Source organism: Gadus morhua, chromosome 1 (assembly GCF_902167405.1).
Source record: "Gadus morhua chromosome 1, gadMor3.0, whole genome shotgun sequence".
NCBI classification, from domain to species: Eukaryota; Metazoa; Chordata; class Actinopteri; order Gadiformes; family Gadidae; genus Gadus; species Gadus morhua.
In genome coordinates this window covers 15,980,148-16,124,326 of record NC_044048.1, presented here as the reverse complement: position 1 = coordinate 16,124,326, position 144,179 = coordinate 15,980,148, and the positions used below count along the sequence as shown (strand labels likewise).

The 144,179-nt window shown below is 45.4% G+C and overlaps 2 protein-coding genes and 1 long non-coding RNA gene across 7 annotated transcripts; all 3 read left to right on the top strand.

The window, feature by feature from the left end:
- The first annotated feature begins 2,023 nt into the window (after nt 1-2,023).
- On the top strand, nt 2,024-11,674 carry eno1a (enolase 1a, (alpha)). 5 transcript variants are annotated; one of them, XM_030369773.1, is made up of 12 exons: nt 2,024-2,252; nt 3,973-4,067; nt 5,661-5,756; nt 6,330-6,388; nt 6,872-6,941; nt 7,114-7,247; nt 7,830-8,052; nt 9,636-9,833; nt 10,256-10,457; nt 10,548-10,656; nt 10,807-10,865; nt 11,174-11,674. In XM_030369773.1, the coding sequence occupies exons 2-12, from the start codon at nt 3,983-3,985 to the stop codon at nt 11,235-11,237; spliced, it is 1,299 nt and encodes a 432-aa protein (XP_030225633.1). In that variant the 5' UTR covers nt 2,024-2,252; nt 3,973-3,982; the 3' UTR covers nt 11,238-11,674. The 5 variants fall into 5 exon arrangements, with proteins under 5 accessions (XP_030225633.1, XP_030225652.1, XP_030225622.1 ...); XM_030369792.1 differs by lacking the exon at nt 6,330-6,388 and adding an exon at nt 5,925-5,983; XM_030369762.1 differs by lacking the exon at nt 6,330-6,388 and adding an exon at nt 5,925-5,983 and having other exon boundaries at nt 2,123-2,252; nt 3,880-4,067.
- Nucleotides 11,675-27,818: 16,144 nt separating this feature from the next.
- LOC115553633 (uncharacterized) lies at nt 27,819-29,257 on the top strand. Its single transcript, XR_003978473.1, has 2 exons — nt 27,819-28,391; nt 28,559-29,257. It is a non-coding gene; the product is annotated as an uncharacterized LOC115553633 (long non-coding RNA).
- Nucleotides 29,258-48,626: 19,369 nt separating this feature from the next.
- Nucleotides 48,627-141,152, top strand: rerea (arginine-glutamic acid dipeptide (RE) repeats a). Its single transcript, XM_030370048.1, is given in 24 exon segments — nt 48,627-49,211; nt 67,398-67,929; nt 78,144-78,214; nt 102,980-103,085; nt 104,667-104,763; nt 106,409-106,513; nt 110,862-110,910; nt 112,899-113,023; nt 113,334-113,433; nt 115,162-115,260; nt 121,975-122,055; nt 131,577-131,739; nt 131,877-131,969; nt 132,623-132,822; nt 133,907-134,068; nt 134,427-134,540; nt 134,733-134,939; nt 134,942-134,995; nt 135,033-136,207; nt 136,623-136,845; nt 136,956-137,664; nt 138,027-138,200; nt 138,340-138,520; nt 138,958-141,152. Coding segments are annotated over 23 exon segments (4,710 nt in total). The 5' UTR covers nt 48,627-49,211; nt 67,398-67,541; the 3' UTR covers nt 138,992-141,152.
- The last annotated feature ends 3,027 nt before the right edge of the window (nt 141,153-144,179 follow it).

Here is a 144,179-nt window from a genome sequence, read left to right as displayed (position 1 = left end):
CAGTTCAACAGTCCGGTTTGTTTAGTGGTTTGTTGTTTGACTATCTCAGTGATCCCCGGCTAATGGAAGTAACGTTTAAATAGTTTAAGTTGTAGTGTTGTTTACAGAGTGGGTGTGCTGTGGAGGTGTCTGGGGACACATGTCATGTAGAATAGCTGTCATTACACAATGCGTGTTTGCTGTTTTCCTTTCTGTTAAATGATGGGGTTTGCAATTACCCACAGTCCAAACATAGCTTTTAAAGTATTGTGTAGTTTCACAATATATGTTTACCAGCAAATCACCAGTGAGGTCATTTAAAACCTGTTTATAATGTATCTACATATTTGATCTATAAATATATCTTTATCGATAGAGATCTATATGTATAACTATATCCATATAGATATATTGATATCTATATAGATATAGATATTTCTGTCTGTCAGTCATCTGTCTATCTATCTAGCATACACAGTTCAGCATGTATTATTGAAATTAGGTCGTAGGCTTGCTATAGTCTTCATGTACGGAGTATTGTTTACCAATAGGCCTACATCTTTATTGCATCACCATATTCTTTGTTTGAATTGCAGACATTTTTGTGGACAACTAAACACAACTAATGAATTAGTTTACAGTGTTACACAGTTTTACACAGTTGCATGTTGAATGATGAAGAATAACTTATTTTAGGACAGTTCTTTTAAGCAAAGTATTTGATTTAATTTAGAGCATGCTCATGGGCAGATACAAGCAGCGATCAAACAAGCGTCTTCCCTGTGACAATGGGTTTACATGATTCTTATCAAGAAACGTTCAGATCGTGGACAGTAACAACCAAGGAAACAGGGGTGAGGGGGGGAGAGCATTGTGGAGGGTTTAGGATCGGCCATGAAGTCAGCCATGGCGTGAAAGTGAGAGACCAAGTTAATTTCCAATACACTATGGGGGGAAGTGGAATCTACACATCAATGAAGACAGTAGATCGGCTTGGCCTCACTGTCCTCACTGTCAGACTTCGTGCTACGGTGGCAATGGAAATGCAACCTTAACACCTTTCAATTAGAGAGAGGAACGGAGACATCTCTAGGTGCAAGAAGAATGGCTAGGCTACAGAGGCATTTTAAATAGATTAGTAATTATATAAATAATGTTTATATTATTTGTATACCATTTTATATCTGAATGATTCATATTTCCACAACACATATACAATGTTACAGATTGAATTTGTTAGTTGTTTTATAAGATATCATACAACTATATAAAATGAGCCATATTTAATACATATCATTTCAGTTTATAGTTCACTTCTTGGATGATGGGTAGGCTTTCACTCTGTTGCCAACCTGCTAGTAATTGCGATGTCCACAGGGTGGCGTAGTAGGATATTTTCTTCGGTGCCAAACGTTGTTTCAAGGTCACTGCGACAAGCGCCATACAGCCGATGGGATCCACTGCGCAGCTGCATGAGTCAACATATCCATTCATAACGAAACGTCTGAGGGAAGCAGACTATTTCCTAATGAATCAGTTGAAGACGTATTCAGAAGAATTTAGATTTATTCAATGATTTAGACTTGAGAGTTTTATTTAACAAATATTATGTGCGGGCAAGTATACACAAACGAAAATATATGTGTACTTAATTAGATTGGTAGGAATAGATTGTTTGTGTCAGAGTTTTAGGCCAATCAAACACATGCCATTATAGCCTCTTGATTTATAGAACCGAATGAAACACACCAACCCCTTTGGATATTAGTAGGCCTTCGCTTTTTTTTTTATGTGCGGTATTCATGCATATAGAGGAAAATGTAGCAAAGCCAGATACGTGACCGTTTACACTGCATCCGAGTGACGTCTGCAACCCTGCACGTAGGCTCCTATCTGCGTCACGTTCAAGTAAAATTAAATAAAACGTAAAAAGGGGCAAAAACAGCCCCCCTCAGACAAATATTAACTTGCATGCACCTTGGTCATTGCATGTGTGTTTAGCAGTCAAAGCTTCCACGTTTGGGATTTTTAGTTTTTTTTTTTTTTACTGTGAACTGGGTAGCCGTGATGCTGCTGGTGAACGTGCAGCCCTGCTCGCACTCCGCTGCCTCGTGAGCCTCTGCCAGCCAATGACAGTCGAGGACGCACAGCTCCAAGTTCTTCCTGCTTGTCGGCGCTTATCAATCCGGGGAGTGTCTCCAGCGCCTTCTCTGCTCACCCACACCAGCGACTCACAGCACTTCCCTGTCATACAGTTAGGCCAGAAAGCCAAGGTAAGCACTTGTTCTTCCGATGTAATTGTGTTTTTATGATATCCAATGAAGTTGACAGCTACGAGATTAATTACAACCTTTCACCGACGTAACCTCGTAGTTTTGACGGTGCCCTTTATTTATACAACGCACTGTCTCGCACTCTCTACAGTGACCTTAGTTAGCTTTGTCCTTGCAGTCATATTTGACTATGTTCTTTTGACTTAAAACACTTAGATATGTAATTGCACGACATGGTGATAGTGCCTCGCAGGAAAGGCTTATGTCTATTTTTAAACCCGCCCGTCAGCTGGCGCGATGTCGACCCATTTAGAAACGCAGTATGGCGGATGGCGTCAAGTTGCAGACCAACTACAAACTAGTTGCTTCCGACTTGTACTGATGTACGTACTTGTCAATTAAAAAATATTCACAATTTGCATAGTTTTGAGTCTTACTTGGTTGCTAGCGGCCTATACTCGACCCTCACGTTATGTGATGTGCAACCAGTTGATGAAGCAGTTCTGGGGGAGTGTCTTGCAAGTGGTTGGAATGTGTCCTCTTTTAATACAAGGATTCCATGATAATGGCCTCACAACGCCAATTATCCACTCTTGGTTCAGTGGCCTAATGTAGCATTTGCAAAGAGCTAACCAGAGTATGGATGTACAGTCATTGTGCAAAGGAATGACTTGTATCAGCTCTGCCCTCTAGGACTGGACGTGAAATACTGTATTGCGTCCAAGGTTGGGGATTCATTATCGTTGGCTGCCATTTTGTGCCGGAGAAAATCAATACGAAGTGACATAAACCTTTCCTGTCGCCCTTAGTCTGTGGTACTGTAAACAATCAGAAGTGATGTTTTGACAGCTGTGACTGTGTCATCTCTGATGGCTACTGTGGTAATAGTAGATCCCCAGAGCTTTATAGCCACTGGCAAATGTCCCCTCAGACATAAACGATTTTATCATTGGTTCAACAATGGATGATAGGCTGACCCTCAACTCTCTAGGGCAGGATACTGAGCTTAAGTTCATTCATGAATGCTAAATTGTGTCAGATAGCAGGCCAGGACAGAGGGGGCCAAAAACCGAGAGGGATAAAACAATAAAACCACAGACTAGTGCCAAAGCCTCCCTAAGGTTATTATCATTAGAACCTCCGCAGACACCAATTGTTGAATTTAGAAAGACTAGTCTGATAACAGCCCCAGCTCCCTGAGATAAGACCACTGCTGGCGCTGGCTCATGTGTTATCACTGCAGACATGGGCACGCCACACACACAAAAAAAGAAGTTACTCAACTCTATTGTAACCTCTTCAATCTCATTGTCCCTGCTTTTACTTATTAATCTGGGCAGATTGTATTATGTCAATACTTGAAGGATTTAGAAGAGAGCCCATTTCTTCCTGAGCCACTCCTCACAGGGACTGACTTGCGCTGACATCCCCGTCTCTTGCACGAGACTGCACCAAATCTGGTATTCAAGACAATCTGGTCCATTACTTAATGTCTAAACTTGTAGTTGATAGCTAAAGAACGGGCATGTTTTTTTGTTTTACTTGACAGTTTTGAGTGTGCTGTACAAATGTTTTTTGTCAAGTCACTGGTCTGGTCGCAGATTCCATTTGTTTAATTGCTACGCAGGAAGGCGGATGCAGCAGCAGCATCCCTTGTCGCCTGCCCTGTGCCACAGCGATATAGGCTTCTGATGTCTGCTACCTCTTGGCTCCCCTCTAGATCCAGAATCATGTCCATCCTCAAGATCCACGCCCGGGAGATTTTCGACTCCCGTGGTAACCCCACAGTGGAGGTCGACCTGTACACCAAGAAAGGTACGTAGTGTAACACTGAGCTGGCTTCAATGGGGAAAATAGAAATACAGGATGGCCTACAACGTAATTGCTACTTTTTTAAGGGAACAGAAGGGACTCATTACTATTAGATTTATGTTATTTATTTTTTCTAACTACCTAACCGGAAAATGGAAAGAATGACAAATTAAAATAAAAATACCGGTAGTTGCTGCAAGAAGAATTTCAGCAGCAACAAGATCTTCTGTCTAATTTACTTAAAGCTCGTAGTTAGATCTAAGGCCATTTAGATTGAGTGGAACTGAAACACGGCCAATACTGGAATCAAATTATAACGACAGAACTTTATTTATTGCCAGCTGTATTTCAGTTTATTTTGGAAACTATAACTGTAGCACTAACTGAATTTTATTATTCTATTTGTATTATGAAGTGCGAATGAAGACTACTTTTAGTCTAGTTTTCAACTAGATGACTTCAGACTACACTTCCCATGGGGTGTGGAAAACCACTGGGCATCAAGCAGCCCATGCTAGGGCAGGATCATTTCAATCGATATGCCCAGAGCTTATATTTATTACCTAAATTGTCTAATGGGGACAGACGTTTGTTTGGCCGGCTATAGCTTGGCTAATGTTTTCTTTCGTTCTTCTCTGTGAACTTAAACCACAGAAACGTCTCAACCAAACTGAATGTCCTGAGAATGTTAATGAAGCGATTTAAGTGGCCAATGACATGGAAGGGATAAAGATAAAACAAACCTGTTTTAAATGTATGTCCATACACAATAGAAGTAACTTTTTCTAGATACTATGATGTGATGTGAATGTGATCGTACCTCTTCGTTTTCTCTTAATTGTTTTTGTAGTAGAGGTTTTCTATAATTTATTGGCTGCCCCCAGAGTGTAGCAACCAGACCTTACGAATATCCTGTTACATAACCTTGCCTGGCTACATGATGCAACATCTTTTGTGCGCTAGAAATCCATAGGAGACATGTTACTACATACAATTTTAGATTTGAATAGTATTATATAACATTACAATGAATTGTTTCTAACAAGGATATGGATAGAAGTTTACAGTGTATACGGCTTTAGTGGATGCCCGGAGGGTGATTGGATGAGTTTAACCTTAGCCCAGAGAGCCGCTGTGTCCTCTGGGATACAGCCCCCCCCACTGGTCACTCGTTGCCAGTGTTGTAGTATTCTTCCACTGAGCTACTGCACGCATACTCCCCCAGCATGTCTACCTCTGTTACGCAACGGCAGCGGCTGTGGATGACTGGGCATGACTGGGCCCTTTCTTCCTGTTCAAACTGTCCTTCTGCCCTCTGTTCCCATGACCATTTCTGTGCACTGGGCTTGGTTATTCATTTATGGAATGGCAGCAATACATATGTGTCTCTATATTTCTAATAGGCCGTATTCCACTATCTTTTTCAAATATTATATATGATATTCCACCGGGATGATTTCATCAAACTGAAGTAATATGGCTCACAGCCATTTCATTCCACCCATCGGCCCATCCACCCTTGATCCATGTACATTCAACAAGGCCTGGTGTCTCAGGAAGTGTAATCGGCGTCCCCCGCTGTCTGTGGTTCTCCAGGTCTGTTCAGGGCAGCTGTCCCCAGCGGTGCCTCCACTGGCATCTACGAGGCCCTCGAGCTCCGTGACAACGACAAGACGCGCTACCTGGGCAAAGGTAACATCATTTATATAGTTTTGATGTATATCACTTATATTTTACCCCACTAGTCGACCGGCCTTCCACGGTTCACTTTTATCACAGACGGGCCAAGATCTACAACAATATATTAACTTTTCATTATATTTTATTTTTGTCCGTCTCCATTTCATGGTCCTGTTTTAGGAGTGAAAAGGGCTGTAAAATATATAAATGAGTTTTTGGCCCCTGCTTTGTGTAACCAGGTAAATAAAGGGAGTGATTTAAGGGCAGGGGTTGAGGATGATGATGGCGATGTAGAGATTCGCTTTAACACAAAAGCAGCATGACTTGTTTTGGAGTTTGGAATTGACTAACTATCCCTGGCAAGCATGAACAGACGATCACGACAATGACACAATCCTACAATGTAATAAAATGTATACACAGAAGATTACATAATTATTTCAAAATATGTATTATATGTATCAAATATATTTACTAAATAGTCTCCAGTTGAACCGTGTGAATTTGCTCTGTGCTCGTCTGTTTTTCCTGCTTTGCACGGCCTTCTTGTTTCCCAGTCAGTGATGGTGTGCTTGTCCCTTGCAGGTGTCTCAAAAGCTGTTGAGCATATCAATAAAACAATTGCGCCTGCACTGGTTAGCCAGGTAGGACCATTTATTGTTTGACTGTGACTTTGTGCGTAGGAGTTGTATGAAACATAATTTACCTAATTATTATATTTGTCCATTTCGTGATTCTAATCAAAAATATACACATTCCAGAGAGACAGCGAATAAAATAAATATGTTCACATGCAAAGTATGGCAAAAGCTGTGAAGGATTTAAGGTAAAGGGTCTTAAACGCTTGAGCCACAGAAATACAAACAAAAAGCAATGGCTGCTCTGCGTGTTACAATGCAAGTATTTATATCGAGTTTGACTCGTGTGTTTAATGAGTATTCAATGTAGCATAGCGCAGCCTAGAAGCAGACCGTGTGTCACTTGAGATGCTGTGATTACTACTCATAACATGACTGGTGTGGGCTGTTTTGTTTAGTGAACTAACTTTTATGTTTAACAACGGTCATTAATAATATAAAGATATGTCAGTGTCACGTTTCATTCACCATGACCCTTGTCTTCCCCAGAACGTCAATGTCTTGGAGCAGGAGAAGGTGGATCAGCTGATGCTGGATATGGATGGCACTGAGAACAAATGTAAGCCTCAGTATTGTTATAAAACATTATGCCTTAATACTTTTTGTATTTTACTAATACAAAAAAATGGACAACATGTAAATATGCAACGCTTACAAAGGGTGCATTTATAAGGTTTTTAAACAGATGATACCCCCAGGTTGAACCAAATGGTCTGGATTTGTTTCCACAGCTAAGTTTGGTGCTAACGCCATTCTGGGCGTCTCCCTGGCTGTGTGCAAGGCTGGTGCAGCGGAGAAGGGCGTGCCCCTCTACCGCCATATTGCCGACCTTGCTGGCAACCCTGAAGTGATCCTGCCCGTCCCTGTAAGCTCAGTAATCCAGTCCCTGTCGGCCGTGCGCTGCAGATTACGTAACGCAATGCCTTTTGCTGCACTATACATTAGCATGTAACATTAGCACACACATTGATGGCGCCGGGAGGGAAGCCATGATAACATAAGATAACAATTTATTATGCACTCTGGATGTTGCAGCAGCATATATCAAATCAAACAAGATAAGATAATAAGGATGATTGAAATAGAATATCAACAACAGTAACTCAAGCGCAGAGTTTAATGCCGCCTCCTTGGAAATGACCTCAGGGCAGGCGGTAGCTCAGGAGGTAGAGCGGGTTATTCTGGTAACCGCAAGGTTGTTAGTTTGATTCCCGGCTCTTCCTAGCTGAGCGTTGAGTTGTCCCTGAGCAAAGCACCTAACCTTAACTGCTCCCGACGAGCTGGCTGCCTGTTGCCTTGCATGGCTGACACTGCCGTGGGTGTGTGAATGTGTGCATAAATTAGTGAATGTTGGGCAATATTATAAAGTGCTATATAAATGCAGACCATTTACCATTTACCTCAGGATCTACATTAAACGTCTCTTTTATTTTTATTTGACCTGCAGGCCTTCAACGTCATCAACGGCGGCTCCCACGCCGGCAACAAGCTGGCCATGCAGGAGTTCATGATCCTGCCCGTGGGCGCCAGCAGCTTCAAGGAGGCCATGCGCATCGGAGCCGAGGTCTACCACAACCTGAAGAACGTCATCAAGGAGAAGTACGGCCAGGACGCCACCAACGTGGGAGACGAGGGCGGCTTTGCACCCAACATCCTGGAGAACAAGGAAGGTCAGAGCCCGTGGAATAGCGTCGCCGCTGAGGCTTTGATCTTGTTTGTGTGATGTTAGAATCCAGAACCCTTCTGTGCCAAGTGCATCACTGGCTCATTAGTTATAGAAGGACAGCTGAATGCTGTTATGGGCCAGACTTCCTAGGGTCCATTTGTAGCACAAAGAACGGCAAAAGAAAAGGATGTCTGCACAAAAATGTAAAATAAATTACTTGGGAATAAGCCCACATAAATACAGGTCAGTAGTGCTTGTATTATGACTAGTATTGCTGCCTAGTATTACTAACGTATATCCATGTTAAAACAATTCAAAATCCACTTTTTGTACCCTTTGATAACTAACGGGAGGGTCTTGGCACAGACTGTTAGGTCAGTGTGCCCCCATTTGAACCCGGTAAAAGATAACTGTCCTTCCTGGAGCAGCACATGGTAACCAAATTAAGGCCCTCGCTCAATGGGGAATAATGGAAGGAGTGTCTACTCGCTGACCAACTGGACTCAGTATCAAGGTGCTGATGTCAAGGTGCTTATATGGCAAATACCCCCAGTGGGGCCCAGCAATCTTTAGGCAAAGCAAGGCAAGGCAACTTTATTTATATAGCACTTTTCATACACAAGGCAGACTCAAAGTGCTTCACATATAAACATTGTTATACAATAAAATAAAATAATAGATAAGTAAAAGAAAACGTATGCAAAGAAATTAGTAAAATAGAAAGTGCAATGTATTTAAGATCAGATCAACAGTCTCTCTGGTATCCGCGTCGGGACTCCAACCCGACCTAAAAGGAACTTGGTACTTTCTCTGGGACTCCAACCCGGATTCTAGTAACCCTTATCCTTTCTCTCTGGTATCAGATCATGTATCTTTCTTGTAAAAATAGAAAATTAAATTGAAAGTTAAAAAGGCTTTTTAGTAAGTAAAATTGAAAGTGCAATGTATTTAAGAAAGTGCAATGTATTTAAGAGAAAATTAAATTGAAAGTTAAAAAGGCTTTTTAGTAAGTAAAATTGAAAGTGCAATGTATTTAAGATCAGATCAACAGTCTCTCTGGAACCCAAGTCGGGACTACAACCCGACCTAAAGGACAATATTCTAGGACTCTAACCCAGCTTCTAGGACTCTAGCCCAGACCAAAGGCCTTATTCAACAAAACTCAGGACTCTAACCCTTATACACAAACTCAGGACTCTAACCCTTATACAAACAAACTCAGGACTCTAACCCTTATACAAATACAAACTCAGGACTCTAACCCTTATACAATATTCTAGGACTCTAACCCAGCTTTAGGAGGATTAAAGAGTTGTTTAAAGTATTTATTTATTCACGGTTCTGACTTCTGACTCTTGTCAATTTTCAATACCTACCTAGTTCCCTTTTTATAAACTTAAAGTCCAAGAAGATTTACCCGAAATGTTAACAAAACCAGTCTGAAAAAGAACATCGTGTTACATATTACTTATGTTTATCAGTGAAATATACTGGCACCACCAATAGTCTGAGAAAAAAATAGCACAAGCAATTTCCCTCCCCCAGAATGGATATGTCTGGTGCTTATCTCTACGTTTTCCCACACAGCTCTGGAGCTGCTGATGAAAGCCATCGGCAAGGCCGGCTACACCGACAAGATCGTGATCGGCATGGACGTGGCCGCCTCAGAGTTCTACAAGAGCGGGAAGTACGACCTTGACTTCAAGTCGCCCGACGACCCCAGCCGCTACATCACCCCCGACCAGCTGGCTGACCTCTACAAGAGCTTTGTCAAGGACTACCCAGGTACGGCCCTCTAAATGTTTCAACAGGGCACTCTTCTTTCCCCCTGCTGGTTATCTGGTGCTTCTTGCCACACGATGGAGGGCATTTAATAAATGGTGGAGATTAGGAGGAAATGGTCTGGTCGAACACTACCCTAGCTACATAGCGATTGGATCAGGAAATGGCAGGAGAAGAACATTGTATCTATAGCAGTACCACAGACTACTACATAATTTGTTGTACTGTGTGCACTGTGATCCAAAAAGATGAATGAAAGAAATAAAATGCATTGAAATTATTTTCAAGGAAATGCCTTATTGATTACATAAGAGAATCGAGTGTATAACTGAAACACAAAACTAAAATCTAAATCTAAAAATATGAAGATGAATAAAAGATTCAGTCTCTGAGCCTGTGCTGCTGCATCCACTCTCCCTCTTCAGTGGTCTCCATCGAGGACCCCTTCGACCAGGACGACTGGCAGGCGTGGTCCAACTTCACCGCCACCACCAGCATCCAGGTTGTGGGAGACGACCTCACGGTCACTAACCCCAAGCGCATCGCCAAGGGGGTGGCAGAGAAGGCCTGCAACTGCCTGCTCCTCAAGGTCAACCAGATCGGCTCCGTGACCGAGTCCCTGGCGGCGTGAGTATTTTGCGCTCTAAACTTGACCTCAGCATATGTCTTTTGACTGAGGGATATGTTTTTAAATCTTTTTTATTATTTTGGTTTAAGTTGCAAGATGGCCCAGAGCAATGGCTGGGGCGTGATGGTGAGCCATCGCTCCGGAGAGACCGAGGATACCTTCATCGCTGACCTGGTGGTTGGACTCTGCACTGGACAGGTGAGTCATCCGACACTGAGAAAGGGACATATAAACAAGAGGAACCCTCCTTTGTAACATGAAGGTGACTTTCTTTTGAATGCAGACCGCAGTGCTGCAGGATGTTATTTGTAAGAGGAGTCACTTTCTCTTGTTTGATTCCTCTCCCAGATCAAGACGGGAGCCCCCTGCCGGTCCGAGCGTCTGGCCAAGTACAACCAGCTGCTGAGGTGAGTCCTATACGAGGTGTGTGTGTGTGTGTGTGTGTGTGTGTGTGTGTGTGTGTGTGTGTGTGTGTGTGTGTGTGTGTGTGTGTGTGTGTGTGTGTGTGTGTGTGTGTGTGTGTGTGTGTGTGTGTGTGTGTGTGTGTGTGTGTGTGTGTGACACTTGTAAACCCTAAAATGCTTTAAGGGGTCTTGTATATTTATGATTGACACTCATCTGGGTGTATCTGTCCTTGGCTGAATAACATTGCATGCTCTCTGTAAAAACTACTACTGATCCAGCCCGCTTCACCTTCATCTTCTTCCTCCTCCAGGATTGAAGAGGAGCTCGGAGACAAGGCCAAGTTCGCTGGCCAGAACTTCAGGCACCCCATCTAGAGCGCTGTCTTTCAGCCTCTGTTTTCATCACGCATAAATAACCTACACACATACATGTATGCCACGCTAGATTGCCACTGCTACAGGATAGAAGTTGGAATATAGAATGGAAACCCGAGGTCCTAGAACGTCACCTGTGGCACCGAACATGTCTTCTAGTCTAGCAAGCCCCCCGCCCCCTCGTCCTTCAGTTACACCTCCATCTTTATGTTTGTGTCTCTGTAGCTGCGTGAAAGAATACCCGTTAATGCTTCTTGTGAGCTGTAGTGATCTTTACCCTGATTCCTCATCAATTCAGCAAAGCTAATGTAAGCAAAGAAGGGTGCTGCTTTGAGCAGTGAAACTACTACTGTCAGTGTAATGTGTCATGTTCGGTGAGCTCTAGTGATTCTGTAAGCGTTGGCAGAAATATGTAATAAAAAATATAATTTAAAGCATCTTCTCCCCACATCTTTTTTATTCTCTTAACCAATGCATACAAAGAATTCTGCAACACATTATTTAAGCTATTCATGATGATAACAAAGAAATGTGCATATTAGTTCATTCAAATCTATTGATTGGTTTTACTGTCCTCGGACATGAAAACAAGTGTACTAAAATGTAATACTATCTACACAAACAAAACTAGAGCAAGAGTAAAGCATCAAAATGGTTACCTTTTATTATTAAGAGTTGGAGAGCGAAGCTGTATTAAGGGACTCCTAAGAAACGGTATAAATGGCATGTAATTGGAGTAGCCCTTGCGAGGAAGAAACATGAGCCTGGTGCAGATGGACGCCATTCCTAGCCCTCTGGGTAAATGATTCAGAGCTCTTTCTTTTATAAGCTATCTGCACATAGCCTCGCAATGGGAGTTTAGTCTGATAGTGGTGCTGTCAGAAGCACCAGAAGGAATCCTACAACAACTAGACAACAATTCCCACATTGGTTGATTTGAAAGAGCCTTTTTCATAATTTCCTATGTAACAATGCATGGAAGAAGAAAAGGGGTTTATAACAGGGAGTTTGCGGGTTTATCTAATTTACATTAGATCTCCCAATCTATATTTGATTTTTAATTAAATTAAGATATTTTATAAATGATTGGTTTATTTGACACATTTGCCATCTAGTGGTTGATACTGTGAGGTGCAATTTACTGATAGGGGTACATGCAAAATGTAGATGTTAAACGGCTTAACCACACATTGACTGTTTTAAGTATTTTTGAGACGTTTGTCAGAAGTTTACGAAGAGTATTAATTAGAAAAACATTATTTAAATATTATGTTACAGTGGTCTAGATATTGTTATGTTTGTATTAATTGAAAACACAACTTTCACAAAAACATATATTTATATATTTATTTGTCTATACATATATATAAAAATGTAGGATTAAATTAAATTATGAAATAAATATAATTTGAAATAAATAGCATAGGCCATAAAATAATATGAGATTATCTAAATGGTTGACTTTCCCTCAAATTACAGCAATGAATTATTATTTTTTTTTTACTCCAAGCCCTATCTACTTACCTCGCCATAGTTATTGTGTTGTCGGACTCATGTGTAATCCTGCTCAGGCATGGCTTCAACCACTAGGTGGAAGTGAATCACGTCTTTAACACCTGACTGGAAAGAATAAAATACAGAGCCACATTGTTATCTATGTCATTGACTGTGTAGGAGTTAGTCATGTATACATGTCTAAAATAAGCAGGTGCTTCTGCATGATGTTTCTTTGAGGCTGTAAGCCACTGTATGACTTTGCAAAGTGTGCTTATATGTGTATTGTATATGTATGTATATATCTTAAGCAAGGTAGATATATTAAATATAAGCAACAGTTGAATTAAATGTTATCTTATTTCACGCAATGGCTATCAATAAGGAACTCAATGAAGAAATGATTAATTAAAGTTGTATTGCATGTGATGTATTTAATCTAAAAGTATTTTTTTAAGTTGACAAATGTTGATTTATTGTGATTATCATTATTATGGTTTTCATTATCATATTTAGCAGACTTACAATTGTGTAAACCCGTTCATTTTCTATTCTTTTATCTTCTATTCAAGAGTGGTTTCATACCTACCAACTGTAGATACAGCCTGTAGTCTAGCTTTCAGTTTGGGCGATACCGTTCTTGCCAGTAGGTGACGGTATTTCACCAGTTAAACTCGGGGAACCCCAACTGTTCTCACCCTAAGATGAAGAAGGATGCTGTCATGCTGAGTACCTCTCACATACACTAGTCAGAGCATCCCGACAGCGATTACTCCCTCTTAATTCTTCCATTTTTCTTCCATCCATCATTTATGACAACATTGTCAAACGTGGTCCGATGCGATACATTCACATAAGAAAGACACAAGTGGCACTGCAGCTGCACAGTCACCACCATAGTGGTGATACTTGGCTTACTAACGTTAGCTAATTGCCCTTGCTGCTGCTATTGTTTGTTGTTGCAGGCGCTCATCAAACAAATCACAGATGTTGTAGAGGAAGCTTTCGAGGTAAGTGTTGCGCGCCGTGGGCAGCGGGTTTCTCTGTCTTTGATATAATAATGAACTACACGTTGCAGAACTGACCAATAACACCAAACAGTGTGTTAACGTTGGAATGCTAACGATAACCGTTGGCAATGTACCCGGCTAATTTGTCTACTAGCATTAGCTTGCTGCTAGCTTGATAGACTTGTTTGTTACTATGAAGCGGCTGCTAACGTTACTAACCAGCAGTGATTGAACTAGGCTAGCTAGCTAACAACAGACCGTCTAATACTTGGACCCAAACAGCTCTATTGCACCGGTTAACAGAGCCCATACTGAGCCAGTGCTTGTATGTATATTTGGTTATATATGTGTTTACAATTGCAGAGGTCTGCTAGCATTTGATAGCCAATTAAACTTAATGTCAAACTTGTAACGTTCAGTACAGCCTTTGCCTACCAGGAAGTAGTCTATGCCCGTTAAGCCATTGTCAGCAGCTACTATTAGCTGGCTAGCCAACTTGCTGTCTTTGTTTGGGTGACTAGTTCTCAGTTTCGCCAGCAGTGCTATTGTTTATTTTTGAGTCTCACCCTGGATTCCCTAAGGTGGAAATATATTATTATTCAGTTCAAATGTTCAATCATATCGGGAATTCTTTTTTTTATTACCAACATTACTAAGAAATGATGTCAGTCAGTATCAACACATCAAGTGTAGTGTTTATGTTTGCATTGCACTTGACATGTGACCAAACTGAATATTTGAATGTGTCTCTATTGCTTTATGTAGGATTACTTGCTTATGAAGTTCAATGTTCTTTTATTAAGGCTACTCAAGGCTCAAGTTTTCATCATGTTCAGGAACATGCATTATTAATTTGTCATATGCAGGAGATTTGTAATTTACTTTTTTATTTATTGATTATGCAAATAGGGCAAGGGTATAACACATAAAAAGAACTACGTGCTAATTGTTACCAATTGCTGATCAGTGATTTTGACTTATCAGTAGCTTTCATTACTACAAAGGTCATTTTGAAAGGCTCTTTGCAGAATCATACTGCTTTTGCAAATGCTATTGCTTCATTTTGTATTTTCTTTTAGTAATCTTTCTTATCAATTACTTATCATTGACTGTGATTTAGTTGAGCTTTATCCAGATGCCTTTTATATTATAAAGGCTGCCATGCTTTAGCATAGTGCATCTGCAAACATACAACTACGTTACATTTAAGCTACCTGTCTGTTTGTTGTCAGAATGCAGAGTTGGCCAGGATATTTATTGGTTTGTTTGGGATGTAAGAATATGCAAAAAAGAATACCTGGAATACCTGAAATACCTGGATCTAGCTGTGTAGCCTTGGTGCATTAGTAAGAAAATGTTAGCGATGGCGAGTAATAAATAACCATGCTATTTGTCCTTAGTGTCCATTGTGTCTTTGAAGGGATCGTGGTGCTGTGAATTTTGTGTGGTAAGGTAAAAAAAACGGTTACAGGCAGGGCTCGCAGTAAGAGGCTGCATGTTTCCTGTGCTCTAACCCTCTCTTGTATCGTTGAGCTGCTTGGGGAGTTTTCTGTTTGTACCCTTTGCCTCAATGGCATATGGCTGTTCTTCCTCCAGATCATGGATCTTGGATTCAGCACACATGCTATTAAAGGATTGTGTCTTCATACACGCACCAGGCATAGTCTTAATACTACTCCTTTTACTGAAATAGGAGTATAGCGAGTTTCAAGGTGACATTTCCATTTTTCTTGCATTGTTTATATCGCATATTTATTGAAGAGTTTTAGGGCCGCACCAAAAAAGGAAAATGCTTGTGTGTTATGTGTTTGATCTCGAATTACGAGATTCAATTTCAAGAATTAAGTCAGAAGAACACTTTGAGACTAAGGTCGAAAATATTAAAATGACAATACGCGATTGCCGTTACGAGTCCCAGTGTGACTCGCTGAAACCAGACAGAAAAACATCCACTTTACTTGTTTTAAAAATAAGATTTTTTGGTGAGTGGTTCTATTGTTTTTTGTCATTTTCTATCGCTGTTGCTGATAGTATTGAGCATTGTACCGATATACCTTTTACCTTTTCAAGTGTCTAATAGCCATTGCATTGGAGGGTATTTGGTGGTTACATAGGGAATTAATGCTGTGAACAAAGGAGCAATGTTCAGGGGAGGACCTCTTGATGGGCCATTCAAGTGTTGTATATTCATTAAAAATAACAATCTGTCAGCACTTACTGACGCACGCTCATTCAGCCAAGTTCTCTTCATTGTTCTCCAAGATGTTTTTTCATTTCCCATGCCAAGAGCTGGGTAATTGGCTGTGGCAGAGCCTTGCTGGTGTTGTTTTAAGATATTGGACTGACACACGCAGGGCACACTGGCAGAAATGAGGGGGCTCACTGTGTTTCCTTTTTCTCCTCGCCTGCCATCTCCTCATCCCAAAGCAAGGCAGGGGCAAGACGCTGGATGTGTTTTTTTTTTTGTGTTCACTGACAGCCTCCCTTCACCTCTCATAACAGAAGAGGCAAGAGTGCTACAACATTCCTCATCTTTGTTTGATACAGGCCCCAGCTCTGCATCCCCACAATTGTGGGGATGAGAGGAGATCACATTCGCCAAATGCTATTTGTGTTAACAATTGCGTGCTGTCTTGCCCTATACAGCTGCTGGTTTTTGATGTACCCGATGTGATGAAATCAGTTTTCCGCTAGTGCTCGGGCCCGGGTGAAGCCTTGTTTTGTTTGCGTCCTGCCTGGACTGGGTTTCTGTCTCCAGATCTAAGACACATTTTCACAATCTCTTTCTGGAACTTCCAGACCCTACAATATATTGGATTCTATGATTTATACATTAGGTTGGAAAAAACGTGGTTGCATGTGCATAATTATCTCCGCTGTTGCTTTGTATGTGTGCATGGTTGCCACTGGCTTCTATGAGCTATAGGATGTAGGTGATTGGTCAATGTACTCTTTGGAAACTGTAATTAGAGGCTGTGAATACATTTTGTAGAACGTTTGGAAATGATTAAAATAGCAGTGAATCGGTTGCATCTTTGTTGTTGTTGCCATTGTGTGTTGCCACTGTGTGCGTACTTCTGTTTTTGGTCCGTTCATGAGGTTGGCTCACACATAATGTTGCTCACAAGCACAATGTTTAAGCACAAATCCAAGCTGTAACATGCAGTGTAGTAACATTGATACTTATTTGGGAAAACAGAAGAATCACACGTATCTATCTAAAACCAAGATGAGAAACAAACCCGGCTCCCTGCCTTCTCACTAGAAGAGGAAAGGGAAATTGGTGAAGGATCAACTGGGGGTCACAGAGGACCCTCTGCCGCTGTGTGTGTCACTACTGATTAGGTAAGAGATTGCCTCATGTAATGACACGGCATGGTGCTAGTGGTGCAGTCTCTCGCTCTCTCTGTCGCCTTCCCCCCCACACACACACCATCTTTAGACATGTCCTTTTCTAAAGGTACGCACAAACATTTAGTCCATACTAAAACCAGTGAGCCAATATAGGTTTTATCCTCCTGCACATTTTATTATGGACCGGCACCTCCGTTCAAGCATGATTTGATACGCATCTCGATACATTTGCTCTGAGACCATTCAGCAGCGATTCATTGCCAGCCACCCGATTGGAAAATCTATGCGTTCAATGCAGTCTATACACTAATATCCATTCTATTTTGAATACCCTTTCTTTACTAATAAGCATTCTTTGAATAATAAATATAATTTTCAGTTACCACAATAGTAAGAGTTTTAATTTTGAATAAAACGTTTAATGGAAAACCAATTAAGTATACTTACTTGATACATTTAATTCAGCCATCCAAAGATAATATTCAACATGTGCTTGTACATTCGGCCAATTGGTGAATCAATACATACCTACATTTTTCATTTTCATGTACAGCAGAAGAAGCAGGGGTGAAGAGTAGCACAAGGAAGTGTCCAAGTGTTGAACTCTGTGGAAATTGGCAGCACAATTTCCCCTTTGCAGATGCTTACTGTTCAAGAGGCTAAACGATGAGCCAGCCATTCACTCCTTTAGAAATATATCAACCTCTGGGAGAGACATAAATTTTACCTTTCCTTAAATCGGTGGGAGCCATTGGAGGAGGCAGCCCAAGTGAACCTTCAATTGACTTATTGGCCTCACGGAACATGACGGTGCCAGCCATGTTTTTACTCATTAGCCAGGCTAATAATAGACTAGCTGCAGGCTAGGCTTTATATTCCAGCTCTGCTAGACAAAAAGATAATGATTTGTAAACCCTTCGCTCTGTTTCTCACACAGCAATTAAGTTCAATAATATCTGTATCAGTCAGAATGATCAGCAGCTATCTTTAGCAGTTAAGTGATGAGGGTGACTTAATTATTTTGTCAAAATGTTGCTTGGTTGCATTTCTTCCTCATGGACCAAATATGCCTCAGACCGCACACTCTTCTTGTAGACTATGCGCATAGCCTAGCAAATGGGAGGAAGAAATGTGCCTGTTTCATTAGGCAGTGTAATGAAAGATCTGCATCTACCTTTTGTTTTTGTGTGGGAGTGTTTGTATGCCTATGTTGCGTATTTGCATTGGCGTGTGCGGAGCCACGTTTTTGAGCCGATGTCTGTTGGTTTAGCAGTAACATGTTGGCGTGCTTTGAGAAGGGGGGCTCATGGTGCCTGAAGGAAATGACCCCCTGTGGCGTTGTCGCATTCTTGTCATCTCTCGCTCTGCCCTTCCAGTTGTCGTCTGTTCATTACTAGTCCGCGGCAGGGTGTTTGTTTGTCCTTGCTCGCCGGTGCAGGTTAAGCACATTCATTGAGACAGCCGAGCCTGGAGTTCAGGCACTGGGGCTAAAAGGCTGGATCCACTGGGTTTAAGGATGGACATGTTGTCTCGGCACCCCGGTTCCAGCAGCCAGCACGGAGAAAATGAGGTCTGCGGATTGGGTTTAGATCTGCCATTGTAGCACTTCCACTCTGATACACTGCCGCTACCATCAGGGGAAGGCTGTCAGAGAAGGAGAGACATGGAGAGCTGCAGGAATGGAGAGCAAGAGATAGAGCAGAGCACAGCAGTGCTATCTAATGGATCAATTTGTAATAAATCTGTTGCCTCAAGCTGTTGTTGTTCGCCTCTACTCAGTAAAAGGTGTCTGCATTTCTCAGGCAAGAAAAGGGCTTGTCAGGATGGGAAGATGGAGCTATCAGTGAATGAGATGCCCCATAAGCACGGCAGATCTTTAGCTTTCCTGGCTCGGCTTACCTAGGTCAAACACTTTGCCGGCGTTCCTTTTTTTAATACAAGCATTTCATTGGTCGAAAACATCATTTCAAACCGGTCAATATGGCTGTGCAGTGAAATGAGGAAGTAACGCTCCCCTCACATTAAATTTCCCCATTATCCACATATCGACCATTAATCATGATGAAGGAGCTATTGATTACGCTATCAGCCTAGGCAAGGCCAATTTATTGGCCGGCAGCCATTTCACAATATGGGGGCTCTGTTCACGCGGCAACTGGCCTGCCCAGAAACACAAGGCTCATAATATGAGGGTTTAGGAATAGTCCTATTATTATGACAACAGTTTGATCTTTAAGGTAACAAAAGGACGGAACTCTGCAGGGACCACTTGGGAGCCCTCCTCCTACTCCTCCTTTTCCTCCTCCTCCTCCTCCTTCTTCTCCTCCGCCACAGCAGCCATATGGACCATACTAATTGTGTTTTACGGCGACCATTTTCACTGATCCTTTGGGGACTTGTGGATGTGCTGTAGTTATAATGTCACCAGCACTGGGCCTGGCTCATGAAAGACACATTAGCCACAGAGATGAGAAGACGGCAAGGCAATATACTGCAAGTCAACACAATTATTGATTTTATTCAAATGAAAAAACGTGTTTCTCTCACTCGTTTCTAAGCTCTAACCTCCGTTCTTATGATTTCCTTTTTTTTTTAATGCAGTTTCAGCTATTGTGTACCTGAACAATTGAATATAAGGCACAGAACACAGAGCCAGCCTCATTTTAACAGAACATGTTGTGATTGTGAACGCAACCTTTTCTTTGTGAACCTTTTTTTATTATTATGATTCAACATCACCCCAAAGTGGGAGTAGCTTATCGATTTTCTATGATAATTTATTCTCATGAATGTTCTTCTTTATTAATTGGCACCAGGAGTTTATCCAGCTCTAGTTAGAGCGATTGTCGTTTGCCTGATTTGTTATGCGCCACAACACCAATGCTGCGGGTGGAGGGCTGAATTTAAATGCCACCCCCACTATGTGTGCTGCTCTGCCCTTCAGGGCGGAGAACCGTTGTAAACAGTTTGAACTGTTAAGTGTAACTGAACCCAGGGTGCGTGCGTGTGCATGTATGTTTTAACGCCTCTATGATACTCAATCATGAAAAGGGCTATGCAGATCTGTGAAGGGGACGGGGGTGGAGGCAGTGATGGTTGCTACTGATAAAGTACAAAAAAAGGTGTGGGGGATCCAGTATCATTGTGTTCCTGCTCACAGTTTTCTTGTAATTATTATAATTGCCTCCAAATTGCCTGTTTGCCTCAAAGCCGTAAACCTGCTGGATCTCACGTTAATAAAATGTTGGAGACTGCCAAGGCGTTGCGATGGGGGAAATGAAAGCCAATCATGCTTCCAGCATTCAACCCACCCTCCCCACAAACAAAGCGACAAAAAGAGAGAGACCAGCAAAATAATACATCCTAATGAACTGGCATTGCACACATCCCTGACTACTAGGCTACTACCCTCCTTGGCTAGTCAGCCGCAATGCTGGCCACTATGCCCCTTAATGAAGACTCCTATCAGCCTTCAATGCCTCTCTTTCCATCCTTCTCTCCTTTATTCCTTCCCTTTCTTTAGCTTTGCCTGTGACCCCCCCCCCACCCGCCCCGCAGTGTGAGGTGAGAATATTGCAGGGAAGGAAGGAGAGAAACATTGTAGCCTGGAGGTGCACAGTGTGTTGGCCAGCTCAAAGATGGTCAACGTGATGATTTATTGGAGAGGGAGACAGACGGACCAAGAGGGAGGGGGGGGGGGGGGGGGGGAGGAGGAGGAGGAGGAGGAGGAGGAGGAGAGAGAGAGCGAGAGAGAGAGAGCTCTCATCATTGATTTCCTAGATCCTCATACAGACGACAATGAAGTTGTTTTTCGTGTCATCTTAAAGTGCGTCGCTTTTAGAATCAGCAGCTTGGCAAATGACTGTCGTCATTAGCCTCTCGTAGCGCACAAGCATTGTTTGATGATGTGTCTCGCGGAGTTTAAAGTCAGGTTACGTCTTGCTGCGCCGACTCCCATGTGTTTGCCTGTGCCTGAACAGTAAACCCGAGGGTCTTTTGAAAAAGGAGTTAATTGTAGTGTGCTTTTTGATTACATGTGCTGCCTACTGCTTGCGTTCCAACTGAACCACTTAGCCTCCATAGGCCTTTAAGGTAGCTTGCAAACAAACACATTTAGCTAAAAATGAACATAAAATGTATTGTCTTTCTCCTTATACATTTGACATATGTTTACACTTTCAGATTTAAAAACAATTACCCGTTTCTTTTTAGAAATCAACGAATCTCAGTTCTTTTTTTCTGAGCTTAATTATACATTCTAGTCTATCCTTCTTATAATGCACCAACAACATAACAGCGACCACCTACAATGACCCTATTCTTTGTTTCATTACATTCGTGTCTGAGAATGTCGTTGGTTTCACAGTAAGTGTGACTCATTCCTTTGTTGTGCAACAGTCCAGTTTCACCTCCGTGTGGTGGCCAATGGTAGAAGAATATGGTTTTGAGGGATTTGTTTTTCACCTGTACACTCCTCCTCCCTTGTGCTCTCTGCATATGGCCACAGAGGGCTTCTCCATCACGTCGTAGCCCCCTTTGTTACACCAAACAGCCTGCAAGACCCAAGGGATGGACCCAGATACGGGGGGGAGGAGGAGAGGATCCATTTCTCTTCCTCTCCTCTTTCGTTCCTCTCTTTCTCTGTATCTGTTCCTTTGTGAACACCGATGCCAGCCACTCTAAAGGTGGCAAATTTACTCTCTGTAGGAATCAATGTGGCTCAGCCCAGTTGGGGCATCACACCACCCCAGTAGGTGAAAACCCTCCTCCTACTTCTCCTCCTCCATTGCCTCCTGCTCTCCACTGTAGCAATTACTCATTGGCAAGCCCTGGGTTTTGAGCAAAAGATGAGTTCATTGCACTCTAACCATCCAAAAATGCTCTCGTCGCCTCCTCAGCCAGGCACAAGGGTTCTCCATCGATGTTGGCCTGATTAAGGGTGTGTGATATTTTGAATAATTTGAGCTGGATAGATGCCGTCTGACGCTGTTCAGAACTTGATTTGCTTGCGATGGTTGTTCAGAATCCTTTGGGAGGGGGAAAGGGAGGCACGTCGACTCTAAACCAACAGATCAATCTCCTATCCTTCTCAGAGTTTTGCTGATGCATTGTGGACACATTTGATGTCGGGGGTTTAAGCCAGACTGGGAATGATTCTCCTCTATGGCTCCTCACAATGCAGACACTTTGCTGCAGATACCATCCCCCCACCCAGTGGAAGATGGCAATGGCTTCGTGTCTCTTTTGCTCACATAATACTCTTTGGTTCATGCAAACACACTGGCAGGCGCTGGGTGTTATGAAAGCCTAGTGTTCCCCCCTGACAGCAGGAGTTTAAATTTCACTCCTCCGTGAGGCAGCTTTGTCACTGGCAACACATTCACCCACACCTATGGCAGCCCTTCAAGACCCTGCTAGGAGAGCAATCACTTGTCTCCATCTCGCTCTCCCGCCCCTTCCCCACGTTTTCGTCGTCGATTCTTCTACTTATCTCTTTGCACAGTCTCCCTCTTTATCAACATATAGTCTAGAAAGAAGTGGATGGATAGATGGATCCCTTAACCGCTCTTCATTTAATCAACAGCGGTGTGTCTGTGTATGATACAGTGCAGAAAATGTTATGGCTGTATTCTTACTTGTTAACTCTGCTTGAATCTTTTATTTCTCTTGTCTTGTCTGTGCAGCTGCTACCACTGTGAGGCCGACAGCCCACCAAAAAGCTAAAAGGACACCTCGTCTTTGCTTCCCCCCTTCGTAACCTCTCGCTCTCGCTTTCTTGCTCTCTCACTCTCTTGCTCTCCCCAGCAGCTCAGGCAGCTGCTTACATTACACAGGGTTTGTCAACCTTGTATTGGCTGTCGCTGAGCGATAAAGACGATGAAAGTGAGAAATGCGTGTGACCTTCTCTGGGAATTTAGCTGAGGAGATGAGGAGGCGGTAGCTGTGTGTGTGTGTGTGTGTGTGTGTGTGTGTGTGTGTGTGTGTGTGTGTGTGTGTGTGTGTGTGTGTGTGTGTGTGTGTGTGTGTGTGTGTGTGTGTGTGTGTGTGTGTGTGTGTGTGCTTGCAAATGCTAACCTCATGGGGGCGATGGGAGGAAGAGGAGGGCGGGAGCAGGAATCGACGGCTGTGTTTTAATTGTTTGTGACTCGTGAAATGAGAAACAATAATGTTTGAACAGTAGGCCCTGGGGACTTCGATCTGCTCAGAGCGCTTAAAGGAGCACCGGCTCCACCTCCAAGCTCCCTGTCCTGTGGAAAACATACGCCGCGATATTTTACTGAGCCTTATGTGTTGATGATGATTCTAGGGGGATATTGACCACTGCTATTTTTAAATAAAAAAGAATTACATATCCCCCCCTCTTATAAAAACGCTGTCAGCCTCATCTACGTAGGCTGACAAAGGGCGGGAGAAAAACGGAGAGAGGAAATGGGAAGATATAACTGTCATGTGTTGATGCCTGATGCTCCTGGCTGCTTTTCCAGGGGTGTGTGTGTGGGTGTCTGCTTAAGGTGGGGGTGGGGGGCAGTAAAATGGTGGAACGGCTCCCAACCTTGGATTTGTATTTTTACTCTGCTGCACTCAACCAAGATGGATCCTCACCCGGCCTGTCCTGCTATTTACATCTGTTAGTCAAGCTCATTGCTCAGCATAGAAAATCTGAAAATGCTTCAGGAAACTGCACTGGAGGCAGAGTAAGCCAACACCAGTCATATATTCTAGAGAAGCAGTAGGGCTTAAAGTGTGTTGACTTTTTTTTATTTGAATGCGCCCCTGCTGCTACACCCGTTCTTGTTCTTAAAGTAATGTTTTGTACACGCGCGCGCACACACACTGTGAAGATAAAAATGCGAGCCCAGCCATCTCAATGCCGCTATCAAAATAGATGAGTTGTGCTTCTTACAAAAGGCAGGTTCTGTCTGAGCCAAGCTCCCTCACAGGGCCATCTTGTCTATTATCACTTTGCTGCTAGTGCCGCAATTAATATTAATGCGCGCTACAGCATGCTTCAACAGCCTCGCCTTTCTCCCTGTATCTCTCGCTCCCTGAATCTCCCCCCCTCTCTCTGCATCTCCCCCTCTCTCTCTATATCTCCCCCTCTCTCTGTATCTCGTGTGTGTATGTGACTCTGGAGGAAGAGAGCAATAAAGGCAGTGAGATGGGAATCTCGACAGGATATGACAAACCTCATGTCAGGGGTGTGAGCGTTAGAAGGATCGGTGGACAGAGACGAGGGACGGGGCTGAGTCCCAGACAGCGGGACTATTCTCCAGCTGGGCTTGTGGTTGATGGTGTTGGCGATGCTGCTGCAGCCTGTTTATTTAGCCGTGTGGTAATGATGCTTGACCTTTTCCTTGACGTCCGTGGCCTGACCTTTAGCACCCACCCTCCCTGCAGAGCAGTGGGAGTGTGCATGTTCACTGGCGGTGCGCACACGCATTCTTTTTTTTCTTTTGTATATGCGTCATGGTCTGGTAGCTATTGAAGTGGTTTATTAGCAAATTAGTATGCATTAGGTGGTTAGTGCAAGGCGTTTAATTATGGGAGATGGCACAAAATGGTTGTTAGGATTATCCTAACACGTTACATTCCTTACCTTTTTTATGTTTTTTTTTCTAATCCCTTGTCTTTCTGTCGAGGAAAGAGGGAAAAATGGCGGACTTAACAGTGCACTCCTCTCTATCAAGTGTTGTATTTAATGACTGTAAACCTGCTGCACATTATATATATATATATCGAATTACTATCATGATGTTCTCTCTTATCGTAGCATATAACAGGATTATGTTTGAGTTCTTTAAGGCTAAAAAGGATCAGGTTTTCTGATCTTATTATTTCCTCCTAGCCAAAAATAATGAATATTTTTTATAATCTTCATAGCACTATTACCAATTCCTTTTAGGTGGAGGGAATAGCTCTGTTAATTTCTTTTTTATATTGAGTGCTGGGAACAATTATTGCAATATTAAATCAATGGTCCCAGCCAATCATACTGCCACAGTCCTTCAGTCAGTCAGTCAGTCAGTCAGTCAGTCACTGCACTGGAGCAACTGTGGTTCACTGGAGGAGACCAATATAAAGCACACATATCAAACCCTGAATAAACCCTCCTATAGCCCAGCCTCTCCCCACCACAAAGGGCCCCTATGCTACCCGGCTGCTTGTCAATCTCCCACTGGGTCCTTCATTAATTAAACATTATTGTATTTCATAAACACAGCCCTAACAGTATAGCATTGATCTAATTCCAATGTTGGCTGCAGAAGGAAGGAGGGGTTGTTTAGGGAAAGGGAAAAAGCACTGTGACCAGGAAAATTGTGTCCTCTTTCATTGTAACACCTATCCATTCTGCAAAAACAGCATGGATCTCTCTCTCACGAGTCCTGCTGTGCCTTGACGTTTTCTCCCCTCCATCTCCGTTCGGGCTCTCTAAGGTTTCAGACTCCAGGATGATTACGTTGTCAAGGTACTGAGGCGGGGGGTAGTGATTGTTGTGTGGGAGCCATTACACCTCTGTTTTTTTCCCCATGTTGGCCCTTTGTGTTTGACGCACAAGGTGCTTTGTGTGTGTGTGTGTGTGTGTGTGTGTGTGTGTGTGTGTGTGTGTGTGTGTGTGTGTGTGTGTGTGTGTGTGTGTGTGTGTGTGTGTGTGTGTGTGTGTGTGTGTGTGTGTGTGTGTGTGTGTGTGTCTCCATGGGGGTTAATGTGGTGGAAAAGAGTGATTTAGGTCAATGGTGGTGGCTGCATCTGTCACTCTGTGGAGGCGGCTGCTTAAGGGAGCTGCTGTGGGATTGAATAAGGGAGAGGCTAAGGAGGAGAGATGTGGAGATTCACCGAGGGAGGGAGGGAGGAGGGTGGGAGGGTGTGAGGTAGAGCCTGTTCTTTCAAATGGAAAAGTGAAAAAAACCTGACTCTCCTGTGATTTGTGCTCTCAGCGACAAGCGTTGTGTCACAAGCAGCCGTTTGATACAAACCTAATCACTCTCATCCCCCCTCTCTCTCCTTAATAAGGAGACTGGCTGTTTGGGACTGCATTAATATGTTCTCTGCTCTGTCTTTCTCTCTTCTACATGCTTACTATCGTTCTCACACAGTCCCCTTTCTCTATATTCTTCCCTGCCGTGTTTAATTTCCCCTCTCTCTGCTCTTCTTTCCCAGTTGATGTGTAAATATCGGCGTCGCTGATGAGGAAAAAGTGCCGGCATCTCTTAGAGGAGCCATTTTGTGTTTCATTTTTATCAATATGTCCATCTCTTCCTCGCATCCCTCGCTCCCCTCCCTTGAGTGAATGGTGCATAATTGTTTTTTCTCAAACAGGGAACATTCTCCTACTTATTTATACTCTGGGCTTATTCGAATTAGCGCCACATATCAGGTGGTGGTCCATAGCCTAATCAGCCCAGGGGCTAATCATTGTCATCCAATGGCGCATTCCTCTTGACCTTCCGGATTGAGGTAAACTCTGCAGCCTCTGTAACGCTGCTTGAATTACTGCAGCACTAATGGCAATAAACGTGAGCACCGGCTTGGATCAAAATGAATGATTGATGTGGACACGCAGTGTGTGTGTGTGTGTGTGTGTGTGTGTGTGTGTGTGTGTGTGTGGAGGGCTGGATCCCCCCTCCCCCTTGTGTTTCATCTTCGTCTTATCAGGGGTCTTGGCCTTGGTGGCCTCTTTAAAGAAATCATACACTTGTTTCTATGCAAGTAATCAGTAATTTAGTAAGAGAAAGCATTATTGGCCCGGCCATTCCTGTCCAGGCCGACAGTCTTGTTGATACAGAATGCACTTCGGCTTTGCGTGCTTGGGTCGTTGCCGTGATCTCCGTACAGCTGCCAAGAAGTTGCCACCTTCGAAGAGGGAACGGCCTAGTATTCACTGTCTACCTGGCTGATTTGGTCAGAATTGGCTGGTCATTCAGCGACCCTTTGGATATAATTGTCTTCCTTTTGAGCATAAACTTGGTAGCCTCAGCAATGGCTGCGTACCAAAATGTCTTTGAAATTCCAAAGACATCCAAAGACAAAACCGCCATTGAGTGTTCTACAATGTGCTACTGGCTAAGCTAAAATTTGATCTCAGACACAACTAACGTTCATGTTGCAAGGCTATCCCAGATCAATCACTAAAGCTTTAATCCTGCGGCCGTTGGTGCAAAGATACGGTTGTGATTTGATCGCCCGTGTGGCAAATTCTATCCTATCATTCTAGAGTTGTCAACTTGAACAAACCTGGTCGAAATTGTATTGCAAAATAATTGATTTGAATACATCCTTTAAATATTTCTGCGAAAAATACATAAAATATTAATAACAGATTTCCATATGTGCATGCACCGCCATAGTGCGCTTTGCCGAATCATGTTGTACCCGCTGCGCCCACACGGGGGCGTAAGATGGCTGGTACAATGGCAGATCAAGGTAATGTCCTCTTTAACGCATGGTTGTAGTTCTTCTCATCAAACTATAAATTGAGATGAAATGCTCCGTGTACTTTGGATTTCACGTAAATCAAGATTCAAAGCGGCAGCAAGTCGGGGGCCTATCAGTGTTCCTTAAAATGTAAACAAATCTGCGCATTTTCATCTAGACTCTATTCTACTACACAGCATAAATGTAGGGATTGATATCCAAACTACGTTTATTGTTTGCAACTCCCTGTATCAGCTGATCAGTGATAATGTATAAACATTTATACCTAATTCCTCTAAGCTGTACACACACACACACACACACACACACACACACACACACACACACACACACACACACAGAGAGCAATCATGCGGGCTCTTGGGTGACTGGTTCTCTTCTGTTCGTGACATCTGTGGGCTCCGAACAAAAACCTTTCTATTTCCATAGCAGCCCCTCGTCCACCCCCCACCCTCAGCCACCCCCATGTGCACTGCGAGAGCATGTGCACTTACAATGTCCCCCAGCTGCAGTGGCTGGTCTGTGAGAAACAGAATGAAGAGGAGTTAATAAGTCAGTCAGTGTTTCCCCACTTTCTAACAACGCAAACCTAGTTCTGGTGTTTGGCTGCTGCTTGTGCCGTTTCGCAGGTGGTTAAACTTAAACTACTAAGAACCGGTTGGCTTTTCCACGTTCTAGAGCCACGGCATTACGTCACTGTATACATCTATACGTCTCTCCGCTTTCCCATCAACGTGCCCACTTTCAGCACAAAAACAACAATGGTGGACCATATTTGCGCCAAGCCTACAATGGCCTCCAAACACATATTTGTACTGCTTGTCATGATTCCTGTGGAGGCCAATTACCTTCTAGGAGAAAGGTGATTACCGAACACGTTTTTATTCTTATTAACACTGACTGTAAGATGGTCATCTTGTAAGCTAACGTATTATATAGCTAGCTACCTAGTGTCAGCTACGCTGGCATCGATCACATTGCATTTAAACAAATACACCAAATGAATGATACAGATTTCTATATTTGCAGGTATTCTTGCGGATGAATGCAAGGTGGTCAACTATTGTGTGTGAACACCCTTGATCTCACAACTCAGTTTAGTTGTTCCATGACGAGAACAGTGGAAAGGTTGGGGACAGATGGCGGGAGGAGTGCTGGCAAGAGTTTGTTGTGTTGGACCACAGAAAGCGTAGCTTATTGTTATTTAAAAGAGTCGAGTGAGTTAGGTTTGAGATTGTAGTGACAATAGTTTATTTGATTCCTGCAACAACTTCACTTGACGGGGCGCTTTTTGTCCTAAGGCTTACATTGCAGTAGCAAACGAGCTGCAAGGGCTGAAGCACCATGCTCAATACTGGACCATTTAATTTGTCTGCATTAGTCATGTATGGTCTTTTTGGCCGCACAGTGTCAACTCGACGTGCTTATCTGTGTTTACGTTACAAGTCTGAAGGCGTAGAATGGACGATTGGAGTGAGAAGTTGTCTCTCAAATTGGAGGAATATAGACCTAGAAAAATACAATAACTGCATTCTAATGTCTCAGGCACATCGCTATCAAATATGGCGAGTTCTTCGCAGCTTAATTTGTCTTTATCGTTGATTCTGTTTGGATAGAAGCCCACCGCAGTGATTTTAGTTTGATATTCACACCTGTTTTTCCATATCAAGGACATCGTGTGGCACTCTGCAAAATAAATATGAAACATTTTCCAATGTGTAAACAACACTATATATAATTGTGTGTGTGTGTGTGTGATCAGTCTTACAAATCCAATATATTTAATCTCTCTTAAACTCATAATAAATTATTTTATAAAACAAAATAGTCTACAATAATTGGGGGCCATCCACTCAAAACCAGCATGTCCTACGTTGAAGACGCCTTCAAGGGGATGGCCCTGTTGTAATGGAGTTCCCCGCCAACGGCTGCCTGACTAGTTAAACCGAGTCCGGCCAGGCTAGTTAGGTATAATGGAAGAACACCAACACACCCAAAATTATAGGAAATTAGGGTCCATGTTGAAAATTCAAACGTTATCCTTTAAGAGACGCAGACGAGTGATTGTCATCATTATTTTTTTTTACAAAACTGCCACAGTTTTGTAACCCTGCCTGTGCTGCATTTGTTTTGTGCGAAGATGTCAAGAATGTCATAACTTGTATTTTGTTTCTCTGTTGATTTAAGTGTACTGAGGCAGACGCGTCTATTATGTTTTGGTTTATTGGAAATTGAATTAGTATGAAAAACAATCCATAAACTACTGTACAAAATGCAAAGAAATTGAAAAATATTTTTTTAACTTACTAGAGTGCAGGGCAATTGACGCATGTGCAATCTCCATTAACATTTTCTCCAACACTTTCGGTTGCCTGATGTTCAGTGATCATTTGTTGTATTGAGCATCCATCAACGCCATCATGCGACCCATGAGTCCGAGCAAAGAACTTGTGTTTGCTTTCATCTCCTGCAGTTAGACATCATTCATGTCCCGGCTGAGCTGCAAGAACCTCTAATCTGCCCTCTCCAGATATTGCAACAGCTCCATATAATTCTGTTCCCTTTTTCTTGTATAAAACAAATTTCAATTGACAGATCTTCATTGTGTAGCCATGCCATTGAAAATAATCATATTGTCTAGTGAGTGAAGTACGCTTCTGCAAAATGCTGGTCAAAGATTGTCTGTTGAAGGTACATTTGTTCCAGCTAGTTTATATAAATTTGTTATTTATCAAAGCATTTTGCAATGTGCAATGAAGGTGTAGTGTGTAGAATTAAGTGGCATCCAGTGGAATGGATTTGGCAGAAATGATCAAGCATGTATCTTTCATGAGCGTATAACCCCATGAAAACATGAATTGTTCTGTTTTAACTGCCTTTCACATTAGCCCTTTATATCTACATAGGGAGCGGATCATCGTTCACGGAGACTGCCATTGTTGCACCGCCATGTTAGAAGTAAGCCAGAATGGACAAACTGCTCCAGAAAGTGTTTTTAATTCAATCGCAATCATTTATTAAAGTGTTCTAGGAATGGGGGGGGGCATGTATTCCCCATCGCTCGGGTAAATCGCTAAGAAATGCATAGACGGCTGACAGTAAGGCAAAACATTTGAAAAACAAAACCAGCAAACCTTACCAGTCGAACTTTGCATCAGCTTTATCATCCATTGTCGGAACCTGCAGACAGGCCATCCTCTATCTTTTAGGGAGCCCTATGCAAAATGTATATTTTGTGAAACTATGGTGGGATGTTTCAAAACCCTTTTAAGATGGTCTGGGGGCATGACGCTAGCATTTAAGTGCATCTACCTGGTGCACTTTGAGAGGAAAAAAAGCTAGATCCGTGAATCCACTCAAACTCTAATCAAACTACTCATGTTGCCCCCGGAAATTTAACGTGGGCGAAAATAATTAAATATATGTGAATCAGTGGGACTGCCCTACATCAAAAAATTCCTGAAAACTATAAATGAATGAGACAGATGCTGCATTTTCCTTAGTGTTTATTTAAATTTAGGGAACACAGTTGTTAAGGAATCAAAATGAATTGCGTGTTCATGGGAAAGCAGTCGGATATCAGTGTTGTGTGACAGTTAAGGAAAAGGCTAAGCTAACAATTTCGGAGCGCCCAGGAACGACTTGCACAAAAAAACATGCCAAGGAAAATGGCTAAAGAAAAGTAAGAGGAAAATAGACCTGCTAGGGAAAAGAGTCATGCATGACTCCATACATTTACATTTCTATAGCCTTTTATCTGTGGATTATTTCGGGGGGAAAAAACAAAACCAGGCCATAGCAAAGTATGGACAAAACTATGCTTATCTTTATTCTTTCATTGTGCGATAGTCTAATGATCATGAATACTTTGAAGTTGATTTGCTCTTTTTGACCATTATGGTGCTTTCACTCTGCACACGAGTGCCCTTGGTTACCAAGGAAGACCGGTCATTGTAATTAGAAAAATGGCAGCTTTGGGGCTCCTTATTAGATGCCCCTGAAAGGCTTCGGGGGGCCCCTTGCTAAATGCCCCCACATATATCAAGAAATGGCCATGCGCGCAGTATCCATCTTGCTCTGGATTTGTGTCGTTTTCCTCATGTTTATTTTGTATATGGAGGGCCACAGTCCATGAGACGGTTTATCTCATCCACAGACCACTGTTGCATTCATATATATCCCTGCTGACGCTCATGTTTAGTGGGTCTTGGCTGGTTACGTTAATCCCATCCCCAGCACCTGACGTCAGCGGTTCCTGGTTCTAGACCAGCGCCGCTCTGCAACCTGTGATTTCCTAGCAAAAAGACAGATTATTTTTTTTAACGCGACATACCAGTTTGAGATTAGGTACCGCCCATCAAACTACTTTAGTGGAAAAGGGGTAACAGAGAGTAAGGGATCATCGTCCTGTTCTGTTTGACCCTCCTCATACCCCACATAGCGATCAAAACTAAACCTGCACAACGCTTAGGTTCAAGCCAAGGAACAGGTGGAGGTTATGGGCTGTCCTGCACTACGCGGTACTCCTAATCCTTGCCATTCCCAGAAAGCCAGCTCTCTGTGTGCACTTTGCTGACCAGACCCGCCTGCTCTTCTGGTTAACGCCACAACCAATGTCTAATCCAGCACAGCGTAGGACTCCTTAACGCCTCTGGAGTCCCTCTTCCCCCCCCCCCCTGCTATTCGTGGCACTGTATTCAAGGAAATACCCATGCCCTCGCTCCCTCCTCATGCTCATGCATTTGATTTGTACAGCAGTGGAAAGCTGTCTTGGCAGATAAAAGGCAGCCGGACCCAGCGTTTGTGGTACACACAGCATCTGTATTTACTGCGTCACTCTTTCTGCCGCTGACAAGGAGGAGAAAGGAGGCTGGGGGGATTGGGTAGGGGGTAGAAAATGGAGGACGGAGCACTACATTCATGAGTCTTCATATTGACAAGTCTCATCAGGGAGAGGGAAAGAGGTGCACAGTCTGTAGTGAAGCCATCAATCACGACTTTTCAATAGACATGGCATCCCAGCACCAGGCTATGAAGACCGATATAGAGTGGCCTTATTGCTGTTGTGGTTAATGTTTTTTTAACACTCTCTTCATTAACTGGAATTCTGTAGCTACGAGGTACAAGGGAAAATAAAACCTTTGCCAAGAGGCCAAAATATTCCAATTGAATCGAAGGAAAATAAACCATGACCTATGCATTTTCTTTTGTATTTTCGAGTGGTACATGATGTGTGCGATTGATTTAATCAATTCATTTCGGTTCCAATTGAATAATTAATTAATTGAATTAAACAGATAAACTGCTTTTAAACTGCTTAACCCGGCTGTAATTGTTTTGTCCTGAGACAGTTGATGGGATAATCGTCTGTAATGCATAGTAAACTAGCACACTCTTACATGTTTTTCCTTGAAAATTGCTTCTAAAAAAATATATGCATTTTTTTTTTCAGCCGGTGTCATCATGTACACTATGGGGTCTTGCTTATTTTGACTACTTTCTCTCATGAAGCATTAATTAACGCAACAAGGATTCTGTGTCCTCCAATGTCATCCACTCGGCGCGTGTGCGTCAGCTCATTAGCCTAGCGCGCAGGTTTCCTCTTGCTAAAGGGTCCTAGCGGTGCACATGACAGTGTTGGTGATGATTCAATTGTTTGCTCCTCATCTGCAGCCAAGTTATCTAAGACTGGCAGGAGCCATTTCTAGAGGCATTTTTATTTTAACATTTTCTTAGTAAACTATTAATCAGTAGTTGGATGAATTTTTTTTGTAAAAAAGTTGTTTTAGGCCTTGCTGACCATTCTGCCGCTTAATTCTTCTCAGCCCGCTGTGATGGCGGAGGCCTGGGCGGCCACCTGCCCGTCTTCTTCACGCTGCTCGCAGCGGTCGCCCACGGTGACAGCAGGACTAATGTATTCACAGGCTGCCTCAGAAAGGCATTACTTTACCTTTGCTTAATTGAGGGGAAACTCCCCTGACACCCGCCTAGCAAGGGGGTGCTGCCGGCTCCTACCTCGAGGACGCCAAGGCCAATGAACCCTGACTGAGAAATAGCACAGCCCCAGGACCACCCAGGGACTGGCAACGGGCCTGCGGGATAAAGTGGGCTGGTGATTCAATAATGTCAATGAGATGTTACACTCGCATTTCCGTTCCCGTAATTATTGATACCTTGGGAAGAAGAGGAAGAGGACACATGCTCCTCGCAGCTTATAGCTCACCTGAGATGGTGGAGCTGGTAAATATTTTACAACCGGCCGATGGGGACACTGAACATTAGGCAATGCAAGAAACAGGGATGGGAGGGGAAAGAAGGGGAGATTTTGGAGGCTGAGTGGTTCTTGTCAGAACGTATGTTGTCTTTGGGAGCGGTCTGTGGCAATGTGAGCTTGTTTTTGTGAGGTTTTGCTAGAGATTGACGTGCTGACATCATGCTGACCGAATCAAAGCAGCTATTCAGTTCTGATTCAAATGTGAACTCCTTGCCTGACCTTGACTTTCCCAATGCGACCTTTTCATACAAAATAAATGAGGAAGGATATTTCACACACACGCACACTCATTTAAAAAAAAAAGAGCCTATTAGATTCCTAGTCGTACCCCTGGCTTGTTTTTAATTGTCCCCTGCCCCAAGGGCTGCTGGGAGCGAGGTGGGCTGGCTATACCTTTTTTCCTTTCTTCTCCACAGGGAGTTGGGAGACGACGGGAGGCAACACTGCTAGTGTCAGGTGCAAGGGAGGCAGAGGTGGGTGGGACGGGGGAGTCAGTTGACAAGCAAGCCCTGGAGGAATCTAGCAGTGGGATGCCATTGGCGCAGAAGGGAGCAAGGGTTTTTCTGAAAAGCATTCTGAAAGGCTAATGCTACACAAGAGGCAGCCCTCTTCCTTGTGCTGGCGTTGTGCACATCCCTGATGCATATTATCCAGCCTATTAGGGAGGGTCGGACCTATTAAAAGAGTCCACGGCTGCGCTGGTGCTCTTTGCGTGGAGCTCTATCAAATCAGTGGCACTGCAAAGATCAGTTCATCAGCAGCACTGTTGCCGGCGTTTGGCTGCGTGTTGCGTAGCATGTTCACCGAGCCATTCGTCTAACTTAACAACACCCCATCAGGCTGTACCAAAGCAGGCATTCAGTCGCATTGAAAAGCCATGATGGATAACTTCCCCACCGTCTCCTGTTTACCACAGCTGTTGATGCGTGGCAACTAGTGCTCGCAGTGTGCGAGCTACAGAGTGCCTTTTGATTAAAGTCAGAACAAAGGCAGCGCTGCTATGGGCTGTTGGACTGGAATGTGGTGTGTGTGTGTGTGTGTGTGGGAAGGAGAGGAGGAAGCGGCAGTGTTGCCCCTTGCCATTCACCATGTCTTGTGGGAGGTCAAGCAGCCAGTCATGCTAAGGTCGACGACTCCTAAATATAGCCTTGAGGAGATTTGGCCAGGCAGCAGCAAATAGCTTACCTGCTGTTAGCCTGAGATGTTCTCCGTTATCTGCCTGGTAACTGCTGGGGTCTGCTATTGCTCACATCCAGAGACACTGGGAAGGGGGCATTACACTGCTGCCTCAGTGTTCCCTCCCAGAGGACACGCACACTAAAATACACGCGCATATAGACGTTTGTGTGTTTGTGTGTGTGTGTGTGTGTGTGTGTGCGGGCTTGTATGGAGGTAAATAATTGTGTGTCCGAGTGTTGGTCTTCTGGGACGGATACAGAGCTGGAGGCTTAATGGCCCCTCTCCATCTTTGTAGAACGCACGCACACACACGCCAAGCATGCACACGCGTACACGCGCACACACGCAGAGAGTCAGTAAACCGGATTGCACTGTCACTGCGTAGCGCTCAGTGCTAGCCGTGCAGTCAGCCTGACTCTCTACAATGAGGTCAGAGGTGACTGCAAATTACAGCTGTTGGTTGTGCTGGGCGGCCGATGCAGCTCCACGCGCTCGCTGTTTACCCACACACCTGCACCCCGCCGACAGGAGAAATGGCGGCGCCGCTGAACACACACAGCCATTTTGTAACACTTCAAGCAGCATATCCCCCTCCTCCTCCTCCCACTCCCTGCAGCTCCCCGCCTCCTTTCCTCCCTTCCCCCCGCTCTTCTACCGGTATGAGGAATAGATGAGCTGGTGCCATTTACTGAGTTTGCCCTTATTTCTCCCCTAGTGCTGGCCTGGCCGAGGGACGCCGTCCAGCCAGTCAGTGAGACCCGCCTATGATGACTGCAGACCCAGGCAGTTACAAAACGTACGCACACACGTGGGCACACACTGACTCGATCTGTCCCCCGTACACAACGAGATCAGCTTTCATGCTTCTGGGTAATTTATCAAATTGCTGGGCTGAATGATGAATGGCTCCAGACCTTGGGGCTGCAAAAAACACAAAGGCATTAGGAATGCAGCGATGTCGCTATTATGCCTGCATTCAGCAAATAATTTGATCATATTGACTGGTTCACGCTGTATTCACACTTTCTTGCGTTTCCTGACTCTCGGTGATACAGTATGGGTATAATTGCTTTGTAGTTTCCACATACTACACAGGAGCAATTACACAAATGGAATCATTGTGTAACAAAAACCCATTCTTTTCCCCCTTTTCACCGCCAGCTCCTTGCCTCACTAGGAAGTCTACTACACTTGTGCCAGTGTGTGATATAAGCGAGTGAGCTTAACATTCTTCTAACCAGGAATTTACTTACAAATGCCTACACTCGCACATCCGCACTGTAGAACAGGCGAGCGCTCACTCTGTGATTTGTCACAGTTCCCTATTGTATTATGCTGTGCTCTCAGCTTCTCCTTTACACTCCTAATATCCACCCCCTCCATTCTCTCTCTCTCTCTCGCTCTCCTAAGCTCTCTCTAGCTCTCGCTCTCTCTCTCTCTCTCGCTCTCCCCCAGCCCCCTCTAAATCATTTCTTTACTTGTGTGCCGGTGCTCCTTGTGTGCTGTGATTCTGACGCTTCATAACGGCGGGAGGAAATTGAGCTGACCTTGAGGCTGCTGGGCTCCTCGGTAATGCTGATGTATGAGACTGAAGGCGCAGGCCGCCAGTAAGTGAGAGCCATGTTTTTATTTGCTGGGGGCACAGGACCCAGTGTCAGAACGCATAACAAGGTTCATTTCTCGCCCGCCAGATCTAGCACTGCAAAGCCCTGGAAGCCCTTGCGTGTCGAGCATTCAATTGAGCCAGGTGGGGTTCTGGCTGCATTCATGTGTAGCGTAACAAACAGGCAGGACGGAGGCGTGGGGGGGCTGCTAATGGTTATTACCGAAACGGGGAGAAGCCGGATCCAGATAGTTTAATATTACAAACCAGTTTTATGGGGTGCATCTACATTGCTGTTGTGCTGTTGTGTTGTAAGGTAGTTAGTAAGCCACTGAAATTGAATTTGTCGGTACAGATTTCACTCAGGGGGCTGTAAAGCGTTCTCTTGAATATAATTCAATTGTGTCAGTATGGTTTGGGGGCATTGATAGAACTAGTTTTCAAAGCTAATATTTTCCTTGAAAACATTCACTGGCACTCGCAAGGAAACTTGCACACTAAACACTAACAGGCTGCTCACAAATAACATTCAGGTTTTTCATTTTTTGCCAAACCAATTAAGTTGCTGGAAAAAACGGGAGCAGCTCTTAGTAAGCCTTGCTTTATTATATATTATCAACATGCCTAAATGGGTAATGGAAGCTGTCAGGAGGCTAAGCTAACAGTGGTTCAGAGGATGACTGAGGATGTTAGCATCACTGCCACCGAACCACTGTCTTAACCCCGTGTCTGGCCGCCTACTGCCGTCTGGGAAACAAACAAAACAAGACACTCATTCATCCCACAACATTGCCTATGTTTCGCAAACAAAAAGGTCCCTCTAATAGTAGCTAATCAATCGATCCAAGTTTAGCCCCCTCATTATTGATCTGGTCACAGCCAACCCCCCCAGCCAACTACAGCCCGTGTCTCGTAATGATATCATTAGAATGCCGCCCATGGCTAATCTATTAGGCTGTAGAAATGCCAGTGAAAACCTCTTGAACCATGCCTCCAAACATTCTACAAGCAAATTCCATGGAGAGGGTTCCAAATGGCCTTCATAAACACCCTCCCTCGTCATTGCTCACTCCCTCTCCAGCCATCGCCGTCGTCAGCACTGCAATAACACTGGCTGTGTGTGTGTGTGTGTGTGTGTGTGTTTAGTTTGTGTGTATATGGGTAAACCTGACAGCTCAATGTGCTTACCTAATGGGAGCTGCTCTACTGTCACAGTGGGTTCTCCCTCTCTCTCTTTCCCTCTCTTAAAGCGCTTACGGAGGTGGGAAAGAAAGCGCTTTTCTCGCCTGCTTCTGCAGCCTCCTCTTTCTCCATTTCTCAAAGGTTAATGAGGATTGCTCATAATGCACACTAATCAAAATGTGTAATCAGGTATCTGCTTTGATAAGCAGTTAGGGTCAGTCGCCGTGACCACTGCAGCCATTTTGAACTGGCGGAGTTGCATTCCAGCATGTGGCGAAAAGATGGTGTTCCTAGGAACATCACATAAAAGTCTTGTTTTGAAGGGTTTCCCCTATCTTTTTTCACAGTATCGACTCAAATCCCCCCTTCTGCTGTTAAGATGACAATCCCCCCCCAAAAAAAAATAAAAATGACATTAAAGGACAAAATGATTTGTCGATTGCTTCTCCCTTTGCTGTAAGCTGTTTTGGAAACTGTCACGCAGCCCAGTGCATTTGGCACTCTTGTTTTTTTTGTTGAGTGGAAACAGTGGAGGCAGATTTGGAGTGCAGGGCTGGCCCTAGTAAAGTAATGGTGCACTGAGGGAGTGAGAGTGTTCTGAAGTGGTGATAGTGGGGCCTTGTTGTCCGAGTTGTAACTTGCACCGGGTGGACACAGGCAGTGGCAGTGAGGTTAGGAGGGGGTTTGGGGGGGTCTAAGTCATGAAAGCAAACTTGCAAGCTGCTTTGTGTGTTTGTTCTCGTGTCAACAGGGTGCGCTAGTTACTCTGTTGCGTGATCGTACCTAACATTGATGTTTCTACACCCTTCTTTTAAGTGAGTGCAGCTCTTGCGACCTGTGTCAGCACATCAGTATATAGTCAACAATTTCATAAATGAGACATGGGCAGATTTCTATGTAGATTGGTTGGTCACACCTTCTAATCAGTTTATTTTCTAAAACCTGAGCAGACTCGTGTGTCTGTCTGAAAGCATGTTTGAGCATGTGTTTGTGCATGTGCCGTACGTCAACACATCGCGTTGCTGTCCAAATTTGAAGGGCTTGCAAATCAATGTTGGCTATCCACAGGACAGATCTAATCCCTGGATTTTCTGTCATTTTCTCAGTGGTTCTGACAGCACTCTGAATCCGTCAAAGAGATTTCTGCCTGCATTTGTTTGCCGCCGTGGAAACAGCACGCTTGGGCCACCTAGCTCTGGGTGGGCTGTGTGCTGATTGAACCACCCCACCCTTTTACACATTTGCAATTAACATATCAAGATGTATGTATGTGCAAAGTTCAGCAGTATAGCATACCATTAACATTGAGTTGAAAAATTAGCGTAGAGAAATCGATCTAGTTTCTTTGTTTGAAATAAAAGTTAAATTAAATGTAAATGAAATTAAATAGTTGTTTTATGAAATATTACCGTATCACAAATAATTTAGTATGGCATGTAACTGAACAATTATATAATTAATACAAATTTTATGCAAAAATAGGCGCCGGCAATCAATATTTTGGTGTAATATGAAGAGGTTAAAAAATGATACGGAAGATACAAAGAAGATACAAAAAGAAGTGCAAATCTGATAAATGTGTCATGCTCAACTGCAGAGAGATGTTGAAATGTTATGAACACTCCTTCCGTGTATTGTGTGGGTGGACTTTGTTTTATTTCCAGTAAGCGTCCGTGTAATGTGCAGTTCCCTGCCAATGCTGTGTAGAAACAGAGATTTTTCTTTTTCGTTGCACACCTGGTGTCAAATTAAAAACCAAAGAGACCATTTCGCTTCAAAGAGTAGACTGAGTTCAGAAGACCGATGGCAACAGAAGCGTGGGGCATACAGCAACCAGCAGAGTTTCTAGCAAGCAACCCTTAAGCAGCCAGAATATCAGCCTAACCCACTCATTAAAGCCATACCAATACAAAAGAAATCTAGTCTTGTTTGTATGGTGTTGCTAAATTGTACTTTTAATCAATCAAATCAAGAGATGATTACATTTAATTATACACTTTGATGTGTGCTTTATTATTTTCCTTGCGTACGGTTTTTTTTGTAGTGCTATTATAACCATCAACGAAAAAAATCAATCTCCCCTAAGATGTTTTTGCTTGCTAAGACGGTGTTCACTGACACTAGCACCAGTATTCCATTTAACAGTTTAGCACTTCTGATAATGCTCACATGTTTATTGAATAAGTCAGTGATTATATACATACATACAACAAAAGTATTATTGTCTTTGAAAACCAAACCGAGCAAACTTACAAAAATACAAATAAGCGTGAGCTATCAAGCTTAGAACCGAAAGATGTGTCCTAAAGTATGAGCTCAGTGAAGCGCTCCATTTGACACGCATGACTGCAAGCACACATGAGCCCGCTTGGATCATCGCACACATGCGTACTACACACACACACACACACACACACACACACACACACACACACACACACACACACACACACACACACACACACACACACACACACACACACACACACACACACACACACACACACACACACACACACACACACACAAAAGCTGTGTATAAACGCTAACAGATGGAAATGATATAGCAGAGATTGATGCAGCCGGTATCTCTTCTGTGTTAAGGAGAGTAAATGGAAGAGTGGGTGCCTGTGAATACTGAGTGCCAGGCTAAATGTCAATGCTATTGAACAGGTTGTGCGAGACCGCGCTGTGATGTTTTAATTTCCCAAACCCTTGTCAAGCAACACAAAGAGAGGGCTCATGAAATAATGGCGTAGGTTATTGTGTGCGTGTGCTTGCGTGCGTGCGTGCGTGCGTGCGTGCGTGCGTGCGTGCGTGCGTGCGTGCGTGCGTCTGCACGCACGCACGTTTCTAGATCCGGTGCGGTGTATGCATGCCTAGATCTGTATTTCTGTGTATGCATAGCACAAGGGTTATGCGGGAGTGAGGATGGAGCACGCTTGCGGGCAATCTTACAGCTGAACAGAGTAACTGCTCACAGTCTCGGCACAGAGAATGTCAAACGCACCTTGAAGGGCGTTATTGTTATTTCTGTATACGTTTCATTTATTTACAGCCACCATGTCGACATGACTCCCAACAGCAACCTCCCTCATTACCTTAATTTCACTCATGCATACACCTTCTTTGTCAAGCTATTATCACCTCATTTGTTCCATTTACACATCGTTCATGGTTGTGTTTGTGTGTGTGTGTGTGTGTGTGTGTGCGTGTGTGTGTGTGTGTATGTGCGTTTCAGTTCTTTCCTTCCAGAGTGTCGTTGTGTCAGTGCTTGTTGAGAGGCAGTGTGGCGGAGAGCTAGCAGGTGAATGCAGTCAAGGTTAGTCAACAAGCACCGCATGGTTTTAAGAGCATTGGCTAACACAATCCTTTTTCTTTTTTTCTTATGTTTGTCCTCACCCTAAACACTCCTCTTTCTCTCTCACACGCACACGTACACACATACACATGCACGTTTTCTTTCCCTCCCTCTTTGTTCATCTTCACGCTGTCAAAGCCATCTGTCAATTTCTTTATCATGCCAACGCCATTACACACACTAAAATAAAGGTCATGGGGATCTACAGATGCGTTGAGCTGGTTGAACATTGAGGGTGTGACTCTGATCAAAGAATCACTCAGATGGAGCTTCCGTTTAGGGATCTTCATTGATGTAGAATGCTGTAATCTATCATTGACACACAACCCTCCAACATGGAAAAAAAAACATCGCCCAAGTAAACGGACAAAAACGAGAGCTAGTCATGATAATGTAATTATTGCTTGCCTATTTCTCCTTGCGTGGTTCTTAGAAAGAGGTAAGTGATCGAGAGCGTCTCCTAACAAAATGTCCACGTTGACGTCTGCACTGAAGCCAAAGCTGACTCGGGTTTTGGATGGTGGGCTAGGACGGTGTGTGACGTTCAAAACAGGCTAGCAGGTCTCTTAATGGTAATGGCTTAATGGTAATTGGCTTGCTTCGGCCCCCGCATATCCCTGCCCTTCTTCCCCCCCCTCCTCCTGCTAATGTGTGCAGGAAATGGCAGCTTCATATCTCTCTCTCTCTCTCTCTCTCTCTCTCTCTCTCTCTCTCTCTCTCTCTCTCTCTCTCTCTCTCTCTCTCTCTCTCTCTCTCTCTCTCTCTCTCTCTCTCTCTCTCTCTCTCTCTCTCTCTCTCTCTCTCTCTCTCTCTCTCTGCCTTGCAGTCTTTCTCCCTCCTTGCTACAGTAATTAGTATTTCTTCAGGTCTGCGTGTTTCTGCTCCATATCAAACAACAGTGTTATGAATAACGGCCCCCTTTTTAATGGTGCTTCGTCTTCCTTTCCATGCGCTCTTTCATTCCCCGACGTTAAGTCTACCGCTCTCCTTGCCCGGCTACTGTTGCTCTTACACAATGATGTATTTCCCTTCCACACTCAAATATCTATAATGGGTTAGATGCTGTCTGCATTATGCAGAACGCATATATGCAAAACAAGCCATCCCCCCCCAGTGAAAACACACGCCCCATCCACCCTAGCAACAACATAACGGGAGACAGTCACACTCCACAAAGCCTCTTCCTTCACTGACATTGACAGCAATGACAGGCGTCAGCAATCCAAAGACGCAGGCATTGCCGACTGAATTGTGTGCAAATATGTGCCCGTTCTCCTACCTCTAGGGACAAGGCTACGAAAACAAAACAATCAGATGAACTGTAATTTTGGTCTCTTAAAGAGGCTAATCGCTATCGCTTGTGGTGTTCTCCTAAAACACACACGTTGGAATTGAAGTGAGCCACATGCTTAATGTGGTCTTTGCAGTTGATTCCTTTGTTCAAACCAATACAATATACTACGCCTATGGCTGCACTAGTCACGCTATGCTAAACCAGGCAGCAATGCTGCTGTCCTTCCTCCCACTCATCTCCATTTGTTTTAATTGCATAGCTTTTTTACTAATGATCCAGGGTGCAACGGTTAATATAGATGTCTTCCAGAGCAGGGCTGCTGCTGCATGGCCACCGATAGACTTGTTGGTTTCTGAACGCGAGCAGGGCACTGAGGGCCAGCGCACGGCTAAGTGGATCCTCTTGACCTCGCCACGGATTTCCAAACTGGTGGCTCCATGCTCAGTCCATGCTAACAGAATAACAGAATGAGACAAATCTCAAAGCGGCCTCTGAACACCCTGCCTGCTTTCTGCCTGGTGAATAATGCATCCTTTTGTCACAATGGCTTATGCAGACACGCTGACAGGCTCGCTGACTGGGGTGATGGGGTGCGAGATGGGTTTTAATAAATTGTTTAAATCATTAAATCCTCTTTAGTATCAGGTTATCTGGGAATCATGATATTCTATTGGTTGTAAAAAATAAGCGATTGTGCAATATAAAGCAAAACAAAACTACAAAAATCCATATGCCAAGCATTAAACCCCACACGGCATAAATTAGTCTTAAATGCTGTGGACATAGCACATGCAAAGCAAGGCGTTTTTTTTTTCTGTAATTTCTTTTTGGTTTTGCACAGCAACAGTATGAGGTTGCACTTCCACTCTGTGTCCATGGGGTGGCAGTCTTTTTAAGATTAGGGTAGCCATGCACTACGTGTGAAATGAGGCAGACACAGGCTATCTGAGTAGATTAGTGGAGCGATAGTAACCACATAGAAACCCCCGCAGCTCAAACAACAGTGTCTCCTTTTGGCCCCCTATGCCCCTGCCACTTGTATGGCTTGCAAATCAACACTGTCTTGTATGGCAAACACAAGACCGCGTCTATGTGACTCGACGTCACTGCGAAGAACCTGTTTGCCATTTAGTTTAATTTCACTTCTGGAATCAACTCTCTCTAATTGGTTCCAGAGCTGTGTTGCTATATCAAACAGACGTGCACACACACACACACACACACACACACACACACACACACACACACACACACACACACACACACACACACACACACACACACACACAGAGAGAGACACACAGACTTGCCCTCGCACTTGCACTCACACAACACACATACACACACATGCGTTGTTTATTTTCCTTTCCATGTCTTTGTTCACAATAGGATCAGGCTCAAATGTAAACTTCCCCTTTTGCACCACATCTTTCTCGCTCTCTTGCTCCCCTGAAAAGTATTCAGTCCTGTTCCTCCGTGTGTGTGTGTGTGTGTGTGCCCTGTGAACTGCTCTTTTATTTAGATGAATGGCAACCTGTTTTGCCTGGAGACTCAGACAGACATAGACAGCCCCATGTAAGTACCTAAAGGAATGTCAGTGAAAAAAAACACCCAGGGAACTCCGTGAGCCTCGCTGATGTTTCTGACTTGTTCGCGCTTATGTGTCCGTTTCTTGCAGACGTGTCTGAAAATGTTGTGTGTAACCGTTCCCAGTAATGTGAATAATTTAGAGATCTCTCAGAGCCAGGAATGTTGTGCTTTCATGTAAGTTGCTTTGGCCTTGTCATTACTTTATGCAGACAAATATGGGAACCAAAAGACCTGTTAGTTTGACTAGTGAATGGGCCGAAGTCATGGGCCCGATAAATCAGCAACAGGGCATGAGCTTATCAAATAAATCACCTACTGTGGAATGGGTGATATTTGTGATATAGTGATATAGTTTTCTTAAATGAATCCCTTCAAAAGTGACTTGTATTGGATCCATTTATTCACCTTGTCTGTGCACCTTTGATCTGGAATGGAGTTTCATTTGGGTAACTTGTTTTATGTCCAATAGATCGACCATTTTGTTCCTGTGAGCAAGTCTTACTTTCCTGAGTTTGTGTAACTTGGCAAATATAATAAACCTGTGTAACCTACAAGTGTGGCAGGACTGCCAAATATGACCGTGAATAGCTATGTAAACAAGACTGCTATGTGAGCCTCGTTCTTTTGACTAATTGCAGCCAATGAAAGTCTTTCTTTGCTTTGCTCACATTTTACAACTGTGTTAATGATGCAAAAGAATGTCCTGCTAGGTAGCACCCTTATTTACCAACCCCCCTGAAACGGTTGGTTTGTGCCTTTGTCTGGCTTGATTGTCTCAGAAGGATGTCTTAAATCCAGCTAGGCCTTTGTCCCTCTACTAGGGCTTTGTGTTTCAATGCTAAAATAGTATATCATTGAGATTTCACACACATTTTCCTCCCAGTATTTATGGGGTTTGGGCTGTGTTTGGTGTGGATTTTTAGCTGTAATAACATCTCCACAAATGACAAATCTGTCTACACACAAACGTGTTGCTGAACATATTAAGTAATGCTCTCAAATGACTTTCTTTGGGAGGAGATGGAAGAGGTCGGTTTTCATTGCATTTCCTTTCCCGACTGCCTGCAGGGCAATTCTTATTTTTTATTAGTCAGATAAAAAAACGATTTCCGCTTGCACCCGGTCTAAGAGCTACATCCGATGACTCTGTCGTGGTAAAACGATAACTTTTAACAGCCCGTATCATTGGAATTTGTCTTACAGATAAAACCCCTCGCCACGGCACCCCAGTGTTAGTATTGGTGTACTGTGCAGTAGGTTAACCCCTCGCCACGCCACCCCAGTGTTAGTATTGGTGTACTGTGCAGTAGGTTAACCCCTCGCCACGCCACCCCAGTGTTAGTATTGGTGTACTGTGCAGTAGGTTAACCCCTCGCCACGCCACCCCAGTGTTAGTATTGGTGTACTGTGCAGTAGGTTAACCCCTCGCCACGCCACCCCAGTGTTAGTATTGGTGTACTGTGCAGTAGGTTACAAGCTCAGAGGAATGGCTGCTGTTTTATGTGTTGTAAATATGAGGTAGAGGCTTCCTACACCGGAGTACATTCCTGCTGCTGTTGCCCGATCAAGTGGTGTTCCAGCACCCTCCCGAGTGACAATAGACTGACGCCGTGGTGGCGTGGCGGTCATCGATTTGATATCACTCTTTTTGCTGTTTGCTTCCTATCAGCAGTCTGATTGAAGAGCTGGTTCACATTCTCCTTCTCTGGTCTTTATAAGGACAGGACCAGGGTCAACAATACGAGTCAGTGTTTATCTTAGAAAGATCAAAGACCTGAGATGGCTAGAGTTTCTATAGATAACTTATCTTATTTTTTTTTGTGTGTTTGGGTGTGTGCGTGCGTGTGTGTATGTGTGTGGTCTCCTTCCGAGAAGGAAGTGTTAGAAGTGTTGACATTTTTCTTGGGAAAGAGGAGTGTCTACTTCTATCAATGCATCCTTCCCCCAGCCAAACACACTCACGCCACACACATCCCTGTTGCCTTTCGCAACCCATAATTTGACTCTTTCCGTATCTTGTCTGCTGGATCCATGCTGCATGTATTCAATGAAGTTGCTAGATATGAGTGCTTAAGAGGGCAGCGCCCCCAAGGCTTGCCAAGTCTCCCGGGTGCTTGGCTCACTCATCCATGTCACCATATTCTGTTGTCTCAGCTACTGGCTGACTTATTTGTATTTGCTTCTCTCCTTCTCTCTCGTCCTCTCCCCTCTGTCTCTCTCTCCCTCACGTCCTCTGCGCTCCCCACCTCCCGGGAAGTTTGTTTTTCTCCAGCGTCGGGTAATCAGACCGCGGCAAACAATGTGTGTGTGTCGGCCCTTGCTTTTGTTAAGTATTCATTATTAATGAGCGTGAGTGGCTACAGAAATCCTATAAACATACTGTAGCTGGATCCTTCGGAGACAAAGAGGAGGCTGCACTGCCCTTGGAGGAAAACGCACAGGGAAAATATTTGGGGTTGGGGTTGTTTATTTATCAGTTACCGTCCAGGACAGGTGATCTTTTTCCCACAGAGAAAATCTCTGATTTTTGTTCCTCTACAAAAGAACACCAGCCTGAGTGTGCCTTTGAGCCACAAAACGTTTTGTTAGATTTGATTACAGAGCAAAGAGCAAGACACCAAGAATACCATTGGTTTTCCTCTGTGAGGCTTGAAGGAACTGTAGCTGTAGAAAAAAAAAAGGGAACGGAGGGGGTGCTTAGGGTAAAAGGTATTGTGATAGCCCATTTGTATGCTTACCCCAAATTGAATAGACACAGTCAGCTACCCCAGATACATGCTTAGGCCTGTAGAATGCAGAGTGCTCCGCTTGTAACCGCACCGGTTGTCTCCTTTCATTATCGGTTAATGGTGCCCAACTTGACAGAGCCATGTGATAAACAGAGGAGCTGTGAAATCCTGGAGGTGGAGTTCTCGTCTGCCTAATAATGGGATCTCATCTGCCAGGGGAACATAAGAGGGGAGCTTGCACCAACGGTAGTCAGTCCAGCCGTGTGCTGCTGCTTTGGACAGCCCGAGGAGAGAGAGGACTCAAGGTGATGCAGCCATCAGCGCTTTCTCCCTGCCTGGGCTGAAAGCCTTAAATGGGGGCTTGGTACAATCACTAAAGAGACCACATGCTCTTCCTTTATTTCTTCCTTCCTCCTTTTGGGAATGGTTTAAAATCCCCTCCCAATGGGAATGATGGGCATCATTGAGCATTCAGCGAAGCTAAGATGGTGTTTTTTTTCAAGGCGTTTCTTTAAGCTCACGCTGTTATTCACATTGCGACAAAAAACAATTGATCTTTGTCGTGGTCGACACTGCGTATTTGTATCGATCCATTTTGTGAAAAAGGAAGTCCAAAGAGAATGAGTGTGGCTCCTCTGTTTTAATTTGTGTAAATATCATAAACATTGACCCTGTGAAATGTATACAATGTCTGATGGAGGGAGGCTCTGTGACTCTTGACGGTATGCGTGTGTGTGTGTGTCTGTGTGTGTGTTTGGGGGGAGGGTTGGAGTATAGGACACCTCCAGGCTGGCCTCTGGTTTGAGAAAAGCACTTTGCAGCACGGGAAAAACCAACCTCCTCCTCCTCCCCCCCCAACCCCCCCCAATGCGAAAGCAGCAAACATGGTTTGTAGTACAATGAAGGACCCCCCACGCATCACCCTAAACTCAATTCTTATTGATCCGAGCAGCCTGCCCTCCATGCACATGTTTGTCTTAAGTGCCAAGGGCCTGATGCGTGCGCTATTTGCTTGAGATAACTGGATTTTGACAGTGATCCAATATCGTTTTTTAGACAATGAAAATGTGTCAAGCTACTTGCTAAGTGGAATGAAAATCACCCTATAAATTTCATAACCTAATGCGGCCTATCCTTGTTTTCCGACTCCTCGGATAGCGGGTTGGTGTGTGTGATGGCCAGATTTCTTCATTAGGACTGAGAGGATTTAGATTAACAGCCAAGGAGCTGTATCCTTATCATCAGAAAAGACAAAGCAGTGAGATCTTCACACAAAAAAAAATGCAATGACGTTTTTTGTATGCTCGTGGAGTATGTGTCACAGTACTTGCTAACTATTCTGTATTGCTAATTGCCTGTTCAGATTATTTCCCTCTGTTCTTCCTGACATTTTAATGGGTGGATTGAATAATTAATTAATGATCTAAAAATGCAAATGAGCTCCCAGAGCCTGCGCAGCATTCAGTAGCCTACCTCTTGTTTGTGTTTCAGCAGAGGCATAGCCTTATGTTTTCTCTTAAGATAAAGAGTTTTTGTTGATTTAAAAGATTGTTAACATCGTTTACCAAACATACCTTTGTTATGTTATTCTTCATCAATCTCTTTACAATGACAGTACATTGCAGCCTACTATTTGTCAAAACAAAATTTGCTGTGGAATTTCCCTTTTATGAGACCATTGTGGACAGTCTCAGACTAAGAAACATTGCGTAGTCTATAATGCCCGTGGGGTACTTTGCTGTTCAGCATCTTTTCCAACGATGCCTCTAACACATCATATCCCTACGGGCTGTCATCAATCACCAGCCCCATTGGCGTTCCTTTGTCCCGTCGATAATTTGAATCCAGTCCATGTTTTGTTTCGTTCGTGTTTTTAGCGTGGTGGGGTGGAAGGGAGTAATTCTCCTCCACTAGTGTCTGGATAAAGAAAGACTAGGTCAGCCATGTGGATGCGTCTGTTGAACAGCTGAAGAGGGGAGGGGGGTTGCCGAGACCGATGGAGTGATAGGTAGAACGTGGAGTGTGTGCACACGAAGGGGGGGAGAGCAAGGGGGATAACGCGCGCGTGTATGTGTGTGGAAAAAGGAAGAGGAGCATGTAAACGGCGAACTCACTGATTTGCTATCCCTCGAACTAACAGCGCGATATACTTTTCACGTTTGCACCGTAGGACGACACAAGACGGCGAAATGGAATAGAACAAAAACGGGCGCTTTTCGAATAGCGTGCCCTGGCGATTCGTACGCGAATAAGAAGTGAAACCTCGTCTTTTGTTGTGTCAAGTGTTCATCTCGCTCCGCACGAGCAGCGGCTTTCCCCCCCCACTTCCAGGGATAGACTGTTCAAATCGCTGAATCCCGCTGCTGGGACTCGATCCAGGACTACAAGTTCTTTGGGTCGTCTGGGGCAAGGATACGTGTTGAAGTTGTTTGCAGCAGGGGTTGGAACTCTAGAATCACCAGACTGGCGGGTGAGTAGTTGAATGCAAGGGGGAGAAATGGAGAGAGAGAGAGAGAGAGAGAGGGGGGGTGGGGTGGGGAGCAGTTTGTATGGGAAATAAAGACAAGGAATGCTGGCGTATTTCAATGGTTAAGTCAAAGCCACTGAATTCACACTCTTTTTAAATACGAGTGTACGTTATGTGAAACCCAACAGGAAGCCTCCCTGACCTCAGAGTCAAATGTTATTGAATACTCGAAAGTTTTCCGCGTTGTTGTAAACTTTGTCTTTTAAAGCGATCTTTGTGTTGAGTGTGGCACGTACCCTCAACAACCCGCATGACCTAGCAAGACGTTAACATTTCTAGGCTGTTCTTTTACACTGAGCATAACTGCCTGAATATGGGCTTTAAATGACAGACTTATCTCATTTAAACCTCTCACTTGGGATGTCGTTACTCTGTTGTTACCCTGTTATCAACGTGTCTCCCAAGGAAGGTGGTTTTGACAAGAGAAAGGTGTTGAGCACTGATCTAGATGAGTCAGCCATACATAACGTTACACTTTAGGGGATTTCCACAGTTTCACATATAGGCCTTGCCGTTGGTTTTTATGGGGGCCTTTTGACCGTGTCAAACTATTGATTATTGGATTTTTTGGAGAGAGAATACAGTTGACTGTTGTTGAAACAATGTAATTGACCCTGGAAGTCACTACACAGCCTCCTGGCAAACTGTTGTAGGACCCCTATATTATCTTAAACTTCTAAACACACACACACACGAATCTCGTAGCTCTGACCTACCAGACCAACACAGTCTTCACTATGGTTATTTGAAAAGCGCAAGAAAGCACAACTGTGATTGTTTGTGTGTGTTGTCGAGGTTTAGAGCTTAGAGATTTGAAAGCGACTACAATTTTGTTTGTCTGGCAGTCTGCTTATCTGGTGTTTTCGCTTTATTGAGGGGGGAGGGGAGGGGGTTGTTTATTTAAATTGCTGTAAAATTCGTCTTAGTACATTTTCATGTGACTACAGTCCCCAGGGCAGCCAGCCACATAAGCACAAATAAGACCCAGCCTTGCATCTAGATTCATATTAAGGAAGCAGTGAGTTGCTTTTCCTTTAGTCATCAGCATTAAAAAAATCAATATTTTCTGAAGATCACCCTACACCTCCACGTTCTTATTTTTAAATAGCCATCTAAAGGGACATATTATTGCTCTGCTGATTTTTTTATTTTCTCCATTCACTACCTACCCTCCCAGTAGCTTTTTTCTCCCCATTAACTAAGGATTGACCTCAGCTTTAACACACACACACACACACACACACACACACACACACACACACACACACACACACACACACACACACACACACACACACACACACACACACACACACACACACACACACACACACACACACACACACACACACACACACCCCCTACAGGTGTGTGGTACATCCTAACATATTGGTACATAGGTACATCCTAGCATATTGGTTGTTTAGTGAAAGCCTTAAGTTGAGTTGTTGATGTAAACCCGCCATGCTAGCCTTTTTGTTAACATTCTCTTGGAGGTAAAAGGCCTCCGAGAACAGAAAGATCCCTAGCTTAAGTATTGAGCTGCGTTTTTGAACAATCAAGAGGAAAGATGTTTATTCCATCTCTACTCATTGCTAATTATTATTTTCTTGTAGGATGGTAAAATGTAGGGTTTCCCAGTGTAGATCTAGTGGGGAAGCTGGCTCACCCAGTTCAAGTTTCTACCTAAAGGCTCTGCTCTCATGGGCTGTTTTTTTCTTAACCACAGGATTTGGGAAATAACAGGCCCCTGGGCTCAATTAGCATATCAATAGTGTGAATGGAATCAGTGTAATGGTTTAGGCTGAATCATGTGTTTGGTACAAAACAAAGGTCTAAGGGGAAGTGAAGGCCAAATGCACCCGGCCACAGGGTGAAATTGGACATCTATAACCTGTTCCTGTTAAGGACAACATACTTGAAATAAAGACACCCAACCCTGGATGTAGCGGACCCTTCTTTTTTCACAACTGTAGATTGAATTAGAGCGGAAATGGTCAATCCTCTTAATGGAGTTGCTCACAAGAACTGGAGTTGAGCAGCAGTAAGGGATTTGTAAGGGGATGGTTGTAAACGTTCTCTGGCAGACGAAGGAATAAACCCGGCCGAGTCCTAAATCTTCAACATGTATAGGCTGCCATTATGTTCTCGGTGTTGTCGTACATCATCTGCCTTGCAGCACGCTGTGCTCATGTCTGTGGGAAATGAAGTCGGATGTGTAATTTGATCTCCGTCTGAGTGCACTGCCTGTGTTGTCGATTCATGTACACCCTGGGAAGGATAAGCATAGTGAGTCACTTCTCCTCTTGAACACAGTTTTCACAACTGGCCGAGTGTAGATTGTTGCTAGTCCCATACACAGGCACATACACACAGATATGCACACAAGAACACATGTGCACAACATTTTCACATCGGAGCAATGTGACGAGCTGTACTCGGATCAAATGTTGTTTGTGACCTGACCTGTTACGGGAGATCCTTCATAAGTGTGTGTTTGACAGGACATTGGGAAAATGTTATTTAATTTGCTCGCATGATGGCTCTCTCTGGGATTGCACCATGCTGATATCTCAGCCCAACCCCCTCCCCCCTTTCCTTTCTCCCCCCTGTGTGCGGGGGTGATGGCTCTACATGGCTGACAGTCTTTGTGTCCGTCTGTTGCTTTTTCTTTAAAATCATGATGTAATGCGCAGGGCAGTTGAGGGAACAACTTGTTGTGAATGGGATTTCTACGACCACCTTTTGGTTTTATTTGACTAACACTTGTATGGTAGTTCTAGGTGGTTCTTCCCCATCTTTTAGGGTTCTAGCCTTCATGACGCAACTCTATTCCAATGTAATTACACAGAAACATCATGATTGCATTGTTATACACTGTGAATGAGAACAGATGTGCAGATTTGAAAGGGAGGGCTTCAAATTGCAAGGCTTTCGGCTGAGGCTGATCACATCAAACCAGGCGCAGCAGCTGCATTTAAACCCTCTAGCTCCTAGAGCTGTCAGAATTTGTCCTACTGCACAGCCCAAAACCCCCTTCAAAGGTGTAACACCCAGTCACCGTCCTCACAATACAGAAAGAGCAGCCAAGTCATAAAGGCGGGCGGAAAATCAATCAGATCCAATGGCTCCCAAACCGTTGTCGGTTCCATTCTCGCCCCCCTTTCATAGATCTATACACAGCGGTTTTTCAACCCACAACTATATCACTTCCTTAGATAGTTGGATTTCATTTCCAAATGGAACCTCTTAGCCTAGCTTGTCAGCTCTTGACCTGTTGTCCTTGTCTCGTACCAGAGATTCATTTGGTATACATTAACTGACACAAAAGCTGAAATGGTGGTGGTGGTGGGGCAGCGAACAAGTTTGTACCCTCTGGTGGGTGACGACTGAATTGGAGAGTGCTTCTATTTGTCACACACAATGCCATCCGATTTCTGTAATGCAGAGAGGATAGACTCCCTTTAAAGCCTGTTTAAACCCAAAGACCTTCTCTACCTTCTTTGCGCCCTTTGCTCCCTATATCTGTGGCTTCTTAAAGCAGCTGAGCCCAGCCGAGTGCACTTTCACACATGTTAAGAGGGGGACATCTGGCCTTGTTAATTCAGTGCATGGTCATAAAGTGGAATGGCAGCAATGGAGCAAGCTTGCTCTCAAGTGTGTGTGTGTGTGTTTGTGTGTGTGTGTGTGTGTGTGTGTGTGTGTGTGTGTGTGTGTGTGTGTGTGTGTGTGTGTGTGTGTGTGTGTGTGTGTGTGTGTGTGTGTGTGTGTGTGTGTCTAGCATTTTGTCCTCGGTGGCTGACTAAGCCTCTGAATCAGGCTGTTGTACGCTATAGCCACAGACATCTGATGAGAACGCCTCGCACAATCCTGCTATTGGATCAGAATGCACACTAAGATCATTCTCTCCCTTTCTTCCATGAGTGTGTGTGGAGGATATTAAGACAGTACATAAATGTAGACATGATTTGACTTCCCTGGCATAATTTAAAGGTGTATATCGCACGCGTGTAATGGGCAGCTTTATTCACCTCTCTACATTGTCGTTCCCTCATTACGAGTAAGTACGCCTTTGATCGCTGCTCCTGTGTTCAAACCTCACCAGGATGTATTTTTTCAACCACACTCAATCAAGACCCGACCCCCTGCTCGGTTAATTAGTTTTGTTTCAACGCCAACCAAATTATGTCTCTTAACAACGTGGGACGTGGACTGACTCAAATCACCGTCCAGGCTTGTTGATGTGTGTAGCGTCAGTCCTCCATGTTGTCGTACCTACTTAATGGTCCTTCGTCGACATCGCCAACCGTGGAAACTAATAATTGAGTAACGGCAGCAGGGAGGCGGGCATGCTGCGCTCTTGTATCATATTTTAGCGAGTAAACATTTAATGTGTATAAATGTATCATAGCTTTATTTATGCATAGAATATGCTGTTAAGTCTGAATTATACATAAGTCGATGAATAATGTATCCGTGCCTTCCTTAATGATTACTTGTCATGTGGCGAATGGTAATATTTGCTGATAAATTTGCCCATTTATCTCGCTTGTGTTTAACTAGTTGTGAAGAGATGACTTTCACCCAACTTTGCATTTATGGTGCTTTTTTTCTTTCCATTGATCTAGTTAAAGAATAGGTTGGTTTATTATATATATTGATATATGATACTTTCAAATGGTAAAACCATCAACATGGAATCACTACAATTATCTCCGAGTTATATTTGTTTTTGTAAACTCTTAAGGTATTGTCTCGTTGTTTACACAATTCCCCTTCTTTGTCTGTCTGGAACAACACACTCGGAGGAATGCCTTATTTGTTAATAATTTTTGAAGTTTAAATACCATGTCCTAATTGTCTCTATCCGTAGCAAGCCAGCGAGGCACATTATTGACACAATATTCTCATAAGGATGTACAGACTAACACCGTTGAAAGGCTCTAAGCGTAGCCTGTTACCATGCCGATTTATTGCTAGTCCACACAGAATATATTGACTTATTGTCACTCACTCATTTGATTAGTTGTGCATGTGATTCTCCTTTTCATTTGTCGCCATGGCAACGTGAATGGGGGGGGGGGGCGGCTGACTCCCTTCGAAACAGTAATAAAGCAGTGGAGCATCGCAGACGATCATATCTGGAAAACCTCTTCCTACACAGGAATGGATGTCTTCATCCCTCAACGTATATCATGGGCACTTGTCAGCTCAGCTAGTATCGGCAGCTAAAGCTGTTTGACAGTCTTTTCTCTTTACAGTTGGTGCAGCTGCGTGGGAGTGTTGCAGCCTAACAATTCCCCTTTGATTCTCCAGCTTGGCTGAGTGAGATTTATCTGTATATTTAGCCCACACTGTGGGCTAACAACTGCATTCCTTTTGTCTGAAAGACGACCAGCTCAAAGCAGCCTGCTGCTGTGGGTAAGCGAGGGCATTATGGGAGCACCTTTCATTTAATCTATTCTGATTCAGTCAGATTCATCAGCGGCCTTGTTCTTCTCAAAATAATGAGGTAGACGATAGGAATTGCCTTGGGCAGCATGAAGGGAGAGCTACTCTGAACCGGCAAATCATTCTATTTTTTTTTCTGCGTGTCAAAAAGACAGGCTAATGACTTGGCTTGATGTGTGTCAATGTTTTAAGTTAACTCCGTTAATTCCGAGCCCGATCTAATGGGCTTGATTGAGAAAGCTGCAGTAGTCGATCGGAGCAGGAGAGGACGGGGGGGGGGGGACGTAATCGTTTCTGCTGGCATCCTTTTCCCTCTGTTGTAGATATGAATGCATGATCCAGATATGTTAACAAGCAGAAACCGAAAGGTGATGTCCTGATAACCATGACTGGTTCCTCCTGATCAACCTGCCAGATTACGCGACGTCTTCAAGCTGGTCCCAGACATTACAGATAACAAATCTTTTACCCACTGGTTTCCGGCTTGGTGCCGATGATTGTTGACATGCAAATCACACGTTGATAACTGAAAATCTGGAGGAAAATGACGTTGTACCGTACCGTATCTACAATGGTCTGCTAGAAGACAAAGATAATTTAAGACAACAGATGATTATAGTTTTGATGTGTGATTATTGGACAGCAGTGTTTGTTCAGTGCCGTTTGCTCTTTCCCCCAAAGGGCGGTCATTTTATCCTTTGTTCTTCAAACTGCATTTAATATATTTGTAAAATAGATTTTTCTATCCATCCAGTTTGACATCCTGATCCATTCCTCTGCTTGCGTCTATTGTCGCAACCACACACTATCAGTTTGCAGCTTTGCCTGTGCAAGTAGTCTGCACCTTATCACGACCTACTAGCGCTGAGAGCGACCTTGTTTGTTTGATAAATATCCAAACTGCAGAGTTCTTGCAAACGATAAAAGAGAGACAGGTTGTGTTAAATAGATGTTCCGCTGCAGTGCTGATAAAGAACAACGAGGAAACTAATTTCTTTGTTTGAACACATTTCTTGTCCTTCCTGGGTTAATGTGTGACTCTTATGTCAGGGGGGGCCAAGGCTGGACATCTGTCTGCTGCTGTTCTCTAGCACCCACAGGCCCTCGTGCAGAATGTCTGCTTTGCCAATTTATCAACGTACCAGTTTGTTATAACTTACTGTGCCACTTATCTAGCTCTTGTAACGTACACTGGGGCTCACAAAGGGGGTGTAAATCAGCAGGATGCAACACAACAAGGGACCCTGAGGAGCAACCGCTGCCATCATTTACCTTTAAAAATGTTGTCTCTCTCTATCGCTCTTTCTCCCTCACAAAGTCCCTCACTCACTCACTCACTTACTCACTCTCTCTCAGCACATCATTTCATCCTCCAGATACTCCTCCTGATAGGGCTTTACAGAGAAAGGTATTCCACAGGGACTGCTGTTGAGGGATTGCTGCCGTCTTGCCGTGTGCTGATTAAAGGAACACTTGTAGATAATCCTTTTGTATAAACGGCTCTTTGTTGTCATGCTGGTGGTAGTGGTTGGGTGACTAAAGCCATAAAAAGCCATACTGTTCCATGATGAAATGGCGCAAGTAGACTTCCCCAAGATTATTGGTGTGCCATGGGATTTGTATAGATATAAATATACATGCTTACATGTGTTTGTGCACACAGTATTTACAAATCCAAATATTTGTGGTTCACCATCACATATCGATGCTGTCTGCTATTTATCAAAATGAGAAATGTAAATCACAGTATGTTGAATTATAATTACTTTATCACTGAAACTCAATGTTATGACGTGGTTGGCTTCATGCTTAATCAGGGCTGGATACATATTGGGAGTGACAGCCATATAACCTAATACAGGTTTAAATGGCTATGGAATAAGCTCATGGGATAATATTTCAGTTCTACCTTTCTTGACCCTTGGCCGCATCCCTTACCCTATTAAACATGGATGTGCTAACACGCACTCAGTTAAACAACCCTGATGAAGCCATCCTTACTGAATGTGCACAGATCCATTTAGGGAAATGGCTGTGCCCGCTGAATGGGAAATGCTAGCCATCTGCCGTCCGTGCACTGCACTCACTGCATTTGTTTTAGTCCTGGTTCTTTGAAGTTTTGTTTATTTTAGCCGCGAACGCTAGTTTTTCTAACAGACTAAATCAGCAGATCAGGTTTAGCGGTTGGCTCCTTTCCTCCCCCCTTTCCACGATCAACACGGTTTACAGACTCGGTCCTGAATGTTCACTCTAAGCCATCATAGAAACGAGTATGAGTATTGGAGTATTGCAGTTGGAGCAGACAAAATTATTTGACGTTTAAGGGATGAAAAGGCGCTATTATTAGTGTCACGTTGTTATTGTAATTCTAGCACAATATTTTTTATTATACTAATTACATTACTGGGGCTGAGATAATGGAAGGTGGTGGTTTTATTTGAAAGAAGAAAAAAAAATCCAGATTGAATCAGGTGTTGATGAATTATTGGTGTATATAAATGATGTTGACATTGTCTGGCTACTAGATTATCGTTTGTATTGATTAGAAAAAAACGGCATCTGTTTGAGTAATTACAAAAGCAAATACAGATGTTTATAGACCCTCCCTCCTTCATCTAGTTCATCTAGATGCGATGGCCCTTGTGTTTGTAAAAACCGATGGTGTATTTATGGAGCACTCATTTAAGTAAATACAAAAAATGTAAACAGAACTCTAATGCTTTGCTCTAACTACAACCACCTACCAAAACCTCAGAACTGCCCTTTTTCTTTATACGTGCTCCTTTTCATCTTCCAGTGCTTTCTCCCCACTGGCTTTTTTATTTTTTTATGTCATTTATGTCATGCAAGATTGATTGTGAATGTGTGCATGAATGCCTGCTGCAATGAAGCCATTACACTACAAAAGGTAGAAGATCTATGTGTCAGCTATAACATCTTATCGTAGCAGAGTTGATCTAGATCAATCATTCAGTTAATCAAGTGGCAAGCTTAGATCTTTCCCTTTTCTCCTGCTAGTCTCACAGTCATGTATCTGAAAGACTAGGATCCCAGCGAAGCAGACTAGCTTTCAGCCTCCTTTCCAAGAAAAGTATTAAGTGAAAGCTCCATTAGAGGCAGAGCATTACGGCACAGCTCATTTAAACACTGATCTAGATTTGCGCTTGAATCATCCTGTTTACGTTTTGCAAGATGGCCCGAGCAAAAGTAATTGCGTTCTGCTTTCAAGCACCTTGCTTTTGGTTTCCCAGTAGTCCTCAGTCATTTCATTTAGGTTCCCAAGGCTCTGTGGCTCCCTCCCTATGAGTTTGCTGAGTGGCATGCGCTAACATCTTGCTGTTTTCCCTAGGAAATTGGTGGGTAAACACTGCAGAGTCCTTGAAGCACTTCCCATCCTTGCTATTGGATTACCAGCTGCCTCCTTGGGTCTCATCTGCCCAGATGAGTGCCAAGATCAATGGAGCTCTTAGTGCAGAGCTAATTCGATCAGGACTGGCTTTGCTACTGCTGATCACAGATACTTTTTTTTGTCTTGGCGCAAAATGAAAAAAAACTAACCAAATCAAGTAAAGCCTATGTCCAATAGCCCATATCTTCAGCTCTTCTCACTATCCTAGACTATCTATTAGGTGGAACCTCATGCTCATTATTTAATTGTTGTGTTGGCCTTTAGTGGTGTGGGGATGGAAAAGGCGGTGTAAAGTGAGCTCTTTTGCTTAGTGTAGTGATGTAGTGATTCGCCTCTTCCTGACAGAACTGGCATCTAAAGCCAATAATTTGCTTTCAGAAGTGATGAGGTGTCTCCTGCTTACAACCGTGAGCCATGGGGAGATAATAAGGTTGAAGGGCACATTGACCCTCTTGTTGTAGAAAGCGAAAAGCAGACTCTCCAGTACACCCTAGTTCCCCATTAATTATTATTTGATGCTAATGAGTGTGTGCGTGTGTGTGTGTGTGTGTGTGTGGTGGTAGTGGGGCTTCTGTGCGGGGCGTGTTATGAAACATAATTATTCATTGCAGCGATTTCCCCTGACGAGCCATGTCTCCCCTCCCCTCCCCTCAGGCTTGGCGAGCAGAGGCCAGGTCTGTCACTTTAGTGCAGTGGGCTAAGACTTCCCCTCAGCCTTTTAAAGAGGGGACAGGAGGGAACGTTGTGAAGGGTGCCATTTGCCGGTGTGATATAGGAGTAGGGGCGGCAATATACGTACGGGTCTGCTGAAAGAAAGATTGGAGAAAGTCAAGGCACGTCACAGTCCAGCCGTTTATTGGCTGAGCATATAGTCTGACCAGCACTGCAAACACAGTCACGCCGGGCACTACTTATTTTCCTTTCTGTAACGTGCATGTGCTTCAATGGCTTACACATGCTAAACTGATACATGTGTGTACACTCGGATGAATGTAGCAGTGTGGCAAACACGGCTCGTCTGTTGTTTTATAATCCCTGTCAATGACGTGGCCAGGCATTTTAACAAGGCTGTCCGCAGACCTCCCCTCCCATATTTTCCGCTCACCGTGGCGTTGTGACAGCAGGGACACCGGGGGCTGATTTCCTATGCATAAGCGCGGCATATGGTGTGCTTACACACAATAGAGGCGAGGGATTAGTCAACGATTGTATCGCATAAAACATGCTTATGGAGTGCTGTTGAAGAGGCCAGGGAGCTCACGTCCACCGTCGCACTACACGCAGACCTACTGTCTTCAGTTTAGATATCCCGGTCCGTGAACATGAAGTAACGTTGCGATAATAAAATATCTGTCCTCTAATGAAATGCTAATGTTATTCATTCTAAGTAGTGCTGTCATTGTCGTTAACGGCAGCCCATGGACAACTGTGAAAGGAGGAATCTGCTGAGTTCAGGCTGCCATGGTGGAAGCTTAACATTAACATTCCGAAAATATCTGCGGTTCATTCGCTACAACAGGGCCAAGGAGCCGGCTGTGTTCACCTTTTAGTTTAAAAACAGACTAGCAGCGTATCACTCGCTGAGGCCGTGTTGTGATGTGTCGCAAAGTGCTTTTGCTGTGGTATTGTTGTTGCACAGCCAAGCATGCATTATGTGATCTAATATATTACAGTTGTTTGGAATTATGAGAGGGAGGAGGAGAGGGGGGGGGGGTGGAATCACTGTGTTAGCTAGAGGCAGAGCACACTATCAGTCAGGGATCAAGTCTGCGTTTCACACATGAACGGTTGTACTTAATCCGCGGGGTTGCTACTGTACACCGCTTAGAAACGAGCCACCGCGCTCCAACTTGCCCAAAACCCCATTCTTCTGAGATCTGTGGGCTTTATTATTTGAACTTATCTGTTTGGCTAAATATAATGATTGAATCCTATGTGTTGTGTGGTACAGCCTCCTGCAGAATGGCCTTGTTTATGCAGTCTACAAAACAATCTTTAGGGTCTACCTGCGTGTTTGTGACCATGTGCTGGACAGACTTCAACTAACTAACCCTGCTCTAAGAGGCCCAGGTCCCAGTCACTGCATGTTTTATGAGCTGTCTGGAGAGGATATGGTAGCTGTGAGCTCAGATGCTTCTTGTTCAAACAGCCTTTTTTCCCCCTACCACCCCATGGCAATATACCCCCGTAGGGTAGTAGTATGTTGTAGCCAGGGTCTGCTTTTATTTATTTGTGTTTTATATCAATATCTGTGATTCCTTGGCATCCGTTTGTCTAAATGTGTAAACGACTGGTGATTCATTTCGTGAACACTGCATGGTGTTCTTTCCTTCCCTCCTGTGATCAGTAATAGTGGCTGAAGAGGTCTAGAACCACACAGAATATATGCCCCTAGTCACCTTCCCCCCTCGCTGCTTTCTACGTCCTCGTCTTCACTGAACAAACACGTCTTACAAAGGCCAGTGTTCACACGGATTTTGTCTATTTGCAGTGTTTACACATTGACGTGTGAGTTATAGCACTGGATAGGTAAGCCAAGGCTGGAGTTAGCATGGAGGCCAAGGAACAAAAGAGGCGGCTGCACTGAGTTGACCAGTGATCCTCTCATTGTTTTCATTTCTAAAATATGAAAGTCATAATGACTGGTGAGGTGGTGTTTAGTGGTCGCAGAAGAGGCATCCGTCTCTGAAACGAAAGCCCTCCCTAATTAAAGGTAAGCCCATCCCATGGTGTATTTGAGTCGATTTGATTCTGGCCAAGGCTGTTATGTACTTTTCAATGAAGGGATTGTTGTTTCCCCCTACCCCAGCACCAACCCTTCGTGCTTCCCGACCATCTGTTCAGGGAATAGAGCACAACCGTGAGGCTAAATAATTTAGGGGGGGGAGGGGGGGGTGAATAGTTTTGCATGCTGACCTAATGGCTTTGTTACTCCTTAAAGACACTTTACGGTGTCTGTGTTGTCAGCGTGCACCTCTGGGCTGTCTTGCCCGTCACTCTAATCTATTTATGCTGGTTGTGTTGTGTGTCGGCATATCATTCTAAATGGCAAGGTGATTAGAATAGCTGGAGGATGTGGGGCAGCCATATTGAATTAATTCCCGCCTGCAACAATCCTCATTTGGTCCGCTCGTTGGACTGGATTGATGGAGAGGACCATTAGGCTGATGGGCATCTCGGGTATGTGAGCATCTATTTGATTGCTGAAGATCACTTGTAGTGATACATGATTTTATTCTTTATATTGTAACATTTCAAGAGTGCCAGCGTTGTAAACCGATGTAAAAAATCAAGATTGGGCAGGGAAGCACTATTTTATTAAATTTGACGGATCTGCTTTGCGTTTAATTATATGAAAAACACACTTTGTATGCATATTGTTTTCCATGTGGGAATTAAATATTATTCATTAGATGCACAACTTGTCAGGTCAGATAAAGGCTGCGTGGATCTCTTTCTCTTTATTTCTGCGTTGCCTGAGCAGCAGGATTTGAGAGAAAGTGAAATGCAACTGGTAATATTTACTATAAACTGCATCAGTTTCTCATAAGCTGTAAAAAATATATTAGGAAATTGGGCAGACCAGCTGCTAGGCCTCAAAATATTAAAACTATTGAGGTCACTTTCCTGATCATGCAACTTCCATGCCTCTTTTTGGGATCTTCTGTTTTTTAGGCTTCTTCAGCTTATCAATACTGGAAGCTGATCTCTAGTGGCCAATGATTGCATGTTCTCAAAATGTCATACTTTACAGCAAGGGGAAAAATGTGACAATGAACAACCCTGCGATATCCCCGAGGAGCTGTGTCAAAACATAATGCCCTATGAAACAGCTAGAGGAGCAGCAATGGCCTCAGCTCAAGTCCAGCCAGGAAAAACATGGCAGGCAGAGGGATGCTTGTTGTGTTGATGTAGCGGGTATTAGAATCTGTTAAATGGCCCTGCTCACAGCCCTTGTAGATAATAGACATTGTGACATGTCGGGCAGCTTTCTCTGCGCCATTTTGGACTCACACAGAGAACACACACCCGCTGACTACCAAAGGGTTTAACAATACATTAGAGATTGTGAGGTCTTAGTATTTGACAATGTATGCTGGATTTTTCTTTTACGGAGCTAGGAATGTTGAGTGATTCAAAGATTCATACTTTGCTGAAATATAATCCATTGCAGGGTAAACATTCTAGATAACGGTAGTTCATTGATCAAAAATGTCCTTATTGCACAAGAATCCCTTGCAGACATTTTTTCTTAAGGCAGGTTTCAGTGCACATGTGCTCAACCAATCCAGAGTTGTGGTTTAAAAATAGAGCCTTTGTGAGCACAGCTTTGGCAGAGCGAAATGCTGTGGTTACTCATCAGTGAATTGCAGAAACAAGTGGAGCAGACAAGTGTCTCTGCCCTGTTAGTCACCAGGGAAAGCAAGCAAAGAGAGGGGCTCAGAGAATAAAGGCGTGCTATGATTTCACCAGGTAAGACAAAACAGGGGGGCCCTTATGAAGTGGCCTCCCCCCTACCCTTCTGCGCCTCCAGCTGAGCCTTTCAGTGGGCTGTTGTTTCTGAGGGCCTTGGATGGCAACTTAGATTAGATCTTACTGAGTAATGGGTAGGAGCTATGGGGGAAAGCCACGGCGGCTCAGCCCCCTTCCAGGCGCCACACGCGGCTGAGGGTCCGCCCGGTTTATTCGGTTTAATTTGAGTCGCCCCCGCTTTGTTAATAACCCTGTATGTATTCATGCTAATATTTTTCTCTAATCTACAATCATGCAAGTGTTTGATTCCATCCTTTTTGCAAAGCCTCCTGCTAAACCCTTGCCAATCATATTCCGCTACTTCATGATTCTCTGATTGAATGTGCCGTGAATGACATTTAAATCTTGGCCCCAAAAAAGAGTTCACGAAGAATTTTATGCGGCCGATTTATGTATGTCAATCCATACAAAAGATCCATAGTCAAGATCATTAATTACAAAATGTTGTCTGGGGCATTTTTAACTACCCAAAAAATCAAACAGGTTATATTTGAAACTAGCGAGATATTGGTGCATTTTGGTACATGATGTGGGAGTGATTAAATAAATGAAACATCTCTTTTTAAAAAGTTAATTGAGTCACAAACTGTGTGGTGGATTTTTCTCAGGCCAAAGGTCCCATTTAAGCAGGCATCAGAAAGAGAAATGTATTTGAGTGGGGGTCCGCTGGCTGCTAGCCCTTGACTCTATTACAGTAATGTAAATGGTGGATTAGGTGCCGGTGGCAAAGAACCCCCCCTATCCCCCAATTCCCTAAACTCTCCACAGCCAATGCCCCCACCTTTTCTTTTCCATTAAGACAGCTGGTATCTTTCAAATGTTCCCGGCCCGGTGATTGATGTGAAATAGCTCCAAGCCTCACCTGCCCCCTCACCACTGTGTTATTCATTGTCGAAGCAGCCAGCTCTGCTTTCAACAAGGCAGTGGGCGGAAAAACCTTTTTCTTTTGCCTCTGTTTTTATTTTCCTCTGCCATCAATACATTATGACTTTTAAGTACCAGAATGTTTAGACTCTACTCCACAAATAATTTGCATTTCCATTGACTCCTTTTGTTCCGCTTCAAAACAAACAATTGCAGGCACCAAACCACAACAATGAGCGTATATTGGCCAAATAATTAACATGTTACCGATAATGACCCTGGTTACTTTACTTGCTGAAGTCTGGGCATGGCAGGACAAAATATACAAATACAAAGTACAAGTAAATGAATGAGAATTGAGCCCACCCACGCCGCCTACCCAAGGCGACTGGCCTTTTTCCCGCAATTGATGGGGGCATGTCAGTTGGGAGCGATGAGATAGGTGTCTCCAAGTGATTTGGAGAGAACACAAGCCATGGGTCAACAGCAAATGCAGTTTATGTGTGATTTTCAGCATTGGCCCTTAGCGTATAATTTTATCTTAAAAGATGTGACAGAATCTAAGTGAACATCAGTTTTTCAGATCTTTACGCCAAACTTGCATCATGGTCTTCAGGGAGATGGGCTTTATGATCCTACCTAGATTCCTGGCCTAGCTCATTCTCAACTGGATTTGTGATTGAATCCTGCAATTTTGGTGTAATTTGCACTGGTGGTTATGAATAATATTTTTTACGTTTTCCAAAGGCTTTCAGTGTACATAAACCATTTATGAGACCTGCTTACCAGGAATACATATGTCTTGAATGTCTTTGAAAATGTTTGTGCACTCCGGGGCTGAGCTTTAAGTGTAAAAAATTAGAACCAGACATGTCGACATGTGCATTAACTGAAGAAATGTGTGTGTGGTTGCAGTGTCAGATAATGTGTCAGATAATTCACACACATATCTGTGAATTATCTGAATTATCTGAGAGCATTCTAACAAGGTAATTCTACAATTGAACCCGCTGTTCAACTTCGGAGTGGTTTTGTCTTAGATTTTTCCACTTTAACTTTCCAATGTTAAAAATTTGCTTGAGTACCTGCAACAGTAGTCATTTTATTTGGGTTATAATATTCTAAGCTAATATTCCAAAAAATGTATAAAACCATACACACTAATAATAGTAATAAAGTTCCTCAAATACAATATGTATCCACGACACCCTGTAAATACATAATAAGAGAGCATTTAAACGGTCACATAGTGTCCGTATGCCAAACAAGAAGTTCTGGGTCATGAAAGTGGCGAGGGGTTTCTTGTTCCAGAAGCAAAAAATACGAAAGCACGACAAGCCTCATACCCAATGTTTTACACTCCTCAGAGGCTTCTGATACTGATTAGTGCCGAGCTGAGGTGTTTAGCTCACCCACAGAGCCTGGCAGCCCCCAGGATTAAAGCTGTGATATCAACTGTAGGACTTTATCATTGTTTTTATGCGACTTACACCTCCCAAGCCCTGCTGTTTTTATGCGTGTATCGACGAGGAAAACCATGTGTTCTGGCACAGGTGGGTGCGCGTGTGTATGTGAGGACACTCAAGCACATTGTGCTCCAGTTTCTATCTGTAGTGGCAGCCCAGCAGTCGCCGTGGTAACTCATCATTAGGTGATTAATAAGGCCATGAAGAGGCTGCAGTTTAATCAGGCCTGGTGTTGTGGTGTGCTCAAGTTGATGACAAGAGCAGCTGCCCTGTCACTTGGTGTCTGCTCACGAGATGGCAGGCCCTGCCGCTGTGGAGCGCCATTGTCAAACACGCCTCAGTGTGTGTGTGTATGTGTGTGTGTGTGTATGTGTGTGCGCACAACTGACTGACTGCCGTGAGCCCTTTCTTCCATTTTCCTTCGGCCCTCCCTACATATTTCACTGTCATCAAATATTTGCACATCTACTTGCAGACATGCTGAATAATTTTCATTTAAAAATCTCTCGAACTCTCTCTCTTTCTACTCTCCCCCCCCCCTCCCCCCTCCCCCAACTCTCCTGGGCCGCTATCACAGCCATGGTAACACGAGTGCTGATTGCCAGGTCTAGCCCCTCTGGGAGCTCTAATAGCTATTTCTAGTTAATCTGTAGTAGGGGGAGGAAAAAAAGCAAACACTGGCAACTAAGTGTGACAGCTTCTTTGTGGATCTCCTGTGTAGTGCCTCTTCCCTCTATGCCATGTTTATGGAGACTGCCATCGTGTTTAGAGAAAGTGGTAGCTGGCCACTTTTGAGGGAATGATATTTGTGGAAAATGGCAGCTATCATTGTGAGCATGAGACTATATCCATAGCCTTTGATTTGATATACTCCCCCATACGATATTCCTACGATATATGCTAATCCCAACAGATCACACAATACCAACAAACGTCTGCATGTTTTAATGTTCTGGTCAATACACTGGACAAGCGGTTTTACTGTTGCAGCGGTTAGGATTGATTTTACTCTGAAGAACAGTGTCATCCCTTTTTAAAATGGAGAGTCTTCAATTCTTACGATGTAGTTAAATGTAAAGAATCATTACATGTTATCTTACGCCCATTATCACATATATAATATATAACAGCCCAGAACCTGGTGAACTGTAAATGTCTGCAGAGATTCCAGTGCGACTCCCAATAGGCCTAGCTTGGCTAGTGGTTGGCGAGCCATATTTACCATGTTGACTGTCTGTGGTTGGCTTACAACCACTAAACTTCAGTGTAATGCGGTCCCACCCGTGACTATGTTTAAATGAATTCCGTAAGCCCATGCAATATCTATTAAAACTAATTTAATCTCAGTTCAATCACAACACATGCAAGGAATGACAAGGAGCCATGTCTTAATCACATTGTTTGTGAAAATCGATACCGCAATATTTTGAATTGCCGTATCTCTACTCCCTCTTGGTGCCCTTTCTCTTTCTCTGTTTTTCTGTCTTTCTCTTTATGTGTATATCTATCTGGCTCTCTTTCTGGCAGCTTGCCAGTGGATTGCTGTATTCTCCCCTTCAGAGCTGTCACTTCACATTAGCATGCTGATGACTGTCAGCCAGGGCACAGGGCTGGGGTGAGCGCTGTCCAGCCAACCAGATCACACGCGCAGACACATAAATGCATACACACAAACACGCACTCAGACACACACTTGCACACAAGCAAAACACACAGATGAGTCAAATTGCGCCGTGTCCTGTGACAGCTGCTTACCAGAGAGGCTTTCTGGATAGCTAGATGGATAGATAGCTATTTAGCTCTACTGTCAGGCTTTAGAGGTGGGCGATATAGATGGAGGAGGCGCAAAAGCCTTTCGACACGCTAGGTTTGAAGAGTCCCACTTTCTTTTAAGTCGTGTATCTTCTGCCAAAGCAAATAGCAGCCCCCTCTCAAGATTCCCGCCCTCAAGGTTATTGTGTGACAAATAAATGCAGCACCCCTCCCATCCCCCCTCTGCGTTTCTCATGTTCTCAAGCTCCTTTTCACTGGCGATTGGTAAGACTAAGCAGAACTGGCTGGCCTAGGAGGCTTGAAGGTTGGCTTCTTTTGATAGAGTGGCTCAGTGCTCCCCAGAGTATACACGCCTTTGGAGGGGAGAGCCAACAATTACTGTAAGGTGAAGAAGAGACGGCACAGCTCATCGCCTGACTTCCAGCAGCTAATCTCCCTACTCCCCCCTGCCGCCCCCCCCCCCCCTATCCGCAACAGTTTCCCTAGCCACTAAATATGACCTTTATATTACTTGCTACTATATTGCTTGCAAGGAAATGTAGCCCTGCTCTCAAAATCAATTATCTTGATGGTTATTGAACACTGACACTAATTGTGCTCCATCCTTCTCTTCATATCTGTCCACCTCTGCAGCTTTTCCGGAACACTGGGGTTGTTGGTGTGGCCAAATTTTCCCTGGATTTGACTTTTAAATTCAGAAGACTGAAGCCCAGGCTCACAGTCTACCTTTCACGGAGGCCCAGCCGTGAGAGGACAGAGGAAGGCACGTGGCGGATCATGACGTCCGACAAAGACAAGGAGCGAGAGAAGGAGCGAGACAGGGACCGGGACCGTGACAAGCGCGAGGCCGGCGGCGGCGGAGGCGGCGGCGGCGGAGGCGGCGGCAAGTCGCGGAGACACGACGGCGACCGCGGCGAGGGCGAGAGCTCACGGCCGCGACGCAGCTGCACATTGGAAGGTGGCGCAAAAAACTACGCCGAGAGCGACCACAGCGAGGACGAGGACAACGAAAACGGGATCAACGGGGCCGGCAGCGGCACAGCGGAGGACGGGGGCAAGAAGGGCAAAAAGAAGACGCCCAAGAAGAAGTCCCGGTACGAGCGCACCGAGAACGGCGAGATCACGTCCTTCATCACCGAAGACGACGTTGTTTACAGACCCGGCGGTGAGTCCCAGCTACAGCTACCAGATAGCACAGTAGCTAGAAATGGCAGCCTGTCCAGGGATGCAACTTGTTTGAGTTTCTGCTTTATATGTCAGGTTGTAATAATTCTAACACACGCTCATTTATTTTTTTCGGCCAGTCGAAATATGGCAAACATTTGCTTTCTTATTTTGTTGGATGATTCAAATCTGACGGTTTACTGCTCAGTGTTTCCTAGATACAATTCCACGGGTTTTGAAAGTGTAGCTCTCCAACAGCTTAACTCCCCGAGGTCTAAGTCGCAGACATCACACAATCAATTCAAAGTGGGCTTCCATCGTCCTTATCTAGGACTAAGTCAATCGAGCAAAGAGGTTCTCGGTTAGATGATGGCGATTGTGCGCCATGATACAGGCGGGATGGGGTGTAAACGCTAGCTTTCAGATGGACACTAGGCTATGTGGCTTTGTTGTTTTGTGTTTGCATGTGGTTATCTCTGACATTTCTCTCGCTCTTGCCCTCTCTCCTGCTCTCTCCCTCTCCCCCTCCCCCTCCCCCTCCCTCCCTCCAGATTAGTGCTAGTTCTCCTAAATCATTGCTCCCACAGCTTTCCATTTATCTAGCAGCCATGGAAAGGTCAAGTAGTGGAGGATGGCTGGAAGGAGTGGTTTGTTGTACATAACTTACAGTATTTATTGGGGAACATTATAGCCAGTGTGTTCAGTTATCTTATTCTAGGGCTATCTACTCCCACCTGCTCACATATATAAATAAACTACGTATGAATGCACACCACCTAACCTGCTACCAGCAGACTTGGGCTATAACCACACTGATACGTTTTCATTGTAAGCAGTATTTATAAAATGAAAGCAACCGTTTTGCACCATTTCAGAAATAATCTCAGTCCTGGAAACGCATATCATGTGACCATTCACATTCACTGGGCATGCGCGTCAACAGGAAGCAGAATGTCCTCTCTGCGGTTGGTTCCTTAGGTGCCAAAAGTACTACAGAGGAAGAACAGCAATGGAGAAACCATCATCCACTTTTACATTTACCACTGGCAGGCGTGGTTGATGTTGTTTGGGCTTCTTCCGGTAAATGGTCAGATGGTAGGGCTGTGATAAATCAGGAAAGGACACGTTGTTACTGAATCAGGAAGCCAACACGGGTGTTGCAGCCCATCCACTCTAAAACGCAATCCCAGGGTTTTCAAACCAAACCGGGCTCAGCAGCGTTTTCAAAAAACTCTGTTATAGGGGATCTAAAACACGGGAGTAGTGTGGAGGCAAAGCGTTAACGTAGCAAAGTAATGCGTTATAAAAATGTGTTGGTGTGGATGTGGTCTTATCTTGCCGGGTAAATTATCTCTGAGTTTGTGCGCAATTGGAGGTCCAAAGGCGAAGGCAGGCACATTAAACCAAATCCTCGATTCTTCTTTATTCCCTTAGACGCTCCCTGACATGCACTCTCTCTGCATTTCATCTTTAATAGCAAGAGCTCTGCCACTTTGTTCTACACTCGACCTTGCAGAGAGAGAGAGAGAGAGAGAGAGAGAGAGAGAGAGAGAGAGAGAGAGAGAGAGAGAGAGAGAGAGAGAGAGAGAGAGAGAGAGAGAGAGAGAGAGAGAGAGAGAGAGAGAGAGAGAGAGAGAGAGAGAGAGAGAGAGAGAGAGAGAGAGAGAGAGAGAGAGAGATTTAGAGTGGGGGGGGGGAAGGGGTTTTACAGAGGGAGAGAATGAAGGGATCTTGGGCAATGGGTTAACCGAAGCAGCCAGCTAGTCTGATGAAATGCTCCTACAGCACATAAACAAAGTGGACCATGGAGGGATCATGCCCCCTGCAGAATATTTACATTTTCACCTCCTAATGAATGGCACAGCCTGCCACCGAGCCAGTGGGAAATATTTACTTCTCCTACAATTATTCTGACAAGAGCTGGACTCGGGCCCAAGTGGAGTCCCTATCTGTTCCCTTCCCGCTGCGGTCTGTACCACCGTGACGGTTTGGATTAGAGAACAGGTCAGCAGTGTGTTTTGTGGTGGTCTGCCATCAGACCACTAAGTCCACCATAGTTTGTCGTTTACCTCCTATTGTCAACATGAAAGATCCTCCACCAAGTCACTGACCTACCGCTGTCTCATCTGCCTGTGGTTCAAATGATCATCCGGCTGTGTTTGTATGCTTATCTGATTGTGTCTCTATGCAGAAGTGTGTGCGGTACTCACACAGTCCACGTGCACAGTGCATGTTTTTCTTTTTTCCTTATCCCGCCTGGTTATTGCAATCAGATTTGATGTGCACGGCTTAAACAGGCATAAAGCCTGCAATGGATTATGCCTAGCTAAATTTGAAATCCCTTTATACCCTCCTAGTGACACACAATATGTACAACTGACCACCCGTTGAGAGGGATTTGTGTGGAGAAGGAGAAGACAGCCGGTCTGATCTAGAGAAGACAAGGAAAAGGAAGGGAAAGAAAAAAAACAGACCATAACACCTTTTTAATTGCCTTGGCTTCATTTAGTGCCTGACAAATGTATACGTCAAGGACACTACAGTGATAGGCAGGAAGTTAGCATTGACACCCACTGCACCAACAAGAGTCCCGTCTTCCTCCCACCCACCCATCTCTCTTCCTGCTTAGTCTCTCTATTCCTAGAAGATGGGGAGGAGGGCGGCTTAGAGCAAATCGATTGGACTGGATGGGTCGGAGGGAGAAGTGCAGCAAACCAATAGGACGGGGGCGGGGGGCTGTGACTGATTCTAGCTGTGCTGCTGTTTTTCTTTAAGTTGCCATGTGTCTGTGAAGGTGGTCAGGAGAGAGGGTTTCGGGCCATTTGTATTGCTGGCTGCCAGTCCACGCAGCCTGTAGCGGGGCAAGCGGACCCGGCCGATCGATCACTGTCTTGGGACTGAGTATTCAGAGTAACCCCACACCCCAGCCGCCCCATCCCCAGGCTAGGCTAGACACATCCAGAGGTCTGGTTGCATTCTACAGCCCCCCAGTTTATAGATTCCTTCTCAGGAGATTATACACACTGCCTTGGTTGGATCAATAGACACCCCAGAAGCGTTGGGACACGCAAACACGCACACACACACCTTCGGTCTCAGAACATAAGCAGTACATGCATAGTAAGTACCTTTATTCCAAGGTCCGGGCGGTCACCGCGTTTCTCAGTATAGTTACGCACAACAGTGGAAGATTGGGTTTCTATAAGTGTGTATCCCTTACGTTTGAGTTTCTTGGACACGTATAGTGAATGTAAAAAGACAAAATAATGTATGTGTATACACGTCAATATATACAATAAGTCAATTCGAACGTAACGACAAAGTAAATGACAAAGACTGATAAACCAAGATTAAGTGTATCATGGAACTTGAGTTGGTGTGTTGGTGCTTTACATTGGTACTACAGAGAGAGATTGATGCATTTAAAAGGTTAATATAAAAACATGTCATGGAGAGGGAGGTAAAGCGAGACAGAGGCAGTGAAGCAGACAGCAATCGATGAGGTGAGAATGGACTCTGTAATGAGTGTGCAGAATTTGACCGCGGATGGCCTGCAGGACGTTGCATTTCCTCATCTGATGCTGAAAATACATGGTCTGCAGGGCCTTCTTCCTGTTATGGTGTATGTACTCCACAGTGTGTGTACTAACAAACACATGCTCAAAGGCCATCCGAGATGTGTGCACACACACTCCAGCTCTCCAGCTGTGGACCTTTTCCGTCACGCAGCGAACGCTAACCCTCCGCCGCGGCGTGGCTGTCCTTTAGCGCTGCAGGCAGGTAGCTGCCGCAGCTCGTCTCCCCCTTCCTGTCTGACTTACTGGCTCACTGGAAGAGTTAGTCATGGAGGGGGGAGACGGAAACCACCTGCCTGCAGTCCCTGACACGTCCTCCAGCTTCCCCTCCATGTTCTCTAGAGACATTGCTCCCCCAACCAAGTCCTTGTGGACCTGCGCTGTACAATAGTAGGGATGAAAAGATAAAGGAGATGTTTGACATAAGTCTGTACTCGACAGAAAGTGGACGTTTTAGCCTGGTTGCAAGGGATGCTAATGTCATTTTTATAGGGTGAGTCTGGTGACTATAATGTCGATATAGAATGATAGAAAGAAAGACAGACCACTGCAGGCATTGTAAGTAGCTCTAGCTTTGGCCATAGAAGACCATGTGTTATTTTAACATGCAATTAACCCCCCCACCACCCCTCCCCACCCCCTGGTCACCTAGCAGTGGAACCTGTCAATCTGCTGTCCCCAGCCAACGTCCACGCGACAAGGCACGGCCCCTGTGAGCCGTGTTGCATGGAAGTAGTAGCCCACACTGAGAAGCTGCTGCCCTTCACTAACCCAACAGATCTATTTTTAAAGAAGTCCCCGCTCCACTCTGTCATCCCTCTCTTCCCTGCCAAAGACTGATAAAAAATATCCCCTCGCTCTGTTATTTTCTCTCTCTCTCTCTCTCTCTCTCTCTCTCTCTCTCTCTCTCTCTCTCTCTCTCTCTCTCTCTCCTTTTGTGAGGTGAAATCCCACCACCTGCCGACTGCTAAATGAGAAAGTGTGGGCCAGCGGAGAGAGGGGCGCTGGGGAAGTGGGCTGGTTGGGGTGGCGAAGTGGGAGCGGGGTGGGTTGTAACTTGTCAAAGGGCCTCTGTTCTCTGCCAGGAGCCCAGTCAGCTGTAGGGCTGCCCTGGCGCGGTGAGTGCAAGGCATTTCCCCCGCTCTCCAACCAGAATAAAGAGGGAGCGGTCAAGCGGTCAGGTGGATGTTTAAAGTAAGAGCAGAGAGCAGGGTTAGCTCTGCTTCTGGCCTGTGGGGATAGTTTGGCCTGGGCGCCGTGTTGAAGGACTCCCATGCTCACGCCATGAAGAGCCCTGCCCGGCGAGGAGAGGCATGGTTACACAGTGGGAACCGTGTGGTTGTTGGCTGGATAATTTATAATGCACAATACAAGCATGCTCTTTCTATGTCCCTCCATGTTTCTCTCTATTCTCTTTGGCCCCTACGCCCCTGTGGTTCCATTATTGCATTCCTGCCGTTCTTTAATTTTAGGATTTAGACCCGAGGGGGGGCGGGCGGCCTGAACCCCCCCACACTGTGGTGTGTGTGTGTGTGTGTGTGTGTGTGTGCGTGTGTGTGTGTGTGTGTGCATGTGCGTACGTAAGGGTGCACAGGATCTGCAGGCTTTTGCATTGCCCCTTTTTAAACAATGCAGGTGCATCCTGCCTCATGGCTAACCCTCGGAGCCCAGCTTAGGCTAATGCTCCTTTCCATTTAATAAGCCAGTCATGCATGTTGAATACACTCCTATTCCCAATGTTTTGCTGAGCGAAGACCAAAACACACGCTCCACATTTATTCCCCCCCGGTTGCCGTTTACAAAACACTGGCTCTATGCTCGTATTCCGTTCATCATGGCTCCCTTTTATTTCTTTTAACATTACTTTGCTCATAAAAGTAAAGCAAGGCCAAAATTCCCCAAGACCCCCCTCCTCCACACACCCCCATTTCATGCTGCAGTAAACTAAACAGCAACCTATTGTTTTGACGGTGGAGCAAAGGGAGGAGGCAGGAGATGGAGGACGAGGCGGTAGAGCGGGGGCCCTCGTGTGCAGAGGATAGGTGTGTTTTTGATTAGACATGCTCACTAGCCGGAGCAGAATGGCTTGCTGAACAATGAGCAGGGAGGAGGAAAGTGTGTGTATGAGGAAGGGGGGAGGGGGGTGGTGTAAATGGGATACTAGCCACCTCCTCCTCAATGAATATTCAGGCCAGTAAACTTAAGCCGTGACAATGTAATTGGAGGAACAATGGCTTAACGGAGGATATGGTTTCATTGGGACGCTCACGCTGCTGGAGCCATGCGGTGATGTGTTCCGTATTTTTTCAAGGCTAAACCATCAAGCTATGAAGCTGTTCATTTCTGCAGTGGGGAGCTGGGGAATCTTTTGATCCTGGGCTGCAGGTGAAAGACTGGTGGTACATGCTGAGCAGGGGGGGGAAACAGCAGTGGAATATTTGACTGCCAAAGGGGGGGGGGGGAATAAACAGCCCTCTTACAAAAGCCCCCCAGCTCCACTACCCGCCGTCTATATAAATCCTGTCAGCGCACACTTCAGTCCTATACCAAACACCCCAACCCCCAACACACACACACACACACACACACACGCTCGCGTACACATACACGCATACACACAAACCCACCAACCACAGTGCTGTTCCTCCTGAACCCCCCCCCCCCCCCCCCCAACCCCCCATTCCTACTTCCATTCTCCAGTTGAGCGAGGAGACCCACTTCCCAGTGCACAAAATGGCTGGAATGTTTAACAAGCCTGGTGGACCCTGGGGGGTGGCGGTGCTGCCTCGCAAGCCCCCCTCCCCCTTTCCCCTCACCCCTAGAACACACACAGTTCTCATGGCTCCATTTTGGGTTTGAGTTTGGAACTGCTCATCTTTTCAGCCGTGGAGCTCACACCCATTATCCAGTTGAGTTTGGAAGTCATTTGAGGGGAAGGGCCTTGAGGTAGCAGACTTTTTTTTTTTTTGGATGAATTCTGGATGAATTCAAAATGTAATGGGTGTGTATATAGAGAAAAATAAATGGGGATGTTAGGGGAACAGACTCTTGCCGGCTGTGAATGATTTAAACTGGATTGCTGTATGTTCTTGCACCTCCTAATCCCCCCCCCCCCCATCCTCCCCCACCCCTTTCCTCTGGTTCCTGTCGGCGGTGGGCTCTTTGTGTGCGTTGTATCTGGTTGGTCCGCAGGGGGATCTGGCCCCTCTAAATGAAAGCGCAGGCGAGGTGAAGGGAGACTAAACCCTAATTCTCCCAATTTGATTCCTCTGAAACAAGTCATCTCATCTCATTCAGATTAGACGCTTTTGTTCTCGGAGACCTCCATCCCCCTCCCCCACTTCTTTCTCTCTCTCCCTCTCCCTCTCGCTCTCCCCCCCAGGGGGATGTGTAGGATGGGTGAAGGAAGGGAGGGAGGAAGGGGGAATAGTGGAGAGAACAGTGGGGGTAGAAGGGGTTCAGTGAGAGATGGAGGGGGTGGGGGGGACGCATGCGTCACTCAGACGAACAGCATTGGGCGATAAACCCCACCCTTCCCTTACAATACATCATTCAACCCATAGCAGATAACCCACCCTGGAGTAATACACACACGCACGCACACATGCACAAGCACACGTACACACACATGAATACACTACACACCTCACACAGACATTAACACGTAGACATTCTCCAAATGGTATCCGTGTTGTCAAAGCTATTTAATGTCTTTTCTTCCTACCAACCGCACACGGCAAGATAAACCACAGCCAGATCGATAGCTCTGTTGACACAAACAAATAAATACTGCATGATGCCAGAGCCGGGCCTGTTTGAAAGGTAGCCAGCAAGTTCTTTGTTAGGGATACCACGGCCCAGACCCTGATCCTGCCCTCTTGCAGTGAGAACCAGCCTCTCCTATAGGCATTGGCTTATTTAATAGCTAACGTTAAGCAAACTCAGCCTCAAGAGAGAGACAGGCTGCTAGATGTTAGCCGGTGTGTGTGTGTGTGTGTGTGTGTGTGTGTGTGTGTGTGTGTGTGAGAGTTTGTTTGTGTGTGTGTGAGCTGCGTTCCAGCTGCTAAGCTGCCCAGTCGTTTATGACAGCCAGGTCTGGGCTGAAGAGCTGACCCAGCCAGCCCTTCAATGACATGGCACCACCTAAAATAGGTTTCAGCCCCCAAACCGGCTGCTGTTGGAATTGGAGCAGCGACAGAACAGAGCCCTAAGTCTGTGTGATCTATTTTTCGTTTGTGTGTGTTTCACTCACTTTCCAGTTTCACAAGCAACAACTATGGAAGCATATATGTAGCAAAATTCAAATGGCAATGCAATTTGCAATTTGCAATTCAATAAGTAATTACGTTATGCAATTGACAATGCATTATGCAATTTCATAATGTAATTTGTAAATACGTTATTCAAAGTGAATTTTAATATGCAAAGTGACAATGCAATCCTCAATTAAATTTGCAAAAGTTATAACAAAAAAATACAATAAAATGTTGTCAAATTCTTTGAGTTCCTTTATTCAAATTGAAAAGCTAAAGCGTCCCCGTGATTGCAATCCACTTCGCCACGCTCCGTGTGTTGCGATATTCAAATGACATTTCAATCCGCAAAACGAACGCTTTGCAAAAGATTTGGCAAAACGGAATCCAAAGAGGAATCCAAAGAGGAATCCAAAGAGGAATCCAAAAAGTCAATATGCAAAGTGGCAAACGCATCAGCCAATCAGCGTCTGGGCGGGAACTACGTCACTTTCTATTGTCTCCAAGGGTATCTGTTTTATGTGTGGGGGGAGGGAGTTCCAGAGCCTGGGTGCTGAAAAGTTGAATGACCGGGCACCCATTCGTAATGGGTCGTGATGTGGGGATACATATAGTAGTCCAGAGGTTGAGCGGAGGGAGCGGGAGGGAGTGTATTCTTGGAGGAGGTCGCAGAGGTAACTGGGGGCTAGGTTGTTGAGAGCTTTGTAGGTGAGGAGTGGGTGGAGACGGTGGGTCTCCCGACCCTATGTTTCGCACCCAGTGCCTGTAGCACTTCGGAAATCTTTGTGTTTACCACACTGTCAAAACGTACAAGTGAGGATAAGTCGTCTATCCTATCTCCCAGAACATGCACTCTATCTACTGCATCTGTGTCTTCAACACGATTGTTCTCCACATCATCGGCCAAACTTCGGAGCGTATCAATAATCTCCATTGGTGACCATGGACCTGACACATACGAACTAGAAGTGAACAAGGAAATTACGAGCAAGTGACGTAGTTCCCGCCCAGACGCTGATTGGCTGATACGTTTGCCACTTTGCATATTGACTTTTTGGATTCCTCTTTGGATTCCGTTTTGGATTCCTCTTTGGATTCCCTCTTTGGATTCCGTTTTGGATTCCGTTTTGCGGATTGAAATGTCATTTGAATATCGCGACACACGGAGCGTGGCGAAGTGGATTGCAATCACGGGGACGCTATAGCTTTTCAATTTGTATAAAGGAACTCAAAGAATTTGACAAAATTTTATTCTATTTGTATTGTTATAACTTTTGCAAATTTAATTGAGGATTGCATTGTCACTTTGCATGTTAAAATACACTTTGAATAACGTATTTACAAATAACATTATTAAATTGCATATTGAATTGTCAAATGCATAATGTAATTCCAAATTGCATTGCCATTTGAATTTTGCTACACATATGCTTCCATAAACAACAGTGTGCAGTCTATTCTGTAAACTGAAACCTGTTATTATTATTATTATCATTAGTACCTCTATTATAGTTTACTATACTATGCTAGGTTAAGAATAAACCCTTAGCCTAATACCCAACACACACACACAAAACATCCCCTTATTCTCCTTCTGGTCTGTTCAACAGAAGTGGTAGTCAGTGTTTTTGTCCTTTACACCGTGATGTTTTTGTTAAGGAGATGGGAGTTCACGACCCGATTATACCACCAGTCGCATTCAATTTAACTGCACAGCTGGCCCAGGACCCCTCACACACACACACACACACACACACACACACACACACACACACACACACACACACACACACACACACACACACACACACACACACACACACACACACACACACACACACACACAAAGTGCATTCAGGACTCGTGGTAAACTGTCAAGGGTTATGTAATTTGGCAGCATTATGGGAAGTGGAACAAGAGCAGAGGGGACAGGGCCGCTATTAATGGCTTTTTTCCTTTTTAGTTCAAATCCTATAAATTTGTTGCCAAGGTTAGTCTGACGAGCTGTTGGGACCTACGCAGCAGAGTTAAAGGAAGTTGCTCTTGGTTGTGGAGGGCTGAAGCTCGTCCTGCTATCTGACACTCTGTGGTGTACAAATGGAGTGGAACAATAACATAATTCCCCTTGGGTGTAATGTTTGATTTGGAAAGGCAACCTTGTAGCGCTCCAAAAGTCCTTAATCCTATTACCCGCATTCCAATTGAATTTGACTCAAGAGGGGAAAAAATGTATTTTCAGCAGAGGTAACGCAAACTACCATATTACCCACTCGCATCTCTTCACAGCCCTGCACAGAGAACATACAAATCCCATGGGAAGTGTGAATATCATCTTTCAATGCATTGCTTTCATGCCTAATGTCTTTCTTTTTTTTTTTCTCTTCCAGATTGTGTGTATATTGAGAGTCGACGGTCCAACACTCCCTACTTTATATGTAGCATTCAGGACTTTAAGCTGGTGAGTACTGGTTTCTTTATTTTCTTTCTGTTTCACTGCATCTCCATGTCCTTTCTCTAGTCAATGGTTCACTCGGCTCCTCTGATCCGCCCACCAGCAGTGCTTCAGCCGTTGACTGTGTAAACAGATATGCCGTGACGAGGAGCCGACACAAGGCATGCTGGGAAATGCTGAATTACAATCCATTGTAATAATGTGGATGGTTTTATTTGCCATTTTCTATTCCCTAGCCATGGCCTATTTGAAGTGGAGGGGAAGGCTGTTAGACTCTTGAGAATCTTTCTTGAACATAAACCAGGCTCAAACTGCTTGTTAATAGAAATAAACGTGTTTCTTCAAGCAATTCATTGATTTAATCAAGGTGTTCATCACCATTTTACTTAAAATAAATAAAAATCCCTATCCCGCCTCGATCAAATGATCTATTTTGCTGTACAAATAAGTAAACAAACATGGTTAGCCTTTGAATCTTGGGGCGAATGATGCATAGGGCATCTCAGGGCTCTTTGGCCAGTCTATCTCTCCCACTCGCTCTCGCTTCCTCTCTCGCTCTCTCGCTCTCGCTCTTTTGCTCCCTGAAATCAAACTGGGGCTGGAAATGGAATCTGCAGCCCTCAGAGGAAGTGGGAGCTGTTAGTAGGCTGGTAAAGAGGGAGTGTGAGGAGGCTCGCTGCAGTGAAGCGCTGCCTGTCTATTAACAGCTCCATTGTCTGATGTGAGGGCAGGAGGTTGGGTGGCGGCCCGGGCCAGGCCCCAGGGGACCTCAGTAATGGCTGCCAACAGCTAGGGTGATGATGGGAGGTCAGCGGAGGGGCCACAAGCACCCCTTCTAATAAAGGGCGGAGCATTGTGTTTTATGTATGTGTGTGTGTGTGTTTACGGGGAGTAAGTGGGTTCTGTGCTGATGTGTCTATGTGCGGTAGGTTGTATACAGTTTTTTTTAGGTAAGATGTAGCCATGATGGAGGGTAAAGGAGTCGGGCCTCACAGCTGTGGGGCTTTAATGAAATTGGTGCTGGATATTGCTGATGATGGCAGGAACCCCATATTTTTCCCTCGCTGACAGACTCATGCACACACACATGAACACGCACAACTGCACCTTGATTAAGAGCGTCAGGAGAGGTCTTGGGCCGACCAAGGTAATTGTCTAGGGAGAGAGAAAGAACACCGGCTCCATTAGCTGACCTTCCTCCTTCACATTCTCTCTCTCTCGCTCTCGCTCTCGGTCTTGCTCTCTCTTTTTCACTTGCTCTATTTTCCCTTCATCTCTTCTTGCATTCCCCCTCTTGTGCTGGTTCTCCCCCCTCCTCTCTCCTCTCTCCCCATCCATCTGTAATTAATGAACAACCATCTGCATGCCGCTGTGTGTGTTTGAACAGACTGTACCCTTGTATCCCTCTGTTAAAACAACAAAGCCTGCTGGCTCACGTGGAAAAAAATAAAAACGGCATTAGAGTACTTCAGATGTATAGCGTTTTAGGGCAGTAGAACTACAAAAGGCTAATGCTACGCCAGTAACTCGGCAAGCCTCGTAATCTCTTATTTACTAGACCACATGAATATCCCCTCCGTTGGACTGCTGATTCTGTCTGTGATAAGTCTGGCCGGACTAAACCGCTGTCTAGCCAGTCAACCCGGAGACTACCCAGTCTTCCTCGCTCGTAATTGGAACAAAATACATCTGCCCTCGGGACGGGATGAAACCTACTCTGCTTCGTCCCCAACTACGCCTTCTTTGTCCAGCATACAGTCTCCTTTTCTCTGCATTCCTTGGCAGGAAAAGGTGTTGTTTGTACATAGTTGGATAGATAGTTGTTTGATTGGTGAAACACGCACACACACACACGCACACAGAGAACGTTATTGACAGCATGGATATTGTTTTATGCAGCAATGGGGGTGGGGAACCAAACAACCTTTTCTATATAATCCCCACCACACACACTCCATTCCCCCCTCCCAATCCCACAACGCCACATTATGTTCTCCAGAGCGGTCATACTCGTCTTACGGCTCTATCAAATGACCTATGTCAATTAGGCTTGTGCAAAAATCCTCTGAATGTACCGGTCAATTTCCCGAGTAAATGATTGAAGCCAGACGTTCTGTTATTTTTTCAATGTGATCACCAAGTCCAACTGCTAACTCTGTTTCTGAAAACCCAGACATCCTCGCTTGTTTGAAAAAAATAATCCATCCGTTACATTATTGGGGTCAACCTGGATTTGGCAGACCGTCCATTTCATTGTTTTCCTCACCACTGACACCCACTGGGACTCGGGTGACATATTGATTTGGCCATATGGTCCTCCCGTGTTGCATGGCTGGCACATAAAATGTCTGCTGGGAAACAAAGGTGACCAGCGGGAGGCCATTTTAACTGCCAGAGGTAGTGAGCAAAACCTGAGGCTAGGCTAACGCTAATAAAAAAAGAAAATGTGGAAATTGGCAGGAAGGCGGTTTGAGTTTGGCCCCTCCATTAGCTTTAATGCTCTGCCATGCTAATGTTCAGTTCATTAGGCGCAGGGATAGTGGCTTACAATAACCCTATGATGTGAGCGATCCGCACAATTAAGTGGCCGGCGTGGTGAGATAATGCTCCTTCTGTGGGAAGTACATCATCATAGACATCATCGTTATCGATGCATTTAAGTTACTCTGGGTTTGGCCCCGCCCATAAGCTAGCTAGGTCCCTCTACCTCCCCCTCCCAGCAAAACATTATCAAGCGCCATCCCCCCCTGTTCAATGGCGGTACCTCACCTCACCAAGCTGCACCCATACATCACAGCATCTCCTCACCAAACACTTGCTTTAGTTTGCATCTGCTGCTGTGACCGTCTAATCAGTTTACATCTTGTTGATGAGAGGAATATTATTGCTGAAGCCAAGTATGGGTGTGACTGTACTATGCATACACATACACAAACACACACACACACACACACACATACACGCATACATAGTTACATACATTTTCACGTACACACACAAACGCATTTTGTTTTGTAATATATTCACATTTAGCCTGCGATGTGTGACTGTTCCCTTAGGTTGAACACAAACATCTCTGTGTGGTCTGACAGCATGTGAGAGAGGGAGAGAGCGTGAGAGAGGGAGGGAGAGAGGAGATTAATGCGTGTCGGCTAGCTAACATGATATGTCATTGAATCAATCGGCAGTACTATCTGCCTATTGGTCCGCTGTCAGGTACAATCTATCCTCCTCCCCCACCCCCATCTCTGGTCTCACTTCCCTCCCTCTCCTCCCGGCTTCCATCTATTGTAACACTTCATGCCCACCTATCTCTCCTTTGATCCGCTTGTCACTCCTTTTTTTTTTTTTGCGATCTCAACCATGTTTTAGTCATCGTGTCAATGTTTTCAACACACATACACACACCACCACCCTCTCCCCTCTGCTTGAGGCTTAACTCATTTGCTGTTATTGGCCAACTCAGCTGTGCTCCCCCACCACCCCTCTCCCCCTCCCTCCCCATCCCTCCCTCCCTCCCTCCCTCCCTCCCAGTGCACACAGACTCTCCCTGCTCCTCCCATTGGATCCCACTACTCATGGACATTTAATTAGATGCCATGTACAATGCAATTATCGGCAGGAGCCCTACTCGTATGTCGCAGACCCGGCCGGCTTAGACGGATGAGGAATTTTCTTTGTCACATAAGCAGAACCCCCCCGATGCAGAGAGGAGCGACGGTGGGGGCAGGGGGTTAAAATATATACTCCACCGCATTTAGCCGTGGCGCTCATTGTCTTGCCATCAGTGTAAGAACACTCTCCCGGCCTGCACTCATCCCATGGTTGGCTGATCACTGTTTGCCCTGCTAGAACAGTGGAGGGGAGGTGGGTTCATCCGCAATGCTGGAGCCTTTTCACTTGCACACCCCCACGTTGTATTTAAAGGATTTCTGTGTGCCCCTACCTACGTATTATTGGAGGTCATTGTTGTAAATCATTCTGGTTAAATGGGAGAGTGAAGGAGCAGGTGGGAGTGGTGTGAGGGGAAATTAATTACCTTGATTCATTATGAAGGTGCGGTTTGCCTGCTCCACGCTCACTGACGGATGAGGGTTGAGCGGGCTGTCTTTATGTATTAACCGTTAAGGGATGTGCGTTGTCTTTTGTAAACCATCATGCCCATACAACGGAAGATGTCACAAAGGAAAATTACCAATATACTATTTTGCTGTAAATCAAGCTCTGCTGTCAGTTATTTAATATCGGTTGATCTATTTACGGTAGTTGCAGACTGTTTTGACATCTTTTCGAGTTCAATTTAGGTTTTTCATGCTTTTTTTATTCCAGTCTTTTATTCCTAGAGCAAGTGTTATCTCTGATTCCAATTTAAGTTTCAATTCTAGAGCAATTTGGTTTACCCAGCAATACTCATTCAATTAGATTTTCATCATGTTTGATACAATTTTATTTTAGTTTGGTTTTATTAAGGTTATTTAAATTGGTAACATCCACTGCATTTATCCATAAACATTGCGTGTTTTTCATTTAACAATAACACATGTCTTTGATGCATGTGTTCCTCACTGTGCATGCTATAATGTGAACCGTTCTATAACAGACTCATAATTCAGCCTTGCAGAATTATCTCACCACCTCCCCCTCATGTTTATCATACAAGCCACTTGCAAACAATAATTTATCCCCAGCCCATCAATTAAACGTGTTCGATAAAGATGCAAATATATGTGCATGAATACAAGAGCATGCATTTAGGGCTCTATGAACGGGATCCATAGCGACGGAAACCAGGCGGGGAGTCGGACTGACATCTAGATAATCAGGCGTCTTCTGTGAGCATGGCCACACATATCCAATCACCCATCTTTTTTTCTTCTTCTTCTGCATCGCCTTAAATTGGCAAGCGACGGAACCCTGCCGTCCCATCTGATCCTTCAGTAAATATCCCTCAGATATCCCCCTATCTCTAAAGCGCTGCACCGAGTAGCAGCAGCCCTGTGATGCATGGAGCGGTGACTTGATGAAAGCCCGGCTATTACACTGTAATGAATGGCCTCTGTGTTTCTTTTACCCAAAAGGCTCCTGTGTGTGTTCAGCCATTGAGGCGATGGCAGGCAGGCTGACGAGACAGGCATCGCTGTGCTCTAGTCGGTAGATCTAGTCGACTGTGTTTCCCCGCTCTTCCTATTCCCCCCATCTCCAAAGCCGCCCATCCCTTCCCTTTCTCCCTCCGTCAAACATTTTGAAATGCAATTATGGATCAGTGAGCACCGCCATCAGTCGCGCTTCTTGTTAATATTTATCGAGTGACGACGCTACCATCTCTCCACGGGGAAGGGGAGGTGGGCTGCAGTCATTAGGGGCAATATGGCACGTGTGAGTGAATGTTTGGCCATTATGTCACGAGTCTGCGTTCGTTTCCACATATAGTGAGAAGACAAAGAGATGGATGTGCATTTCATTCTTATTCTTATTTCTAATTAGTATCACTAAGATTTGATGTATTAATTGTATTCGGTCTCGGAAGTCTTGATTGTGTTTGTGCGCGTGTGTGCGCAGCCATCTTAAATGTCTGCTTGTCTTTCTGCTCTGTGCGAGGAAGCAGCCTTGACAAGGGCATCGTGGGATCTATAGACACTAGTCAGCCAAGCCTGTGGGGAGAGGGGAACATTCACTGGTCATTTTCGCTCCACAGCCTCGGCACAATAAATAAAAGCCCAGCAAACACGTCTGCAAATACAATATTCAAAACCTTAGTAAAACATCCTGGAAACCTTTTTTCTGTAATAAAAAAAGGTGTACATTGGCAAAAAAGGAAACATTCTTTTGTCTTACAATTATATATATTTTTATCGATTGGTTACCATTCTTTAATTTGACTAACCTTTAAATCACCTACTTGCTCTACAGTGTCATTACTGACTAGCTAATTTGAATTGAATATTCTTTTATACTACTTATGCAGCATCAGGCAGCCCCTCCCCCCTTCATCCACTTGAGGTTTCATTGAGGCAATTGTGGATGCTGGTCTGTGTAATGACAAATAATGACAGCTTCTTGCCTAGTGAGTTTCTGAACCCTCAGCTATGGGCAGAAGCCATTTCTAGGCAGGCAGTGTATTTGGACAGCCTAGTGTGCTAGTGGACACTATGTGAATTAAGCCAACCCCTGGTGTCTGCTGCTTAGCCGCCGTGCTAGCGTTACTGAACAAGCTACAGATCCATGTCTGCCTTTGGGGAGGCCAATGGAATTGATTGTCTGCATGAGCACAGGGATGAATAAATAAAGCAACACAAATGGAAAGGTTGAGATAACAACGCAGAACAGGCCAGACGAGCAGGGACTGCTATGCTTGGCTCTGCACAGCTCAGGTGAACTATCAGGCGAACCAAAAAGAGGGAGAGAGAGAGAGACACACACACACACACACACACACACACACACACACACACACACACACACACACACACACACACACACACACACTACTCGCCTTTCCCCCTGCCTTCGTCTTTCCACCTTTTTTGGGCAGATAACCAATTTTTTTTTGTCTCCCATTCACTGCCCTTATGCATTAACGGAAGGCTGCTATGGAAACTGGTTGTTTAGCCAATAGGATTATCCTTCTCTGTGGATAGCAGAAGAAAGAGGTGGGAAGTGGAGACAGGGAGGAATCAAGTGTGTGTGTGTGTGTGTGTGTGTGTGTGTGTGTGTGTGTGTGTGTGTGTGTGTGTGTGTGTGTGTGTGTGTGTGTGTGTGTGTGTGTGTGTGTGTGTGTGTGTGTGTGTGTGTGTGTGTGTGTGTGGTGATTACCTTCCCAGATCGAGAGGGTACAGCCCCAGGACAGAAGTGGGGGGGTTGGGCGGTTGAGGAGCCAGGCCAGCAGTTATAGAATTTTCATAAGATGCTCTAAAAGCTCAATCAATATCCAGCTCTTTGACCCATCACTGTTAAATTATTCAGAAGGAGAGGCCTTTTAGCTTCTCACCCCATGGAGATTTCCTTTGTCGAGTTAGCTTATACTAACTTCGCTGCTTTCTAGCTTACCAGTAACGTTCATGTTAATTTGTCCGATATTGTTTGTGGCAGAATCCCTTCTGGCCCCCAAATCTTAAGTGTTAATTTCATTCCATGTCACTTAGATGTTGAAATATTCAGTGGTGCCTCAGCCTCCGTAGTGACTTTTCTTTATTTTCTACCACATCACAAACTAAATTGTCTACTCTGATGTCTTCACTAACATCTGAGGCACCGTCCCTGTGCTTCGGCATCAAGCCTGTGTTTTATCTTGGCAACAGGGGAGCGAACAGACTTGGCTATCTTCTTTCTTTTGCAACAAGTCTCGACGCCACATCGGCGAAACTAAAGAAGCAATGAAAGGTAGAACCAGCATATTAACCATCGCCACACCTAAGCCGGCAGCTGTGTGTATCACACACAGCTTAATTACAAGTACCAGGTTTCCCCCAGCAGTAGCACACTCAAGATGTCCACTGGCTCCGGACGGGAGTAGAACACACATTTGGAGGGCGAATAGCCTTTTGTTGTAGCCCAGCCGCTCGTAGTAAATATTGTAAACTTTGGTTGTCTTCAACCACCGAGATAACTATCTGACGTGGCTCAGGCAGGAATCATCTTCACAGAGGAGTTCATGTTTTGTTTAATTCACGTAACGTTTATTCCCGTTTATTCACATTATCCAATTGCGTTGTATTGAAATTGTCGCAAGTAACATGACGTTAACTTGCTAGCTCACCATTAGATGAGTGGACTACCCCTACAGCTGTAGATAATGTGATGTGGGTAGCCCAGCGCTGTAATCTGTGGTAACTAAAAATAAATGTTCAAGCATTTTGAACGTTGTAATTGAATAAAGTTACAGTACACATCACAGTGCTTCCCATAGCATTAGAATCTGCGGTGGTCACGAATGGTGGGGGCTCCTTTTGTTCAGATTTCAAGATGTTGGATATTCCTCAGGTATTCACGCTCTGAATTACAACGATGTGACGAGTGAAACCAAAGACACCATCACCGCTATGAGTCCCGTGTGTCTATTTGTAAAGACTTGCCCAGGAGACAGTCGGGCAGCAGCACTTCTCTATGTAGAGCCATCAATATTTTATGTTAAAAAATGACCTGCCCAAGTAAAGTCTGTGTAGGAAACACTTTTATATGATCCTTTCACTATTGGCTATGAATGTTGGAGGAAAATCTCTTGTCGTTGTCTTTGAGCCAACCTGACACTTCAAACATTTGCATGGATCGGTCAACTTTAATTGGAATGGCCCCTGCCTGACACATGCTGCTTATTTTCCATCAAGTCAATTTTATTTGTACAGCCCTTAATCACAGTAACAGTCTCAAAGGGCTTTACAGGCCATATATTTATGTCAACCCCTAACCCTCCCCTCAAAGGGCAAGATAAAGCTCCATTAATTAACAAGGAAGAAAGCTTGAGAAAGAAAACTGCATGGGGGATCCCTCCTTCTAGCAATGGTATGGAGTGCAATGGGTGCATTATTGGCACACAGTATTATTACAAGCAAACTTCTTAAAAACAACATTAATTATTTTTATAATTAAGATTTTGAATTAAGTATTCTCCTTGGTGATCAACGTTGAGCGAGCTGCTAGCCGTCAGGGCTGTCCAGCTCCCCTGATTATAAAAGGCAGACTATTCAACGGATAGGATGCTCAAACAGAGAACGCTACCGTTTCCTGTTGATTACTGCTGCATCTCTGCATCCGCTGTGGATAACAAAAGAAAGCATAGGGTCGAACCAGACACCAAGTTTATAGCCCCAGGAACTTTGGGAGATAGAAGAGCCCCTCAAAACGTTTGCCGTCCCCACCTTCCCTTCCTCACCCTTCCCATATATAGTCCGCCATTTTGCCCAAGTCAGGTAAGATCAGGTCCTACCCTACCTCTACCCGACTTTTATTAGTTGTTGTTTATTATTGTCCTTGCCTTTACCACTGGTTCTTAGTTTGACTCTGGGTAATTCCACCTTCTCCAAAGTGACATTCAAATAAAACAAAGTAGTGTGATAGAAAGAGAGGCAACCGGAGGAGGTTAGAAAGGCAGAAGCGGTTTCAAAGGTGGTGGAAGCAGAGATTTATAGTGGTATCGAGTTCACACACTTCCTCCCCAGCTCTGTGTTCTTTCCCCTCTCCCTCCGCTTCTCCACTTAACAACACATGGTGCAAATTAACTCTCATCAGCCGAGCAGAGAGGAGTGGGAAGGGAGGAAAGGGGGGAGGACTGCGGGAGGGCATCGGTCAGAGAGCGTCGCTCTCTGACCGATGCCCTCCCGCAGTCCTCCCCCCTTTCCTCCCTTCCCACTCCTCTCTGCTCGGCTGAGTAGGAAATTTCAGGGTGAGAAGAACATGAATGTCTGCAGTTCGGTCCCTCAGAGAAAACGTCTCTCACAAAGGCCGTGTAACAACTGCAACATGGCCACAGGCAGTCAGACCCTTATGGATTCGTCAACGGCAGATCTCCTTTTTCCCCCCCATTGCTCTTCGACACACTGTCCCAAAAACTGGTCGGCGGCTCCTCCACTCAACTGCTACAGACTGCATTTGTCTGATCTCCACCACCTGGTGACTGTCTACTTACATGACTTGCCTTAGCGAAAGCCTTGATGGCCTTTGTTCAATCAAAGCAGAACACCCTGAAACAAAACCCGTGCTGATCACCCAGGCGCTGAACGCTGTCTTAACGGGTGTTTGTGGACACAAGCAACCTTCTGCCAAGGACCGAAACCCGAGAAGCAACTGTCATGTCAGTAAGATTTATGGAGCAGAGCCGCGGCAAACTAAATGAGAAACTCCAGCAGATGTTTGATGTTTGAGTGGATGCTTTCCCACTCAAATACACATTTGAAACTAGCTTGAGCTCTGTCTGAACTGTGGAGCGCGCCTCCCCTCTGAGATTCATCACCACTAGTCTTCACATTGTCTGACTTTGACACGTTATTCTTTGAGCGGATTCTACATGTGTGAAGTTATTTTGCCTGGATGTAAAAGGTTTATGAGAAAACAAAGAGTAAAAGAAAATCAAAAGATTCTATGCCTGGATGTCTTTTCCCATCCAGCTACAATGAGATTTTTAAATCTCAATGTCAGCAGCTAATACTCTTTCCATAGGCATTGTACATTGGAATTTCACTAATTCAAATTCCAGCTGCTTTCTGTGTCACACATGTGTAGAAACACAAAGGGGGGAGAGGGTTCTGTCTTCGACCCTGTGCGTCACATTTCAGCATGCTCGTGAGTGATGCTGCATGTGCATAAAGGGGCAAGTCTAAACTGTGTTTGCCTGCCTGTCACTGCCAATGGATCACTGGATCTGAGAGAGCTACAGCTGCCTGCTGGGGAGAAGCTACACACACATGCACGCACACTTTATCCTGTTAGTAGGGTAAAGTGTGTGTGGTTATGCATGAGTCACAGGCACATTTGCACAGGAAGAAGGCTCACTTCATTATCCCAGTGTTGTGTGAGCCAGAGAATTGTATTGTCCCAGCCCATAAACCAGACACAAACTCAACATTTTCGCTGTGTTTATATATATAGATATCCACCTCCCCTCTGTTATGCCTCCTGTGCTCACTGCTCTTCCCATGCCCATAACCACCCTCCCCTCCTCCTTCCCTCTCTCTCTCTTCTCTCCCTCTTTCCCTCTCTAGCTCATCATTTCCTCTGAGATTTAACACCACCAACCAGTCAATTTTATTGTTGCCTCGTCCTTAAGCAGTGTGCCGGGGAACAGCGTAAACACTATCTGTGATGGAAGAGACATTTTCCCGGCATCAAAGGGCTGAGCCGTGTTATCCCTTTTGTAGCTGTATTCATTTGCTGCTACCGCCGTTCTCAGACACCCTTTGTTCTGCTCTTCATGGGAGTGTAAATAGCAGTTTGGCAGTGCCGGGGCTGTGGACTGCACCTCTTTTTGCCTCTGCTGCAGCAGTCAACACCAGCTGACTGAAAGGAGCAAAAATTAGTTGTCTCAGGCCCACTGTTAAAATGGTTGCTATCAAGTGATTTGCAAAAATACCAAATCTTAAATGAGGGTCTCCTATGGCCCTTTGCAGTGGATGAGACTGGCACCTCATCTATCTTGAAAGCTCCATGTGACGGGATCCGCCCCCGCCTTCCCCTCCTTTCCTTGCGCCACAGCTAATTGAAATAATCAGAGCATTTTAAAGATGTCCCTTTAATCCAGATGGGACTTCCTTGGTGCTTCTGTGAAGACCAATTCATAAAGAGTGGCAACCACTATACCGTGACAAGCTAACCTTGGGCTATTGGCCATTTAACAGCCCATTTATAGATCTGGGTAATACCCTCGCTATTTGAGGGGGAATAACTCTTTATAGATCCAAGATAAAGCAGAAACGATAGTGCTTTATCACCACCAGGGATTCTCCCTCTCCCTCTTCTTCTCAGCCATCCTTCTTGTTCTACTTTCTGCTTCTCTTATACTACCTTCCTCCTCTCCTTGCCTGTCTGGTTCTTCTGATGAATCTGTGCCTCAAGGCATTATAGGATGAGCAGCTTGGCTAATTATTGATAGTGGTCGCAGCATGTGGACATGTGTGTCCGAATCACTTAACAAGCCGCCACGGAGAGATGGAACGAAAGGGAGAGATGAAGGAAAGAGGGGGAAAAAGACCATCCTTTGTACTTTGCAGTGCCTTTCTCTCCGTCTCCTTCCCCTTCACACTCCCACCCTCCTCCCCTCTCTTTTCCTCTCTCCAGGTGAAATAGAATGATTTAATGTGTGGCCCTGTTGGAAAAGGTAATGGAGTTGGCAGATGAGTGAAGCTCTCCACAGCAGCAAGCCGGGGAGAGGTGGAGGGGAGTGATTGAGACCCCTGTCCGTCTGTCTGTCTGTTCTCTTTACAGATCAAGACTTTCATTGTTCTGTCCTCCCCGCAGAAACCTCTCTCTCTCTCGCTCTCTCGCGCACGCACGCGCGCGCACTTACTGGGTCCAAGCACTGCAGTGGAATGTGGTCTTTTGCCAGGTTATGTATAGGGAACTGAAGGATCTCACTGCTTGAATATGTCTGTTTCTCAGAGTACTTTGAGCATACTTAATTTGATCTCTGAGTAAGGATTCACAGTAGATGTAGTGATAGGGGCAAGTTGTATTGTCTTCTTCAACACACATAACTTTTATGAGGTCTTTATAAAGAAAACGATAATTGAGCAAGGGGCATACGTAAATTTTCCTCTAATCTCCATCCATCAGTTGACGCAGTTCCAATGCCGTCATGCCTGACAGTTGGTTTAAGTGCAATAGAAATGCTAATTCAGGCAACAAAAGCTTGCGAGAGAGAGATGGGTTGCGGGAAGGAGGGGGGGGGAAGAGACTATTGATTACCTCTATTGATCGTAATCAGGCTGTCTGTGCTCTTCCCCGTTGTTCTCTGTACGTTGTGGTTTCCATTTTAGATGGAACCGTTTCAGGGCTTTCGTTCGACATTGCTATCGATGCTTTTCCTGCTTAGAATCTCGCGTGAAAAACTGTTAATGGTAGAAAAGCGGATGCTACAGCAATGCTGTGATAAGTATTGCTTCTTCATTCCCCCACACTGCTCTGCATACAGCAGCAGCAGCAGCCGCTGCTGCTGCTGCTCATAATTAGGCACAAACTGTTTGCTGCCATGCTAAAAATGCAGTTAAATGGCTGCAAGGACTGTGCATTAGGCCTCGATCTGTAGCTTCTCTGCCCGGCAGAGTAACCTGTACCCTTTGTAACAAATGGTTGCAGTTATACTTCAATGACATAAACTCATACTTCCCCCGCTAGATCAATGGCTCGCATACCCCATTTAAAACCATTAGCAACATGCTAGCGGTTTTTTTTTGCGTAGATGGGTATCAGAAAAAAAGTAACGGTTATTTATTTTATTGCTTAATCTCAAGGGGTTTTTGGCGAGATAAATCTTCCACTAACACTGCTGAAACAAGCTAGCCCTTCGACTTGGTGTGCAAATTAGCTACTCTTGCTTTGCCGGCCGTTGAACACTTTTCAAATGTATTCCTACCACTGTATTCTGCGATTTCTAATCTTTGATGAAGTCGTCAAGTCTGGTTGTCTTTGTGGCTCTGACACCCACTCTCCGCTATTTCATTTTAACTGCCTAGGCTCAACCTGTCTCGCTCCTTTAGAGAGAGCAAGGGAGAAAGAGAGAGAGGCACCGCAGACCCATATAAGGAGTTTGTATTAGTGCTGGGCTTCTGCACAGAATCACAAAGTGTTTGGGGCCAACCTGTCAAGTCCTCCCCCACTTAGCGGTAGCACTGCCCAGTGAAGATCCACAAAACAGCAGTCTAACTAACACTAACCCATCCCTGTGCGCTACACAAGCATGGTACATCCTACCATGATTGTCGGGCTAACACATGATGCGAAAACGTCATGCGAACACAGCGCCACATCTTCGTGGTTGTACCTGCGCATTGTTTGTAGAACGTTGTTGTGACAGGTAGTGGCGTTCATAGGCTTTTAAGGAGAGCGACCAATGCAGCCGTAATAAAGACCTGAAGTGTGTGTGTGTGTGTGTGTGTGTGTGTGTGTGGTTGTGTGTGTGTGTGTGTGTGTCTGTCTGTATGCGCAGGGTAAGGGTAGGTAAGGGAGGGGCAATGTAAAAAGGATGCAAATCTCAGTGGCGTCGGTAAACAAGGGGCTTTGTGTCAATCACCAGATGGAGTGGCCCGCTTAGCATTCTCTCCTCTCCTCCAACACCACCCTTCAGGGGATTGTTTGCTCGGCAGCATTATGCTGATTGGTCAAAGCCTTTAGGGGAGGGCTCGGAGGATAGGGTGGATCTAGAGGGGGGCTATGATAATGTATGTGCTGTCATGGCGATGATGCCCGCTTTATAGCACAGTTATCAATAACCCTGCCCCGTTTTTTTGGTGCCATGGCCTGTCGGCTCACATGGCTGGATTATTGGAGCATAATGTTAATCATTTTAGAGACTTATTACACGTAGCTAAACATGCACAAAGAAAACCCCCAAGGACAAATAGCTCTCAAACGCACACAGCACCACTGTAGACAAAGAACCATCAGCCCCAACCTAGAGCTTACGCATAAGGCACTAAAAGGAAGCACTTTCTTTCCTTTAAAGATTGCTCATACTTACATAGTAAGATCATGTTAATCATTCATCTCATGGTGTATTTTAGCATGTCTGCTCTCTGCGTGATTGCACATCAAAGCTGTAGCGTGGCTGTGAAGGGGTTTGGGGGAGCTTTCACCGTGTTGTTTAGAGCTGGGAGACGAGATGTGATGGGATACAGCTGAACTCTAAACTGTAAACGGACACTTCCTCTGTGGTGAGGCACATTCTTAAGTAGGAAACCCCCCCCCACCCATCTACACCTTATGATGTATGCATGTATATGTATTTCTTTAGATAAAATATAGATAGACACACACAGGTAAAGACACACACACACACACACACACACACACACACACACACACACACACACACACACACACACACACACACACACACACACACACACACACACACACACACACACACACACACACACACACACACACACACACACACAGCACTGCGGGTAAAAAGCCATTCCTGTCTCATCTCTGCCAGAGAGAGTAATTCCTCGGTCTACAGCAAAATCCTCTCCCTCCTTTACCCATCGCTACTTCCACAAAGCAAATGTACTCTGACTGTGTGTGTGCGTCAAAGCTATGCTTTTTGATGCCCAGGCTCAAACAAGGACAATAATAATGGAATGCTTGATCTGCAATGTGTAAAAAAATAAACAGCTGTTTAACATTTTGCCTCGCATGCTTTTCTCTATTTTGCTCTGCCTATATGCTTATGTGCTCAGTTTACATTCGCCTGTTTCAGTGTTGTATCCAATGGGATTTGACTTACTGATCATCGTGACCACCGTGCTGTTACACACCTCTCGGTTAATGTAAATTGAATTCCCTTTATTGCATCTTACAACTGCCTAACAGAAAAGCTATTTGCATGCTCTACTTTAACATACACATTAGCCATGTTCAAAGCATGGAGGCTGTTAATGGTGGTCTGTGCTGGATTCCTTCAGCAAAGCCCTCTCTTGCTCCGCCCCTGCCCTGTTATTGCAGCTGTGTTGTCTACAATACATCTCTTGTTGCAACACAGCAGGAGGTAGCTTGAAGCTCTCTCTGTGTGTGTGTGTGTGTGTGTGTGTGTGTGTGTGTGTGTGTGTGTGTGTGTGTGTGTGTGTGTGTGTGTGTGTGTGTGTGTGTGTGTGTGTGTGTGTGTGTGTGTGTGTGTGTGTGTTAGGGTCCGGGATGAATCAAATTACAGCAGACGGATGTGTTGGAATATTGCATTAAATATCCTTCCACTACTTATTTACTAAATGTAATGTTGTATGGTTTCAATAGCCTATTCCTTTTGTTCGGGATGTAATGCACTCTTTGGTTCACTTCCAATAGCACTTGAAATCCTAGGATTACATCCACATGCACACATCCACGAACGCATACACACACACTGATGAGGCGCACACAAACCCTTGCATGCGCCACGACACCCTCAAGGATACATTGTGGCACATGTGTGCAAGTAATTTGCATGTTTGGATTTGCATATGGTGCGCATGCAGAGCGAGCAAGCCAGACCACCCACAGCTAAGTCTACGGGATGGCTCAGATAGCATGATGTATGAGTGAAACGAATAGTGTCCTCCCTGGAGGCCAGCACACAGACCGACAGACACAGGCACGCAGAGAGACAGGCGAAAGACAAGGTGACCTTGAGGAATAGAAATATAGTGAGGACGGAAAGCAAGGAGTAACCAAAGACGGACAGATAAGACACTAGAGTTATAACCCGGCCTGTGCTCGTGTTGTGATTCAAGTTCTGGGGGGCTACAGCAGTAGTTTGCTGGAGGCTCTCTCTCTCTCCTATTTCACACTTGGTGATACTATCTGTTTTCATGCTCGCTCGCCCATTCTCTTCAACCAAGTACTGTTTATTTGCTTTTTTTCTCGTCTACAGGTGAGCCCCTCTACTACCCCCTCTGTGTGTGTGTGTGTGTGTGTGTGTGTGTGTGTGTGTGTGTGGTCGTTCGGTGTGTGCATCGACATGGGTAAACTGACCACACAAGACAATAAACTCATACCTCCTGCTATAGTGAATTCTCTCACTCTGTTTCTTGCTCTTTCATTCTCTCCCTCCAAACCCAACCTCTGAGCCCCCAACAGCTGCTCCTACATAAAAAAAGACACCGCCTACAGACATATATTCACACTCTTACACAAACACACACCACTCTTCTCCTTGACTGTCAGCTCCTCTCTATGCCCCTCACAGCAGGCACTTCATCAATCTTTGGACACAACGAACACGCACACACACGGACACACACAACCTGTTATTGAGACGATGCTCATACGAAGGTGTTTTGTTTTTATCCCCTTCTCAAAGCTATCCTCTTTCAAGCCCCCTTTTTGTCAAATAGTGCTCTGTCCTTCTCTTTCCTTTTTACTGCTGCAGCTAAACATCTGTGCATGTGTGTGAGCGTGCACGCATGTGTGAAGGGGAGCAGTTGGGAAATCGATTAGCCTGGCTTAAGCAGGCCATTTTATTTCCGGTCTTCCATTACAACGCTCAATCAGCCCACAGCTTCTTCACGGTCGATCGTCGCGCTCTGGACGTACACGCACCCGTGCGCGCACACACACACACACACAAGCACACAAGCACACAAGCACACATGCCTTCAAACACACACAGGCAACCACACATGCAGATTTTCTGGATTAGCTGGCCATGCCGACATCAAAACATCACACAAATTGACACACACTCACTCACTCACTACTACGCACAGACACAAAGCCTGGTTTTTACTTTGTCCCTCAAGCCCTGCTCTCTTTCTCTCTCTCTTTTGTAACACCTCTCGCTTTCCTCAGTGATAGTCCAGTCCATACGGGTACGATGTCTTGTTAGTTTCAGCAGGATATGTAAACACGGCAAAGATAACATAATGTATCGCAAGCAAACGTCCGGCCAAACAAAACACAATAGCTCGCAACACTTCGCAACACAAAGAGCTCTGTGTTAGTACTCAGCTCACACTGTGTGTGTGTGTGTGTGTGTGTGTGTGTGTGTGTGTGTGTGTGTGTGTGTGTGTGTGTGTGTGTGTGACCGACCAAAGAGAGCTGGATCCTGACTCAAGTCTCTGTTCTCGGGAGGATTGTCAGGTACATGCGCAGAAGACCTTGGCTCCCAGAGACCTTGGCTTTGATGCCACTAAATGAAAGGCTGAAGGCAGAGATGACAATGTTGTCTGCCTGGCTGAGAGAGGGTGTCTGGCTGAGAACTGGCGCTCGGTTAATAATGACATTATTCCATGAGCTGAACTCTTCTTATGAGCAAGTGAACCGCCCCCGTCTGACCTAGCACAGCTGGCTTTCAAGCTTCCGTTCTAAAGTCGATTAAAATGGCAGGGATTGCTGTCTGGATTGTTTGGCATTAAAGACTAAACGAATCATAACTGGAGGGAAAAAAGTGTTTGTGTAGTCTAAAAGACTTGGTTGGCCGGACTGAGGCATAGAGTGGATAATGATCATCATCACTGAACACATTGTTTTGTGGCTGTTCATGAGGGCTGTTTTCCCTGATACAGCTGTGCTCTTCACAAATGTTTTGACTGGAGTGGGAATCCATCAAAAGAAATGTGTCAAATGCAAAGGCAAATATTTACGTTAGACACAAGTTTTTATGGAGTTAATGAGGGAGGCCAAGAGTCTCTCAATGGCTCTCCTTTTTATCTAGAGGCAGGGGTGTCTGGTCAGCCCATATACTTGTCCTATTATTAACCCCCCACACCCAGGGCCAATTCAGTTTCAAAGGCCTCAGTGGGGCGCAAAGTGGTGTCTGGCGGTCTGTTTGGAAGCCGCACCGTTTGTTTCTGGGGTTTTAATTCCGAGGAGGACGTACTCGGGCAAGGCCAAGCCATAAATGTGGCGGTGGTCATGTGGTGGAGCTTGTGACTGCTGCTCTGCTCTCTGAGGCAGTGTCTGTCTCTGGCACTCCCATCTTGCCCCAGCAGCCACCCCGTTCCCTTATTCATCCCGGTTGTAATTAGATTCATCCTCTAGCGCCGGGTAACCTCGACCAATCTTCAATAGTCCCGCGTTTCTGCTTCCTAATCTCAGTATTACCGGTAATCACAAATGTATTTAAGATTAGTCTTGTTTACACCTTCGACCATGTTTAACACATTAACAAATTTCCGAATGTCACAAGATGTCTTGAGCACTTATATGGAAGAATGAATAATGACAACTCATGCAGGTGAGAACTCAACTCGACTCCATATGGCGACATGTGTCCTACGCAACAACACACACAATCATTTTTTTTTATATGTATTTCAAAGTTTGAGAGGCATAATTGTGTTAAGTCAACACTGGCATCAAGCAAATAAATTATAGGTCATCCCTTCAATTGTCATAATACGATCAGATCGCAAATTGCTACAAGCCTACTATACGATAGTAAAAGAACGGTTAGTTTCACATCTGCGCAATTGTGACTGATCTTTGGTGAAGCTGGGATAGATGTCGGATCTCAGCCTGCACCGTCACCTTTGTGGGCACATGGTTATGTGGGCATTTCATTTCGCGTTTTTCTTATCTCTTGCGGCTTGGAGCTGGCGTATTTTTATCCAGGACGGATGGTCGATCGTATCTTTTTTTTTTTCCTGCGGCTGGGTTTGATCCGTGTAAGAGAGTGCACATGTGCACACCCGTTGGTCGAGAGTGTGTGGGCCGCATACACAGCAGCGCCAGCAAATCTGCCTACTGTGAAGTGGCTAATTCTCATCCAATCCAATATGGATGTCAGCTGACAGATGGGCCCAGTGTGTTCAAAGCACAGGCCACCGATTTAATATCCTGACCATGCTGACCAGGGGGAGAGAGAGAGAGAGAGAGAGAGAGAGAGAGAGAGAGAGAGAGAGAGAGAGAGAGAGAGAGAGAGAGAGAGAGAGAGAGAGAGAGAGAGAGAGAGAGAGAGAGAGAGAGAGAGAGAGAGAGAGAGAGAGAGAGAGAGAGAGAGAGAGAGAGGAGATAGAGAGACCCCTATCTTACCACAGTAAAAAACTGACAGGACAGCCATCTCAGCAACGACTGCCCTCTTTCCCTCCCACCCTCTGCACGTCCCATCCTACTCGCTCTCTTTCTCTCTCTCGCTGTGTGTCTCTCGCTCTTTCTTTGTCTGGGTTTTGTTTCTTTTTCCAGGCGGGCTTGCAGAGCCGTACACCGTCTTATCAAAATATTGTAATCAGCCCTTTGAGAGGCTAGAAGGAACCCCGATGAGACTCAGGGGGGGTCCCGCCCCCGCAACTATCTAACAACGGCTGTAGCCAGAACAAGCGAGCCGACATTGGTAACGAACGATCCCCCACACACCACGCACACTGTCGAGCTAATGCTGCAGGGAAAAAGAATAACAGCAACCTGAACTTGAAATGACCCGTGGAGCTCTACCCGATCTCTCCACTCTCTTGCAGGGAGTCAAGTGGCCGATACAAAGGCATGGAGGGGAGAGGGGCTCTGACAGGCTGATTTAGAGGTTATTTCCTTTACCTATGATGCACACAATCCCTGCCTGCACTGCAGGGCTGGGAGAGGAACCGTCGCGCTTATCCTGAAAGGCTATCATTTGTTTGTATGTGTGGGGTGCTGTGTGTGTATGTGTTCTATTGGTTGTGTGTTTGTTGGTTTTCCTTAGGCGGCAAACACTAAAATCCCCTGCTTTGTCAATCACCAAGATGTCAAAAGGTTGTACTCGCACGACAGACCTCTTGCACGGCACGTGTACAATTGTGCATTAGACAGGCACGTGAACACACGCACACAAACGCACACGCACACTCTGCCCTCCAGATGGAATTGTTTATTGAGTGCTGGTGTTCTGGCGAAGCTCTCTCTTATTCTGTCTGAAACGCAGAAAGAGCAGTGTGGAAAACTCTTCCAATCAGATCCATCATTTATTTAGCGTGGATGTGCGTGTGTGCATGTGCTGTCGCCAGAGGGATATGTCTTTGCTCTTCCTGTCGTTCCCTGCTCTAATCATATCATGTCGGAGTGGCAGATTAGTCCTCCCAGATCCCCCGTCTCTTCGCAATCCCCACCCACCCAACAACACCCCACCCCTTCTCTTGTGGGAGACGGGGTAGGGCGATCCAGTTAAAGTGGGCTCTGATTGTCATATGGGGAGGGGGGGGTCAGGACAAGCACCTTTTTGCAGTCCCCCATAGAATCGGGAGGATATTTCAAACTCGTTAGGGATTATTGGTCTTGAGTTGCATAGTGTAGGGGGGGATTTACAAAGCCTGAAATCTGCCAATAGGAAGAAGCAAACGGCAGGTTCCCTGTAACGGATGACTCCGATATCTTGATTAGAATGTTGATAATCAGACATAAACCCATGATTTTCTTCCTTGTAAAATGGCTTAAATGGCTGCTTAACTATTTGCCAGAGCAAAATAGCATTTTGTCAGTTGAAAAGACTGCGCTGTGGATATGAGAGAGGAAGGGTTCCCGCAAGAATTCAGAGAAGGAACGGATAGTCTAGACAGTAGAGTCTTCATGTGTTTACCACCAACCCATGTTCCCAGTTGCCTGGTGTTGACCACCGACCGTACGGTGAGTCAAGACCAGTCGTTGAGGGTGCACTGCTGAAGTCGACCCCGAATTAAATAGTAGCCTGATGGTCAGGAGCCTCTACCGTCCCGGTTCCACTCTGCATTGACTATCAACACCCGACACCCCTGCCCCCTCTGCCTGCCCTGGAGGGGGTGTCAGCCAGCTAAGCCTCTAGCTTAATCACCCAGCTAGCATAGCTCAACTGCCGGCCATTCCTGCCTGACATTGAGGCACCGCTGCCAGTCCTCCCCGTTTGACCCCCTTCCCCACCTTCTACCTTTTTCCTTTTTTTTTTTCTTCAAACATACTTTTCCCCCTTCATCTGGTTTTGCGATCTGGTCTTTTCCTTCCTTTGCGCCGGCCGGCTCACCAACTATCGAGGGATGTCATAGATTGCAGCTCCTGATGTCATCGACAAGAAGGGGGGGTGGGTGTGTCATCGGCTCGGTTTGTTGGGTGGGGGGGGGGATGGAGGTCACAACAGGGTCTAGCAGAGGAAGAGGAGAGTGTTTGAAAAGCGGGGAGTATAAACAGAGGTTTCCTGTTAACTGGGGCCCATCTTGTGGGAGTGAAGGGGTCTGGTTTAGTTTAAAGCAAGGCTCTAGTGTTATAGGGAGGGTGGGGGGGAGTAGGACAGAGGCAGCATGGTTACAGGTTGCAGGAATGTTGCCATGGCTTGGTCATGGATAAGGGGCTGGCCGGACGATGTGCAACCAAGTTGCTAGAGACTCTGGGAACAGATGCAACAATTTAGCCTTGCTGTTGGGAGAAGTTTGACCATTGGTTAATGTTACCGTCAATCAACATCCGGGACCAATTGAATAGCGTGGAGTGTACTGAAGAGGAATGAAAGTACAGTGCCTCATTTTACAGCCTTTGTGTTAAATAATGGCGTTCAGATGGCATACTTGATCCTTCAAGTATTGCTTGCTTTGTTTTTCCTGCTTGGGTTATTCTTGTCACGGGGTGCTTTCAATTGAACAGAAACTGATAAAAGTCAAAAATTGTATAATATAAATAATGATAATTGCAAAAAACAGTTGTCCAACTTGGATTACTAGCTGTCATGCTGGTTAAAACTCTTCATCCCCTCAGTCTGTCCTTGGTTATGGGGTTTGTGAACAGTGTATTATATAGCATTTGGCTGCTTTCTATTCACCATTCAAGGCTTTTTTTTTCTTGGAAGGGGAAAGGCTGTCCCCTTGTATTTCACTTGCTGGTCTTTGTTGTGGTGTGGTCCTACACAGGGGCCGGGCTACAGAGTTGACTGCACACACAAGTACCCTTACAAAGGAAACTATACAGCCATTATGGAGCCAAGGGGGCCAGCCACCTTAAGAACAGGCTGGTTGGCCTGGGAGAAAATGAACCCAACGCACACAATGGCCCAGCGTTGTCCCTGATCTGGACACATCTGACTCGCTGCTATTAAATATGAGCAGCGCTTTTCAGTTTTTCATGCATAGTAAATAAGTGTCTTATTTGTACAGGGGACTCTATTGATTTACCGTGTGCCTTTTCTCAAGGCGGAGCCTGTTAAACAGCAGCCGCTGCGTGCTGTCTTCCCCCTGTGTGATGTGTGAGAAGAATGTCACAGGCCAGCCTGATCCACAGGTATCATGGGTGGTGGTGGAGGGTTGCTGGGCGTGGGGAGGGGTAAAACACCATTGTACTCAGCCCTGAAGCATGACTCTTAGATTTATATCTGCACAATGAATAGAGGCCAATTCCTCTGACCCCCGGGGACTCTGGCAGAGGAGCAGTAGGTTACTTGTCATTTTAAAACCAAAATGGAATGACGTTTGGTTTGCCCAGCACCTCCACTCCTCTATATTTATCCTAGCCCTGGTTAATTCAGTGCTCTCTCTTTACATGACCTCTACATTTTTTCCAAACCCCAAATCTTTCCATTTTCTATGCATCTACCATGCTCTTTTATTGGTCTTTTTCCCATTTGTATTGTTATATTTTCCTCGAACATGTTTCTTGTGCATGTTTATCCTTGGTAGTGTGTGAGTATGTTTCTTGGGCCCTACATTCCCAGGATTTAGGCTCCACTGGGAGGGAGTGCAGGAGTGTGTTTAGCCCTCCGGCTGGGCAGGCAAAGATGGCCGACACTGCTTGGCTCAGCTTCCCTCTACTCAGCTTTGTGCCGTGTGGCTGGGTGGAATTTCCCCCCATGCAGCCAACATTGTGGTTCTTTGCACATTCTCCACGCCATTGTGACAATGAGCATTTGAGGAGAGATATTTGCTCATCATCTTAGCTCCCTGATGCCTTGGATATCTGTGTTGGCTAATGTTTAAAAACAAGCGTTTCCTTCTGATCGTCCCTGGCTTGGTAGTAAGTTATGACAGATTGTGTGTGTCCGGGTGGTACAAACACGAGTGTTTCTTGAGACACTGCCAGCCCGTGTTTCCCCATTAGCGTTGAACTCATAACCTTTGTGTTTGAGCAAATCCATTTTGATTCTGTGGTTTTACAGGCAGAAAATGAGCTGTTCAGGTAGCGCCCTTGCAGCGTTTACAATCTCCTAAAAGCATTAATTATGGAGGAGTGCTGGTTGACTGCTTGTTCTGCCGCGATGGGCGGCCTGTATCTAGAAGGCAACAATCTCTCCGTACATGAAGAGACAAGGGGCTGCAACAGCTAGGATAAGGAGGGGCGGGGGGAGCAGAGGCATGACGTCACCTTGGCTCCCTAGTGTGTGTGTGTGTGTGTGTGTGTGTGTGTGTGTGCGCGTTTGTCTAAGAAAGAGGGACGTACAGAGAATGGAAAGAAATCAGGCAGAACACAAATGCAGGCTGACTGACTGTGGGCCAGCTGCTGTTTAAGCACATCCAGCCTCAAACACATTCACCTTCCCTCCCTCCCTCCACTTCAGTCCCAGATGAAAAAAAGAACAGGAGAGAGAGAGAGGGAGAGAGGGAGGGGGGGGGGGGGGGGTGGTTTAGATTAATATCTTGCCTGCTCTCCCTCTCCTGCGTCTCTCGTCCTCTCATGCTCCATGATCTAACCGAACAATGTACTCAGTAAAGGCTTGGAATATCTTTTCACTGACCTCATGCTCCTTTAACACGGTGATAGACACACACACACACATAGAGAACGAGAGAGAGGATGGCATTGGCTATAAAATCAAGGCTGTAAATATCACTGCTGTTTAGATGGCTTGGATTAACATGGCTCCGCCCCCTGTCTCCACAGTCCTGGGTGGTGTCCGTGGTTGGTCTTCAGGGGCTGTGTACGTGCCCTGCAATGCACACACACACAGCAGCGGTGTGCCTGTGTGAAAGAGGGCTGTATGGCCCCCAGTGGCAGGGCTGTGTCATAGTCCGGCGACCAATCATAACGCGGTGCTGGCTCAAATGTCCCCTGAAAGCACCGTGCAAGACGGCCTGTTGGGCTCCTGTCTAGGCACATTCAATAATTTACAACATGGAAAATCTGTGTGTTTTTGTCCTTTTCTTCTTTCACCCCAGAGTTGGCCTTTATCCACTGTCTATTTCTTTATCCTCCCCACTCCTTATTCAGTCTCCTTCTCCCCATTATTTTTCTTTTTTTCTTCCTTCATTGACTAGCACTTGCTCCTTGCTCAACCTTGACTCAGCGATGCCACTTGCTGGTTGATTTGAGGGATAGCAGGTGCTCACGTGCGCATGCATTATAGCAAATGGCCGCTAGGTGGCAGCATTCAAAGAATACCTTTATAAAGACATGGTGGAGGGGATAATTCACCAATAAGATACTGCAGCAGTCTGAAAGCATTAGCCCTATGGACGGAATCAATGGTCTCGCTCTCTCTCTGTTTCTCTCTCTCTCTCCATCTCTCTCTCTCTTACTGTATCTTTATATATGTGTATGTATATATGTTTATATGCATATGTCCTCGCACTCTATACATTTCTTGGGGACCCCTGGAGGCTGTTATCAAGGAGGCCTATGTGTGATGTTGATGAGAGACAATTATGTTTAACACTCTCTCACTTGTAATCATCTTCTTTGCAGCACAGCTCGCTGCATCACTCATCGCCTCTCTCTCTCTCTGTTTTGTAGAGCAAACGGGACCATCTGCTAATGAGCGTGAAGTGGTACTACCGCCAATCAGAGGTCCCCGACTCTGTCTACCAGCACCTGGTGCAGGATCGGAACAACGAGAACGGTAAGGCCAGCTGGTTTACATGCCCGCTGGAAAAAAAACACACACACACACACACATGCAGAGGCACAGACATGCATCCCACGCACTATTAGGGGTTATGAAAGGTAGCTGTGAACTGTATTTCAAAAGGTAGACTACATTAATTGTCACAGGCTACAGAGTGCTTTGGCTTCCCAGAGTGCTTTGCTGTTCCGTATCTCAGGCAATGCTTCACTTCTGGGCAAACTGCTGCCAACAGTGCTAATAACCTGAAGCGGCACACAGGCTGGACATGTATCTCAACACGCTCACCATTCAAACATGCTCTGTTTAAAATAACTAAAACCTTGTAGATACTGAAAATCTAGAGAGAAAAGAGTCAAGTGTATGTAGAGGGGTTGTCTTATTTGTTATTTATATTTATTATACTATTTATTCTTGTTTTATCTAAGCACTGAAGGAGTGGAATTTTGTGGTGTTAATACTCTTTATTCAATGCAATGATAATAAAGCTTCTACTCTAATCTAAATGATGACCCTGTTCGAACCATCAATTTCATTGTCTGGTGTTGTCCTCGCTTAAACAACCTCAGTCCCACTTACACATTAGATATCTCGCTATTTGTAATTTTGTGTATTTATATTTTGATTAGAGATGGTCTGATGTCAGCAAGCTCAAATCTGGGTGAACGGGGCTTTAGTTTTTTTCTCGTTTCATATTTGTTTTGACGATTCTTGTTGCTTCAGGCAATGTTTTGTAAGCGCTTAGTTGGCAAGCGCATAATCGTCCAGCGTCCAAGTGTTTTAAAGTGTCTTCAGAAATGTATTTCAAGCCAACACCGTGGACAATGGCCACTGTTAAAATGCTGTTAAAAAATACATTCTCAAAGCTTCATCCACTTGCGCAAATGAGTGGTCTTTTGTAGAATTTCTCCGTAACCAAACAGGAAATAAGGTTTTATTTGCAAGGCTCTGCGATAACATAGGACTGCTGGATCTGAGATTAGGTCTTCACTGATAAAATACAATTCCTCCTGATAACTTCACATGTAGGTAGTTAGCCTTAGAAGTAAAACCAACATCCTAGCTTCCTTATCATATTCACCTTCACTTGGCTTTCAACAAACAGTGATACTGAGAGTAAACATACTATCCCACACACTCCGCTTGGATAAATAATGCATGCGGTGCAGGCTAGCCGAGCTTGTTCGGCAGCCGGCCTGTCCATTGAGCGCTAACTTGGATCTATTAGTATTGATGTCACGAGGCTAAAGCGCAGCGCTACAGACACGCCACCGGTCGGCTCGTTTGTCAAGTGAATTCCCTGGGTCAGACCGGGGGCTGGTGATGGGCTCTGACCCATGTGAGGTTCATTTCACTGCAGAATGGGGCCATTATATCCTTTCTTCATAGGACCAGACCTTATTGCTTTTATTGAATTATGTGGTTTAATATCGACCTCCAAGGAGGCACTTCGCTGCTTTGATCACGCACTCACATTGTGTGTTTGTGTGTGTGTCTCTGTGTGTACGTGTGTTTGGGAGTAGATGACCTCTCCTGTTAAGGTTTATCACTGGGCTCTGTTTTATTCTGTCACTCTAGACTCTGGTCGGGAGCTGGTCATCACCGATCCAGTTGTCAAGAGTCGAGAACTCTTTATCTCGGACTATGTGGACACGTACCACGCTGCTGCACTCAGGTAAACAACGACGCACAATAAACACAAACACAGGCGACTAAGTCTGCAAGCTTCATGTCCATAGCCTTGAGCCAAACAATAAAGCACTGAAGCAGCAAATGATGGGCTTTAGCCTCCCCTGTCGTCCTCCTCCTTCTCCTCCCAGAAAATATGATAGCAATCACACTGTAACCCTCTCGTTTCCAGTACCAGGAAAAAAAAGCAGCCATGATTGCCTCGGCCTGCAAACATATATTCTGCTTTTCCCTCTTTTCCTTTCTTCATTTCATCCGTTCCTTGGCTCGCATCAACCTACACCCCTCCCACAGGCACACTCACACACACTCTCTCACAACTCATCTTCTTTCGTAACCCACCTCCCCCTTCCCATTTCTGTCTTTTAAACAAAACCATGTGTGCTGCTCCACAGGCCGCGTGCTTCTTCACTGATCCCCTACCCCACCCCGCCCCACACACACTGGTTTCAGGGCAAATTAGCGGCAACTTCTCCAGCACAGAGCACCCTTTGATTTGACTCATTCTCAAGCCCCCCCCCCCCCCCCCCCGCCCGATGAAACGGGAGGTAATTCCAGCGGGATGCTGTCATGGAGCAGCTCAGCTCTCCCTCCCCCCCTTGCTCTAAACCTCCTGGTCCTCCCCAGCCACCCTTTCATCCTGGGGGGTGCAGGAAGAGCTGAAGCCTGGCTGTGGAGCCACAGACCGCCGTGTGATGCCCATTATTTTTGATATGCCCAGACACAACATGAGGCAAACAAAAGATATGCTGAGGTTCTGTCTCGAGTCCTAGTAGTCCTTTTAGTTTATTTTATTTTTATACAATTGCATTTTTAAGCTTGCACGAATTTCTAGAGCAGGGGTTCTTAAAAAATATCCTGATAGAGAAGATTACAACCCACTTTGGTTCCTGGGTCATCACAGCTCCATCAGGCAAAGTGAGGCTGACAGGTTCAGCTGGTGCAACCTCCCGCAGTAGCGTATCCCACAGGCGGATACCAGAATACCTGCTGCATGATTTGTCACCTCCAATGCACAGGCAGCCAACAGATAATCAGATTACTCAGGCTGCTGCTGCTTTGACTGTTGTATATATATTAGTGCTGTCAGTTAAACGCGTTATTAACGGCGTTAACGCAAACCAATTTTAACGGCGATAATTATTTTATCGCGCGATTAACGCAATTCTTGTATTGTTTTTTTTTTGGCTCAAAACAAAGAAGCAGTAGCCTGACTGCTATGTTCAAGGCAGTATGTTTGTATGTTCATCGTTTAATTGCATTAGGGGCTTTTTTTTTGTATCATCCTGTTTTGATCAGTATATGCCAATGTTGTTATCAATAAAAAAACATTTGCACAAGGCAAGCCGATGCACTTATCCATGTTGATAAGAGCATTAAAATGAGAAAAATTAATGGGACAAAGAAATCAAGGGATATTTAGCATAGAAAAAACATTTGCGATTAATCGTGAGTTAACTACGACATTAATGCGATTAATCGTGATTAAATATTTGAATCGCTTGACAGCACTAATATATATATATATGAATGTTTGTTACTTGTTGGACTTGTTTTGGTTTTGCAATACAATGGGTAGGTATCCATAGCATAATAATCATAATTCTGGTCTGTGCTGGTTTGTCTTCTAGGGGAAAATGCAACATTGCCCATTTCTCTGATATCTTTGCTGCACGGGAGTTCAAAGCCCGCATGGACTCCTTCTTCTACATCCTCGGATATAACCCAGAGACCAGGTGAGCTGCTGCCCCTTTTATTCCAAATGTTTGGAAGAATCGGTGTAGAGACGAGTCATCGTCTCCTTTTGGTTCTTCCTCTCACAAACAATAAGTACAACTAACTCCTGCTCTATCCTCCGTACCCTAGGCAGAGATTTTTTTTTGTTGGTATTTTCTGTTTAATTGGACAATCATATTGAATAAAACTAGCCATTTGCCATGGTCATCGTGGAGATTTCATCCCTTTTCTTATTTGCTTCATGCAAGTTTGCTGGCTGCAGTTCAGTGAGGGTCAGTTCATGGAGGTCTAAACTAAAGGAAATGTTTGAAGTCAGGGCTTCTGGAATTTGGAACAGTCTAGACTAGAGGAACTATGACAGTAGAGCATTTGGCTCCCCTTTCAATCGACTTTGAAGTCAGTTATCATTTTATCATATTGGTATCGGTTTTAACATGCCATTTACTCTTTTGCAATTTGTTTTACTCCATGATTTTATTTGTTTTGGTATTTATTTCACGCAAGCTTTAATCAAATTGATATTTGTAAGGTTGGATGTGCAGTCCTTTTTTAATGTGATATTAAAATATTATTAATGTCATTTATATTTCAATCAGGGACGGCACATTGTAGTTTGAAATGTGTGTGCATTTTCATTAGCTTGAGCAAAGTAAATGTGTGGAATTATAACGCATTGTATTATTTGTATATATTTAATCGAGAGAGCAAGAGATATTTAGTTGCATATATCAACATTGCAAGTGCACCACTGCTGTGCAAGCGGCGATGGTCCTTGTTTACATGAATCGCAGAGCGGCTCGCCCCTCCCACTCCTCCTCTCGTTTGGTATGCTGAGCGGTGTGTCTGCCGCCCTGCAATTTCAGCCTTGTTTATTATGGCGCAGACATATGAGGAGAGATGAATTCCGTATCCCGATTGTATGTGTGTCTGGCTGTCTGTGCGTGTAAGGTCGTAGCACATGCTCAGTTGTGTTAAAAAAAGAAAAGAAGCTAGGTGGCTACGCTGTGCGTGTATGCTGAGGTCACAGCACAAGCTCAGTGGATGCCTCTCCGGAGCGATTGCTTGGTTCTCCATTTTGAGCACCTAGAAATAGGTGGGAGAGGGAGTTTATAACAGCGCGTGTTTTGCATAAAGTGTCAACGTCCAACCTTAGAGCTTGATGTCAGTCATGGACGATTTGTTCAGTCCAAGGAGGTAGGTTCGCGATCCTATTCTCCTGCTCAGACATATTGGTACGCGAGTGTTCGCTCGACTCATTTGCGCTTCATTTCGCATATCTGAATAAATAAATGAACATAGTTTGGATACGTGTATCGATAAACCACACTGTTGCTCTAGAAGTATTTGTCAGAAAGAAAGAAAGCTGCGATATCCTCGTTATTTCATAGGCATTGAGCGCTGAGAAGTCTGTCACTCCAGTGTGTACCGCTAATGTTACTGCAAAGCCAGCCGTGCGTTATTTATCCATAAAAGCGCAGATGCATTTGAGTTCAAAATGCGTATCCATATAACTTATCGACATTTTAAACCGATATTCTTTTGAGGAGAATCTAACAAACGATCTCTCTCCAGTTTGCTGTAGCCTCGGTGCTCATGTTTACAATTGAGATTTCATGGCGTATGAAGAAAGAGCGTCTTTGTGCATCCTCAGACGAGAGCAAATGAATTATTCATATCTTTATTATCACGTCTATTTTAAAGAAGATTCGTATAACAGTCACGTGTGATTACCTCCTAGCTAAGAGTCGAGTCTGTGTGAGTAGTATGCGCTACAATTATGTTAGTGTGCCACAGACTCTACAATGATTGGATGAATTTGATGGAAGGGGCGGTTCTAGCCTTGATTGCGCAGAAGGAAGTTTAGCAGATACTTGCGCTTTTGTTCGGGTTAAATCATTTAGCATACCGGCACGTGTTATTTCTAAGAGTAAATAAATACCAACCTAATATTTAACTCTGATATGGGTCAAATATTAATAGTTTGTGTCCGAAAGTTGTAAACTCTGCTACATAATATAAGAGTATAGGCCTATATCTTGAATGGGTTCTACTACATTTTAATAGCAACTCCCTAAGATAAATACTATAAACAATATTTGCTGTACAGACCATTTCTAGTCTTCCACGGTAATGAGTTTTTGGTTTTAATATTTTTTTTCTCAAGGCATTTGAGCCCATTTTAACTTGACTACTTTAATCAACAAGGCTTGTTTTTTTAAACTGGTGTATTCTTCCCAGAAGTCTCTGTATCGCTACTTCTCTTGTGAACTGCTGTAGCGTTCGGTACGTTTTTCTCTCAGATGGTGTTCTGTGTGTCCTCATTTGTCATCCCTTCGAACTCCTGCCAAACACACCAGTGACTTGGCCCACACCATACCACAACCAACACATTTCAGAATACTTTCTACCATGCAGGGATAGAGTCGAACAGTTTATTCAGGCTTTAGTTGAATACACATAAGAAATACAAATTGTCTTGTTTTTTGCTGTTTCTTGTTAGTGAAGCTGGGGGATGCATAATGGTATGGTATTTTCTACTGTTTATATTGCTCAATTTGATAACTTTAGTCACACATTAACATCACAATTAATTTTATTAATATGTTTAGGGGTCCTACGGTCCGTCAGCCATATCACAAATACCACTCGGCAAATGTTGTACACATTTGCTTGCTTGGAGAACTTGTAAAATGAGTAAGAGGCGCAAAGGATGGACCAGATTACCCCATAGGTGGCACTATAATCAGCGCTTGATAGTCAACATTTTAAAGGGCTGCCATTTCCACGAGGAAATATGCATGAAACTTTGTAAACATTCTCCGTCCAGGATGAACAACTATCTCACTCCAACCCATGTGGTCAGACCACCAATTGACCATAACAACCACACATCCAAAGCCCTTGTTTATGAAAGCTTCAAACTTGGCCTACATGTACCAGGGGACTGGGGGACTGTGTGGTGAATGATGACGCATGTATCTGCTCATGTTCACCAAGCTTGCCGTATCTTGTAGGACTCCGTTATCGTTGGATGCAACAGTATATCATTTTGTGAAAATGCTAATGAATTTACAATTCTTTCTCAAAAAGTTTAATGTTTTGGTTATTGTCCAGTCATGCCTTTGGATGTTGGACTACCTTATTTGTACAGACATGTGACCAACAGGATAACGTTATTATTACGTGTGGCAGCTTTCCTAGAACCCCTTCCATGAGCAGCATTTACACTAAATCCAATTAGTATGTGTGTGTGTATGCAGTGACATGATCACATGATTTTGCCAGTGTAATGACTATCACAGCCCACTATGTATGAACAAACTGCGTCCGAGAAAGGAATATAGCCCAGCAGCAACAGACTTGTACATGCACAGAAGGTCCTAGACTCCTGCACCAAAACAAGCTATCCAGTCCACACTAGGTGATTCATTGTAAACCATTCTGGAGGTGTCTCAGCAGCAGAACTACTGCAGTAAATATAAATATTCCCTGGCAGACTGGGATCATTTTTTAGATGCTATCCGTGTCTTGTCTCCCTGCATCTGCTATTGAGTATCTACCGAGAGTAAGTAAAGGACTGTCTTCTCCCTAGTATGTCCAAGTGCAGGGTAGAAGGCTAATGTTTTGGGGAGGCATGTCAAATGTGTCCAGCAAAGCCTGTGTTTTTAAAGACCATAAAGTTACCGGAGGGACAGGGGCTCTAAGGTTTCAGCCAAGTCCCCCCCCTCGGCCAACTGCCATGATGGAGGGAGAGCTACTAGGGGTGCAAATCATGCTGACAGATTCTGGGCCGCCCTGTGCTCAGCTGTATGAAAGTCGGGCTGTTACCTAGGCAACAGGAGGGGAAAGGCTTTTCAAAAGGAACATCTTGTCATTTTCTTTAATCCATTGCAGCTGGAGAGTCAGAACACTATTATTAAATTGCAGTTGCCATGGCTACTAACATTTGCACCGGCAGTCGTATTTCAGAGGCTTTCTCCCTTCCTCCCTGCATAGCCCCAGCCAGCCCCCTCACCGCCAGTTAGGGGAATTCTTGTTTTATTGCTCCTAGCCTGAGCCATTGAAATGTACCCTGACCATTTTATCCCACATGCACGTTCTCCCTTTTGTTTCTTGATATTAAATTATAAAATGGAAGGGAGTGTGTGTTTTTCTCACAAACGTTGCTTCCTTTAAGACAAAGAAACCTTGATAAGATGCATCCTTTTCTATTCCTCATGGTCTCTGACGTCCAACTCAATTATAATGCTTTGTTATATTATGGTTTTGCTGGGTTAACAGACACACGCGATACAGTCACTTGGTGTTAAGTATCGTTCTTATATTTATTCACATGTTCTTTTTCAGGCGACTGAACAGCACTCAAGGGGAAATAAGAGTGGGCCCCAGTCATCAAGTAAGTCCCATTTTTACATTAGTCTCTGCAGCCTTCGTCTTGCAATTGCACTTACCACAATTGTCATCTCGCAACTGCACATGTGTTGCTCTTTTTTATAGGATTTGTATTCGTTTTTTTGATGACCTAGCTCCTTTGCCATTTAAAAGTGAGATCATGGAAAGCGATTAGGCAGTAATCAGGGATCAAGACTAACATTTGTGCCACTAACTTAGTGGTCACACACCTTTTTTAGCTGCTGTGTCGAAGTATTGGAATATCTTTTTTGTCTTTATCTTTTTTTAATTGCATAGGTGGTCTTTTTCTTTTTTTATAGGCAGAGCCTCGAAATATCTTTCCCTCACTCTTCGTGCTCCTCCACCAATAAAAATAAATGTTATGCACAGTATACAAAGCACTTTTTTTAGCTATGTTTCCTTATTGGAAATTACGTTTTTAGTTCAGTTTATTACATTCATTTGTATGGGACCATAAACAAGTCATGAATCTAGCAAAATGAGATTCATTGCAATTCGTAATACTAGCCTATTTCCAGCTGAAGTCCCTGCAGGTGTATAGTAGGTTTAGGTTTAGTTTTGTTTAAAAGTGCAAAAGTGCTGCATACAGCCGTTCTATAACTTCCAGCAATGCTCAAAACCTTCGTCGGCACCCATCACCCAAAGACCTAAAGTTGATTCTTCCGACGTGCGTTGTCCTACTGCACACGTCTACTGCTATACGTTGGGGTACTCTGTGGCTTGTCTAGTGTGTGACCCTCTTTAAAACCTAGAACCTCTGGCGTAACCGAGTCGTACTATGTACAAGAGTTGATCCAAAAGCCACTTAATTCCCTCACATGGCAGTTACTTGCGATACTGTAGTATCAAATTAAACTAAACAAATTAAAAGATTCAAAATTTAAATGGGAATTAGGAAGAAAGTCAACATATATCTGCGCTGCGAAAGCCCTGTTTTGAAATACTGCATGGTGATGCTTGAGGGCTGGCACTGAGAGAGTCCACGGAAGCCTTTTGGCCGATCAAAGAGGCTTGTTTGGGAACCTTTTTATGGAGTACATTCAGTGTCATCCGCTGCCAGTGCATTGTTGTCATGACCTGTCAAGACAGTTACCCATCAAGCAAAGTTATTTATCCGGTAAGTAAGGTAGACCTTATCATACTAATGTTGTTTTGATGTCATTTTCTATTATGTCAATGCCAACTAGCTACTGCTAGTTTCAGGAGGAAAATGCTAACATTGAATTGGTTAATGACTTGATAATGCTTAGCTACGGTTTTGGGAACTAGTGTGAATTGTATGGAGTTTGTTTTGCCTCGTTGTGGTTCAAATAAATTATGAAAATGCATTGTAAAGACCAAATTCATGCTCTAAAGAGATGGCTACAGCATAAAGTAATATATTATATTTTGTTTATTTTATGAGGATCGTGAGTTATACAAGAAGGCTGCAACACATGGGAACATGCACGCACTTTGGGATAGCAGAAGAACGGCTGCCGAAATTGTTCTCCACAGTGGTTGAACCTTGTTTGGATTTGAAAATCTCTGCTCAGACAGTATGATGGGTAAATGACCCTGCCCTTTTAACCACTGGAAGACTGCTGGGACATTCGGTGGTAGGGGGGGTCGCCATTTCTGCCGTCATCCTGGCTCCCAACTTGGCCAAGACCCATAACCAATAATTTCTCCTCAAAGCATAAATACACATACAGGAAATTTTGTCCATGAATTAACATTATTTGACACAGGTGTTTTGCACCATATTTACTTCAGCAGCTGTCCCAAAAAGGTTACCCGAGTCTCAAATGGTGATTCGTAGACTAGCATTTGTGCCCTTGCAATGAAGAATTTGAGAAAGTGTAGCATTGTGTTTGACGGAGCTCAGTGCAAGGCAGATGACAAGTGACTGAAAGCTGTTATTTTCTTGAGGCCTGCGTGCTATTTGCGGTGTGACACCATCTGTCCCTCTCCTTCCTTGGGTCTAATTAGGCCAAGCTCCCGGAGCTGCAGCCATTCCCCTCTCCCGGCGGCCAGGCTGTGACCGAAAATGAGGAGCTGGTCTGGATGCCGGGGGTCAACGACTGTGACCTCCTCATGTACCTCAGAGCCGCAAGGTAAAGCAGGAGAAAGTTCAGTGGATCATTAAAGTAAACTCCAGCTGAAGAAATGTTCTTCTCTATACATTTAAAGCAATATTTCAGATTTGGTTGAATTATTGTTTGTCTTATAATGCAAATCCAAATATCGATACAATACAATACAATGACAATGAAAAACATGGTAAAGACCATATTCACAAGATACATTAATTGTAAAATTTGAAGTGGTTTCATTGAAATGATTACTGGTTACATATCATCTTGGTTAATATGCATATTGTAGTGCTTCTAGATGTTGATATGGAGGGTTCCCCTGTGTCTACAGGAGCATGGCTGCTTTCGCAGGAATGTGCGACGGAGGCTCAACAGAAGACGGGTGTCTGGCAGCGTCTCGAGATGACACTACACTTAATGCACTTAACACTGTGAGTTTCAACACGGAAGAATCAACACCAACCATGTCCTTTCTGCAGCATTAGTTGGGGTTTAGATCTGACTCTTTTGAGGATTCTATGGGTGATAAGAGTATCCAAGTTTTTTTTTAGTCCAACCAGCTGCTTGATCAGCTGATTTCAGTTGTTACATGCTCCCTCTATAGTCAGTGGTGTACTATTGTAAAACCAAATTTCTCCTATAATAATTGTCAGATGAACTGGTGGTTCCCTCCAAGAGTCGCTCCTCATTCCACTGTTGTGTAACAAACCTATCCTACAGTCCAGTCCACCTGACCCCGCCTGAATGCATTATGTGCGCAAGCAACATTGGAAATGGATGCAAAGGAATCAAGTGTGCGAACGAGATTGGAATCATCATAAACAGGGCATTTATATTCCAACTCTATGAAATAGAGAATTAACATAACGGAGCAGGTCTTGGTATTGCGACCTTCCCTATCCTCATTTGCAATTCCGATTGAACGCTGCTTGTTGACGTGCCGGTGGCTGCTGCTCCGCATGTTTTCCTCGATGGGATGGGACACGCATGCCTTATAGACGCACGCAGGATGCCTTTGTCTCTCCCTGCTGTTTATGACCGCTTCGCCTCTCAGATCTTTACGTGCGGTCTCCGCTCCTGACGGAGACTTTCAGTGAAAGACCGCTTTTCTTTAATCCTTCAATTGAGAAGAAATTGCGTTAACATTCACAGGGGGATCCTCAAGCTGTTAGTAGCAGTAGTTCAAAAAGGATTTCCTTCCTTTTAGAAAAAACAGAGTAGATAAAGAAAAATGACCAGACGCTTTATTAAATTCATGTTGATATTGCGGACACTGTGGTTTTGAGAATGCTGACATGGTGAGATGGATATTCCAGTCGTTATTTGATGTTATGAACTACTATCTATTGCATTACATGGACTGTTTGAAATACGAGGCACTGTTGATGGGGCCCTTATTAGGTGAGTGCTGCTAGGCAGCGCTCTGCCATTGTTATTCCTAGACTTTATTAGGTGAGTGCTCCTCAGCCAGCACTCAACTCTTGTTGTTCTCTGGGTTTATTATTATTTTTCTTTATTATTCTCTCCCAACTTTGGCCCCTTTCTCCTCCAATGATTCTTCACCAAGAGACTCCATCCCAATTTTAAAATGTTCCCCTTGGCTTGGAATCGAGCGCTATCGTTCATATTTTTTTATGTATACTTTTTAAAATATTGAACTTTAAAAAAATATTTTACAATGAAAGTCAATGAGCAGTATATCTTTTCGCTTCATCTCATTGACTTACCTCATTGTCAACCTCGCTTTTAGAATGGCTCTTAATGGCCACTCTCCCCTTTATTTGCTTTTCGTTTAGACCACCAATTTAGGTAGGCTATGTTTCTAGTATGTATATGCCAAGAATAAGCCAAATCCTTCTGTGACCTAAACCAGACGAACTAGGTACAAATATCATCAATAATACTTTTCTTTACTTTACTTAGTTACTAGCACAAATAAGATCTTACCTTTTGTTATTATCATACTGAAACCTCTACCTATCAAACCAATACGACTATGTATCATACTATTGTACCTCATCATTATCTTTCTACTCTGGTACTTTCACCTGAGCTCAGCTATTCATCATGCCTATACATCTTCAACAATTAACCTTTTATTCAGCTCATTTTACACGACAGAACCTTTTCTAACTGACATTCGCTCTCCTTCTCCTCAGCTCCACGAGAGCAGCTACGATGCCGGCAAGGCTCTTCAGCGGTTGGTCAAGAAGCCCGTACCCAAACTCATAGAGAAGTGCTGGTCCGAGGACGAAGTGGTAAGGCACTGTTCAAAAATGTATACGTTTTTGTGAAATATAGTTCATGTCTCTTTGTTTTTAATGAACATCATTCACACGTTCCATCATTAGAGGTCTCTCCATATGGCTCTGGCATCAGGCATGTATCTACGGCTCTACTTGGGTTGTGCGCTGTCCGTCTGCCATGGCTCCTGTGAGCAGGCAGGCTTGTGTCTTTAGAGGGTGCTGTTGTTAGCCAGTTAGAGGCAGCACTGCTGCTGGACGGGGATCACAGGACGTCACTCGCTGCCCAGACGCCGCGCCGAGGCTGAGCAGCAGCTGCATCCTGTTTATCGCCCTCTGAATAAATCCTCACCGTGAAACGACAGCAACGTGGGATAGGGTTGGCGGTCGTGGGTGGGGGGAGGGTTAGGGGAAGATTGAGAGCCGCTCACGTTGAGCTCAATTTGAATTTAGATTTGAATTTTGCTGCAGCAGCGGTGTGGAAAGGATGGCAGCCAGAAAATGGCTGCTGCCCTTTCTCATCTAACAACACACAGAGATCAGTAGCAGGAGGGGGTTGAGGGAGCACTGAAGATAACCATGTCAAAACAGTAAAGATGAAAGGCTTTGTCCTTGCTGCTACATGACATGTACTATGCACTGTTTGAATAGTAGCAACGCTACTGGAAAGCTTAGACGTCTCACACCCAAGCAAACCTACATTTGTGTTTTGGGTCGAATTTTTGATAATAGGAAATCTCAAGGGCTTTTCTCCGTCCATGACACCAGTAATGTGGACGCTGTACCCAGTTCATGGTAATCCAGATACTTTACTGGTCTGTTACTATGGAGTCTAACAGGTAGGCTTTCCATCCACTCAGATCAAATTACAACCAATGGGGTTATTTATCCTGTAATTGAACACATGGACACATTAGAATAAGGACGGCAACCGTAGCAGGGCCATAGAATAATGCAATTATTTAAGTCGTCCTTCCTTCAGTTAACAGCATTGAGGTATTTTTATTCATGCAAGCTTGGGGCTGGCTAATGTGGGCTGGAAAATAAGGTTTTTTCTTTTGTGAAGTGTTTTTAGAATGAGTTATGCATGTCTTGCACTACTTGTTCAAATGGTAAAATTTCTTATTTGCATATTTCCTTAGGCATGGTGGGGCAAAAGTACATAAAATAAGAAATATGCTTTTAACCATATCAGTGTAGTTTACTGAAGGATTTTAAGGAATCAGTTTCACTGTATTATAATTGCGTAGCTGTAATCTGCTGAATTGCAATCCATAACAGAATGAATTTTGCAGCTGAATTTAAACAGCTATGCAATCCAGACAGTCAATGAGCTGTGTCTGTAGCGCTGTCCTTCATTGGGCCGGGCTCAAGCCAGCCAGGCGTCCCTCACTCGTCTGATTACCGTTTGTGCCTTTCCAGCCGCGCAGCCTTGAGGGACAGGTGTAAACGCTGGCCTCGGCCTTGACACTGCCCCACCTGCTCCTCATTTATTCATCATCTCTGCGTGGCCTCTCCTCTTCCTCCTCATGCCCGCGACCAGTCCCCTCCAGGAACAGGGTCATTATCCCTTCCTCTCCCCTTTCTCTATACATCCGGAGATGTGAATAAAGGTGACAGTGGCAGCCACTAAAATGACAGATTCAGCCTGTCTGCAAGGTCTCTTCTACCCATCCACCCTCCAGCCCCTTTGACACCCCATGCATGCGCCTGTCCCCCCACCCTCGGCTCTTCGTGTCTGCAGCTGTGGCCATATACCACATACGACGGCCCTGTGTCTGGACTCTCAGACAGTCTGTAAAGTATAGTCTCTCTCAGGCTCTCTCCCTGTCTTTCTCTGTCTCCTTTTCCACAATGGTATTTTTGAAATGAACACCAGCACCAACAATGACTCTTAAATCATCATTATTAAAGGAGTTGAAGAAGGTGACGACGCTACCAGCTCTTAACACTTTTATCGCCATGCCAATGTAAACATAAAGTAATGCTTACATGGTGACAGCTCAGCGATCTATTAATGCTGTAATACTTCCACAGCTTCCATACAGGCCAGTACATTTCTAGCAATGTATCATGTTTCCCTTTTTTTATTAAACCCTACAAACATCCCAATTCTTACCCAGCTACTTGCTTAATAAAATCTAACTACAGCCGAATAATGGTAGAATTATAGCCCCAACATAATGGATTTAAAATGAATGACTGAATGAACTTGATGTGAACAAAGAAAAGATTATTTCTGACTTTGTCATGGATAGTGTTGATGCTTTTTAATGACTTGGCAATCTTTAATTATTAGCATTATTTTGCAATATATTTAATCTAATGGTGCAGTAAGTAGATAGTTTTTTCACCCACAGTTAAATGCCTTAATTAAGGCTTAATCTTTTCAGTAAGGCATTTGTTTACACTGATGCACCCGCAGGCTTATATTTTTTGCTTTTTTCATAGTCCTTAGACCCCTGAATATGTCTTGCATATCTATTCAATGTGTAGGTGTACTCAATATAGAACAAGCCCTGTTTGAAAATATAATTATAATATATATAATAATAATCAAAGAAAATGCATGTACTCTATGCAACGCCATTTTAATGAGTGGCATGACATTTATCAGCAAATACATTTGCCTTCAGATTCTTCAGTGAGTTCATAATTTGAAAATCCTCCTCAAACTTGAAGTAGTTCATTCATCTAGTGGTGTATGTAAGGCTCTGGCCAACAGGGGGTGCTGTCTAGGCAGTTGGCCTTCCCAGCAGCTCCTTGTCCCTGTGAGAGAGAGAGGGAGCGGTGTGGAGAGGGGGGTGGTAGATCTATCACTGACGGGGGACACAGGGTCAGGCGGGTGGGGGGTTCTAGTCCTTAGCCCAGTGCGCTGTGCCTTGGCTTATCCCCGGCAGGGTCCTCAGCTGACGGATGGCTCGTGCGGGGGCCTGACAGCCCCGCGGCTGTGCCCGGCGTGGGGGGGGGGGGGGGTGAGCTGCAGGCCCTCAAGTGGTGAAAAACAAGCCTACATACCGGAGATGAGCGCCCGGCCGAATGCGCCCTGAGACGGATAGTTCAACCCTTGCCTCATGCTCCATGTCCTCCTGTCTTCATCCTGTGTAGTCTTCTTAATGTCTGCCTCGATGATTACCTCAAACCCCCCCCCCCGACTGGGAAGACACGGCCCCGCTGTCGGGTTCAAACCGGAGCACGGTGCTGACAGCATATTTTATTACCGTTATGCTGCCCCGCCTGCAATGCTCTTTACAGTTGTTTAGAAACCAAATAGCGAGGCAGGATGGGTGTTGGCTGGAATTTCCTGTCACCTTTTGTGTACACAGGAAATATAGGATGTTTCTCGCCTGCCAATACTTCTAGCCAGCATCTAGCATCTAGCCATGAATACACTGTACTTTTTTTAACAAAACAAAATAACAATCTCCAGCACGTCATCCACTGGAAAGAGATATAGACGGTGGCCGTGAGGGGATACAAAGAAGTTTGGAATATCTAAACTAGGACGGTCATGCCATGTGAACACGGGGACGTTTCATATCTGGCACTTGTGATTTTCCCCCAGTGCACCGTAGCCAATCTCATTACGAACTGATATTTCATAGCATACAAACAGGGCTTTTTTCCCATTGGTTTTGGATAGCTGGCTGATTGTCCACAGTTCCTCTGGGTTTATACACAGCATGCCCGGAAAGGTCAGCTTTAAACAACGAGTCAAGTACAATGACTCTGTATTGACTCAGAGTGGCTTTGTGTGCCTTTTGGACACGCCGTACATAGAGAGTCTGAACATTTCACTTGCGTCAGTGTTTTCCACCGGATGACATTTAATCTGAATTGCGTTCCCCTCCCTGTGCCTTTGCCTCTTATCATTACGATGCCATCTCTGTGCATATCCCGTGTGATCCTAACCAGTTCTACAACTTTTAATAATCCGCTCCGAGGCAGGAACTGCGCACGCACCACAATGACCTTTTGAGCCATATGCTCTCTTTCTACTCCGTCCTTTATGTTTTTCCTCCCTGGCGCCACAATAGTGCTCTGTTAGACACAAAGGGAGAGAAGGGAGGGAGAAGAAGGGTAGCCAGCTCTCTGGAACGATCTCTCACTGAGAGAAGCCTGTTGTTTTTCTTGTTCACTGGCTGGCCATTTGGTAGTGCTGCCTTGCTGCCTTTTTCTCTTGCGCTTGCGTGCGCTCTCGCTGGCTCACTCTATCTCACTCTATCTGGCTCACTCGCCTTCTCTCTGGCGCGCTTAGCCTCCCCCTCTCCCCTCCTCCTTCTTCTGTGTGTTGCCTAGCAACGGAGGGCTGGAGTAACCGGAGCCGGGGCAGAGCGATTCATGGAGCAGATTGGCGGATGATTTATTAGCAGGGCTGGGGAGTAGTGAGCCCAGGCAGCTGAAATGGAGCCTCAAAATGGAGCCGACGTGCAGAGAGGGAAGGGTGAGGACCGGGGGGGGAGGAGCCCACCGTCTAGGGAGAGGAGGGTGGGGAGGGGAGCACAGCCCTCACACCCCACGGCAACCACAGACAGATAAGCAGTGTAAACGGTACTGTAGGGAAATGTTATTAAATGGAGATAATCAGAGGAATGACGTCGGTTGGCTGTGATAGAGTTCTGTGTCACGGCGGGTCTTTATCCAGACACCAGGTAACTGAAACGCCAACCCCCGGTCCGGGATACAATATGACACCCCAGAGCATATTAAAGACCCCTCCCATACCTTGACGCAAACTATGAAGACGAATATTAGAGGGAACCATTCATGGTAGGTTGACGTGGGTTTGTGGTCACCGACTCCGTAGCCCACCCTGTTGTTGTATCCTAATCTCTCCATCTCTCGCGTCTGGTTCATCTCCACTGACTGACAATCATGTGGTTGTCTGCCCTTTAAGCCCTCGAGTGTGGTTAAGGAACCCAAACTGCAGCGCTGGTACTGGAGATGGCTCCATCTACTGGCTAATCAACCGCTACACCTTGGCTCTGTTAATGCAAATGAACCCCCCTCACGGCCGCCGCTGAGCTAGGCACACCTGGCGAAGACGTGTGCCTCTGCTTGTTTGTTGTTGGGGCACAAATGTTTTCCTGTTGAAGCGTGTCATTTTTTTCTGAGCTTGTGCATCCTTGTTTGCTGTGTATTTTTCAGCAGTAGTTTCTGTTGATTTAGACATCTGGTTGTGTCTGTGTTGCTGTAGCAGACGAGTCATGTGTTAACTCAGTAATATTGCCCTTTCAGTCCCCTACCAAAGCTCACTATGTAAACAATCTGGGGTTACATAATATACTGTAAATGGGCTGGAAAGATTACTTTGCAAGCTCCATGTCTGGTTTTCCCACCAGCTTGTCTTTTCCCGACATGTCCAAAGCCCTTTTTTTTCTGCACACACACACACACATTGCATCTGCCCGCCTGCCCTCTCCCACTCCCGCTAGTAAGGCTTGTGCCTCCGAGTGCGTTCCAAGTACTGCTGGTCTTCTAAAAGGGAAAGGGTCATCTTTGCTTTAATAGTGAGAGAGAAAGAAAGGGCTCCAGCTTGTCTCTGCAGGCGTGTGTGTGGGGGGTGGACACGCTAAGCCTGCCCTCGTGTGACAGCCTGCACAGCGTCCTGAAACGGAGAGCTGTGTGTGTGAATCCAGGATGGAGCGCAGAACTCCACCCCGGGTTTTCCAGGCCACTGTGAACCAGAGGCTCTCTAGCAGAAAGATCACATGTAAAGCCTTCCCCTTTGTAGTGGAGGAGCAGAGAGTGACAAGCTATTTCTTGCTTGTAAAAAAAAAAGAAGCGATGTACCGACAGAAGCATTGTGGATTTGCTCCCTAATTTTTCCTTTTACCTGTGGCTGGATGAGGAGATTTGTACCCCGTCTCCCTGAGGACTTTTCCCCGCTTTACGCCGGAGTTACTTGCTTGTTACTTGGAAACGGTTGGCTGAGAGCACGGAGGATCGGGGCTCGCCTCTGGAACAAGAAAGTAAATCTGTTGGTTGTCTGCTTCGCTGGTTATGAATGTTTTCAGCCTCGGCTTTTTATGGCTCGCGCTCTCTGTGGCTCTCTTAAAGGAGAAGAAATGCATTTAGGTGGGGATTACCTTCTCTTTTCTCTAACGCTTTATTCCTGTTTGCTGCTGTGGTTTGCTGTGTTTGTTTTGGATTTGACCGTATGGTCACAGTTAAGTTTTACATGTCAGAATTAGGCAGGACATGTAATGTGGCAGCGATTCCTGTAACTGCGCTGCTCCCTGTGTCCTTTACATATTCTGCCTTTTTGAAGGGATTTGGACATTTTTGTTTATTATGTGTTTGTGCCAGTTAGACATGGTCAGATTTCAGATATATTTATTTGTTCATAAATAAGCAGTAATATTTTATATGACAAACAAGCCTGTGTTAAGGGCATTGGCATTGCTTTTTGTAGACTCAAGTTTACATTGTGACTTTGAACTTCGGAGTTCTATGATCAGCAGTGCCATCCACTGTTCTGTGGGAAACATTATAATAATTTATAAATCTTCCTTGTGCACATTAACACGGCAACATCGTCTTAGCTTCTCTCTTACTATGACTTGTCCTTTCCTTGTTTGTTTTGTACCCAGACAAATCTGTGTTTAATCCGGACTTTAAACTGAGGCTAGTGTCGTTCACATGTCACATTAAGGTCTGACCTAACAAACCCTAACTGATGTTGTTGTTGTCGTTCTCTTTGTGTCTCTCTTCTATGTTCATCTCCAGAAACGCTTCATTAAAGGCTTGAGACAGTTTGGCAAGAACTTCTTCAGGATCAGGAAAGAGCTTCTTCCCAACAAAGAAACGGTAAGTTCATGTTCATTCCTTCTTGGTTAGAACGGGTGTTTGAAAGTGAAAGAGAGACGTGTGTACCTTTTTATAATGTTAGTTTTTATATTCAGACATGGCACATGGAACGAGCCACATTTGTCTCAGGATACGCAGAACCGCTCCAACAGTAAACATTTATTTTTAATGTGGCGTTTAGTGTGCAGCTGTTTCCTAACCTGAGGCCTTATTGATAAGCACTTAGATCAGCCTGCCATCCTAAGCCCCCTGCTTTGCAATACCGTCCTATATCTCTCTCTCTCTGTGTCTGTGTGCGTGTGTCTCTCTTGCTCTCTCAGCACGCTGCTATGAAACATTTAGTTGTACCCAAGCTGAGTACCAGGCCGTGGCCATGTTTGCAGCCATTTAAAGTATACATCTGAACACATTGAGGGTTTATAAGCACCTATAGTTGGCAGGCAGGTGATGAGAGGTGTAAACGTGACGTGAATCATTATCCACAGCACAGTGCATTGTGTTTATTATATACTGTTCTTTCACTGTCATTGCATCGGAAGTTTACTTTTGAACTACGCAGAATAGTATGAAAGTTGTTATTCCAAGTTCAGTGAGATTAATCAATTATTATATCTACCTGCCTTAATAAGCTTGTTACACTGTTTATATAATGAGGTCAACAGTTCTTTAATTTCCGTCACAGAATACCCGACCACCAACAGGACCGATGTCTCATTTGACATCCGGTTGAGTGCATGAAACACTTCTCCATCCTGATCAGCATGGATGAATGTGAATCGTAACCAATCAAATGAGTCGCTCACTGCATTTCACTTTGAAGTGACATGTCTGTAGTTTTAAGCCTTGCCATTTGCTGATAGGCATGAAATGTAGGTAGACAGGCTGAATTAATATCTGTTGCACCCAGCGGCTGAGATTGTTTTGTTTATATTCCTTGGCAGAGAGATGTGCCTCTGTCAGAGCTCCACCCCTTATACATACGTGTGTGTGTGAGCATTTTAACATTATATTAATCGTTAAACCAACCTGTGCCCTATTAACGTAGCAGAAAGGGAATCATTCCGAACAATGATTAACCCAGAACCTAGCAGTTTACCCTGCAACCATCCGGCAACCTTGAAGCTGAAAACAAAGAATGTCTGCCATACATGGCTTGGGTTGTTTTCTTTCCTCGTTTTTTGTGGGGACCAGGCTACATGTATTTTTCTGTTCAGTAATTCTATTAAAGTTGACATTTAGGGTTAAGGGTAAAGCACATTTTAGTTAAGTGACATGCAAAGCAGCTAAGACATTTCCCACGGCAGGGAAAAATTTAATCATATATAGCGGAACACAATACAGTGATACACACCATGCTTTTTGTAGTATGCTGGCTATTTCTAGAAGTGGCAGATGATTGCCACAGTCTTGAAAGGGAAATCAAAGGGGATTGTCACACCCGTCACTATTTCATCCCCTAGTTGGTTTGGAGCCGAGGAAATGTCAAAGATGTCCCTCTCAAACCTCTATCTGTACATGCAGGCATAGGTCTTGATTTCTCCCTACCACTTCAGTCTTTGCATCATTAGTTGTGTTTGTATGTGTATCAGTGCGTTAGAAACGTCTTATCTTTTTCTTCCCAAAAATCTATTTGTACCTCTTTAATGTAGGATTACGATCCCTGAATATTAATTTCCTGATAAAAATCATCTGCACTTATTTGTGCCGGGTTAAAAAATATGGCGTGCGTCTGTGATTGGCTTTTGAGGACGTAATATAGCCTGTGTGTATGTTCATGGGCGCGCGCGGTAGAAGATGTAATACAATCACAGGACTCGGCACAGACACCCCCAGCGTCGAGCTGGGACAGATTAATCCTCGCGCCTCCCTCTCTTTGGCTTTCAAATGGAAAGATAAACTGCCCATTAAACATAGGCAAAGACGAGTGGATGACTGGGAGAGAGTAAGGTAGCGTAGTTTGAGCCGGCTAAATGTAGCCGCTGGAAAGCAGTGTTGCAGGGTTGTTACCGAGGCCAAAAATAAACGGCTTGCAGAAGCCTGCTATGGAACCTGCGCTTGTGATTAGAAAGGCTGATCTGTGAACTTGCCTGTCAATTCAGCCCCCTCAGGAAAGCTGCTGAACATGGAAGAACCACAATCTCACAAGATTGTTGGATGTCCGGGAAATGGAGAGAGGGCAAATTGAGGGACGGGGGATTTCTCCCATCGTGCAATGCCAAGCCATGCGAGGAGATGTGCTCTGTATGAGTGCGGGTGTTCCTGTAGCATGACCTGCCCAGGGCCGTGCACTCGATCACCCAGCGTCCTCAGCCAGAGCCCAGGCCGGGATGCGCTCTGGTCATGATTAGCTGGAGGGTTAGGCTTCAGAATGGTCAGTCCTCTACTGCACCCCCCCCCCCCCCCCCCCCCGCAATACAGCAACTAATAGCTGTGCTGGCCCTGAAGCGTCAGGGGCACTGCAACAGCCAGTGCCAGGGCCAGCCAGTACGCTGTGTAAACACACCAGGCCTGACTAGCGCTCAGGAATGCTTTATATAAAGTCACATAAAAGCCCGGAGGGGGAAGTGGGTGTGTCGCCTGGATGTCTGCAGCGATCCCGCACCGCCACCATTTTCCTTCCACTCAGGAGAGAATGTCACAGAAGTTGAGCCGGCCACTACCATCGTTCCCAATGGTTCACTGCGCTGAAGCGGCTGATCAAGGATCAGGTCTTAGTCTTGGTCCCGATATTTTCCACTGGACAAATAGTTTGGTTTGGCTTAATAGAGGCTCAAAGGAGCAGCGCTGCATATGCTCTGGTTGCAATGGTGCAGAGTTTAAGTGGTCACAAGTTAAAGTGGATGAGTTATGGGACAGTTTCCACTTTAATTTTATGAGAGGAACAGTTCGATTTTTAATTTCCCTCAGATACATAGCAATAAAGTTTCATCTTACTAATGATAATTAATGATAATTTTATTGAATCCTTTGATAGATGTGTGTACCCTTTTATCATTGCAGCAGTTAAAAAACATAACAAAAATATGCAGCACAAAGGATATTAAGGGGGTGAATAAATATTATTTGTTGAGCTGGTTCAATTGTATTGTCAAATAACTATTAAAACTACATTTATATTCTCTCAAGAGAAATAAAACATTTAATTAGATTTAATTATTTATATTTTTTATTCAGCATTGTTTCGAACTGTTAGAAAAATATAATGCACACCAAATATCATTGCAGTCTTTTTATCACCCAATAGCCGTTCTTTGTGTAGAATCACAAACACGACGCCACAGTGTGTGAACATGTACCGCGGTACCACTGTCAATTTAAAAACACATAAACCAGGAGGAGATCTCCTGAGATGCTGTCAGAGGAGCATCCAGACGAAGGGGACATGTGACCCTCCCTCCCTCCCTGCCTGTAGGCACTGTCCTTCACAGGCAATGTGGTGAGCACCATGCGAGCGCTGTTTACAACACAGCCTCACAGCAGATGTTTGCCTCTGCACAATCTGTACACATGTCAAGCCCGATTCATTGCCACGTCCTTCGACCAGCGGCACGGGGGCCCGGGGTTGAGCCTGATTATGAGTACTTTGGGCCCGACGCTGATTAAACCAGACCCACGTACTGCCAGGCCTGCTCTGCAACAGCTGCAGCCAGATTGAGGGAATAGCGTCCGTGTGCTTAGTAAACGATGTAGCGTGTTCAAATGAACGCTCATCAGGGATAAATGATCCTCCGGCAGGCTACTGGCGATTTAGCCTCCCTGTGAGTGTAGTCAAACCTTGTTGAGCCTAATAGATGGAGTGGCTGGAGGAAGGGCGCTTCCGCTGTAATTGAGTTCTTTGGTCAGCTCCGTGTTGTGATCTTTAGGGTGGGACCAGCTTATCAGCAGAACGACCCCCCACCTCCCCCTTTCTGCAAAAAGCTCTGTTGTTATCCAATCGGCTTTCATTGGCAAAAGCGCTTACAGCAGGAAAAACATGAGTGCTGATTCTTCAGCGTGTGCATCCCTGACCTGTGAAAGCAGAGCTTATTCAGTCATTCTCCGGCAGAAAGGCTCCACGCAGCAGGGAAAGGCTGTCTATTTAACTGCCTTTCACACACATGCACACGCACACTAGTGGCCCAGCCAAGAGCCTTTCAGTGTTCATTTTCACCCGCCTGTCTGCTTGGAGGCATTACTGAGCAGAAGGTCTACTTTTTATTGAGCTGCGTAAGGCCTTTACTTATAAGGTTAACATGGTCTTGTGCTGTCACTGGTAAAAAGAAAGGCTGGTTTTAATTGAGCCGTGGAGCTCTTTTATATATGTATATTGTACTTCACAATAAAAGTATAATCTTTTTTTTACCGGCATTCAGGCAATTAAAGTATCGCAATTCATTGTATATTCAAAACAAATGATAATGCTCCCACAACTGTACGGTAGCATTGAGAGCGTTTCTTTCTTGAACAGCATTTATTATTATGAAATGCTAGTTAGTTAATTTTAAAAAGATAATGCAGTTTAGCACCAGACAACTAGTTGTATAATATTCAGTAGTGATTCAAATCTTTTTGCAGAACTTAAATCTGGATTGAGGGACAGATTTCGTTTTTCCAGATGTGGCATGAAGGAATAATATTCCCCTCCTAATAACATTAAGCCAAACCTCGTCCTTTCCAAAATGCATTGGAATGATGCAAAAGTACCACTTACTGGAGAAATACACTGTATTAACCATTCGACTTAGTGAGCAGTGGAAAGCACATGCGTAGAGGTGATGTGTCACCATTAAGCCTCGGTTTAATTCAACCCCAAAGATAAACATTCTCCTCTGCCTCGCTCTGAAGTGAGCCTCGCAAGTCTTTTATTCCTCCCACTCCTCCTCTTCCTCCTCCTTCCTTCGGCTGCACACTGTGGAGGGAGCAAGAGGGGAACAGACCGGCAGCCCTAATGGAAGTTTACACAACTCAGTATCAGCCAGCAGGAACAGACACACACATACACACACACAAGCAAACAGTGAGGGAACATATCTCCTGCTGTTTTCTCAACTCCCTAACTGACTCATTGGTCTAAAATGTAGGGGTGATTTTTTTTTTTTATTGGGTGATTTTTTTTTATGTTGATTGTCCATTGTTATCCTTCGCTGGTTCTCTCCCCAGCCCTCCCCTCCCTAATTCCCCTGTTCTCTCCTTCCTTTCCGGCTCCTGCCAGTAACGGCCTTAACCGTTTGGCTCTGTGTCAAAGTAGGGGCCTTTTGTGGCCGTGTCACAAATCTGCCAGGAAAAACAGAAACCATCTGCTGTGGCCTGCGCCCGAGAGGGGATGAGAGTGTAAATACATGAGTTTAGCCCTCGCCCTCATCCTCGCCTGCAGGCCACACGCTGTCCTCTGTAGGCTTTCAGGATGATGGCTCAAACATACCGGAAAGGAGTAGGGGTAGGCTGTAATTACCCTGCAGACGCTCAGGAGAGTAAATGCACACCATTATGTGTGCTTGTGTTTGAATCAGAAGTATTTTGAAGACATCTCGCTGGTACTTTGTAATGGTTCACTTTTAGGTCCAATTGTCTACTTCGAGAAGTGTAGAATATCTCTTTTTGAGCTGCGAAATCCCGTTTGGCAAGACACTTAATCCTGCTTCAAAGTTTATATTATTTTAAGCTGTCAGCTGTTAACTGTTTTAGAGGAATGATACATCATATCTGTCTAAACAGCAACAGCTTTCTCCACTGACCTTAAAGGGGACATATTCTACCACCAGGTGTGAGTGTGATTAGCCTTACAAGTCGTTTAGAAAATCTGCCACATATGACATCATTAGTGGGTGTGTCCACCTAGATCTGTGCTGGATAGATGAGCAACGTTTACTTCAGTCCACTTGGTTGGCTGGTAGACTGAGCTATCCAGCACAGATCTAGGTGGACACGCCCACTACTGATGTCATATGGGGCAGATTTTCGAAACGGCTTGTAAGGACGAATCACACTCACACCTTGGGGTATAATATGTCCCCTTTAACTCCAAGCATTGCGAGCTAAGTTTGCCACTAAAGGTGCTAGTAAGGTGTTTTTTTGCTAGTGAAAGTAAATGAGAGTATATAGTAGTATAGAATACAATTAATTGGCCGAATTTGCCAACGATGGTCAAACTAGTGGTAACATGGAGAAAGATACACAGCTGCAAGCAAAATGAAAATAGTTGGTAGAGTTCAAACATGTACATCACACACGCTACCATTTCAAGAAGCAATAACTGGAATGGAAGCCCTGAGTGTCGTGATATGAGGTAAGCCCATTCCTTGTCGGATAATCCACCACCCAGAGCGCTCCTGCAGATGGAAGCATTTGAAAAAGGCCTTATAATACCAAGCTTATGTTGTCACTATTTCGTGTTAGTGGGAGCAGACGCGCACTCTACAATGATTTAGTGGCTTGGTAGAAATGATGTTGCAGAGGCCAGGGCAAGTCTTCCATTTCATTTTACAGCCTGGTATTTATTTTGTTTATTATGTACTTCATACCAGTGCGGTTTATAAAAATGGTTGGGGAGAAATGCCAAAAACATGAAATGGCTGCACTATCTTTGAATTTTAAATGAATGCAAGGCCATATTTGTTTAGCCCAGCCAAGGCCATGATATTTAACGCTTTAAACTAGAAATGTAGCCTTGGGCGTATGCCTCTATTACAAAGATTTAGTGACATTTATGGATGGGGTGAGTCAGTGATTGGATTTTAGGCTTCAGAGAGATCCCACTTGACTGACAGGCAGATCAGTGGAGCTATATCAACTGTCAAGCTGTCTGTTAACATAAATAGCACAGGAATGACATTTTCATAGGCAACTAAGAAACCCATTGGGGTAATAGGCAGTTAAGGGAGTTAAATGCCTATTTTTCTTGATCATTGTATTCTTGTTATTTGTGAAAGGAAAAAACAAATCCACCGTATGCAAGCGGTTGTGCATTGTCTTTTTCCCTTTTTTTTTTACCTCCATGAGGTTCACACTGCGCCAGGCCTTTCACTGGGTCATGAAGTATCTGTTCTCTGGCTGAAGAGACTACCGGTATATACCCAGTTATTTTTTTTTATTTTTTTTATTTTTTACACTTTTTCACACCAGTTACCAGCTACCCCTCGGTTGCACCTGTTAGGTCCCATTCAAAAGGCCGGGCTAATGTTTTCATTTGTCCCTGCCCAATATAATGGCACTTGACACAGTGCAAGTGATGGAGGGGCAGGGTGACCTTCACCCCGCGTCTGTGGAGACCATGTGGTTGTCAGCCTGCAGCGGCCAGGCAGAGGGCCACTGCTGAGAACAGTCATTAAGCACCAGGCAAAGCCAGCGCTCGGCACCACTCGACACTTTTGATCTGCACATTTCAATTAGATTTCACATCGGGGCGCCCGCCTCTCCTCAGTTTGCACCTGCGCTGGCTGCCTGTTCAACCTGCCCCTTCTAAAGAGAGAGGCAGGCACACAACAAGGCAGCCCTGCATCCACTCAATAACAGGGAGAAACACATGCTAACTCAATGGAGCCTGAGGAGCGCTGGGGCCGAATGACGGGAGGGGAATAGCTTTGTGTTTGTTGTTGTTACCATCCGCACATTCTCCTTAATAGTTCTTCCAAAATGCTTTATTTTCCCGGATAATAGTATTGCCGCTCTAAATGCTACGGGGGAGTGTGCCATTCCCCATTTTGTTCCGATTTGTCTTTGGGTTATGAGTCTCCCCTTGTGATTGGTCTCTGGGTTACCAATCCTCCCAGGGTGATTTGTATCACGTGAACTCCCATTGGGAAAGAAATGTGGAATGCATCCCACTATTCCAGATGTGTGCTCCACTGCAGTCGTCCTCCGAGCTGGTTGTGGAACTGTGCTTCCGAGCTCGTAAGATTTAGGCGACTTTCATGCTGGAATAAATAGCTTCTGCCGCCTCCCCACGGTTAAATTCCCCCAAGCATGCGAGAGGTTTCATTGAGCCGCTCAATATCCTCCCTTAGTGTTGCCAGCACTGCTCCGCCTGATAAGATGGTAGTCCTACAGGCATGGGGGGATATGCATCGCATATCCCCGCAGCGCTACATAAAGGCAGATCTTGTTAAAGGGGCATAAGCTGCCCAAGTGGAGCTCTTTCCCAGTCAAAGCAGTCACTGAGAAAGAATTATCTTGTACCGTTAATGTCAGATATTTACCCGGCTCGTTCGAGCGATAGAGGGACAAGCCCGTGATCCAGACTGTCTGTGTTTAGGCTGGCAAACATGGGGAGGAGCCGCTCACCAGAGACAGCTCTGCACTTATCCGGATAAAATATTATGTTGAGGAGCAGTTATACTGTGAGAATGTGTTTGTTCCTAACCATTATATTTTTTGATCATTGCATGCATTTAAAAAAAAAATATTTGATGTGACTTACGGCTTCCTGCCTCTTGGAGTTAATGTCGGTCATGGAGCTTTGAAACGTTACAAAGTAAATGCATTAAAGCAACTTGGCACAAGCTGGTCTTTGCAGCAAAGCTATTAACATGTTCTAGAGCAACGCACCTCTTTAATTTATGTCAAGTTTCTTAGCCAGACCTGGAAAGAAAATACAATCGATGGCCATTAAAACTGAGAGCTTTGTTGAGCAGCAGTTTAACAGACCGCAGGGCCCATATCTTAGACAACTGCCCTCTGTGCCCTAAAGATTACAGGTGACTTACAGCTCACCCAGCAATCCCTTCCACTCCCACCTTCATGGATTTATTATGGCACTGGTTGAGGACCACTAACAAGTTAGAGTTCACGGCATGGCAGTCAGGCAAACCCCCACAGGAAGCTGCATAATTGCTACTGACTCCGGTGGCCAATTTTCAGGACTTATTTATTATTATTTTGAGTGTGGCTGGAAAGCGGCAGTTAATTTGCACAGACTGCCCCGGCAAAGTGCTTTCTGATCCATGATTGCATGTGTTAATGTTTCAGTTGGCTATTGATTTCCTAGCAGCCCTTTTGTGAACTGGATTTATCCGCCTTGCTCACTGGCAAGGGCGCCCCTCCGAATGTTTGATTAAAGTTCAATTGACTCTTCCAGTGGAGGGGCAAGGAGCCATTTCACTCCCTATTTGTAGCGCCAAAGCTCTCCCCGACATGTTCTTTTGTTCCCATTCAAGCCCCTGCCACCCAGGCAGCCAGAACGGCACTGATCCTTATAACCCTGCATTCAGCCAGCCTCCTAACCTAATCCTGGGGCAGACACGGTCGTAGCACAAACACACCCGGACAGCCGCAAAACCCGGCATGGACTCTGTGACCGTGCTCCATTATAATACTGCTCTTGTTGCAAACAGTTGGCCGGATTAATCCGCGTTTCTTTGAATGTGTCAAAATTTGGGTGACGTTGATTGTGGAACACATTGTGACAATGTGGATTGTCAATGTTCCCTCTTTTAGCGGTCTATAAAATAAATTGTTTAATTATCTTTTAAGCAATTGAGGATATGATACCGTTCTCCACCACAGCATGGGTTCCTCAACATCACTATTGTTTTTTTCCTTCCCAGGGGGAACTAATCACCTTCTACTACTATTGGAAGAAGACCCCAGAGGCGGCCAGCTCCCGAGCCCACCGCCGACACCGTCGCCAGCCCGTCTTCCGACGCATCAAGACACGCACTGCCTCCACCCCCGTCAACACGCCGTCAAGACCCCCCTCCAGCGAGTTCTGTAAGCAAACACTCGCGCTGCCTCCATTCGAAAGGCTGGGGAATACATATCACGCTTCCTGTGGTTGGTGGACCTGTCTGTGGTGTTTCCGTGGCAGGATTAGGATGTATTAAATTGTGTTGTCTCCCCTCTTGCAGTGGACCTCAGCTCAGCCAGTGAAGATGATTTTGACAGCGAAGACAGCGAGCAGGAGCTGAAGGGCTACGCCTGCCGACACTGTTTTAGCACCAGTAAGATACTTCTATTTCTCACTTGGCAAATTGTCACTTTTTTCTGTGCACACGTCCGGATAACCGCTACACCGCAGCCCCTCATGACTACTCCCATCATGATTCTGATCCGTGCCCCCACCGCCCCCCACCCCTGCCTGCACCACACAGTGCCGGGTGACAGATGGGCATCAGCGGATGTCAGGACTAATTTGATCAAATCAGACACAAGCCCACAAGCCGGTTGACTTGCTGCAGCTCATTATCCCGGCCCTCTCTGCACACAGCTGGCTCCCCGTGTCAGCTCCCCATCTGACAGAGCTTAACATGGCTGCTGCCACAACAGGACCGGCTCATAGCTAGGCCTTTATGGTGTTAACTCCTTTTAACCTCGTCTGTTCTACGATACAAATAACAGAGGCTTAGGAAAGGGCTTGCAGCTAACCCTCTTACTACTACCCCAAGCTTTTGTTATAATTTTAGTTGTTAACAAACAGGCGGTCATATGTTTTCAAGTGTCAACATGAGCATAGCCCTCAGATGTCACATTAGAAGGTCGTTTAAGGCCTGTGTTCCCCTTGTGGTGACGACTGGTTACGGGCGAGGTTCCTCTCACATTTGGTTGCGGTACCTCTCTGTAAACGGCCTTTCCCCCCCCCCCTCCCTCCTTTTAGACTCCAAAGACTGGCACCACGGGGGCCGGGAGAACATCCTGCTGTGCACTGACTGCCGCATCCACTTCAAGAAGTACGGCGAGCTGCCGCCCATCGAGAAGCCCGTGGACCCTCCGCCCTTCATGTTCAAACCTGTCAAAGAGGAAGAGGATGGACTCAGCGGGAAGCATAGCATGAGGACCCGACGGAACCGCGGCTCGGTGGGAACCCTCCTCTGCCCTCACACTCTCCTCTACCCTCCTCCTCCTCCTCCTCCTCCTCCTCCTCCTCATCACTCTCTCCTCCCCTACCCTCCTCTGCCCTCACACTCTCCTCTACCCTCCTCCTCCTCATCACTCTCTCCTCCCCTCCCCTACCCTCCTCTGCCCTCACACTCTCCTCTACCCTCCTCCTCCTCCTCCTCCTCCTCATCACTATCTCCTCCCCTACCCTCCTTCTCCTCCTCCTCCTCACTCTCTCCTCCCCTACCCTCCTCCTCCTCCTCCTCATCACTCTCTCCTCCCCTACCCTCCTCCTCCTCCTCCTCATCACTCTCTCTCCTCCCCTACCCTCCTCCTCCTCATCACTCTCTCCTCCCCTACCCTCCTCCTCCTCATCACTCTCTCCTCCCCTACCCTCCTCCTCCTCCTCATCATCACTCTCTCCTCCCCTACCCTCCTCCTCCTCATCACTCTCTCCTCCCCTACCCTCCTCCTCCTCCTCCTCCTCATCACTCTCTCTCCTCCCCTACCCTCCTCCTCCTCATCACTCTCTCCTCCCCTACCCTCCTCCTCCTCCTCATCACTCTCTCCTCCCCTACCCTCCTCCTCCTCCTCATCACTCTCTCCTCCCCTACCCTCCTCCTCCTCATCACTCTCTCCTTCCCTACCCTCCTCCTCCTCCTCACTCTCTCCTCCCCTACCCTCCTTCTCCTCCTCCTCATCACTCTCTCCCCTCCCCTACCCTCCTCCTCCTCATCACTCTCTCCCCTCCCCTACCCTCCTCCTCCTCATCACTCTCTCCCCTCCCCTACCCTCCTCCTCACTCTCTCTCTCCCCAGAGCCTTGGCTTGAGAGCAGTTATCCATCACTCTGTACACTTAGAGCAAGCAGTAGCACGTTGAGACGTATAGTTTATGTTTAGTCGTTGCGAACGCTTTAAACTCTCTCACTCGGTCCCCGATGGCATGTCAACACGTCTAAAGGACACCGAATAACAAATGGAAATGATAAGAACGTAATCTCGGCCGCCTTACCGTGTGCGTGTTGCTGTGCTAACCGGGGGCTTGTGGTGGTGTCTGGGCAGATGTCGACGCTACGCAGTGGTCGTAAGAAGCAGACGGGCAGCCCCGATGGCCGCGCCTCGCCCACCAACGAGGACCTCCGCTCCAGCGGCCGCACCTCTCCCAGCGCCGCCAGCACAGACAGCACGGACAGCAAGACGGACCCCATGAAGAAGACCAGCAAGGTACTGCGCCAGCCACGCGTCGGCCATTAGGCCCCATGTGGGAATCACCAGTCCTCATATATTAGCTGAACCACATTAAGCAACAGCATTATAATGGCATGGACCATTCAGAACTAGTGCCATCCTAATAGACGGCCCACCAAATAATTGATCATGAGAGTAATGAAATGTTGGACTGTGACTAAGCATAGCAAATTTGCCCAAAATGAATGTACAGTGGGTTGCCCAATGAATCCCAGCTGGCCGCGTGTAGCCGCGATGAGCAGGGAAACGGAGTGAAGCTCGTGTTCCGGGTTTAGACTTGAGGGACGGCGCGTCCTGGTAGAGTCTCTCCTAATGCTGTGTTTTGCACCCACAGAAGATCAAGGACGAGGCACCTTCACCCATGAAGAGTGTCAAGCGACAGAGAGAGAAGGGTGCGTCCGACACGGAAGAACCCGACCGGGCCGGCCCCAAAAAGTCAAAGACACAGGTGAGCGGTTGTGTTTGTTATGGCGAAGCATTATTGCTCTAACTGCTGTTCTAATTAGCTCCTAAATTTGACTAACCAGAAACAGTCATTCCCTAACCTGTGTGATACAAACAATGTAGTCTAGTATATAGTAGTATAATGCAGGTTCCACCTTCCAAGAGCTGACACCTCTCCCGTCCTCTGTCCCTGAAGGAGCTGAGCCGACCGGACTCGCCGTCAGAGTGCGAGGGGGAGGGCGAGGGCGAGAGCTCGGACAGCCGCAGCGTCAACGAGGAGCTGAGCAGTGACCCCAAAGACATTGACCAGGACAACCGCAGCTCCTCGCCCAGCATCCCCAGCCCCCGCGACAACGAGAGCGACTCGGACTCGTCCGCCCAGCAGCAGCAGCTCCAGCTCCAGCTCCTACAACAACAACAACAACAACAGCAGCAGCAGCAGCAGCAGCAGCAGCTCCTGCAGGCCCAGCAGCACCCTCCAGTCATCCACTGTCAGCCGGGCACCTCCTCAGCCCCCGCGCCCCCCACGTCCTCGGCCCCCCTCATCCCCCTGCCGCTCCCCCCTACAGCGGCCTCGGCCTCCTCTCTACCTCCCCAGCTTCACCCGCAGGCTGGCCCGCTGTCTCTCATCCAACCGGGGGGCGCCCTCCATCCTCAGAGGCTGCCGTCTCCTCACTCCCCTCTGACTCAGCCTCCGGGCCCCCCCCAGTCGTTACCCGGCTCGCACCACGGGCCCATGCCCCCCATGTCTCACCCTCTACAGGTGGGCCCCTCTGGACACATGCCCCACCCTCCTCAGGGCTTCTCCCCCATGGGCCAGCCTCAGCTGCCGCCTTCCTCCATCGCCAGCCAATCGCAACCGCGGTCCCACACGCCCCCGTCCTCCTCCCAGGGCATGGGCCAGCCCCCCCGGGAGCAGCCGCTGCTCCCCGCCCCCATGTCCATGCCCCACATCAAGCCCCCGCCCACCACCCCCATCCCGCAGATGGCGAACCCCCAGTCCCACAAACACCCGCCCCACCTCTCGGCCCCTCCCTTCCCCCAGATGCCCTCCAACCTGCCCCCTCCGCCCGCCCTCAAGCCCCTCAGCTCGCTGTCCACCCACCACCCGCCCTCGGCGCACCCGCCCCCCCTACAGCTCATGCCTCAGGGCCAGCAGCTGCACCCACCTCCGGCCCAGCCCCCCATCCTCACCCAGTCCCAGAGCCTCCTCTCGTCGTCCTGCCACCAGGCCCCCTCACAGCCGCCCCCCCTGCCGCCGTCGTCGGCCGCTGCTGCTGCACCCCCCGGCTGTGGCCTCCTGCAGTCGCCCTTCCCGTCCCACCCCCCTCACCCCCCTCACTCTCATCCCTCCCTGCCCTTCAGCCCTACCCTGGCCCCCGCCGGCCCTCCCCCAGCCTCGACGAATCCCATGGAGCGCTGTCAGCCTCCCTCCGCCGCCTCTTCCTCCTCGTCATCGTCGTCTTCCGCCCCCTCGTCTTCGTCCATCTCCATGCCCCTCCCCGCGTCCGCCTCCTGCACCAGCGGCGGGCCCCCGCTGCAGGCCGTGCACATCAAGGAGGAGCCCCTGGACGAGATGGAGGAGCCCGAGAGCCCGCCTCCGCCGCAGAGAAGCCCCTCCCCCGAGCCCACTGTCGTCAACACTCCCAGCCACGCCAGCCAATCGGCGAGGTATGTACACGAGCCCCCCCCCCCCCCCCCGCGGGCGTTCAGAGGAGGTCGTCGGAGTGAGGTGCAGCTTGACTCCGGGTTAAGATGATGTGTAGCTCAGGACTTCCTCCCAGCCCGTAGGCTTTCAACTGCATATCTTCAGCCTAACCCTTCGTTCAAAGCCCAGATTAGCTTCTAGCTCTGACTGGCTGATCAGAGCAGGGAGATTAATCACAGTAGGATGGGTCCGGAGGCTTCTTAAGTGGCCTTGTGCTTAAGTGGCAAGGAGCAGCATTGAGGCTTTCTTTAAACTCATAATGGAGGTTTAAACTGACGGACAGGGTAATGGGGTTCCTGTTGGATACCGCAGGATAGCATGGGGTAAGACCAACAACAGTAATGTATCATAATGTATTTGTTTATTTCTGGACCACAGGTTTTACAAGCACCTGGACCGAGGCTACAACTCGTGTTCTAGGACAGACTTGTACTTCACTCCGATGGCTTCCTCCAAGCTGGCCAAGAAACGAGAGGAGGCTCTGGAGAAAGCCAAGAGGGACGCGGAGCAGAAGATCCGGGAGGAGAAGGAGAAGGAGAGAGAGCGAGAGAAGGAGCGGGACAGAGAACGGGAACGAGAAAAGGAGGCGGAGAGAGCAGCGGTAACCCTTTTCATACGATGCCCTCATCTGTTGTTTATTCTGAAGCATAATGTAAACAAATAAAACCATTTGATCATACTTAACTTGTCCCTACTTCTCCCCCCTCACAGAAAGCCTCCAGCTCTCACGACAACAGAATGGGCGACCCCCAGATGGGGGGCCAAGGCCACGGGCGGCCCTCCTTCGAGGGGCCCCCCACCACCATCGCCGCCGTGCCGCCCTACATCGGCCCGGACACGCCCGCCCTGCGCACCCTCAGCGAGTACGCCCGCCCCCACGTCATGTCGCCCACCAACCGCAACCACCCCTTCTTCGTGTCGCTCAACCCCAACGACCCCCTGCTGGCCTACCACATGTACAACGCCGACCCCGGCATGCGGGAGCGCGAGCACCGGGAGCGCGAGATGCGGGAGCGGGAGATGCGCGAGAGGGAGCTGCGGGAGCGCATGAAGCCCGGCTACGAGATGAAGCCGCCGGAGATGGACGGCATGCACCCCTCCACCAACCCCATGGAGCACTTTGCCCGCCACGGGGCCATCAGCCTGCCCCCCATGGCCGGCCCCCACCCCTTCGCCTCCTTCCACCCGGGCCTCAACCCCCTGGAGCGGGAGCGACTGGCGCTGGCCGGCCCCCACGGCCGGCCTGACATGAGCTACCCCGAGCGCCTGGCGGCCGAGAGGCTCCACATGGAGCGGGTGGCGTCGGTGGCCAACGACCCCATCGCCCGGCTGCAGATGTTCAACGTCACGCCGCACCACCACCAGCACTCGCACATCCACTCACACCTCCACCTGCACCAACAGGACCCGCTCCACCAAGGTGAACGCACCCCCTGCACCTCCACGTGGAGGCTGCTGTAGAGGCTTTAAGAGACTGACACCAAGTGGTCCATTTTATGCGCACATTTGTTATCATAAAGGGATACCGATTATAATGACGCCTAATATATTTTTTAAACCTATAATTCTTACATTTTTTATTAAAAGCTGTAGAAATATTTCCAAAAGTCAAAGAAGTGTTTGAAGTTAATACCCGTTTTATATTGAATCATGTGTATGTTACATATTTCTTTAGTCTCTTTACACTGCAGTTACAGGGATATCGATGCGTAGAGCGTGCCACTCTGATACATGATGCTGTGTGATGAGTGCCCTGACCCTGAAGATACTAACCCCCAGAAGGTGGTGGTGAATGCCTTGTGTGTCCTCCAGGTTCCGGGGGCCATCCGCTAGCGATGGACCCCCTGGGAGGAGGACCCCACTTGGCCCGCTTCCCCTACCCACCCGGTGCCATCCCCAACTCCCTCATGGGCCAGCCGCAGCACGAACACGAGATGCTGCGTCACCCCGTCTTCGGTACAAGACCCCCCACACGTCCCCTCACACCCCCTCCACCTCCAACACCTGCAAAAGCCTTGCTTCAAATACACTCTATACTATACTTACACAGACACGCTAAATCACTCACCTCTCTGGCTTCCCCCCTCCTCTCCAGGGACCCCCTACCCCCGGGACCTCCCGCCCGGCCTGGCGCCGCCCATGTCGGCGGCCCACCACCTGCAGGCCATGCACGCCCAGTCGGCGGAGCTGCAGAGGCTGGCCATGGAGCAGCAGTGGCTCCACGGGCACCACCACATGCACGGGGGCCCGCTGCCTGGCCAGGAGGACTACTACAGGTGAGCCCCGGGCCCCTCTACTGGACTACTGTCAATCTAAAGACTCCTGCCCCGCTGGCTCGTTAAATGAGCAGTTAAGGGGTTGGCTATTTTGCTCAAGGAGGCCTCCATGTTGGTGGGCAGACATTGGGCCTCGGAAAGAACACTCAGAATGTTTGCAGGAAGTCAAACCCGCTTACCGCTAAACTATCCTTCCCTCTATTGGTCAATTTGTGGATGTTTCTATTCAAAGTGACTTTCTGTTATTTTGATCATTAAGTCGTTAAGGAGAAGGTAGGCATAAGGCATCTTGCTCAAAAATGCCAGCAGGTAGACAGGGAACACAGAGGTTCAAACCCTGAACCTTCTGGCTGGGATTCAAACCCCCTAACCTCTAGACCAGCCTGCTCACCCGTATCAGCTCTGTATCTAACGTACGTAATGTTGTTGCGTTTCAGTCGACTGAAGAAGGAAAGCGACAAGCAGCTGTAAGGCCCGCCCCCCCCGTTTCCCTGAGGGGGGAGGAGCCTGACTGACAGACACGGAAGGACGTTGTTACGTACTGGTCTGGGGAGGGAGGCGAGAGCTCCTTTGAACACACATTCAGTCACCAAGCGCAGAGCGGACGAGCGGATCGTCTGAGAACTGTTTGTTTCGGCTTACGTTCCTGTCCATGGACCTTTTCTTTTTCAAGACATTGACTTTCTTTTGGTATATAGCCAGTAGTAACAACATTCTCAAGGCTCCTGCATGACAAACTTCCTTGACATTTTTTGTAGGTGCTAGAACAAGACACTGTGCTTATCAATGACAACCACGAAAAATATTTTAAAAAAAATGAGACCGGTCAGACAGTTTATGGAAAATATACAAGTGCTATTCTTAAATTCAACATTTATTTTAATACATTGTTGGGTTTTTTCATAATTTTAAGAAAAGCTACAGCATGGCATTTCTGAGTCTGTAAATAGTATATATAAACATATAATTATTATTATAATTATTATTATTACTACTAGGTGTGGACTCCAACCCAAGTCGTCTCAGCCTCCAGTACATTTGTTTTTTTCGAAGCATTATCCCTTGTTTCAGAGGGGAGAACCAAGGCATTACACAGGCAGCCAACCTTTTTATTGTTGTCCTATTCCCACCCCCCACTGCGAGAGTCATGATTCAATGTGGACTTATCTCGTTCATCCATCCATCAACTGGTCCATCACACACCACATTGCGAGAGGCACCAGAGTGTCAGACCGGGCGAACTCAGCGTGAGTTAAACTGAATTGAAAACACTTGAAAAGGTGACGCTGTGGTCACCGGGGTGCCTGTGACAAACACCCCGGGGCCCGACGGGGGAGGAGAGAAAAGACAAATTGCACTGACAGAACATCTTTGACCTCCATCCATTGGATTCGAACGCTTCACTCATAGAGCTGAGAAATGGGCCGCCACATGTTTTAATTTCGGACCGAACTGAGGGGTTTACGAGAGGGTTACTCCTCCGGGTCCTTTTAACGCCTGTTCTATAGAAACAGATTTTAACATTTCACCACAACTGCAACTGGAGCCCTATAAGACATTTCAGATGGCTTGGTCCTCAGCCGGTGCCATAAGACATGGTGTTGCTCAAACCAAGTTCTGTATTACGGTTCCCGCCGTCATGCTTCATCCTCCATCCCTGGCTGTTGACTGTGACACTACGGAGCAGAGGGTGGGTGGAGGGGCGGGTGGAGGGCTGTGTCCCCTGCACCCAGGACCCCCAAGAGAGGGACCACCGGCCTCTTCCATTCCTCTGTGGAGGATGTGTTGAGCCTGCGTGTGTGTATGCGTGTGTGTATGCGTGTGTGAGATCACTGACTGTTACATGTATGCTCACCTGTCAACCCAGTATGTGTACGCCCATGTGTGATTTCTCTGCGGGCTCCCTGCCTTAGCATACGTAACAAGGTTTTTGGTGGTCCTTACGTTGTTTGTGCTATGCACCAAGAACTAGTTATCTTACTTTTATACTTTATATTGATACCCGGTAAACTGTGGCTACACTCGTTTTTTTATTATTATCGTTTATCCGTGAACACGTACAGAGGTAGGGCTCTTATGTTTGGAAGATATCACACTATCTAACGTGTCTGGAAGCTTGCGGACGTAGGCCAGCTTATGTCCCTTAATAATTAAGTCTGGCAAGCCCTGAGAGAATCTGTTTGTCACTTCATCTCAGTCATCATCTACCCGTCTCTCTCTCTCTCTCTCTCTCTCTGTGTCTCTTTCTCTCTGACTGTCTGTCTCGATGTCTCTCTCTCACTATGTCTGTTTCGATGTCTCTCATTATCCTTCCTGCCTCAACCCCCCTGCCTTCCAAGTCCCTCTTTTCGTGTCTCCAAGAAGCTTTGATGTTAAGTGTTGTCAATGGTTTAGCTTCTTGTTTCAAAGCGGCAATAGCAGAATGTAAATTCTGACTGCTAAGATTTATATATATACTGGTTATCTTGAAGCTTATTGTACATACTAGTAGTTGCCATGGGATGACACAATGTAAACAAAAAGTAGAAATAATAAGAACAATTGTGAGTCCTGTGTTCTCTCCATTTGAGTATTTTGTATTTTTTTTTGGAAAAATGTGTGGAATTAAAATAAATGACTAAGTTACACCACATCACATGAGTTTATTTATGTCATTTAAGTAAAGAGCAGCTTGCTTTGTTGCAGTGATGAACAGTAACCGCATTAGCCAACACCGCGATATCTGTATGCTTAAGCGGTTTCACAGTCTTTGTACTGCACTCTATTTTACCCCCATCGCTAACCGCAAGGAAATGTGTTTAAAAGGTCACTTTATTATACTACTGCCTGCCATCATTCACTCTTGTAAACTTTATGTGCCTCAATCCAGCAAAAAATGTTTTGCATATTTTAAAGGCCTACTCACATAATACCAATATTATAGATGTGCATGCTAGTTCAATAATACGTCTATTCTGAGATCACCATAAAGGCAAATTATCAATGTATTCTTGTCACCAATTCCCCCACTTCCCCATTGCAGATGTATTTATATTTTCTTTGTGGGACTCGGGTCGGGGGAAATGGCAGCCCTAGTGCTGCAGGCTGTTTAGTATAATAACATCAGAGCACAACTAAGCCCGAAGCAACAGCTACTCTGCTGAGATGTGGAGTGCTATCCATTGGCCAGCGCTGTCATTTCATCCTGGTTGGGCGAGTGATGGACCAGCAATCTGTTATGAGGCGCCATGCCGCGATGGCTGTCATAGTGCGAGGGAGCCATTATTTCTTCTCTGCTTTCTGAAATAATGCCCTGTCCTCTGGAGAGAGCAGGAGAAATGGAGGTTGCTTGTTTGCTCTATCCCGAGGCTGTCATGCGACGAGAGGGAGAGGTGCTGCTGCTGTCTATTGTTACCGGCTCCCCTCGCCTTCCCCGAAAGACACAACAAGACGTCAGAAACAATGCAGCGCTGTGCTGCTTGAATAATTCATCTTCCGTCCTCCTCGAAGATGGAGCGACTGTGATTCGTGTCAGCTCAAATCCTTTTCATAAGACTCTGTGTATCCCTCAGGCAGCCTCTAGACGAGACACACACGCGCGCGCGGGCGCGCACACACACATTCTCTGTCCCGAATACATCTCCCAGCTCTTCCTGAGACTGAACGGCAATATGTCTTGTGTTACCGCGCCACGTTCGTATTGTCTGGGTGCAACAGAATCTCGGATGTAAAACCTTATTTGTTTTCTTCTCCCGTTGTCCTTCCCTGCCCCCCTCTGGTTGCCGCTCCGGTGGGCCTGCCGCTGAGCGTTATGCTAGGACCTTCATGTTCCAATGTAGCGGCATGCATGCTGGCAGTGCGTGTGAAGGTAGCGGTGGTGGTGCTGAGCAGGTCTCTGCTCATCCCAGACTCTTGGTGTCACAGCCGGGGATAGACACTGCTCCTGAGTTTGTGTCAGGCCACTCCCCGTCTTGGGCAAACCTCGACTAATGTTTTCTATTTCCTGTTCCAACTACTATACTTTATATTACAGTAGTGTAGGTTATATATTTATATTTAGTGTGTTATTGGTGTCAGTGAGGCCGACCCCAAACTCACACATAACTTGTATTGCCTTGTTCACATATCAGTTAATAGCATGGGAATAGAAGGAACTATAATATTCCATTAGTCTTAATAATATTCACATAATCTATTCATATTCTAATTTATATTCCTCTTTTAAATTGTAATCCAGTCATTCTAATGCATTGTGCAGTTTGTTGGATGAATAACAGAGGAAACCATAACATTTAATGAAAAGCAATCCAGACGGCAAATTACTTTTTCCATAAAATGGTTCAAGCCATTTAAAACAGTCAATTTGTTCAAGTGTTTGCAGTATCACAACATTCAACTTCAAACGACCTTGGATCCTGGTTGGGGGGGGGGGGGGGGGGGGGAAGTCAAGTCAAACAAACCCGTTGGTTTTGTGTAAGTCAGTGAGATGCCACGACCAAACCTTGGGTAGTAGGCCTTCTAGTACTCATTCATGTTCAGAATAACAGAGCTAAGACTACACTTTCCAGTTGCAGACTCTTTACTTTCCAGTACACAAATGTGTAATTTGGCAAAGAATGTCCTAGACGCATCCTATTCAAATATATGAATAAAGGGCCCATGGCCCATCGCACCACTAAGATCATTAGACCTATTTAGAGGGTTATTTTACAGCAGCATTTTTTCCAAAACTAGTCTAGTGAACCCTCCTCCATCTTGCACACGCAGCATTCTCCAGATCCATCGCTAATTGCCTCGCTTGTAGTTCTTCTGAACCCCCCAACCGCCACCACACGCACACACAAACTCAAGATAGTTTCTGTAATCATGGCCTGCTGTTCTGCATCAGGCGGTGCAGGTGTTTCATCTCAGCCTAGGATACTGCTCAGGTGGCTGTAAATGCTGTCAAACTTTAACCAGTCGAGCTTGTCTGTCTGTCTGTCTGTCTGTCTGTCTGTCTGTCTGTCTGTCTGTCTGTCTGTCTGTCTGTCTGTGTGTGTGTGTGTGTGTGTGTGTGTGTGTGTGTGTGTGTGGTCTGAAACTGAAGCCGCAATTCCAGACCACACACACCCACAGAGCTTCTCGTGCATGAATAAACGACTTCCCCTTCGTGAAGGCATTGAACTGCGACGTCTCAAATTCCAGTGTTCCCGATGGATTAAAATAACTTTTTATATGTGTATCACTATAGGCTATCAGTAAAAGCAGGTAAACAATTGTGTACCAAGTAGAGCTGTAGTGTGGTTTTAACATTATATATCATAGATTAAACTGACTTTCTATATTGTACAAGTTTGTGGAAACTAAGAGACTTTCTTCCACACGAAACAATCCCTCACTAATAATGGTACATGATTGGTGGCTGGCATGGCAACCACACATCCTAGTAAAATAGATTGACATTGAAATCTTATTTTTATTAGGTCTCCCAATACATTACTTTTTCGTGTTTCCCGGAGGTCAGGGGATTAAGGGCATATGACGCCATCGACAAGCGGCCAAATGTAACTGACTGTTATATTGAATAAAACGACATTTATATGGATTTGAGAATTGTTTGAAACAATAGGGATAATATATGGTCACAACTCAACAAAATATAGTTCCAATCGTTTTTAGATGTGTTAATGTTAAAAGGTTT

Excerpts from the sequence above, each read along its gene's own strand:
- eno1a (XM_030369762.1), top strand. The coding sequence starts at position 3,944 with ATGTCTGCTACCTCTTGGCTCCCCTCTAGATCCAGAATCATGTCCATC. Across the intron at positions 5,984-6,871 it reads CCCCTGCTTTGTGTAACCAG|AACGTCAATGTCTTGGAGCA; the intron begins GTAAATAAAGGG and ends TGTCTTCCCCAG. Across the intron at positions 6,942-7,113 it reads GGATGGCACTGAGAACAAAT|CTAAGTTTGGTGCTAACGCC; the intron begins GTAAGCCTCAGT and ends TTGTTTCCACAG.